The sequence below is a fragment of the Hylobates moloch genome, unplaced genomic scaffold, assembly GCF_009828535.3.
Source record: "Hylobates moloch isolate HMO894 unplaced genomic scaffold, HMol_V3 SCAFFOLD_12, whole genome shotgun sequence".
NCBI lineage: Eukaryota > Metazoa > Chordata > Mammalia > Primates > Hylobatidae > Hylobates > Hylobates moloch.
Genome location: NW_026652287.1, coordinates 69,520,264 through 69,639,171, shown reverse-complemented (window position 1 = coordinate 69,639,171; position 118,908 = coordinate 69,520,264). Strand labels below are relative to the sequence as shown.

General features: G+C 38.2%; 1 protein-coding gene across 5 annotated transcripts; it reads right to left on the bottom strand.

Moving 5' to 3' along the window:
• Nucleotides 1–5,747: 5,747 nt before the first annotated feature.
• Nucleotides 5,748–114,345, bottom strand: FRS2 (fibroblast growth factor receptor substrate 2). Of its 5 annotated transcripts, none has more exons than XM_058424978.1 (10): nucleotides 114,203–114,328; nucleotides 93,454–93,547; nucleotides 54,578–54,673; nucleotides 53,471–53,513; nucleotides 22,979–23,073; nucleotides 15,768–15,859; nucleotides 14,353–14,539; nucleotides 13,441–13,599; nucleotides 12,608–12,771; nucleotides 5,748–10,909 (listed from the first exon to the last, which is right to left on the bottom strand). In XM_058424978.1, exons 6-10 carry the CDS (start codon nucleotides 15,831–15,833, stop codon nucleotides 9,959–9,961), a joined length of 1,527 nt encoding a protein of 508 aa, XP_058280961.1. In that variant the 5' UTR covers nucleotides 15,834–15,859; nucleotides 22,979–23,073; nucleotides 53,471–53,513; nucleotides 54,578–54,673; nucleotides 93,454–93,547; nucleotides 114,203–114,328; the 3' UTR covers nucleotides 5,748–9,958. The 5 variants fall into 5 exon arrangements, with proteins under 5 accessions (XP_058280961.1, XP_032026604.1, XP_032026603.1 ...); XM_032170713.2 differs by lacking the exon at nucleotides 93,454–93,547 and adding an exon at nucleotides 60,306–60,453; XM_032170712.2 differs by lacking the exon at nucleotides 93,454–93,547 and having other exon boundaries at nucleotides 114,203–114,345.
• Between the last annotated feature and the right edge of the window lie 4,563 nt (nucleotides 114,346–118,908).

Here is a 118,908-nt window from a genome sequence, read left to right as displayed (position 1 = left end):
ACTGAGTATTACAGAAAAAGACTTCCTTTTCTCTTACTGAATTTTCAAACTTTATTTCTAACTGGACGTTGACTGCCCAGGATAAGGTCTTGTGAACTGACAGAGACATTTATAGTATTTTATCTTTGCCCTATTTACTCATTTACAGGAATTTTTGCATTTCGGTCTTTTTTTTTTTCACTCCAATAGTAGAGACGTCATATTAGTCTTTGTTTATAATAAGCTGAAATATTTGGGACTGATCTTGATGACTGCCAAAACACCCATACATGCAGACATCAAGATCAGTCCCAAATATTTCAGTTTATTATAGACAAACAGTTTTCTACTTTCTCTAAGTTGACGGATGTGTAAAAATTTGTTCTCTAAAAAATTTTTCTGTCATCTACTGATACCCTCTTTTCTCCCTTTGACTAACTGATCACTTAAGCTCCTCGGCAGGGCGCGGTGGCTCACGCCTGTAATCCCAGCACTTTGGGAGGCCAAGGCGGGCGGATCACCTGAGGTCAGGAGTTGGAGACCAGCTTGGCCAACATGGTGAAACCCTGTCTCTACTGAAAATACAAAAATTAGCCGGGCGTGGTGTGCAAGCCCGTAATCCCAGCTACTCAGGAGGCTGAGGCAGGAGAATTGCTTCAACCTGGGAGGCAGAGGTTGCAGTGAGCCGAGATCACGCTGCTACACTCCAGCCTGGGCAACAGAGCGAAACTCTGTCTCAAAAAAAAAAAAAAAAAAAGCTCCTGGATTTTTCTTTTTCTGTTTTGTTTTTTTTAGAGATGGGGTCTCCTATGTTGCCCAGGCTGGCCTGGAACTCCTGGGCTCAAGCAATCTTCCTGCCTTGGTCTCCTGAGTAGCTGGGGTCTCCTGGATTTTTGACATTGCTAACATTAACAGGAATTTTCAATTTTTTAGTTGTTTCTACCCTTCAGATTTCCTCTAAGTGGGTTGATTTCCACCAGGGGTTGGCAAGCTGTGAGGAGTCAAACCCAGCCTGCCAATTGTTTTTGTATGGCCTAAGAGCTAAGAATAGTTTCTACATTTTTAAGTGGTTGAAAGAAATAAAAAATTTCCTGACACATGAAAATATTGTGAAATTAATATTTCAGTGTCCGTAAAGCTTCGTTGGAATCCATGGGCATACCCATACATATTTACTCTGTCACAATACAATAGCAGAGTTATGTGGCAGAGGTGAGTAGTCATGATAGGTTGTATGGGCCCACAAAACCTAAAACATGTATTATCTAATTCTTTACAGAAAAAGTTTCCTGACCCTGGTTTACAGTATTCCTCAGGTCCAACGTGAAAAGGGGAGTTGAGGCTGGACAAATTGTTATTTTAAATCTCCCAAGAGTTTTCTGTTCTTCGTAGGAAAACTTGGTCTTCTTTCAGGAAATGTACTTTCCTAGGCAGATCCCAAATCGCATTCTGGAATGAGAAGATTCACAATAAAAAACTAAGATGCCTGCACAATATTGAAAAAGGTTGTTTTTATTGTGGGCAAAATTACATACCTGGAGATATTTATTATGTCCTCTGGTAGGCAAGCCTGAGACTGTGTGTGATGGGGAAACCAATGACTGCTCCCTGCTGGGCTTTGAATGTAACCAGAGGCATGTGAATGGGGAGAAGGAGGCAGGCCCTGCCACCTTGTGGAACTGAGGCTAGAGGTAGCCAGGAAGAGATCCTATGATGCGACCCTTGGAAATGTGTACTTTCTCCATTGCATCTTTTGACCCTTCCTTCTTTCCTACTTCCCCTTCCTTTGATGACACCTCTACACCTAGAGGCTAAACACTCAGCTTTTAGACCCAGACTATATGAGTTTGAATTTCAACCATTTTACATACTAGCTTTGTAGTCTTGGGTGGGTTTCACAGGCTCTTTAAATCAGTTCATTGAAGGCCATTCAGAGCGTGATCAATGTGCTGGCTTACCAAAAACTGTCTCTTTTAGCTGTTTATACTTTTTTTTTTTTTTTTGAGATGGAGTTTCACTCTGTCGCTCAGGCTGGAGTGCAGTGGCATGATCTCAGCTCACTGCAACCTCTGCCTCCTGGGTTCAAGCAATTCTCCTGCCTCAGCCTCCCAAATAGCTGGGACTACAGGCATGCACTACCACAGCTGGCTAATTTTTGTATTTTTAGTAGAGACAGGGTTTAACCATGTTGGCCAGGCTGGTCTCGAACTTCTGACCTCAAGCAATCTGCCCACCTCAGCCTCCCAAAGTGCTGGGATTACAGGCATGAGCCACCATGCCTATACCACTGCCACCTCTGCCCCGATTTTTCCTCCACCCTGTCTCCGATAGGAAACAGGCATCCCACCACACCACTAATATGCGGGGTTTTGCCATGTTTCTTAGGCTGGTCTTGAACTCCTGAGTTCATGCGATCTGCCCACCTTGGCCTCCCAAAGTGCTGGAATTACAGGCAGAAGCCACTGCGCCCAGTCTATTTATACACTTTATAGTAATTTGTATTAGATAGGTTACAGGGCCTACGGAGATAGTGAGACCTTGGGAATCCATGTTTCTGTGATTAAACACGTTGTGTGACTTTCTCCTGGTTCATCTTCTGTCCTCTACTCTCTAGTCCCTTGGTCTTGGCTTCTCTTAGTTAACCCTTCCTCCTCCCTCAAAGTCTCTGTGACCCTCTCCTCTCTATGACCCTGTGTCCTCCTCTCTCTTCCCCTTGGTATAATTTGGCTTTCAGTGAGTTGGCTTTTTGTTAACTGGTCAGCTTCCAGTTATATAATTTCTCTGTGCCTCAATTTCCTTTTGTGTAAAATGGAGATAATTATCACAGATTAAATAGCTTAGAACAGTGCCTGTTTAGCTTAGCTATTGTTATCATTAAATTCCAAGTCTTCTAATAGGCTTTATAAATATAGTAGCCGAGGTTGGGTATGCTTGGCATGATACGGAAGTAGGAAAGCACTGTAGCATACCATTATTTGATGGCTAGAGGTGATTTGGGAGCAAAGGTAGATTCATTATCTGGCGTGAAGTAACTGGCGGAAGTGGCAAACCACCACCAGAACAGAGTTATGGGACTTGTCAACATTCCTCAGGAACACTTAGAATACCTGGGGAAGGAAACCAAATAAAGGACCAGGAGTCCAGAGTCACATTGAGTTGGGTCCATCCAGACATCTACTGTTTGGGTAGTAGGGAGAAGGTTAGAAGACTTGATATTCCTCCTGTTGCAGACCGTGATAGTTTGTACACAGGAACCAGTCTGTGGAGCACACTTAGAGGAGCACTTAAAAAAAAACCAAAAAAAAAACAGGGTCTCATTATATTGCCCAGGCTGGACCACAGTGGCACAATCACAGTTCATTGCAGCCTCAACTTCCCAGGCTTAATCTATCCTCCTGCCTCAGTCTCTTGAGTAGCTGAGACTACAAGCACACACCACCACGCCAGTTGATTTTTGTATTTTTTCATAGAAACAGGTTTTCACCATGTTGCCCAGGCTGGTCTCAAACTTCTGGGCTGAAATGATCCACCCTCCTCAGCCTCCCAAAGTGCTGGGATTATGGGCATGAGCCACCACGCCCAGCCCCCAAATATATTTTAAATCTCAGTGAACTGACACCATCAACCATCTCAGTCACCCAAACCAGACAACTGGGGGTCATCCTTGACCCCTCCATTTCTGTCATTCCCCTTATCAATCAGAGGTGTTAATTCTTCCTCCTTTAGGCCCTCTGTTACATTGGTGGCCCTGAATAAACTACACTTTTGATGTTCATGCTTTTATATGAGCCACTGTAATTCAACAAAATACAACAGAATTGACATTGTGCCAGTTCTGGGCTTAGGCCTCAAGAAAGCCTAGCAGCATCTACTTTTGTGCTCTTGGGAACCCTAAGCTGCCATGTAAGAAGACCACATGAAGAAAGACCCAAGACTAAATGGAAGAAAACTAAGGAACACAGCTGACAGCTATAAGTTCCAGACATGACCTAGTGGAACTGGTCCAGCCAGCCCTCAGCTGCTTGCACCATACTAGCATAGGCACAAAACATGTGAGGAAGCCAGGCCTCCAGACATCATATGAGATGAGCCATCTCTGCTGTGCCCTGCCCATCCCGATCTATAGCAACTTGAGACATTAAATGATTGCTGCTTTAAGCCACTAAATTTTAGGGTGGTTTGTTGCACAGCAGTAAACAATCTAAACAGTCCTTTAACAATGCCTTTGAATACGGATTTATCAGATCTGGCTCCATTTCTGAAAAAGCCTCTTAACCAGTCTCCCTGCTTTATTAAAATACCGTAGGGCCAGCTACTTGGGAGGCAGAGCCAGGAGAATGGCATGAACCTGGGAGGGGGAGCTTGCAGTGAGCCGAGATTGCACCACTGCACTCCATCCAGCCTGGGCAACAGGGAGAGACTCCATCTCAAAAAAACAAAAAAAAAATACTGTGCCCTTCATGTATCCATGTTGTCAGAGTAATCTTTCTAAACTATTATTTTTCTGGTGTTTAAAATTCTTCAAGTTCTCTTACCTAATTTAAACAAAAAACTCCTTAGGATTCTGTGATGTTTCTCATTTCTCTTTTCTTCTGTATTCCCCAACCCTGCCTTTGCTCTCCATACGCTTAGTCATTTGGAACCTCTTGCAACCACTGAATGTCATGATCTTTCTATACCTCTGTGCCTTTGCACATGCTATCCCTTCTCCCTAAGACATCCTCTCTAAGCTACAAAGACTTTCAATAAACCACCTCAGAGATCACCCCCTCCAAGAAGCTTTGCTTGAAAACCTCCACCCCTAGGCTGAGTTGGATGCCTTTCCTTTGTGTGTCTTTATCATGCCAGTTACATCAATCATTTGTGGACATGTCCATCTCCTTCATTGTTTAAATAATTTCCATCTTGACCTGTACTCAACTAAGGCTTTGCAATGTCACTCAGTGGCTAAAAACAGGTTTGAAGTCCCAGAGCTGAGAACTACTATTTGGAATGATCACACAGCTAAAACTGTGAGAAAGCCTGTCAAATAGTTACAATTTCATTTTGATATGTTCATTTTGAAAATGGAGGCAGTGATATGAGACTAGGAAAGAAAATGTCACAAAGTTTCAAGTAGTATGTGAAATATAAATACAATAAAACTTTAAGTAGATATCCAACCAAACGTTTTATTGGGGTTTTATTGCAATCTACTTTCAGCAATAAGGGGAAAGTGAGCATGAAAAGAACTCCAATCAGACTTTATTCAACAAAGCAGCTTTTCATGAATGCTTCAGGTCAGTGTATGATCAGCTCAGCTTCCAGTATCAACTTGAGTACCTCATCATGGATATTTATGCTAGAATGACAACAGTAAGGCATTGCAAAATCCAAAGTCATCTAATATTAAACCATATTTTACATAATTTGTAGGACAGTATACTAATACTCTACAATAAATAAGGATTTAAAAATGTGTTGCTTAGCCCTTGTTGAACTAAATTCAATTACTAGCTTATTCTAAGTACTCCAGTTAATAAACGTTTGATTGTAAAGAACTCTGACTTCTCCAAAGATAAAAAAAATCAGTTATTTGTCATGACAAAAATTAAGCTTAAAAAGCACATTCACACTTGTCCTTAAAAGCATGTTTACATCATATATGAGAGAACTTTTCATGCCTGATGACATGGCTTATACGGCAAAAAACAGTCATATGCAAAGGACAACTAGAGGGCAATCATCCCATCCCCACTTCCTCCAAAAAGCCACACGCGGCCTCAGTGTAAAAGTTATATTTTATTGCCATGCTACAAAATGTATGAAGTTGGCACTGATAGGGAGAAATAGAGAACAAAGGGTGGGAAGGGATAGAGGGCAAATTATGTTGTTACATATACAACAAGGTTTTATTTTAATTAACAGTGGTTACGTTTTGCCAATATTAAAAATGCAAACCAAAATTTAAAATGCTGATCTGAAACAGCATTAAGATACAATTTATGCATCGTACAGTATCACTTGTCTTTTATTAGAGAAATATGGAATGTTTATAAAAGAAATTAACCATGGGGGTAAAATTCATATTTCATATACAATTTGGCAATGGTAGTCCCACTGTTAGACAATTTTTTATAAAAGAAAAAATTAAAAATCTAATAAGCTACCTTTATACAAAGTTGCTATATTTATGCCTTTACGTAGGAAAAAAACATTTATAATGCAAATTAGGACATACAATAGTCTTACAATATTATACAATGTAATGAAAATAAAACATAACACACAGTTTGTCCTTTATAAAATGTATATTTTGCATTACTAATGCAAATGTGGCACACTGGTGACTACTGTACTATTTATACCAGTCTGTTTCCATGCTATAACTGTCCAATTGCCATAGAACTGCAATTATAATGATGCTACAAAAGAACTGTGTTATACCCCAAAAAAATGAGGAAGTAGGGATGGGGGATGGGGAACAGGGATGTAAAGAACAGGAAAGATAGATAGGGTGCTGGTTTGGGCAGAGTATACTGTGGTATGTCATAAAATATTTGTTAATTTTTCAAGCCAAAAACATTTTCTTTACATTCTGTAATTTCGTACCAATGCCTTTATTCAAATTTGGCAAACATCAAGGAAAAGGTAATTAGTACCATATACCTCACACATCAGAAATACGAATGAGATGCCAATACATCAGTTACTTGTGAATGATGTCTCTGATGGTATGTCTATTTCAAGAATATATGTATTTATACACACACACTACACATTGCACAAAACATTTGGGCATTATAGGTTAGGAATAGCACAGGGGGAATTGGGAAGTACTTTTTCATCTGTTAAAACCTTTACCTTGAGGCAAAAATATGGCAACACATTGTTGGGAAATTATGAAAACATAAGGCCCCTGTCCCATTTTTAATAGAACATTATTGAGGTACATTTTTATATGCTGTGCCACAGTTTTGGGGAGGGGGAGGAGATAAACACTAGCTTGACTTGTTCTATTTATAACATTGAACGCTGGAGAGGGTCAACATTAGCATCTATAAAAACAAAGATTGCTTGGCAAATTTTCCTAAGTCCCAGATATGATGTATTCTGGATATACTGGGAAGTGAAAAGCTTTTTGCTGAATCTTCAAGAGTAAAGTGCATATCTCATCACTCCACAGCAGCAGTAAATAAAAGGAACTATCTGCCAGTCTTCCTGGAGGGAGGGAAGGCACCATATTTTCATTTTTAAAAGATGAAACTGGGAAATAAAACACACTAAGAAAAAACACAGGTAATACCAGTATCAGTTTCCAACCCTGGCATGGGATAGATGCTGTTATGATTTGTATGGATAAAACAGTATTCTATTTGGAGGGAAAACATTAACAATGATATTTCCAAAACCAAAAAGAAGGATCACATGGTCTACCAACAGAATTATCTAAAATTAGATCTGCCTCAGAAAATCTGAGATATATGGCCACAATTATACGCTAATAAAATATTAATATTTCATTCTAAAATGCACCTAGTAATAGGTACATCCTTCCAGGACACAGCTTAATGCCCATTACTAAACTACTGCAAAGGACAAGTAGTATTCTAAATTACCTTTTATTAAATAGGAACACAAGTGATTTCTAGAAAATATCTAGAAATTAACACCAGTTGTATATATCTTCCTAATACTCTTATAGTACCTAAAATCAAATTCTTAGCAGACAAATTGGTCCCATTTTCCTTTTTAAAGCACATAGTATTTAAAGCATAAACTGTAATGATTATATTGGAGTTATCTAAAAAAAATAAAAACTAATTAGAATCCGGGGGAAACAATGAAAAGGATGACGGAAAGAGAATAAAGTATCTAACCTCCAAAATGAATAAATAGATCAGCCCTTTCATTTGGAGATTAATGTTCTGCCTTGACTGGTTGTTTCAGAAAAAACTATGTGCAATGGTTCCATCATAATTCTTATTCCACATTACAAAAACTATTACATAAATTTGGCACAATTAGCAATTTATTCAGAAGAAAGGATAAGTGGAACAATATATTAAAAATGGAACCTGCATCACGGAAACTGCACACCTATACCACTGCTCTCTTTTAAGAGAACAGTGAACACTTTAATAAGCACCAAGTTCACAGGGGAACAAAAGGGGGAAAAGAAAATTCTGCTATGCACATAGAATGATAAAATACACTGATATTGATTTATAATAAACACACTAAAAATGGCACTGAAAACGATAAAGACACCTTTAATAATTTATTTTCTTTATAATGATCCCACTCTATTGTTCTCCTAATCCATCATTGTCCTATGATTCGGTTACTGAATAGGTTGGATGCTAATATGACTAAAACTTTTTCATGCTAAATTAACCTTAGTTATATCTGGTAGATCCAGATCATAATCTCAAACTTCCTCATATTTAGAGAAAATAGTAAAATATTTTGCAAGGTTACCTAACCTTTTCCACTCTACCTTCTCTCGTATTCTTAGTGTTCAGGAAATTGGAACATCTTTGATTTTCCAAGAGTTTGACATATGGAGACTCTTCAGTTTATATAAACTTTAATTCATTTTAAATCCTAAATTATGATACAATCTCATTGCTACAAGACTTCCACCGTACCTGCTATGCTGGCAACAATATTAATATTTCATGGAAATCAAAGGATAATCAAAGATCCAGCTACAAGTAAAAGGACAGCAGAGCTGAGGAACACTAGAGTGGACAGAGTACAACTGCAGCGTGTAGCTGGGGGAATTACTGCTAAAGTGCTGGGGAAGAGTGCCCACAGAGAAAACACGGTACACCTTGAGGGAACTTTGCATGTTAAAAGTATCTTCCTTTTTTTCTCAGTTTGCTAAAGAGATCACCTATGGACACAAGTAAATTTAGAATTGAGAGAATGTTTTTATCAACTTGAAAAGTAAACAGCATATAAATAAATACTGGACAAGGGCAACCCTGTTATAGAATAACAGTAAGTTCCAAATGAACCTTCAAAACCATAATTTGACAAAAATGCAAACTAAACAACAATGAACACATAATCCAATTTCAAAACTATATACAAACTCAAACATTTTAAATTGAAAAGGACATAAGGCAACAAAATAAGACATCCCAAACACCAAAGAAAAAAACTGAAGATAAATGGAAACTTAATGGCACAAATGCCTCCAGAAAACAATGTGTTGTCAATAATCTATAGGAGAAAAACTTTCAAGAGATTGTGGTTCAGATTTTCAAACGTTTTTGGGTAAAGTGACCTGAGACTGATTCTTGAGCCTATTATATCTGGACATGCCCTTCAAATGACATCATGAGATGAGTAAATAGAAAATCTTGTCTCCTTCCTGCCTTTCAGTGCACCAACAGCAAACCATACTCATGGACACAGCCCGCTTTCTAGTAACACTGAAGGCAAAGGAGCTGACTGGTATAAGAGGAGGTGTGGTACTTCTGTTTCCTTTACATATGTTTTGGCTCAAGTCAAAAAGCCATTAATTAATGAAATAAAGGATTCCTCATGTTACATGCTGGAGGCCACATACTGTGAACACTGAATCTACGAGCATTACTTTCAAAGCCTATAGTTACCTGTTAGCAATGCACATTGTCAAGAGGCTTTATAAAAAGTTTTAAAAGCCAACCATGACTTAGACATAAAAGATATGCGTTAAGTCCAGAATATTGATAAAAATCAACCAGCATGTCATTTACTTCAACTCTCATTTTAAATAGGCACTGTGAAAACGGGAATGCTGCTGTACAACGAGTAGTATATAATGAAATTAGTGTTAAGGAGTACCTGCTCTACATTAATTCCCTTTAGTTAAAGATGCACATGAAATATTCAGAAAAAAATTTATCAGTCTATAAAACGAGTTAGTGTTTAGAAATGAAAATGAAGCACTTGCATCTTCATTTTTAAAAACTTCACAAAGGTGCAAACAACATAATGCTTCCCAGGCTCACATGGGCAGATCAGTACTATTGTGTCTAGTTTTCCTAGATGTACCATCATCTCGTGGCAGTGCTTTCTGCAAATTTGACATAGCAGCAGTTCTCTCGATGTCTATCACGGCATACAGCTCTGTGCGCCTGGTAGGGGTTTGTGGAAGGGGAGTTGTAGGCGTTTTTGGAGTCTGAGGGTTGTCAGAGTCACTGCCACCTTCCAAGTCAACCTGTATGTAATTAAGCTGCCTGTGTTCTAAACTTGGGCGTCTGATATCAAAGTTAAAGACTGTTGGTGTACAGTCCCGACGCCTTGAATATTCTATTTTGTGAGCACTTGCCGGCACTGTTACATTCTCTGTATTTACATAGTTATGCATTGGATCTAGATTATTATGGTAGCCATTTAGAGATGGGGTCTTTGGTCCTACATTGTCATCTTCATCCCTACTTAGCTTGCGGGCTTCCCAAACAGGAGGCAAAGATGGTAGATTTTCATAGTTTAATAATGCAGTTCTTCTCTGAGCTGAGTTGTTGATATTCTGGGTATCTGAGGTACTGGTGGATGTCAGACGACCTCTCCTGACCCCTGAGGCACTAGGGATAGACAGCCCATTTATATTTTCATACACCAGTTTGTTAACAGAGGGTGCATCTCTTCGTTCATCACTGTCATAGCCAGTGTCCCATTCTGTGTTATTTGCTCCACTTCCACTAACTTGATCTCTTCCAAGTTGCTCCAGTTTCTCTTTTTCCATTAATTGCTTTTGAACAGGGGTTGGCCCTAAAACAAATTTGACTCCTTCAGGTTCAAGAAGAATCTGAGGATCCCTGTCCTCGATACTACTTGGTTCTTCTTTTGGTGTGTTGCTTTCAGCATTAGAAACCCTTGCCTCCAATGGAACATGCACACTTGTGCGGTTTTTCCGCTCTTCTTGCACACCTGTAGTGTTGACATAGGTATGTACCTAAAACAAAACAGAAAGTGAATTAGTTAACTTACTTAAAAAAACAAAACTGAAAAAAAGCCTGACCACATCAGTTAATTTTGACAACAGTTAATTTTATTTACTTTCTCTCCAAATGTACTCTTACTTCAAAACTTTTGTACCTATTTTTTTTTATTAATAAAAAGGTGGAAAGAGAAGGAGAAATGTAGAAATGTCTTCCTAATTTGATAAAAGAATAACGACTTTAAAATAACATGCAGGCTGGGCGCAGTGGCCCATGCCTGTAATCCCAGCACTCTGGGACACTGAAGTGGGTGGATCACTTGAGGTTAGGAGTTCGAGACCATCCTGGCCAACATGGTGAAACCCCGTCCCTACTAAAAATACAAAAATTAGCTGGGCGTGGTGGTGAGTGCCTGTAATCCTAGCTACTCTGGAGGCTGAGGCACACGAATCATTTGAGCCCGGGAGGCAGAGGTTGCAGTGAGCCGAGACTGCACCACTACATATCAGCCTGGGCAACAGAGTGAGGCTCCATCTCAAAAAATAAAATAAAATAACATGCAACATTATATTTGATTGTTAAACATGATAAATATTATGTAAAAAATAAAAATCAGGAACAAAATAGGGATTATCATTTTGCTGCTGTTGTAGAGGTTCGACTTGAAATAACGACTTTGAAAAGAGGTAAGTTTATCCTTATTTACTGATGATCTGACTGTATAAGAAGATTAACTCCACTAGATTTAATAAGAGTTCTGTAAAATGCATATATATAAAATAAATGCCACCAAGTAAGAAATTATCACTATTTAGAAAAGCTTAATGGTATTTTGGGGAGATAATATAAAAATATTTACAAGGGTTGGGCGCAGTGGCTCACGCCTGTAATCCCAACACTTTGGGAGGCTGGGGCAGGCGGATCACTTGAGGTCAGGAGTTCAAAACCAGCCTGGCCAACATGGTGAAACCCCGTCTCTACTAAAAATACAAAACAATTAGCTGGATGTGGTGGCCTGCGCCTCTAATCCCAGCTACCTGGGAGGCTGAGGCAGGAGAGCTGCTTGAACCCAGAGGTGGCGGTTGCAGAGAGCTGAGATCATGCCACTGCACTCCAGCCTGGGCGACAGAGCAAGACTCATGTAATTACACTAAATAATATAACAACTCATTATGTAAAGAACACAAAGAAACTTATTTTAAAAACACTAAAAACTTTTTAATGTGACATATGGTTTACAAAACATAAGTATAACTAATTAATACAGAGGTTCCAATCAGATACTTCATTCCACACATGAAAACTAGAATACTTGGGAACACTAAATAACTCCATAACATTAACAGCAAAATCTACCTTCCTACTAGTAGTTCACTGACTATAATGGCTAAAATATGAAAAGCAGCATAAACTCTTAATCCATTGGACGTTCTTATAATGGGAACTGACCATTAGTTATGCCTTTCTTAATCTATAGATGTACCTCTTCTGTGAACCCACAAGCTACTGTAATGGTAAGTTCCCCTGAATATCCACATATATTTGAGCATAAACCAGCAAATATATGCTATTTCCTCTGATTGTTCACTACCAAAGTAATTTACAAACAGATAAAGTTAAACTTCAAGCTGAATAAAATCTTCCAGTATTAGCACAGTGATACCCTAACTCTGAACAATCATTATTGCTGTTACACAGTAGCACATGCTTACTTGTTCCTCAGCCACAAGCAAAGGATGTGTAGATTCTTCCCCTACTGAAGGCAGGCGAGCACTTCCCACGGAAGGATGTCTGCTTGAAGGATGGGATGAAGCATCTCCAAATGAGGGATATCGGGGATATCCATTAGGTAAGTTCTGAGCAGCAAATCCTGGAGCTGAGTTTTTGTTTATTGGTTTAAGGAAAAGGGGGGTGGGGCAGAGAGAATAAAAATGAGTAAGAATCGAATCTGTACTGAGAGGATTACAGGAGGTCTTTCTGACAAGACAGCAGAATCAGAGCACAAATAGTATTACCCCCAACTCCATATTTTACATAGTATGAAATACTGAATGTTTTCATTTTTTAAATATTTGAAGTACTTAGAACTACAGCTGTGTTTTTTTGTTTTGTTTTTGAGACGGAGTCTTGCTATGTTGCCCAGGCTGGAATGCAGTGGCATGATCTCAGCTCACTGCAAGCTCCACCTCCCGGGTTCATGCCATTCTCCTGCCTCAGCCTCCTGAGTAGCTGGGACTACAGGTGCCCGCCACCACGCCCGGCTAATTATTTTGTATTTCTTTAGTAGAGATGGAGTTTCACAGTGTTAGCCAAGATGGTCTCGATCTCCTGACCTCGTGATCTGCCCGCCTCAGCCTCCCAAAGTGCTGGGATTACAGGCGTGAGCCACCACGCCCGGCCTACAGCTGTTTTTAAAAACTGACAACCATTATACTTCTGTTATCCAATGGTGATTTCTAGTGTGTTATTGATTAAATACCCATAATCTATAGCTTACAACTAAACGTCTGTTATTCAAAATGTGAAAAGGAAAAAGGGTACTTACTTGTAGGTGTTCGAGGTGTTCTAGGGACTTCCAATTCTGTCTGATGATTATTTCTTTCTACAACTGGTTCTTCCACCACATTTATACTATTATTTTGCATAATCTCTTGCAACATGTTAAATAATTCTTCTGCACGGGCACACTTAAAGGCAAAGATTCCTACAAATATAAACCAAAAGGGAAAAATAGTTAACATACCTTTAAAAAAAACTATAGGAACACTTGACAAACAGCAGAATTGTAAAGTAAGCATTCTATGCACCAAGAGTAAGAAATCCCTTTTAAATAAATATCTGATAAATTAATGATTGTTCCCTGTTTCAAAACAAACCCCCGCCAAAATTTCATAGAATAATTTTCATTCATCTAAGGGAGATGGCCCAAAACAAAGCTAATGAAATCAAGACCTGCGCACTTACGCTAGTCTGTTTCTTAACAGCAGGGGGAGCCCAACTCACTATTCCAAGGTGATCATTTGCCATATAACAGGCCCCTTGGAAAGTCCCTAGGTGTTTTCCAATTGTTATCTTGTTTAATTATTACAATAACTAAAAGATAGGTATTGCCATTTCCCTTTTATAGAGAAGAAATTTAACATTCAATGGAAGTCCTGTAACTTGTCAAGGCCATTCAAGTAGTAGGTAGTAAAAAAATCAATGATAAAGACACTTAGTCAATTTAGCAGGCCCAATCATTTACTGAAAAATCAAAGTTAACACAAGCCAAAATTTCTCACACAGACAATGTGCTTAATAAACAGTTGATAAATTAATACATAGTATACTATATCTTTTCTTAACAATCTATTTGGGGATTTTTTTCAGAAGAAAAATATTAATTTAATCTTTGTATACAGAATAGCTGAAAAAACAATTTCAAATACAATATTTGGGAAAAAAACAAAGGTTCTACCTTGTCCAGTTTGACACCTTCGACCACTTTCAAAAGAAAAGAGATTCGAGTCATAGCCATAGCGTCGCAGGCAGAGGTAGTGCCATTTTACTGAGTCACGTTTGCGGGTGTATAAAATCAGTTCTGTGTCTGTAAGTTCCATTATGCCAGAACCTAACTCATTCCCATCATCATCCACATTAATGACCTAAAAAAAGAAGGTGACAGTCATGCAAATATGTCACCAATTCGTCAGGAAAATGCATTGTTGCTAATTAGTTATTTGTAATTTGTTAGTCATTCATCAACCAATGTGTGTATCAGGCATGGACTATGTAGCCGTGTAACACCCAGTTCGGATCTGTAAGAAATTTACATTCCCACTGGGGAAACAAAATGTAGAAACACAAAGTCAATACCACAAAATAGTGTATGATTAATTGACAAATGAATGCAACAGAGGCTGCAGAAGGCAGGAACTGTGGTCTAAGGTTGTTGAGACACCTTCATTTAAGAGGAGGAGGGCCTTTAGCTGGACTGCTAGTATAAATAAATTTACACAGAAAATAAAACCAGAGGGGAAATCTAGTGGGTCAGGAGATAAAGGGGACATCATAAAGATACAATGTTAAAGCAGAACAAAAAAAGTACCTTTCAAAGACACCAAAATAGATTGGCATAGAGTTCATATAAGGAAAGGCTTTGTACTGCTGAGCTTCAGAAAACGTCCAAAGACTAAGAGCAGTAGATAACATTTAGGGAGGCGTTACTATTCCCCTGGGAGTAGGAAAAGAGCTTTACATGTATTTAACCCTCATAACAATCCTAGACTACATTGTACAAAAATGGAATTAAGACTCAGTAATAATGTAACCTGCCCAAGGTCACAAAGCTTATAAAGTGACAGACTTACACCTAGGTTTGTGTGATCAAGGCTATTCTTTGTAACAGATAGAGGTCAAATTATCAGACACAAAACAGCTATAGGAGCATTTAGCCTACAGGTAAAATAACACCACACAATTTTAGCAAAGAGGTTAGTGAATGATGAAAGAAGAAGATTAATTTGATGGTGACTACAGGATGAATCAGAGGGTGACTTGAGGTAGAGTCCAGTTAAGAAATCACACAGGCATGCATGAAATAACTGAAAGACAGTGATGAGATTGAAAAGGCACCCAGTAAAATGGCATTTTAAAAACAGTATTACCAGAACGGTATGGCTAATTAGATACAGAGGACCGAAGGAAAACTAAAAAAAATTCCATACTGTAAGAAAATGTTGTCATCGTTTATTAAATCAAGAAAGACAGAGTGGAAAGAAAGGGAAATAGAAGGGTTTGGTGATAAAAGCCAGAAATAAGATATGTTAAGTGAAATAAAAGAAGAACACCCAACTAGGCAGTAAGATACATAACTCAACCAGTTTTACTGACCTTAAACTTGTTCCGATGGTTATCTGGGACAGTGTCTTTATCTGGACAGCTACAGCAGCTACCCATGGCTTCTTCAGAAGACCATGTGTGCACTACATGAAAAATAATTTGGAAAAATTTATTAGATGAAGGATACAAAAACTGTAAACAGAAAAAGACTTTAGAAATCATCTAACACAAACATTATTCTGATGCAGAAAATTAAGTCCAACAAGGTATATGGCTGCAGCTAGATTTTATATAACTAGCTAGTTGATTTTACTCAGTAATAATGAGAATAAATTTTGTGAGGCGTTAATAATGTCAAACAAATCTCAAATTTCTAGTTAAATTTGCAAAGGTCAGTGACCTATTCTAAAATCATCTAAAAAACAAACCAACTTAAGGTCTCATATATAATATTATTTAAATAATTAATTTGTGTTCAAGAGTTAATAATGAAATTAACCCTTTGTGGCTTATCAGGAATTTTATGTCCTTCAAAGACAGAGAGAGAGAAACAGAGAGGGACAGAGACAGAGAGACAGATAGAGAGAGAGAGAGAGACAGACAGAGAGACAGAGACAGACACGCAGGCAGGCAGGCAGGCAGGCAGACGTTATGTTGCCCAAGGCTGGGCTCAAACTCCTGGGCTCAAGTGATCCTCCTGCCTCAGCCTCCTGAGTAGCTGGGACTACAGGACTACGAGGCCTGGCTTGTTCTTTAAATAAAAAATCACCAAAGGGATGGTGAACTTCTGGCTTGGCAGGTATTTTGACTGTTGTTACTCATTGTAGTATCTTTTATGTCTCCATAAGACAAGAGTTCATTGGTAATTAAAACAAAATCAAATTTCGAATAGTGCCTTGGTAAGAGAGAAAGACAACTCAAAATTAAGCAGTAAAGTAACACACAGAATACTGGCAAAACTGATATAGCATGTCTATTTAATACTCCTTTCCCACAGAAGGTTAGACATAAGTGGTTATACACCTGACATTGAATGTTTAAGAACACTCCAACTGAGCAAAGAAAACTCCAAAGCATCACTTACAAATAAGGGAAATAATCAGACAGAATATGACAATATATGAGAAAGGAGGAGGGAAGGAAGCACAGATGCTACAAAACATAACATTACAGACATAAATTTGATTGAAGCTTGTTGAAAATTATTCAGTGGCTCTCCACTATCTTCAGTTTAACAGTATAAACTCTTCAGTATGATAGATCCGATCAGATACAATGTAATCCCTGTCTAACAGATCCAGTCTAGACTCTCTCTGCTCTGTTTCAAGCCCTATTCTTAGTCCTGTCAGAATAAACAAGCTGCAGTTTCCCCAGAGCATCTTGGTCTCTCACATCCTTCCAAGCTGCTCCCTTTCTGCTTCTTTCCTTTCTCAAGATTCAACTCAAAGTGCAGTTCCTCTAGGATGCTTTCCCTGACTCCAAGCAACTAGGCAAGTTATACTATTATGTATGACCATCATGCATATGGTTAACCCAAAGCACCCTGGGCTTCCTAGTATCATAGCATCTATCACACTTTGTACTGAGTAGAAATTGTGGCAGGTGTCTGTTTATCTGTCTTTTTTCCTCCATTGTAAGCCCCTTGCCAGCACGGATGAACCTTACTCATTTTTACATTCCTAGTACCTAACACAATACCTAGCATATAGTAGGTGCTATAGGACCTGCGATTTAAATGGACTGTATTAAACAAATGTGAAGGATCCCTAGCAGGTATAAGTATTAAAAAGATGAAAAAGTGTACTAGCATATAAACCAAAAGTGTATATGATAACATATAATAGTAAAGTTAATTAAGACTCATGATATTTGGTATTTTTGCTTTAACTAATATGCCAGCTAAGTATCACAGTACAAGGACACGTAAGTCACCATATTTGTCTTTGAAGAGCTGTGAGTGTCAAGGGGGAGAGAGAGAGAGAGAGATGTAAATAGATAATGCACTGTGATAAACCTTATATTAGGATATGAGCAGAGTACTGTGGGCACATGAAAGGGAGCAACTAACTTTCTGGTTTAGGCAGGGCAGGAAGCACTATTTGAGCTGGGATTTAAAAGGAGCAGAAACAATGTGCTAAGCAAAATAAAAAGAAATAAGCACCTGAGACAAGACAAAAGTCATGAAGTGTCACATCACATTCAGGAGAAAATGAGGCGTTCAGTATGACTGGACTACAGGGTAGACTGGAAGACAAATGGGGCCCAACCATAAAGCAGCCTGAACAAGCTAGGGACATGTTCCCTAGATTTGAGACTTGATCTTCCAATGAGCTTGAAGATAGCCTGCCTCTAGTGTTCCCACAATAGAATGGCATAACTCTATTGTGGCCTTTATCATACTCTATTGCAATGTTTATCTTTCTGCACCACTTTGCTGTGATCTCTTTAAAGACAGGAAATCTTGTCTTGTTCATTTTCCAGGGCACTAAGCATACCAACTTACACAGCACATATTCTTTTTTTTTTTTTTTTAAATCCCCCGAGATGGAATTTCGCTCTTGTTGCCCAGGCTGGAGTGCTATGGCGTGATCTCGGCTCACTGCAATCTCCGCCCCCCAGGTTCAAGAGATTCTCCTGCCTCAGACATGGCACATATTCTATAAACATTTAATTTTTTTAAAAATGGTAAATGTTTAATATTAATTATAGGATGAGTAATATAAAAAATTTTAAGTAAAGGGATAATTGATAGAGACATTTTTAAAAAGTCTTCTTGAAATTACATATTCATTTTCCCCGACCTCCTTGTGAAATATGAAGAGCTAAAAGATTACTATAGTATGGCTTTTGCCTCAAAAGATGATGCTCCAAAGGAATGTTTTTAAACTTTTTTTTTCTCAAAAGGAGCAGGAAAATCATCCTTCCACTTGGCATCTTCATAAGCTACCTGTTAAGGTAGAACCTCTCGTGCTGGCAGGGATATACAGTCATGAGCCACATAACAATGTTTGGTCGGCAACAGACTACATATATGACAGTGGTTCCCTGAGATTACAAGGGAGCTGAAAAATTCCTGTCAGCTACTGACGCTATAGCTATCACAGCATCACAGTGCAACACATTATTCATGTGTTTGAGATAATGCTGGTATAAAAAAAAACACCTACTGCACTGCCAGTGTATAAAACTATAGCACATTAAATTATGTATAGTACGTAATACTTGATAATGATAAATGACTATGTACTTGGTTTATGTATTTACTATACTATACATCTTACTATTATTTCAGAGTATACTCCTTCTACTTATTAAAAAAAAAATTAACTGTAAAACAGCCTCAGGCAAGTCCTTCAGGAGGTATTCCAGAAGAAGGTGCAGTTTTCCTAGATGATAGCTCCATGTTATTGCCCCTGAAGACTTTCCAGTGGGACAAGATGTAGGAGGAGAACACAGTGATATGGATTATTTTCACCCTGTATAGGCCCATGCTAATGTGTGTGTTTGTGTCTTTGTCTTAGTTTTTAACAGAAGTTTCAAAGGTTAAAAAAAATTAAAAATTTTAAAAACAGAAAAAAAATCTTAAAGGATATAAAAAAAATTTTTGTACTGCTGTAGAATGTGTGTGTCTTAAGCTAAATATTATTATAAGAGTCAAAAAGTTTCAAAAAATTAAAAGGTTATAAAGTAAAAAAGTTATAGTAAGCTAATTTATTATTGAAGAAAAAAGTATTTAAACAAACAGCGTAGCCTAAGTGTACAGTTTTATAAAGCCTACAGTAGTGTACAATAACATTCTAGGCCTTCACATTCACTCACCACCCACTAACCAACTCACCCAAGAGCAACTTCCAGCTCTGTAACCTCCATTCATGGCAAGTGCCTTATACAGGTGTACCATTTTTTTTCTCTTTTATAGTTTTCTTACTGTACCTTTTCTATGTTTAGAAATGCAGATACTTACCATTGTGTTACAACTGCCTATAGTATTCAGTACAGTAATGTTGCTCAGATTTGTAGAGTAGGAGCTATAGGTTATACCATATATCCTAGGTGTATAGTAGGCTATACCATCTAGGTTTGTGTAAGTACACTCTATGACGTTTGCGCAGTGACGAAACTGTCTAATGACACATTTCTCAGAATGTATCTCCACCATTAAGTGATATATGAGTGGCAGTGCAACCTACTTGGGGACTCTATCCACACTGAATGTTTGAGTTCAATACAACAATAATTAATGAAATGCCTAATATGTAATATGAGAGCCTTGTATGCCATGCCAAAGAGAAAGGAATTTATCCCACACATGATGGAAAACCACCGATGTATTTTAAGTAGAAAAGTGACACGGTCAGAAGTGCATTTTAAATAACCAAATGTATGATAAACTTAAGTAGGAGTTTAGCTCAGAGGAAAGAACTCCAGCCTGGGTGACAGAGCAAGACTCCGTCTCAAAAAAAAAAAAAAAAAAAGAAAATCAGTTTGGGATTATTAAAAAATGCAATATGATAAAAACCTGAAACAAGAGCAGCAATGGTAGGAATGAAGAAGAAAAGAATAAATTTAAGGAACATTTAAGAGGAAAAGTCAGTGGCAACAAAGAACTGACTTGATATAATGGAAAACAGAGGCAGTTTCCAGAATGGCAGACGAAGAGTGCAGGGTTCTATTACCTGAGATACAAAAAACTGTAGTCTTCAAGAGGAAGTGGTAATGATTTGTTCAGATATGTTAAACTGAGAGCCCAGGGAATGTCCAAGTGCAATAGTTAAGTACATAAGTATGTGTTTCAGGGAGAAGGTAAAACATTAGAACACATGTCACATTTTAAGCTCTTGAACACTGGCTCAAGGATAGTATGAAGACTGGTCTGTGGTTGAAATTCTGGGGAAATACAAATGTGTTTAAATACAGGAGTAGAGAGAAGCCTGTGAAGGATTAAAAAAAAAAAAAGATCAGAATAGTACAAACTAAGAAAAGTAAGCATCAAGCAGGAGGGCACCATCCATAGCAGAGACAGACGCCAAACTGCAATGAGCAAGTGGAAGATAAAGAGGTAACCCCTAGAGGATGGAAATTGGTCTTTCAAGAACTGGTTGAGAAAATAAAGAATAGAGAGGGGTAGGGTGTGAATATATTCAAAAGAGAATACATTACTTGAGTTACGTATTTTAAGATGACATAGATTTATGCCGGCTTATAATCAGTAGGTCAAGAAAGTTTAAAAACATAGGAAAAACAAAAGAGAAGGGCTAATTGATGGATCAAGACAGAGGGGGATACTAGAGATGAGTTCCAGGGCCCAGATTGAGAGGTTTATCCAGAGAAGGAGGAATGCTTCATTCTCTGAGGAGAGAGGAAAGATATAAGGGTGGGTGGAATATAGAAAAGAGGCTGAAGTAGGTAACATTTATCACCCTACATTTCCTTTGTAAAAGAGAAGGCAAGGCTTGTAGAATGAGGGACTTGAGAATGGCAGGATTAGTCACCAAGGAGCTACCCAAGAAAAGAGAGCAGGATTATTAAGTAGGTTGAGATGAGAACCCAGCAGAGGCTGCAGAGGCAAGATTATGCTGTTTTGCTAGCTGTGCTCAGCAGTCCACAGGATAGACAGTTCAACTGACCCAGGGTCAGAAGGTAAGAGGGCAAGGATACTAAAGGATGTTGGCAACACAGGGGTTTGAAGTGACAGATCATCACATCCAGTCAGGAAAGAAGTAAAGAAAGAAGAGAGCTAACAAAATAGAAAATGGGGCAAAAACCCAAAACAAAACAAAACAAAAAAAACAGGTGGCCTCAGTAAGGCTAAAGAATAGGCTTAGCATGAGTGAGGGATAGACACAGCTGGAACATAGGCAGTTGTGGTCAATCTTCCAATTCCTGAAAGGAGACTTCTTTAATGTGAAGTTTTCATCCACATCGCTGATTCTTTCTCCTAAACCACAAACTCTTAGGCAAGGGAAAAGGCTAGGTACTAGATATCCTGCATTTATGACCACCGGATTAATATTTGAAGACTACATCTGAGCTATGTAACACCTAATAATATGCATTAATATTGTAAACACTTGAGGAACAACCATGTGATCTCATTTGCATATACTCCTCCAAGTTCGTAACTCAGCAAAAAGACAAATGATTTTATTATGCTCCCTCAAGACAGCAACATACAAAAGTAAATAGGGTACTTTTTTTTTTTTTTTTTTTTTTTTTTTGAGACGGAGTCTTGCTCTGTCACCCAGGCTGGAGTGCAGTGGCGCAATCTCGGCTCACTGCAAGCTCCGCCTCCCGGGTTCACGCCATTCTCCTGCCTCAGCATCTCCAAGTAGATGGGACTACAGGCGCCCGCCACCACGCCCGGCTAATTTTTTGTATTTTTTAGTAGAGACGGGGTTTCACTGTGTTAGCCAGGATGGCCTCGATCTCCTGACCTCGTGATCCGCCCGCCTCGGCCTCCCAAAGTGCTGGGATTACAAGCGTAAGCCACCGCGCCCGGCCAATAGGGTACATTTAAGAACAAAAGGTAGGCCGGGTGTGGTGACTCACGCCTGTAATCCCAGCACTTTGGGAGGCTGTTGTTGGAGGACTGCTTAATTAAGCCCAGGAGTTCAAGACCAGCCTGGGCAACACAGTAAGACTCTGTCTCCATAAAAAAATAGAAAATTAGCTGGGCATGGTGGCACACACCTGTAGTCCCAGCTACTTGGGAGGTTGAGGTGGGAGGATCATTTAAGCCCAGGTGGTCAAGGCTGCAGTGAGCTATGATATGCCACTGCACTCCAAGCCTGGGCAACACAGCAAGACTCTGTCTCAAAAAATAAAATTAAAATTAAAATTAAAATTAAAATTAAATTAAATTAAAAATAAAAATAAAATAAAAGGTAGCTTTTGTTTGGGAAGAGCAATGCTGTAACAAGTTTGCTGAATACTTTAAATCAGTAAACATGTCTTAGTTAATTAAAGCCATTTCTCTTCATCCTTTGGGAGTAGGGAGATGGTGTCAGCAATCAGGAAGAAAAATGGTTGCAGTTCAAGAAAACGTTATTAAATTCTCTCATTAAAAAATTATAGGCTAGGAGTGGTGGCTCACGCCTGTAATCTTAAACACTTTGGGAAGCCGAGGTGGAGAATCGTTTGGGCTCAAGAGTTAGAAACTGCCTGGGCAACATAGCGGGACCTCATCTGTATTTAAAATAAAAATAAAAAATAATTGTAAATGTAGGCTTAGTGATGTAAAAAATAAATAAACTTCAACTTACCTAGATCTGGCCATTAATATTCTTAGCCTCTGCTGCAGCATCAGGAGTTTAATCATATTTCAAAATACCATGTTTTCTTTGTTTGCTGACTTAACCTAAAAACAGAAGAAAAACATTGAGAATTTCTCATTTCTAAAGAATAATATTCCTTATGAGCTTTCTGGCAGCACAGTTAGTTCAGTTAATCTATTTAAACAAACTCAAAAGTCTAAAAGATTGAATAAAAAGTACTTAATATATAACATCATTTTAAAAAGTAATATAATATGCACATGTTACCATTCTTTTTCAGAAGAATAAGTAAAAATGTGATAGTCTAAGTTCTATGATGTTTCTGGCTTCTCTACTACAGCTATAATACTTGCACAACTCACTTCTCTATACTTACCTCCATAGCTGTAAAATGAGGGGTTAGATTAAACCACCTCTAAGGTTCCATTCCAGCTCTAAAAACCCATTTTAGCCAGTAGCAGACTAATTCTTCATCCCCAGTGACATTTCCTAAATCTCATTCACCATAATTCCCCTCGAAGAGCTATCTTCAAAATCCACCCTCCATATCTTCCTATCCCACAAGACCCCTCCAAACCAGTTCAGAAAAATCAGTAAATCAGAAAATCAACGGTATGAACAAGCATGCCACAGAATCACAGAACAGTGACATTACAGTGATAAATTACAGTCCAGAGTTACAAGAGATTTCAATATATTTTTGAAAAATTTCTGGTCAATTTATTTACCCTTCACAGCACAAAAAAACTCAAACTCATTCAAACAGGGACACTAATATTTACTGAATACCTACTCTGTATCAGGCATTTTATTAGGGGTTATGGGAATAGTCTCATTTTAATCTATATATTAACTAGAGAACAAATATGATTGATAGCCAAAATGAACATTTCCAAAACCATGTACCCACAGTCAACAATTTCAACTCTGAACTTCAATGCAACAATTTCAACTCCGAACAACAATTTCAACTCCGAACTTCAATTTTATATATAAAATCAGCATGCCAGGTGTTGGTTTACACTCCTTGTGAGATGCTGCTACACCTCACTTTAAGGTGGGCAACAATCCTGTCCCTCTTCTTTATTATCCCTTTCTTTTCTCCAGGAGCTCAAATATACGCCATGCTTTATCTCTGGCTTGGAAAACTGCCCAGGGCTGAACTAATTCTACCATAAACCACTTCTTTTAGGTGAATATATACTCTCTTTGCCCGACTCTTCTAAAATGTATTCTAGGGGATTTTGGCCAATTAAGTCAGAAACATCTCTATTCGTCTCATTCTTCATTCTACTTATAAGCATTCTCCAACCCTTATCCTGCAATGAATTTAATGACTGCACATAAAATTAAGAGAAACGATAGTGATCTACCTATTAACTATCAATGAAAAGTCATAAGCTTTGAAATGAAATTAAACATATTAAACAATCAGTGTACCAACTCGTTAAGCTCTTAAAAACATTAAAAAGTCCCTACATGAATTTCCAGAAATTATTTTCATCTCTTGAGAATCAATATTTATTCAATTGTATTGTTTAATTGTTTTGATTAATGCTGCCAATGTATTGCACAGTTTTTGCTTGCTTTTACTGTTTTTCAGTGCAAATATCCAGCATGTCAGTTGTATCGGGGAGTAAAGATTTTTTGTGCCTCATTTAGAAGGATACTTTTTACAAGAAAACACATTCTGAGTTCCAAGCAACTGACATACCAAAGTACTCCTGGAATGAACATAACCCAATGGACCGTGGGTGTCCACTGGATGCCTCAGACACTCTCCATGACTTCTTAACCCCCCCTTTGGTTTCTCCCCACTGTTGGAAGACTAAGAACTAAAAGATAATTAGGAGACAATAAGAAAAGAGGTGGTTATAGGCACTATATGGAACTATAATCTTATTGTTGTAATACCAGTATTTTTCTATAAAATAGGTATATGTAACTGCATCGACTATGATACTTAGTAAAAAAGAAAACAATTTTACCAAGAGGCTAAAAATTACACTAAATGCTGTCTACCACCACCCTATTTTTCTATAGCAAACTAATTTACCTTACTGTATGCCACACATAGAGTCATTTGGATTATCTCATTTAATCCAAACAACCAATAAGGTACCTACTACCAATATTTCTGTGTTCCAAATAAGGAAACCAAGGCTTAAAAGGGTTAGGTAGCTTTCCCAAGATCAAGAACTGATCAGAAGGGCTAGACTTAAATTTTTATCTGACACCAAAGCCCAATCACTTATTAATTAATACACGCAAAAATCTTAAAACAGTGTTTAACATATAGTGAGCACCAGTAAATGTTGGCTGTGAAAATAACAATACTTTGTTATTTTACAATGCTGCATGCCTTTGACCGTCAGTCAACCTTTCTGTGCCTACATTCCCTCATTTGTAAGATTAGGACACCCACTTCACAGAGCTATTATGAAAACCAAAAAAACTCTGGATATAAAGACATTTTGAAAATTAACAGCATTTTAAAAGACAAGGCATTATTATATCACCATTACAGGTAAAATTCTGTCTCTTATTTCACAAAGAAGACGTTTGCACTGTAAGCATAGAAAATCCAGAACTTAAGCACATCCTTATAACAAGTATTATGTTAATAAATTTAGTAAAGCTGTCCTAAATTATTCCAAATATGATTCTTGCAGAATGACATGGAAAGAGAACACTGAACTCCATTCACAAGTATGATTATAAATTTGATGCTTAATGTGCTCTTTCAGAGTTCACTAGCAATGAGAGGGAATTTGGCTTATACTACAGTAATTTTGTTCAAATACAACCAGGAAAGAATGTCTATAGTTAGAAGCATAGCAACATAACTAAATTTTGGGCACAGCAAACTGCCATGTTTCATTACATTAAAACAATCAAGAGGATGGCATTCAAAAACCGTGTTCTTTGTGTCCACAGTCTGGCTGTTTTTTTTTTTTTTTTTTTTTTTTAACCACTGGGTAGGTCTTTCAATATACACATTAATTTCCTGTTAATTCTTAACACTGACAAAGATTTCTGAATTATTTATAATTATTCTGAAAAAGAAGAGTTAAAAAAAAAAAAGCTAAGGAGGGGAGATTCTCAGTACAGTCTGCTAGTTGCCTTAAATCAGAGCCATTATGTCAAAAGCAAGGACATCTGCGACAGTTCCCTTGTTAGGTGAAAATTTAAAGTACACACCTATACACAAAACTACAAAGGTACGTGACTATTTTTAAGCATCCATCCATTAATATGGTTGTATTTGCACATTCCTAAACAGATCTTTCTTTCTTTCGTTTTTTTAAATCTGAGGGCAATGTTGATGAATTGCTTCATAATTCATAACCCCCCACTCACCCCTCTTTTTAACTCTTGAAAAAAATCAATTACATTACTTACAAATCACTTCAATATCTGGTACCTTAATTTCTGGCAATTATATCTAATCAAAATTCCCTGAACTGCAGTTTAAACCAGGTTCCTCTCATTTCTCTGTAAAAGATAAGTAAAACCAGTATGATCAAGAAAGATTAAGCATATGCTTATGTATATTTAAACTGTCATCAATTTACTTTTCTGTGGATAAATCTAAAATATTAATAAAGTGGCATTTCTTTTAAGATGGGTCTATGTTGCCCAGGCTGGTCTCGAACTTCTGGGCACAAGCAATCCTCCCACTTCAGCCTCCCAAAGTGCTGGGATTACAGGTGTGAGCCACTTCGCCCAGCCTAAAGTGGCGTTTCTTTTTTTTTTTTTTGAGACAGAGTCTCGCTCTGTCGCCCAGGCTGGAGTGCAGTGGCGCAATCTCGGCTCACTGCAAGCTCCGCCTCCCGGGTTCACGCCATTCTCCTGCCTCAGCCTCTCCGAGTAGCTGGGACTACAGGCGCCCGCCACCACGCCCGGCTAATTTTTTTGTATTTTTAGTAGAGACGGGGTTTCACCGTGGTCTCAATCTCCTGACCTCGTGATCCGCCCGCCCCGGCCTCCCAAAGTGCTGGGATTACAAGCGTGAGCCACCGCGCCCGGCCGGCATTTATTTATTTCAGATATAGTTGCTTGAATTAAGCTAACAAAAGGTTACTTAGTAGATAAAAATGATTTTTAAGCAACTATCAATATTAAAGAGAAAATTAAACAATGAATTCATTCATTTCCCTATCCACACACTGAGGCATTCTACCAAGTATATTGTGAGCACCTATTCTGTGTGTCAGGCACTGAGTTAAGTACTAGAAATAAAGACAAAGGACACATTCCCTGACTCCAAGGAGCTTACTGTCTAGTGAGAGAGACAGACAAGAAAATGAGCATGTGGCAGAATTGCAGACCCATGTGCTGGTGCTATCAAAACATTCAATACAGAACAGAAGGAAAGACAGAAATAAGCAACAAAAAAGGCTCCCTGGGAAAGCTGGTCCCTATACTGAGTCCTGAAAGGTGGATGGGAGTTAGCTAGGGCAGGGGCAATCCAGATTAAGAAGAAAGCATGCAAAACCCCCCAAACCTAAAAGAACACGGCCTCCTCCAGGAGCACCAGGTAGTTCCTTAGAGCTGGAATGTAGGGTGTGCACGGGAAAATATTAGGAGATAGGTAAGAAAGAAGGCACATGGCCATTTCACCAAGGGTCAGTTCGTACCACTGAGGGTAATTCACATTTCCCCTTAAAATCTTACATAAACCACTAATGTCCTACCACAATACTTTCCCATGAAGGCAGAAAATTGAGATAACATACAAGAAGAATTTAACTTAACATTGGTAAGAATACAATTAATAGTGTTTTACTGTCTGTAATGTCCAAAGTCTAACCTTCAAGGCACAACAACCATCTATAAACAATCCCCCGACAGCAACTGGACTTGCGGTGTCACTGTACAATGACCTGAACATCAGATTCCCTCTTCCCTTCTAGACCCAGAAAACTCAAACACTTTAACCCCATATCTCACAGTGAATCTGACAAAGTCCCTTTTAATCATGTATTTTGATTTTTAGGAACAGAAATCCAACAATATATATATAGAGAGATTCATTTGTGTGTAAAACAACACACACACACACATATATATAAAACAATTTTGTGTGAGTATTTGGCAAATACTAAGAAAATGTTACTAAAATAGTTTGCTAAAAAACTAGCTTTTTAAAAAAAGAAAAAGCTAAAATGGAAGATGATACAAAATACTATCTCTACCTTTAGTAGTGTTGGTCATAACTCTATCCTGGAGTCATCCTTAATCTTGGTACGCATTTATAGCAAGAAACACTGGTGATGAAATTTAGACAATTAAATTGGAGCGCCCATAATGTCTGCCCTAAGATATGTGCAAATCCAGCAGATGAGTCACTCTGTCTTAGCTAATTCAATAAGGTCATCAGTACCAAGGGCAACAATCCTAGCGCGCGCACGCGCGCACACACACACACACACACACACACACACACACAAAATCAACCTTCAGAACTCTCAAAGAAACTCTTAGTTAGTGCTTTATACTGCAGTATAAAAACATATACAGGGAAATCAAATACCATCCTCTAGCAACACCAAAAGGATGAACATTCTATATGAGCAATCACACAGCTCTCTCCACTAAAAATTCACAGATCGCACCACAGAAAGAGAAGGTGTGTGCTTTTAAGGTAGCAGTAAGAAAGCAGAGGTACTCTCTAGAAAACGATGATCATTAACTCTGAAAATGTGAATGAACAGATTTGATCTCATAGAGTCAGTGCATTCAGTTTTCTGTAAACATTGTAGATCAAAATTCCATGTTTTTATTCTTTAGCTCAGTGATAATTTCTACGTATTAATCTTACAACTGTGTCAAATTAATAAAGGGTCACTTAACCTTCATAATAAACCTCTAGTTTAGAAATTTACTAATAAACACTAATCTCTTAGGGACAGAACTCTATCATAATAAATACTTAACTTATGAAAAACACATATCATACAAAATCTTTAACCCAATACCCATTTACTAAAAAATACTGTGAAATTCAAAGGAATTATTTCCTTTGAAATAAATGCCAAGTTGTTCTTAATGTAATCACTGAGTAACTTAAAATCAATTCAGTTTTTTCTATTACACTCATGTTTACAGGCAATGAAGTTTTTATTAAACTGAGCAACCGTAGGAGGTAAAACCACAGTATGAATTTTATAATATTTTCCTTAATATGGTATACCTAATAGTTCTTAAAAAGCATTTGGCTTTATGGCTTTATTTTTTAAAACAACAAAATTTAAATCCAAGTCGCTCTAATTTCAAGCTTCATGTTAAATAGACAAACTAATATTATTCAAACCATAAACATCAATAAAACACTAAAAGACATGTAAGAAAATTCCTAGGCATCTTCACTTTTTATATATGATACCTTTAACCTAGAACTAAATAAACATTAATGATGGATAACAGAAAAGTAAATAAAAGCTGGTCACAATGGCTCACGCCTGTAATCCCAGCACTTTGTCCAAGGCAGGCAGATCACTTGAGGTCAGAAGTTCAAGGCCAGTCTGGCCAACACAATGAAACCCCGTCTCTATACAAAAATTAGCCGGGTGCGATGGTACATGCCTGTAGTCCCGGCTACTCAGGGGGCTGAGACATGTGAATCGCTTGACCCTGGGAGGCGGAGGCTGCAGTGAGCTGAGATCGCGCCATTGCACTCCAGGCTTGGTAACACAGCGAGACTTAAAAAAAAAAAAAAAAAAAAAAAAGAAAAGTAAATTAAAAGATATTTTTCAAAACTGAATATAGAAATGTATAAGCACAATTTACTATAAATCTGTATTTCCAAACTCAGGTGGATGTTACTAGACTAATATTAAAAGCCTAAATATGGGCCAGGTGTGCTGGCTTACACCTGTAATCCCAGTACTTTGGGAGACTGAGGCAGGAGGATCGCTTGAGGCCAGGACTTTGAGACCAGCCTGTGCAACATAGCAGGACATCATCTCTAATTTTTTTTAAAGTCTAATATTGACTATGTGCACATGAAATGTGTATACCATGTGTACACCGCCCCCCTCCGCCACACACACACTGATCAAAAGAAGCTATGCCAAATGCCAAGCAACTATAACCCCCAAAACAGTTTCACAAATAGCTCATTTAAATGTTTCTGCATTTAAGTCAACCTAAAATATTGTTAAATATATTCTCAAAGAAAACTAAATTTGCCTATTTATTCTCTACTTCTAGAGCAGTGCATGCAAAATAACTGTTACAATCTAACACATCTGATTCAAGTATCCCACTAATAAAAATGTTTTGTTCTGTATAGTCATACCTTGGTGTATCTGGGTATTGGTTCCAAGGCCTCTGTATGGACCAAAACACGTGCACACTCAAGTGCCACAGTCATCCCTATGGAATCTGTGTGTATGAAAAGTCAGCCCTTTGTATATGGAAATTTCGCATCCCACAAATACTTTCTGGTTGACAAAATCCATCTTTGGACCCACACGGTTCAAACTCTGTGTTGTTAAAGGGTCAATTGTATATGTGTTTTGTAACACTCCCCCTCATGAAATGCCAACAACAAAAAGTTTACCAGAAAAGTTTGCATCTGAGCACATCTATCCCTGTGATTAACTTTTATAGAGCTCTTAAAATAAGTATTGTTCAAAAGCTATTTAATGACAAAGACAAAATGTTCATGACATAAAATTAAGTATAAGAAAAAAGAGCTGGGCACAGTGGCTCATGCCTGTAATCTAGCACTTTGAGAGGCCAAGGCAGGCAGATCACCTAAGGTTAGGAATTTGAGACAAGCCTGGCCAACATGACGAAACCCCATCTCTACTAAAAATACAAAAATTAGCCAGGCATGGTGGCACATGCCTGTAATCCCAGCTACTCGGGAGGCTGAGGTGGGAGGATTGCTTGAGCCTAGGAGGCCAACAGTGCAGTGAGCTGTGATCATGCCACTGCATTCTAGCCTGGGCAACAGTGTAAGACACTGTCTCAAAACAACAACAAACCACTAAATGCAATATGTATCCCTAGGTTGGATCCTGGAACAGAAAAAGAACATTAGAAAAACAGAAGAAATGTAAATAGTCTGTAGTTTAGTTAATAGTATTATACTAGTATTAATTTCTTAGTTTTGACAAATATGTCACAGTTATGTAAGATGTTAACGTTAGGGGAAGCTAGGTGAAGGGTATATGGGAATCTCTGTACTATCTTTGCAACTTAACATTCTAAAATTATTCTATAAAATTTTATTTTAAAAGTTGCTCTTCACACCCAGTAGCAAACTTGAGAAGATTTGCATTTTTAAAAAACAATGTTTTACACCTATTGTTCTCTCCCCTACCTCCACATAAAATACATAAACCCACAAAAAGAGACTAGATGAACACACACTAAAATGTTAACACTGATTCATTTGGTGGTAGAATGAAAAGGATTTTTTCTTTTTATGTTTTCTAGTGTTTTAATTGCTTTTATAATCAATGAATTATTAACTAAAGAAAATACAAATCAATACTTACTGAAGGGTTCTTTAGAAAGAAAAGCTGTAAGTGTCTAAGCAGAGCTCAAAGGCAGACTACATACAAAACACGTTTGGGCAGAGTGTGAAGAACACAGTGGCCAAGGGAAACTGCCGGGAGCATTTAAGTAGGGAAACTAATTAGTAAATGCTGGAAACCTGCCAACAAGCAGAACTTAACATCTACTCTCAGGTTAAAGTGCCTGAGGCCAACAAGCTATGCTCAAAATTCACATCTTAGGGGAATGAATGTTTTGAAAAGCCCCCAATACTGTGAATTCATGGAGATACACAGCCTAGGTTTACTTCAAACATAAATAATGCAGCTGGACACCTGGTACGCAGCTGCCCACTGAGAACTCCTAGAGACAGTCCAGTACCACAATATGTTCCCAAAGTTTTTCTTCCCTACTTCTTTCCTCTCTAACACCTTCCTACCACCTACGCCCATTCCTTAGCCCTAAGACCTAAAAATGGCACCCTGGTGCCATCTAGCAACACACGTAGAATTATCTAGGTCTAGAGACCATTGGAAAAACAGAATCAAATCCTATTTCAGATGTGTAACAGACGCCTCCCACACGTTTTTTTTTTTCTTTTTTCCTGATACTTTCAAGGAAAAATATGTTCTAGTAACTCCATTAAGCCATAAGAAGGGAAAATTTAACCAACAATATTCTCCAATCAAAATTTAAAGGTACAATCATATTGTCCCTTAAAGAAAGTGCTAGTGGAATCAGATTACATTTTGATAAGAAATTTCTTCTAAGCTGTAATCAGCGTAACTGACATATGTTAGGTTGCAAGCTCCTCCTAAAATAGCTCCAAGTGGGCCAGGTGCAGTGGCTCATGCCTGTAATCCCAGCACTTTGGGAGGCTGAGGCAGGCGGATCATGAGGTGAGCAGTTTGAGACCATCCTGGCTAACACAGTGAAACCCCATCTCTACTAAAAATACAAAAAATTAGCCGGGCGTGGTGGCGGGCGCCTGTAATCCCAACTACTTGGGAGGCTGAGGCAGGAGAATCTCGTGTACCTGGGAGGTGGAGGTTGCAGTGAGCCGAGATCGTCCCACTGCACTCCAGCCTGGGCAACAGAGTGAGATTGAGACTCAGTCTAAAAAAAAAATAGCTCTAAGTGGCCTGTTCTGAGTTTTGTGTTATTTTTTAAAAATAATTTTTAATTGTTTGTTTATGGGTCACTCATTCTCAGCAGAAAGTATAGTAAGTCCTAGAACCAACACTTAATAAACATTTCTATGCATTCCTTTTTAGTTTACTTTTTTTTTTTTTGAGATGGAGTCTCGCTCTGTCACCCAGGCTGGAGTGCAATGGTGCGATTTTGGCTCACTGCAACCTCTGCCCCCCAGGTTCAAGCAATTCTCCTGCCTCAGCCTCTCAAGTAGCTGGAATTACAGGCGTGCGCCACCACGCCCGGCTAAGTTTTGTATTTTTAGTAGAGACAGTGTTTCACCATGTTGTCCAGGCTGGTCTTGAACTCCTGACCTCAGATCTGCCCACCTCAGCCTCCCACAGTTTACTCTTTCGAATCCCTGTGGACTCTGTAATAAGATACCTAGGATTAACTTAATGACCTACAAAATAAGACACTACACTCTGAGGCAAAGGGGTCTTGTAAGTTTAAGTACCTGGCCTTTACTTCATGAGTTCTGTAACAGGGATTTTAAGCATCAGAAGCCTTTGTTTCTTACTTTCCAGTTCTTGGTTGTGTTTAAGAAAGTAGAGGTTACCTACCAAAAAAGTGATCCTCAGGTATGGTGGCCACTGTACTGTTATTGTTGTTACTTTGAATATTAATAGACATATATCCTGTTTTTCATCAAAACTGAGACATGATTGATTTTTTTTTTTTTTTTTTTTTTTTGGAGACGGAGTTTCGCGCTTGTTGCCCAGGCTGGAATGCAATGGCGTGATCTTGGCTCACCGCAACCTCCGCCTCCCAGGTTCAAGCAATTCTCCTGCCTCAGCCTCCCGAGTGGCTGGGATTACAGGCATGCACCACCACGCCCAGATAATTTTGTATTTTTAGTAGAGACGGAGTTTCTCCATGTTGAGGCTGGTCTCGAACTCCTGACATCAGGTGATCTGCCCACCTCGGCCTCCCAAAGTGCTGGGATCACAGGCGTGAGCCGCCGCGCCCAGCCAGAGATGATTGGTTTTAAGACTGATATTTTATACACCACTGAGAAAGAAAAAAAGTCAATTTGACTGTAATATGCCACTAATTGTAAGACACACCCAAATTTTAGTGAATAAAATTGGGAAATGTTTCTTAGGATCCATAAAACATGTCATACAGTCAATGAAAGAACTATCAACACATTACAAATAACAGAAATGAAAAGTTGTTTGGACCATCTTTTCTTTACTCCTTCCCAGATGTTGAAGATAGTTGCAATCAAGTGGTAGGATTTCAGAGCATCCACGACTGATGTGATGTTCTTTTGAGCCCTGTTAAATATTGATCTAAAAAACAATCTCATAATGCAGACTGCTGGGAACTATTTTCTCCATTTTTCAATAGGGAAATGAAGGTGAAGAAATTAATCAAAATTTTACTAGAAGCCAAATTTAGAATGTTCAGTTTTCCTCTCTACCACATTAAGAAAGCCAATATGCATCCTTCCTCTAAAGGTTTCATGGTTTGCTTTCCTTCAGATTTATCTGGATCTTAATTTAAACACATATCAATCATCCATTGTGAAGGTAATTCTGAAGAGCCACATTCATAATTACACTTGAGCTCATCCCTCTGAAAACAACTTACAATAACATATAATTTGGTAGTTGTGTTTGTTTGTTTGTTTGTTTGTTTTGAAACAGGGTCTTGCTCCATTGCCCAGGCTGCAGTGTAGTGGGGCGATCAAAGCTCACTGCAGCCTTAACCTCTTGGGCTCAAGTGATCCTCCCCACTCAGCCTCCCAAAGTAGTTAGGACTACAGGCATACACCACCACACCCAGCTAATTTTTAAAATGTTTTGTAGAGACAAGGTCTCGCAATGTTGCCCAAGGGGTCTAGAACTCCCGGCCTCAGGCAATACTCCTGTCTCGGCCTCCCAAAGTGTTGGGATTTGAAAGCAACTTTGAGAATATTTCTTTCTTCCTTTCTTTTTTCTTTTTTTTAAAGACAAATGTGAAGAGAACAAATCTCAACAAAAACAGCTGAAATTTCTAAGAAGATGTTTTATTCCATCATACTCTCAAAATGTTTCTTCACCAATACTGGCTGAAAAGCTGTGTACTTTAATCTTTTTAAAAAGACTTTGAATCATCTTTGAAAGGTCTTTGAACTTAATTCAACAGTTAGCTGCAAAGAATATTGGTTTCCTATAATTATGTACATAAAATACTCATGTTGAAGACTTAAAGTTTTAAATTTTCCACTTAAATTACAAAATTGAATTCCCAGAAATGATTCATCCTTCTAAATAGAAAGTGCAGTATGGCTCAGGTGAGGTTTTAATCCTCATGTAATTGACAAATGGCATACAATATCTCTGCTATCTAAATGTACTTTAAACACTACATTAGAATTTAAAATGAAAGGCTTTGGTGGTTTTGTTCGTTTTGAGACAGGTCTTGCTCTACCACCCAGGATGGTATTATTGGAGATAATGTCTTCTGGAGAAATTTAGAATGCTAAAAACAAAGCCCTTCATTTTAGACTTAGTTAAAATATGTACTACGACACTACAGAGATCTGAGTTCTTACTTAACCTCTCTGAATCTGTATTTCCTCACAGGTTGAGTTAAAAATACTTCCTACCAACACTCCCTACACTTCATATGGTTTTTGCAGGTTTGGAAGTGGTTGTCGCATGCAATAACCATGAGGACTGAATTAAGTTACTAAACAATGAAGATGGAAAACAAAAAAGGATGGATTAGAGTGATACTTAAGGGCTAGCCTTCATAACACCTGATGATTGATTAGACTGGGAAGGAAAGCAGGAGTCAAGGAAAATACTCACATTTCAGTTGAGGTTGACAGTACATACATTGAGCCAGGGAACATAGGAAGGACACAAGATTTAGGAAAACATAAGCTCAGTTTTGAATGTACTTTGATGTCTGTGAGACATCCAAATGGAGATGCTCAACAGACAAATAGAAATATAGGTGTGGAGATGGGAGAGAGATTCGGGAGCCATCAACTTACGGATCTAAGCATATGGACAGATGAGACTGCCCAGTGTGAAGAAAAGTAAGACCTACAGCAGCTCAGAAACACCAACATCTAAAGGAACTGTGAAAAAAAGAGTGAAAAAAGCCCACAAGGAGACTGGACATTCACTCTCCAAGAAACAAGAGGAAAACCCCCAAGAGTATGGTATCACAGAAGCCTAGCAGAAGATTGAGGCAAGGTGAGATGGGACAGAAAGAACATTGTTGAATCAATAAGGTAAGACTGTAGAAACCAGTGTGGAGAAGAAAATATTTAGCAATATGGAAGAGCAGAACAGAGACAGACAACTGTCTTCAGATTTCCATCTTATGGAATAATAGGCTTCATTTGCTCCTGAAATAGGAGACAGACCAAACCACAGAAGTCTATGCAAATGGAACAAACTTCTATCTACCCAACAAAGAACTGAGTTCCCTTTAAATGCTGAGTTCCCAGTCACTGACAGTGTTTCAGTAGAATCCACTACTGGTTAAGAAGTGTGATGATGTCTCTAAAAACAAAATGAATTAAATATGCAAAATTGACAACAACAAAGTTAGATGTGATGATTTGAGCTTTCTTTCAATTGAAATAAATTTCAAGGACTAAACTAAATCTGAACTGCTTTATATTAAAGGGAACAAAAAGACACAACAAAACAGCTTTTAAATACTTAAGAAATATAAAGCATATTTCTTATTATTTCTGAAGTTATAAAATACTATATTCAATTAATCCTAAGTGAAACACATAAAAAAGATAAAAAGCATTTTTAACTTTGTAAGTCCAAAGTAAAACATTTAATATGATATAAAACCTCTAAAGACCTCACCAAATTTTATGGTTGATTTTTAGCTGTACTAATTCTGTTTAATGTCATTAAAACCTACCCAACTGAGTTTTCATAACTTTCTACCACTAAATAATTATATTCTTCATTCATCTCTTTTAAACTCGAAGCACATAAGTGTATTTGTTTGTTTTAAGGTAGGGCTTAAAAGTTATCTGCAATGCTGTATATTTTCCATTTGACCCTCCAAAGCCACTCTCTAACCTTCTCTACTCTACTCTGCACCCTAGGAGCCTCACCTGCACGGAGGCACCAGCAGTCCAGATTGGCTGTGGTTCCCTTCCTTACTGAGGTTCTTCTAGTAATGGCCCATTAGGCAGCTCTCTCACATACTTATAGCTCTTGCTGATTCAGGGAACCACTTCTTCTCTCTGTCCCCTTTTAGACACCTAGGAGTGTTAAGAGCTGTTCCTAACAGCCTGGTGTTCCTAGCAAACCTGGCCAATATCACTTGCTGATTTCCCTTAACCTGCCCATAATGTGTAAATAATCCGTTTATTAAATTCTTTTCCATTACAGGGTTCCTGCCAGAACCCTGACTTAAGCAGCTGTTATTGATGTTTTCAATACAGTAATTATATATTACACTATAATCACTGGAAAATATACCTTCTGAGAAAAGAGCCACGATCACCAGCTTTTACATTTCTTAGTCAAACCAACTAAACTCCTAAGAATTGAAAATAAAAATTACCAACCTAAAAATGTTTGAGAAGGAATTACTTACACATTTCATTAAGATTAATATCCAAAAATCTCGCAGTCATCCTTCACACCTTATTCTCTCACATCCCATATCCAATCCATCAATCCTTTCAGATGTATCTTGAAAATATATCCAAGTTCAACTACTGCTTACCATTTCGAAACTATTACTTCTCTGGTCCAAATTACCAACATTTATGAATTTTTCCAACAGCCTTCTAATTGGTTTTTGCCTCTGATTGTCCTGCTCTAGTCTTTTCTCAACACAGCAACCAGATTAATTCTGTTAAAAAGTATTAATACAACAGCTTGGTGCAGTGGCTTACACCTGTAATTCCAGCAACTTGGGAGGCTGAGGTGGGTAGATCACTTGAGGCCAGGAGTTTAAGACCAGCCTGGGCAACATTGCAAGAACCCATCTCTAAAAAATAATAATAAAAAAAACTTAGCCAGATGTGGTGATATGCACCTGTAGTCCTAGCTACTTATTTATTAGGAGGCTAAGATGGAAGGATCCCTTGAGCCCAGAAGTTGGAGGCTGTGTGAGCCATGACTGTGCCATTGTACTCTAGTCTGGGTGAGAAAGCAAGACCCTGACTCAAAAAAAAAAAAAAAAAAAAAAAAATTAATGGATACATTTTTCTAAAAATGGTAAAAATCATGACTCTCAAAAAACAGTAAAACAAACATATGTCAAAGATACAATTTAACTCATTAATAATGGAATTAGTAAGATGTTACAGCTGGTTCAGAGGAACATTCCAAGAACTACACATACACAGGGATAAGGAGTTCTGAAAGAAATTTACAAATAGATGCAAAACAGGCATATTCACAGGGCAGTAATCAACTGCATTCTACTAGGTATAATTTATATTTATTTCTATGAATAAGATTTAATTGCATTTTCTACTTTTTTATTGTGGTAAAATACACATAAAATTTACCATCTTAACTATCCATCATCCATCTCTGTAATTCTTTTTTTCTTTTCGAAACAGGGTCTCACTCTGTCAACTAGGCAGGAGGGCAGTGATGTGACCATAGCTCACTGCAGCCTTGACATCCTGGGCTCAAGGGATTCTCCCATCTCAGCCTCTCAATTAGCTAGGACCACAGGTACATCCCACCATGGGCGGTTAACTTTTTAATGTTTTGTAGAGGCGAGGTCTCACTATGTTGCCTAGGCTTCTTTTCACCTTGTAAAACTGAAACTCCACAGCTGTTAAACAATAACTCCCTCCTCCCCCTACCCCCTGACAAAACCATTCTACTTTCTCTCTGATTTTGACTATACTATCTCCTTCACATAAGTAGAATCACATAGCATTTGTCTTTGTGTGACTGGCTTATTTCACTTAGCATAATGTCTTCAAGGTTCATCCATGTTGTAGCATATTACAGAATTTCCTTCCTTTTTAAGGCTGAATAATATTCCACTGCATGTATATACCACATTTTACTTATCCATTCATCTGGCAATGAACACTTGGATTGCTTCCACCTTCAGCTACTTTGTACAAATAGATATGGGTGTACAAATACCTCAAGACCCTGCCTTCAGTTCTTTTGGATATACTCAGAAGTTGAATTGCTGCATCATATGGTAATTCTGTTTTTAATTTTTTGAGAAACAGCCATACTCTTTTCCACAGAAACTGTACCATTTTATATTCTCACCAACAGTGCATAAGGTTTCCAATTTTTCCATGTCCTCACCAACCTTTGTTACTTTCTATTTTTTTTTTTTTAAATAGTAGCCATCCTTGGCCAGGTGTGGTGGCTCACATCTGTAATCCCAGCACTTTGGGAGGCTGAACCAGGTGAATCTTGAGGCTAGGAGTTCAAGACCAGCCTGGACAACAGGGTAAAACCACATCTCTACTCAAAATACAAAAATTAGCCGGGCATGGTGTCACATGCTTGTAATCCCAGCACTTTGGGAGGCCAAGGTGAACAGATCACTTGAGGCCAGGAGTTCAAGACCAGCCCAGGTAACATAGCCAAACCCTGCCTCTACTAAAAATACAAAAATTAGCCAGGTGTGGTGGTGCACACCTATAGTCCCAGCTACTTGGGAGGCTGAGACGTAAGAATCATTTGAATCTGGGAGGCGGAGGTTGCAGTGAGCCAAGATCATACCACTGCGCTCCAGCCTGAGCAATAAAGCAAGACTCTGTCTCCAAAAAAGAAAGTAGCCATCCTAATGAGTGTGAGGGTAGTATCTCACTGTATTTCTGATTTGCATTTCTCTAATAATTAGTGATGTTAAACATCTTTTCATATGCTTACTGGCCTTTGTATATCTTCTTTGGTGTAATGTCTACTCAAGTCCTTGGCCCATTTTTAAATTAGTTTTCGGTTTTGAGTTTCAAAAGTTTTTTCTTGTATTGTCTGTGCCTTTGGTGTTACATCCAAGACACCACTGCCAAATCCAACGTCATGAAACATTTGCCCCATATTTCCTTACAAGAGTTGTATACTTTTGATTCATTTTAATTTTTGTATATGGTACTAGGTGAAGATCCAACTCCATTATTTTGTATGTAGATATCCAGTTTTTCCAGCATCACTTGCTGAAGAGACTGTTCCTTTCCCATTGAATAGTCTTGGCACCCTTGTCAAAAATTATTTGACCATATATGCAAGTGTTTATTTCTGTTTTTTTTTTTTTTTTTTTTTTTTTGAGACGGGGTCTCACTGTTGCCCAGGCTGGAGTGCAGTGGCACGATCTCAGCTCACTGCAACCTCCGTCTCCTGGGTTCAAGCAATTCTCCTGCTCAGCCTCCCCAATAGCTGAGATTACAGGCGTCTGCCACCACACCCAGCTAATTTTTTGTATTTTTAGTAGAGACAGGGTTTCACCATGTTGGCCAGACTGGTCTTGAACTCCTGACCTCATGATTCACCCACCTTGGCCTCCCAAAATGCTGGGATTACAGGTGTGAGCCAGAACACTGGTCTATTTCTGGGTTCTCTATTCTATTCCATTGGGCTATATGTCTGCCTAAATTTATGCCAATACCACGCTGTTTGATTACTGTAGCTTTGTAGTAAGTTTTGAAATCAGGAAGTGTGAGTCACCAGCTTTCTTCTTCAAGATTGTTTTAGCTATTAAGAGTCCCTTGATATTCCATATGAATTGCAGAACGGGCTTATCTAATTTTGCAAAAATCATCATTGTGGTTTTGATAGGAACTACACTGATTCTGTAGATTATTTTTAGTATTCACATCTTAACAACATGAAGGCTTCTAATCCATGAAAATCAGATGTTTTTCATTTATTTAATTTCTTTGAGCAATGTTTCATAGTTTTCATTGTAAAAATCTTTCACTTCTTTGGTTATTTGTATTTTATTCTTTTTGATGCCATTGTAAATGAAATTGTTTTCTTAATTTCCTTTTCGTATCATTCATTGTTAGATGAAAATGCTAACTCTTTAGGGTTTTCTATATATAAGATCGTATCATCTATAAACAGAGATCACTTTACTTCTTTCCAGTCTGGATGCCTTTTCTTTTCCTTGCCTAATTGCTCTGGATGGAATATCCAGTACGATATTTAATAGAATTGGTGAAAGTGGGATTCCTTGCCTTGTCCCTGATCTGGGAGGACAATCTTTTCAGTCTTTCACCACTGAATATGACATTCGCTGTATTTTTCATATATGGCTTTTACTATGTTGAAATAGTTTCCTTTTATTTATTTATTTATTTTTATTTTTTTTCCAAGATGGAGTTTTGCTGTCATCCAGGCTGGAGTGCAGTGGCATGATCTCGGCTCACTGCAACCCCCTCCTCCCGGGTTCAAGTGATTCTCCTGCCTCAGCCTCCTGAGTAACTGGAATTACAGGTGCGCACCACTACGCCCAGCTGATTTTTATATTTTTAGTAGAGATGGGGTTTCACCACATTGGCCAGGCTGGTATCAAACTCCTGATCTCAAGTGACTCACCCATCTCAGCCTCTCAAAGTGCTAAAGACAGACATGAGCCACCACACCTGGCTCCTTTAACTTCTAGTTTTAGTGTTTTTTTAAATCATGAAAGAATGCTGAATTTTGTCAAATGTTTGTTCTGCATCAATTGATACAATCATGTGGTTTTCTCCCATTCATTCTTTTAATGCGTATATTACATTGAACAATTTTCATATGTTGAACCATCCTTGCATTCCAGGAATAAGATGCACTTGATCATGGTATATAATCCCACTGATATGCTGCTGAATTTGGTTTTGCTAGTATTTTGTTGAGGATTTTTACATCAATGTTTATGATTCAATTGCATTTTTAAGAAGTTTTCTGTTAAGTTCCAGTACTCTTAAAAAAAAAAAAAAAAAAAGCCTCCCCACCCCTCCACCCTGCCCACAAAATGAGACAGAGATAAACTCAATGGCTGAGCTAGACAGGACACCCATTTGCCATTTTTTGTCCACTTCAAAGTGGTTCACAATTTTTCCTGACAAAGTCCTGCAATGGCTCCCCCTATTCCTCTGAGAATAAAAATTAAGGACTTTTCAATGGTCTCTATGAGATCCTAAATTTTTTAGTATCATTTTCTGCCTCTCCTGTTCCACTACTGATCATGTACTTTAAAATTCTTCTCTCTCCATACTCTGCTCTAGCCACAATGGCCCCCTTGCTGTTTCTAGAATACACTAATTATGTTCCTATCTCAGGTCCTTTGCAACTACTGTTCCTTGTACCTGGAATGCTCTTCTACCAGGTATCAGCATAGCTTGCTCCTTCACTTGCTTCAGGTTTTTGCTCACAAATCAATTTATTAAAGAATTTTCCTGAGCACACTACATATGAAATAGATAAACCCTTACCGACTAGCCCATGATGATACACCCTTTTCCTCTTTCCCTACTACGTTATTCTCCAAATGACTTACCACCAAGTGGCATACTACATATTGACTTTTTTTTTATTCCCTGTCTCTTCACTCCAATGCCACCACAAAACGTAAACTCCATAGTGACAAAGATTTTGTTTTGTTCACTGAAATATCCTTGGTGCCTGAAGAGTACCAGACAGACATTAAATGCTTAGTAAGTTTTAGTTGAATGAATAATATCAAATATTGTTTAAAAATAGCAATGTTATACATATTCATAAAATTTGTTCCTGAATTTCTGCAATGTACAAACATATCAATAAAACTACAACCAAATGCTTTTACATTTTTACTTATTAACATATGTTACTTAATAGTTACTTATTGAGATGACTTGTAAAAATGGGGCTCAAAATTATCACTTAGATTTGTCTGTAAACTGACAGCTATCTCATGAAAAATAATATGAAATTTAAGATACAGTATCACAAAATTTCTTTTAGAAGCAATGCTACCATGTTGTTATCAATGTGAGCAAGTATACTCATAAGACTGAGGTAGTACCAGATGCTTTCTTTTTTGTACTATAGATTCAAAAACTGTCATTTGGATTATAGTTATTATAGCAGATGTAACTCCTGAAGACGCTATCTGGGTAAGTTAACTGCCTAAGAGTCATTATCCAAGCCACATTATTTCCTCCAAGCTAGCTCACTCTTTGACGTTTTGCAGTCCTGGGATGAGCCTGGGTGAAGGTGAAGATACTCTAGGATTGAAACAACTGTTTATATTGGATTTCTCATCCTACAGCTTTTCCTAAGCTCTTTTAATTTCTAACATTAAAAGGTACTTAATATTAACTAGCATTTACTTTGCATATACTTGAACTACCTGCCATATGCAATTCCAACACCAACATCTTTGGTCTACTGAGTTATTTCAGTGAAAATAGAAACATGGTTACATATGGTTGGAAGGTACAAGTTTGGAACATCACAGACCAATGAAATAATGGTTTAGCTACAAACAATATTAGTTTAAATATTTTCTTTCTTTACATACCCTGATTCATTCAAAAATCTGTTTGAAAAAATAAAGAATTTTAGAGCTAGTCTTTTTTCTTCTTTATACTTTTTTCCTGCATACTTTAAATAACCTCTTGATTACTTACAATACAAATGCTATCTAAATAGTTGTTATGCTGTATTTTGTAATATTTTTTATACTGCTTTCTATTTCAAATAATTTCAATCTGTGGCTGATTGAATTTGCAGGTGTGGAACTTATGGATACGAACGACCAACTATAAATCAAAGATAAAGGCATCATAAAGTAAGGTTTTAAATTCCTCTAGTTGATAAGGCTGGACCTGTTTAAGATTGGGTCTGACAGCATGCACATTTTCACTTTTTAATTAGAATGCTGCAAATTAATATGTTTGTTACACTAAGTACGTCTGTCAGTAAAGAAAAATATTCAGAACACCCCCCGCCACTTATATCTGGTTTTAGAGGCAATAAATGCTCTTAATACACGGCCCTGATAATATCTGCTTTAATAATAAAAAGATAATAAAATCATCTTTCGAGTATGTGAGGAAAAATTATTCTGAAAATGGAGAAATAACTTATTTGAAACCAGTATCTCTCTTTAAATTATAAAAAATATGTTAGAATTACATCAAAGAATAAGACTTTTTACATAAAGTTATTAGATTTATATCAAAACTACTTCCCCTGAATTACAATAATACAGTGTTACTTTTTTTTTTTTTTTTTTTTGAGACAGGGTCTCACCGTATCGCCCAGGCTGGCGTGCAGTGGTGCAATCTCAGCTCACTGCAACCTCCACCTCCAGGGCTCAAGTGATCGTCCTGCCTCAGTCTCCTGAGTAGCTGGGACTACAGACATGTGCCACCACACCTGGCTAATTTTTGTATTTTTAATAGTGAAGGAGTTTCACCATGTTGCCAGGCTGGTCTCAAACTCCCAGGCTCAAGTGATCCACCTGCCTCAGCTTCCTAAAGTACTAGGAATATAGGTGTGAGCCACTGCACCTGGCCCAGTGTTACTTTTGTACCAGTAACTATACTAGAATAGACTAACTGGGCCTAATAATATTAATGCTATATTCTTTATTTTTACAGAGTAGGCCAAACACACACTTCCTTCAGTTAAATTATACATTCTAAGGTATAGTGTCAGTATTTTCGTAAGAATTTTGTTTACCCTGAAGTTAAAAAATTTGAAATATTAAAGAAGTTAAGATTTTAATAAACACAACTTTCTACCATTTGTGTGAGTAGGCCTTCAGACGGCAGCAAATGCAACATAATAAATGTTGGGCCTGTTTGTAAGAACTAGTTATCTGATATCGTCCTTTACTAAATTTTTTAAAACGTGGGTTGCTCCAGGGGAAATACGCATTCGAGAGTGGGATGTGATCTAAAATCTAATAAAAGTTGCAAAGTACATGACTTCTAGGTTTAAAAAAATTGAGGACTCAGTTTTGTGGTTTTTTTAAAAAACAAACTTCATTACGTTTAGTCATCATGTCTCTTAAGGATCCTCTTGGCAGTAATGGTTTTTCAGATTTTTCTTGTTTTTGATAATCCTGACCATTTTCAGGAGCACTGGTGAAGTATTTTGTAGAATGCCTCTCCTCTCTTGGAATTTGATGCTTTTCTCATAATTAGACTGGGAGTATGGGATTTGGGGAGGAGGATTATAGAGATAAAGTGCCATTTTTATCACAACACAGCCCTTGAAACACACTATCAACATGACTTACCACTGTTGATGTTACCCCTGACAACCTACCTGGCTGTCAGGTTTCTCCACTGTGAAGTTACTTCTCCCCAAACTCTTCTGTACTTCTTGGAAGTACTGTACTTCTTGGAAGGAAGGCATGCACAGCCCACACTTAAGGATTAGGGAGTTGTGTTTCACCATGATGAAAGTGGAGTATTGACATACATTATTTGGAGTTCTTCTGTATAGTTTTGTCTCTTCTCCATTTACTTATTTATTCAATCATTTATTGATTTATTCCATCATTTATTCATACCACTATCAGCCCGTGAATATTTATACTCTGAGTTATAATTCAACACTACTTTATACTTTACTTATTTTCTTGTTCAAATTATTCCAACTTTGATCACTGTTAGCTCTTTTAGGTGACTCCTATGCCCCTTTGACATAGTCCCATTTTGTGGGTTTTTTGTTAAAGCCCTTCTTTACTTTTTTTTTTTTTGGCACTACAAGATTTTCTAAGCTGATCTTGTCTATTTTTTTATTTTTTAAATTTTTTAAAATTTTATTCATGTTTTTTGAGACGGAGTCTCACTCTGTCGTCCAGGCTAGAGTGCAGTGGAGCCATCTCGGCTCACTGCAAGCTCTGCCAACTGGGTTCACATCATTCTCCTGCCTCAGCCTCCCTAGTAGCTGGGACTATAGGCGTGCGCCACCACGCCCAGCTAATTTTTTGTATTTTTAGTAGAGACAGGGTTTCACTGTGTTAGCCAGGATGGTCTTGATCTCCTGACCTCATGATCCACCCGCCTCGGCCTCCCAAAGTGCTGGGATTATAGGCGTGAGCCACCACGCCCGGTGTTTATTTTTATTTTTTTGAGACGGAGTCTCGCACTGTCGCCCAGGCTGGAGTGCAGTGACACAATCTCGGCTCACTGCAACCTCCACCTCCTGGGTTCAAGTGATTCTCCTGCCTCAGCCTCCCGAGTAACTGGGATTACAGGCGCCCACCACCCTGCCCAGCTAATTTTTTGTATTTTTAGTAGAGACGGGGTTTCACCATGTTGGCCAGGCTGGTCTCGAACTCCTGACCTCATGATTTGCCCACCTCAGCCTCCCAAAGTGGATCTTGTCTATTTCTTGCCCTAGTCCTAGATTGAGCCATTTCTCCAAGGAACCCTGGTCCTTTTTAAAGGAGAAGGGTACAGATTTAGCATCCCTAATTGGAAAATTCTGAGAATTTTTGAGCACCAACATGACACCACAAGTGGAAAATTTCACACGTGACCTCACATGATGCGTGCACAAAATTATTTAAAATATTGTATAAATCACCTTCAGGCTACGTGTAAAGGCATATATGAAACATAAATTTTATGTTTAGACTTGAGTCCCATCCCCAAGATATCTCATTATATATATGCAAATACTTTGAAATCCAAAAAACCCCTGAAATCCAACTGGGCATGGTGCTCACGCCTATAATCCCAGCACTTTGGGAGGCCAAGGTGGGCAGATCAAGAGGCCTGGAGTTCAAGACCAGCCTGGCCAGCATGGTGAAACCCCCATCTCTACTAAAAATACAAAAAATTAGCCAGGCATGGTGATGCGTGCCTGTAAACCCAGCTACTCAAGAGGCTGAGGCAGCAGAATCACTTGAACCCAGGAGGCACAGGTTGCAGTGAGCTGAGATTGTGCCACTGCACTCCAGCCTGGGCAACAGAGTGAGACTCTGTCTCAAAACAAAACAAAACAAAACAAAAACCTTGAAATCCAAAACACATCTGATCCCAAGCATTTAGGATAAGGATAAGGATAATCAACTTGCATTAGAAACCAAGATTTGGGTTCTTGGTGTGCTCTTGCTACCGGGGTGTCATTGCATCTAGGAGGCCCTCTGTGCAACTAAATTTTATATTATTTTGTGGAGAATTTGCATAACAAAATATAGAAATAAACTCATGGAGAATATACTAAGACTATGAAGTTGAAAGATTAATACAATTATAGATAGGGTATTTTCACTTTTTATGAATGTGTTTTGAAAATAATGCATCTGAATAATATAAGGGAACCTAAATTTTAAAAAATATAAACAACACACGCCATTTTTGTTGCAAAGAGGAAAAGGTGACAAATGTATAATGTCAGGAATAAAAGAGGAAGTTCAGTAGAATCCACCTTAATTCAAATGGACATGAAGTTAGTTGGATAAGGCAGGAAATTAAAACACACATACCACCTCCACACACACCCCTTACCTTAAACATTTTCTTTTAGCTTAGACATATAAAAAGGCATGAATTTACCAAACTTAAGGCCAGGGCCTCTTTTTGTTAATGGGAGACTGCTCATTAGAATTCTGTATTATGTTTCTCATACAAACCTTACGTAAGTTGTATGTTGTTTGAAATGGATCAAGGAATTCTATTTCTAGCAACATGGTGCGTTAGATGTCCAGACTGGCTCTACTGTTGGAATCTGCAATGCTTTATATATATATATATGTTTTTTTTAAATTTTATTATTAAATGTTTTCCTACTTTGGCACAAATGTAAAAAGCTACGAAAGGTGGCTCTTGACTTTGAGGTAATTTCATAATGCTGCTTAGAAAACTGCAGACTGCAGGAGACAGATTATATAGATTAAGACTGCCTTGCATACAGTTGCAAATCCTCAAATCCACAAAGTACAAATGAATGAGCAGTAAACCTACCTTGTAGAAGATGACGGCAAGTAAACTTGCCTGCTTGATCTTGATGCTGGTATAAGGAAGAAAATCTCTTGCAAGAATTTATAAGTATAAGCCAGCTCTTAAATGAGTTTGTGGAGACGAAAAAGGATGAAAAGGCATAAGTAACATGAAAAATAGACTATATGTCTAATTAGAGTTATAGAAGGAGAAAATAAGAGGCATTATTCAAAGAGATAATGATTAAGAATTTTCCACAATTATTCAAAGACATTATTATTATCCTCAGATCCAGGAAGCCCAAAGAATCCCAAGTGGGATTACAAAAAAATAAAATGATGGAATGAAAAAAATAACGCCTCAATACATTATACCAAACTGCAAAACACTAAATGGGAAGGAAAAAAAAAGGCTTAAGACAGCCAAATAAAAGGGTGATTACTTACAAAGGAAGGGCAATTAAGACTTCTCAACAGCAATACTGGCAGTCAAAGTACTGGAATAATGTCTTCAATATGATGAGAAAACAGAATTCTACACACAGAGAAACTACCTTTCAAGAATGAAGATGAAATAAAGACATCTTTAAACAAAGAAAAAAGTGTCTTTTTCACCAAAGGATCTTCACTAAAGGAAATTCTGAAGAACGTACTTCAGGTAGAAAAAAAATTATCATAGAAGAAAGGTCTCAGATCCAAAAAGGAACAATGAGCCAAGAAAACAGTAATTAGGTAAATAAATTTAAACAAAGATTTACTACCTAAAACAGTAATTTGTCTCAAATTCTGTATGTATGCATAAGAAGAATATGCCAAAACTAAGATAACAGACAACAGTGTTACAGGTTGGGAGGAGGACAACCAGAGCATGCTAAGTTACTACATTATTCAGGAATAGGTTAAAGATACTGATTAATTTGGACTTTCCTAAGAAAAGCATGTTAAAATAGACAGAGCAACCACTAAAAGAATAAATAATATATTAATTATAAACAAGTATACATGCATGCAAGGTATGGAGAGGAGATGGAAAGAGACAAATATATATGTCTAACTCAACACAAAAGACTGGCAAGAAGGAGAGGAAGAATTGGATAAATAGAAAAACCACAGAAGGGGACAGAAATATATGTAAATCAGAGCTGGGCATGGTGGCTTACATCTGTAATTCTAACACTTTGGGAGGCTGAGGCAGGAGGAACACTTGAGTCCAGGAATTCAAGACCAACTTAAGCAACATAGTGGGATAACATCTCTAAAAAATTAAAAAATCAGCCCAGCACAGTAGCGCATGCCTGTGGTCTCAGCTACTTGAGAGGCTGAGGTGGGAGGATCGTTGAGCCCAGCAGATCGAGGCTAGAAGATCGTGCCACTGCACTCCAGCCTGGGCAACAGAGTGAGATCTTGTCTCAAAAAAGAAAAAAAAAATTAAAAAAAAAAAAACTAAATCTATCAGTAACACAATTGACTAAAATTCTCCAGTTAAAAAATAAAGATTGTCATTCAGAACAAAAATAAAACTCAACCTTATTCTATTTACAAAACTCCAACCAAAATATACGAAAAACTAAAGAATGAAAATACTGGCCGGGTGCGGTGGCTCACGCCCGTAATCCCAGCACTTTGGGAGGCTGAGGAGGGCGATCACCTGAGGTCAGGAATTCGAGACTGGCCTGGCCAACATGGGAAACCCCATCTCTACTCAAAAAACGGAAATTAGCCAGGCATGGTGGTACGCACATGTAATCCCAGCTACTCAGAAGGTTGAGGCACGAGAATTCCTTGAACCCAGGAGATGGAGGTTGCAGTGAGCTGAGATTGCGTCACTACACTCCAGCTTGGGCGACAGAGTGAGACTTCGTCTCAAAAAAAAAAAAAAAAAAAAAAAGAATGAAAATACTACAGTAACCAAAAGAAAACTGCAACTAGCTACATTAATCCAAGAAAACAGCAATAATAACAATTAAAAAAAAACTGTAAGGCTAAAAGTGTGTTTAAATAGAGGGCCCTTTCATAATAATAAAAATTCAATTCAACAAAAAGATAAAACAATTCTAATTCTAAATTGTTTCATTATTTTGGCTTATTATTAATGTACTTAATAGCATACATTCAAAATAAATAAAGCAAAAATTAACACATCTATAAGGAGAAACTGACAAACCCATAGCCATGGTGAGAGACATTAATTACCATGTCTTTCTTACTACAGAAACTCATAAATCAGTCCCCAAATAAAACTAAACCTGAATCCAAAACAAAACCAAGATAGAGAAGATATGAAGAGAACAATTAACAAGTTCTTAGACATAAATATAACACTGTACTTAATAACTGAAAAAGTTGCATTCTTTCTAAATACACATGGAACATTTATAAAAATTAGCCATATTCTAGGTGGGAGGATTGCTTGAGCCCAAGAGGTCAAATTATTTTAATCCTTTCATTTCCCTCCATATTTTAGAAATTAATCACTTAAACAGCAATCATTTCAAAGCAAAGAGACTATCTGATTATGAAAAATAATATGATGCTCACGTAATACAGGGCTGCCACTGTTCAAACTAATTCACATCTTAAATACATCACATTTATGCCCTCATTTAAGATCAACACATCACTGTAGGGATTAACAAAAAAGGATAAAAAAACAAAAATAACACATTTAAGTATCTACATCAATGCCTATATCTAGATCTCATTTCAAGTATTAGTAATGGTGCCCACAGTAAAATCTTAACAGCATCTCAGGTAAATGGGATGTTAGTTTGACCATTCTCACTGTCCTCGAATCATTATTTTTACCAAATTGGCTACTTATTTGTCAGATACGCCCAGAACCCATCTTTGGATGCCTTGAGGAAAAAACACTCAGTTTTTTAAAAAGAAGAAATGGAACAAGTAGACAACACATTTTTAGGAATTTCCAAATCATTCTGAAATTACAGTGCCAAAGAAATACACAATTACAAGGAATACATTATTTACTTGGGACTATTAATACTGTATATATGACTGAAAAGGATCAGTTGGAAAGATGACATTTATTCCAAGATAAATAATTTAAAAAACAATAAAAATATGTATCTATCACGCAAAATAAATTCATTGCCATTTCATCTACCATCAAAGCACTGTCCCCAACTTTAACCCCAAACACACACATACATACAAGGCAGATCTTTTTCATCTAAACTGTAAGCCTGTGGCTTACATGAAAACAAAATGCTTTTAACCACACACAAGCTCCAGCGCTCAGATTTGTAGTTTCTACATGCTGCCCACACAGCACTTTGTGAGCATGTGATTAGGAGGAATGATGCATAATCACACCACATTCCTTCCCTCAGCTCACACATCGAGAACTTGCCCTCTCAGCTGCATTCTTCTCCAAACAGCCATGGTCACCTTAGCAACCCTGTACTCCTAATATGGACAGCTGGTCCATTTAAAGTCAGTACTTCTTGGCAGGGAAAACGCTTGTTCTTCAAATTGGGGGAGAGAGGAGAGGTTTTCCTTTCAATACACATTACAGGGGTTGATTTAACTTGATCAGCACTTTTGTTACGTGGCAGCAATTTGTGTTGAGTTTCAACCTATTCTGAATTTTGTTTTTTTGTTTTTTAATCTAAAAGCACGTAGCTGAAAAAATAAAATCAAGCCAGCTAGTAAGGAATTCTAAGAGTGGAACATGAAACAAAAAGGTATCTAAAATAACTGTTCTTTTATAAACTATACAATGATCCACATTTTTGTGTATTATGTTCAACCTCAGCTAAAATGAACTGTAACACCTGAAGCCCTAATACACAATAAGAAATCAGGGTCAGAAGACCCATGTCTTTTTAATATCATAGTGTATTTTTGAACAACAAAAACACTGCTAAACTTCAAAGTCCCATAACACCAAGTAGACTATCAATCTGCATTTCCGTATTCCACCACCTACATGTGAAATCTCTCTCAGCCTTTCCACAGGCTTAAATGTAAGCTAGGTGTAAGCCAAGTGGTTACTATTATATATCTGAAGACCCTTCAGACTTAAAATGACCTAGAATGGCACTGGATTCCTCAAAAACAATCTAAATCTCTGCCTCTAACAATAAAGCAGTGTCTGAACCAAATTAAGCCATTTGGGACTTTTGGGACAGAAGACACTGGTTTATAATCCAGTATACCTGATTTTCACACTACAAACAAATAATTTGGTGGGGAGGGGAATACTATATTCTGAAAAACACAAGATCAAACTGCTCATTTCATCCCCTCGATGAAATTCTAATTTCCCACCATCAAAACTAGACACATAACCTTTAAGTAAACAGGCATGCTCAAAACCAGAAATATGGCCAGGCATGGTGGCTCACACCTGTAATCCCAACACTTTGGGAGGCCAAGGCAGGCGGATCACCTGAGGTCGGGAGTTCGAGACCAGCCTGACCAACATGGAGAAACCCCGTCTCTACTAAAAATACAAAACTAGCCAGGCATAGTGGTGCATGCCTGTAATCCCAGCTACTCAGGAGGCTGAGGCGGGAAAATCACTTGAACCCAGGAGGCGGAGGCTGTGGTGAGCCGAGATCGTGCCATTGCACTCCAGCCTGGGCAACAAGAGCAAAACGCCATCTCAAAAAAAAAAACCTAGGCAACTTAAATGTATGGCATTCATTCTAAATTGGAAATACTTATGAAATACTTTTCTATATAACAGAGGTGGACCAATTCCATATTAATAAATGTTCCTTTGACTATGGCCTACAGTATTCAGTGCCTATATTTTTGTCTGTATATGTGTGTTTTTTAAACTTCTCAGGCTATGAGGTTCTTCCTGGTTAGAAACAACTTCTTTCAAGTTAAGACTATCCTAGTAATTATACCTTTTATACATAGGAAAGTATTGGCTGATACTTTGGCAGTATAAGATTAGTAAAAGAACCTAAAGCCAATCCTACTACTGTTTTCCTCATTTGTAAAATGAGAATACTATCTATTCTATTTATGCAGTGTGGTAACATTTCAAAGTAAGAATAATAAAATTACTACGCCATACAAAAGACTCAAAATTAAAGAAATTGGAGAAAGGGACTATGTTACCTGATGTATAATTCTCTTAGTTTTTAAAAGGGATGGCGGGAATATTCAACAATGAATAGAATAACAAGTCAATATCAACTTCAGTACTTTCTGGTCTTCCCACCAAAGATCTTATAAATACTTAAGTGCTGATATATAAATTAATACTTCTTTTAAAAAGCCTTAATCTTGGCTTCACTTTCAGCAGGTGTGTGAATTCCCTTCCTGCTATAGTTTGAATGTGTCCCTTCCAAAATTCAGATGCTGAAATTTAATGGCCAATGTGATAGTATTAAGAGATGGGACCTTTAGGGGGTGACTAGGTAATGAGGGCTCCTTCCTCATTACCTAATTAAGGCCTTTATAAAAGAAGCTTTGCTCAGCATTAGTTTTGCTTGCCCTCCACCTTCTGCCATGCGAGGACATGGCATTCCTCCCCTCTGGAGGATGCAACCCTTACCAGACAAACAAACAAATCTGCCAGCCCCTAAGAGAGCTTCTATGAACCCTCTACTCCTCCAAGGCACGTAGGCAATGTCCACTGAGTAAAAGATAAATGAGCCCCAATGGAAGAACTTTTTTACTAAAAAGGATAAACCCACTCAATAAGCTCTGACCATGAGAAGCAGTATTTGAATTTTAAAGGTGACTACTTTTATCATACCCTTTCATCCTAAATTCAAACAAGATGATCTGTGTCTTGCTAGCAAATTCTGACATAGTAAAACAGTAGCTAATAAATTAGTGAGAATCCTATAATAAAGAAAAGATATTAAATAAATACATTGAAACAAATTTTTAAAAATCAAGAGCAATTAAGCCTTACTCAACAATATTAGTTTTATTACTATATTTACAATTTCTTACCTTGTGGAATTCTCTTCTGAGAAAAACAGATACAATTTTGTTCCTAAAAAAATTTCAGGTAGAAAGTGGAAATGTTAGTTTCAAGAGAGTCTATTAAAAATGAAAAATTACAAAATGCTAACAGAGTACTTTCAGAATATTATGCTATGACATTTGATATTATGAAAGCTTGAGAGACAGTTGGTCTCTAATAACAAAAGTATGTGTTATAAAAAAACAAAATTTATTACTTTTATTACAAAAATACTTATTCTATCCACTAAATATCAAGTCATTTTGCTAGGTGCCTGATGATATGTGGCAATTTTTATATTCTAAAACAGCTGTTAAGTCAAATAGATTTTACTCTTTCTAAGACTTGATGTTCTGAAGGGTACTTTTTTTTTTTTTTTTCGGTGTAATTCACATAAGGTAAAAAGCATTTCTTTGAACAGTGTTTTTTTTTTTTTAACATATTCACAAAGTTTTGTAACCATGACCACATCATCTAATTCCAGAATATTTTCACCACTCCAATAAGAAACCCCATACTGAAGGGTATACTTTTAATCCTAGGAAGAAACATATGAAACAAATTTAATTTTTAAAAATATGCAAGAAGCATAATGATCAAAATTATGCTGTAAGATACACCACAGAAATACACTTCTTAGAGCTGTATGGTAGAATTTGTACTACAAAGTAAAACCAAAAATACAAGGTAACTTTAATGTCTACCTTTTTTTTTTTTCTTTTTGAGACAGTGTCTCACTCTGTTGCCCAGGCTGGAGTGCAGTGGCACAATCTCAGCTCACTGCAGCCTCCATCTCCCGGGTTCAAGCAATTCTTGTGCCTCAGCCTCCCAAGTAGCCGAAATTACAGGTGCGTGGCAACATCCCTGGCTGATTTTTATATTTTTAGTAGAGACAGGGTTTCACCATGTTGGCCAGGCTGGTCTTGAATTCCTGACCTCAGGTGATTCACCTGCCTCGGCCTCCCAAAGTGTTGGGATTACAGGTATGAGCCACCATGCCCAGCCTGTCTACCATATTTTTTAATTAAATGATTTTCAAAGTAGATAACTATGAAGTTAAAAAAAAAAAAAAAAAAAGATTTGACCACACTTACCAAGCTGGTTGACACGCCACAGCTGCATCTTACTTTATGACAAATGGACTGTTTCATCACTTTTGCATCTGGGCATCTACTTCTTAATGGTCATTTCTAAAATATAGGTTAAGTTATTAAGAATGTTACTCTTGAATATATTATAACAAAACTCTTTAAGGATAATTATCTAAATTGTAGTGACCAGAAAGAACTCTCAAAGCACTTTTTTCCCCTTTGAGACAGGGTCTCATTCTGTCACTCAGGCTGAAGCACAGTGGCACCATCACACCTCACTGCAGCCTCAATCTCATGGGCTCAGGCGATCCTCCCACCTCAGCCTTCTGAGTAGCTGGGACCACAGGTGCATGCCACCATGGCCAGGCAATTTTTTAAATTATTATTTGCAGAGACAGGGTCTCACTACATTGCCCAGGCTAGTCTTGAACTCCTGCACTCAAGCAATCCTCCCACCTCAGCCTCCCAAAGTGCGGGGATTACAGGTGTGAGCCACCATGCCCAGCCTCAAAGCACTTCTTGAGCAACCTTCTCATAAAAAACATTATTAACAGAGCTGAGACTGAGGTGGGAGAGATAGAAAACTGGCTATTTGCCCCACAGGACTAGAACTCTTTAGTCCTCAATTCTTGTCACCCAGTGGGACCTTGCAACTCCTGAGTGCCATTTACAGATTGGAAAAAAAAAAGAAATATATGGGAGCCCTAATATAGTACATTCTGAATACAACAACTTGCTTATTTATTATAAACAATTATCATTAATTGTTATAAGCAATTATTATTTTTGTTTATTGTCAACTTTCCCCCTATAACTAGAAAGTAAACCACAGAAGGGGTTTTTGTTTTTATTTACTGGTTGTTGTTTTTTTCTTTTGAGACGGAGTCTCACTCTGTTGCCCAAGCTGGAGTGCAGTGAGGAGATCACAGCTCACTGCAACCACTGCCTCCCACGTTCAAGCAATCCAACTGCCTGCCTAGCAGTTGGGACTATAGGCGCGCTCTACCACGCCTGGCTAATTTTTGTATTTTTAGTAGAGACAGGGATTCACCATGTTGGTCAGGCTGGTCTTGAACTCCTGACCTCAGGTGATCCGCCCACCTCAGCCTCCCAAAGTGCTGGAATTACAGGCGTGAGCTGCCACACCCAGCCTATGGGTATTTTTCAAGCACCTAAAACAATGAATTCCATGCTATAAGCATTCATAGGGATTTACTGAAATGATTAATAAACAGATGAATTTTTTAAACTTAAATTGATGAAATATTTAACCTTCCAGTACTATTTACTTATTTATTTATTTTTGAGACAGGGTCTCACTCTGTCGCCTAGGCTGGAGTGTTGTGACGTAATCTCAGCTCACTGCAACCTCTGCCTCCCAAGTTCAAGCGATTCTCCTGTCAGCCTCCCGAGTAGCTGGGATTACAGGCACATGCCACCATGTCTGGCTAATTTTTGTATTTTTAGTAGAGACAAGGTTTCACCATGTTCGCCAGGCTGGTCTGAAATTTCTGGCTTCAAGTGATCCACCTGCCTCAGCTTCCCAAAGTGCTGGGATTACAGGAATGAGCCACCATGCCCAGCCTACCTTCTAGTATTTTAAAATGTCACTACCCATGTAGTGTTCATCCTAAGAGCTCCAGTTTCAAAAGATATTCATATTATTACCACTTCCACTCTTACTACCATGGTCCAAGCCACAATATTTTGCATACACATTAGTATAATAGTTCCCTGTCTGATCTCCCAGCCTCTCTCTTGCTCACCTCAACAAGTCAGTGAGATTAGCCATTTTCAAAAGAAAGTCAGATCATGTCATTCTTCCAATCAAATCCTCCAATTGAGTCCAGCTCAGTAGTCTAAAAGCCAAATTCCTTACAAAGGCCCATAAAGACCATGATCTGCTATCCCCCCACCCCATCTCTCTGACCTCATCTACCACTGTCTCCCTTATTCATCCCATTCAAGCCATACCAGCCTCTTTCCTTTCCTTAAACTTATCAAGCACCTTCTCACTTCAGGGTCTCAGGACTTGTTTTTACCTCTGCCAGTAACAAAAGATCTCTCTCTCTCTCTCTCTGGCTTATTTCTCGTCTTCCTTTAGGACTTTGTTTTTATAAGTCATCTCATCAAAGAAATCTGCCCTAGTGTCCTGGGCAAGCCCAAAATAGCTGTCTTAGTTTTCCTTATCTGGCAAAGAATTTGTAAGGAATAGTAAATTATGAATTTGGGAGATGGTAATCTTCAAACATATCATCAATTTTTAGATGTTTCTTTGTGTCTAAACATCTGTAGAGCTAACACTGTTCCTTTTAAAAGATTCTTACGTGTTCCTGACTTCAAAGCAATAATGAAGATGTATCTATCACAGTGTGGTTTTTTTAAACTGTTTTGTTTTTAAATCATCTGTACCATAACTCTAGAACAGAGTGGTAGAAGATTTGAATTAAAAGAGTACCATTAAAAAACAAAAACCAGCAAAATAAATGGCATTCCCTTTCCTCCCACTTCGTTAGGGATTTCTGTTTGGGATTACCGTATGGTTCCAGGTAATCTCAGGAAGTTTAACTGCTTCAAATTTATCTGTTACCTTTAGGTATCAAGACTACCAGGAAAGAATCAAAAGAACTCACTAACTCTTAACATGACTAAACTAGCTATGACATGGTAGGATGTTTAAACTTAATTATTTTTTCTTTACATAAACAAACTCCCCCTAGGCTAAGCCCTCCTCTGCCTTTTAAACATTCTATGGCTGGCAAACTTCAGGGTCTTAAGAGAGATAGCCGGGGACAGAGAAAACGGCAAGTCTGACTCAGTGATCACATTTAACAGTCTCTGAAAACCAAAACGAAGATACAGTTCTGGCAAGAGTTCTCTAGAATTGCTGCAGAACTGACTTATCCACATACCTTTCATCTGAACAATCTATTTTCACTTACTTTAAGGTACATAAAGCATTTGTTATGTGCCTATCAGACCTTAGGTATAAAAATAAACCAAAAGTACAATGAAAACAATTAGCAGGGGTTCCAAAAGTTGGATGATGAAATTTAATGTTCAAATCTGCTTTGTTTGGAAAGTTGGAGAGAACCCTTGAATATTTTTGTACCGAAATGCTCCCACTCATTTAGAAATCAGACTTTTAGCAAGTTCAACCACTTGAAAGCTAGTAATATTAAAAACTTTTATTGAGCAACTTCTATGTGCCCCATATTTACATTAGTTAATTCTCAGAATTTCCCAATCAAAAAGGTTAAAGCACACGGTGGTTACCTAACTTGTCTAAATCAGAGATAGCCTCAGGATTCCAAATCCCAGTTTGTCTTGTTCACTATTATAATCTGCAGTAAACTGGAATACAGTTATTAATGACAAATCCCATATTCGTGCCAAAGGAATAACATGTAAATCCAGACTGTTTATGTAAAAATTTGCTTAAAGCCAGGCATGGTGACCCGCAACAAGAATCCCAGTTACTTGGGAGGCTGAGGCAGGAGGATTCTTTGAGCCCACGAATTAGAGTCCCGCTTGGATGATGTACCTAGACCTTGTCTCTTTAAAAAAAAAAAAAATTATTAAAAAAAAAAGAAACTTTGCTCCATTCTTGCTTCAGACAAGAGGACAAATGAAGAGGATTCACTGCTATACATTAAGAGTAAACCTGTGGCATTAGGGGATTATTAAGGGCATTAAGGGGTGAATCCAAAGAATGTGCCACACTTAGGTCTAAAAGAATTGAGTAAAAATAAGCTGGCCGGAGCAAAGCACAATAATTGGTTTTCAAATCACCTTTAAATGACTGATTGTTATTCCACACACTTAAGAAAAGTCAGGGAAAAAATGTCAGGGTTCGATGGGGTGGCCATACAGGTGTTCATCAAAAGTTTCTGCACTGGCCGGATGCGGTGGCTCAGGCCTGTAATCCCAGCACTTTGGGAGGCCGAGGTGGGTGGATCACAAGTTCAGGAGATTGAGGCCATCCTGGATAACATGGTGAAACCCTGTCTCTACTAAAAATAAAAAAATTAGCCAGGCGTGGTGGCACGCGCCTGTAGTCCCATCTACTCAGGAGGCTGAGGCAGGAGAATCACTTGAACCTGGGAGGCGGAGGTTGCAGTGAGCCGAGATGGTGCCACTGCACTCTAGCATGGGTGATGGAGTGAGAATCCGTCTCAAAAAAAAAAAAAAAAAAAAAGTTTCTACACTTTTCTGACGATCTGAAATATTTTTCTCTCTCATCTATCTACATACATACACATGTATATGTTAAATTTTCTTTAAAGTAATTTTTAGAATTTACAATAAAATTATTAGTTTTATTAATTTTCCTAATTTTCTTTTTCTAAAAAATCCTCTCATGTGGAACACATTCTTGACATTATCAGATAACACTAATTGGCTTTAGTTCTTCATACTCAATAGCATCTGATTTTATAAGTGTCATTAATGAGAAAATATTGTGTAGGAATATTTTCTTTCTGAATCGTAAGCTTACTTGGTTATTATTAGATTGAACTACTGCCTATCACACAGTAAAAGTAATATACCCACTGTATTTTAAAATGAAAATCAAGGTAATTCTTTATCAGGACACATTACCCAGGAAATGTAGCCTTATTATACTAATGTCCTAAGTTATTTGGAAAAAGTGAAAATTCCTTAGAACAAATTATCCCCATGATTAAAAAACATGCCATTTAAACATCAATACAACTTACTTATTTACACAGAGAAACAGACTGATCAATTTAAAGTTTCCCAAAGGATGGGTCAGGCACCATGGCTCACACCTGTAATCCCAGCACTTTGGGAGGCTGAGGTGGGCAGATCACCCGAGGTCAGGAGTTGGAGACCAGCTGATAAACATGGTGAAACCTGTCTCTACTAAAAATACAAAATTAGCCGGGTGTGGTGGTGCATGCCTGTACTCCTAGCTACTTGGGAGGCTGAGGCAGGAGAATTGCTTGAACCCAGGGGGGCAGAAGTTGCAGTGAGTCAAGATTACACCACTGCACTCCAGCCTGGACAACAAGACCAAAACTCCATCTCAAAAAATAAAATTAAAATCAAAATAAATAAAGTTTCCCAAAGTACTAAATACATATGCTAGTCTTCTAAGTATTTGTGATCTGGAAATTATCAGCAAAAAACAACATTCTTTTAAAAAAACACATACCACTTGGTTGAGTTTATGGTGCTAAAGAAAAAAAAATCTCCCTCACAGTCTCCACTGCACTGATGGTTAATAAAGATGAAGGAAATGAAAGGAGAGGAAAGAGAGGACACGCGTTCTCAAGATACCAATTATAAACAATACAACTTTATTTTTTTTAAGCCTTAGGATTTTAGTGTTCCTTTCTCAGGAACACTAATTCATGTGCAGACCTAGAATTAGGAACATATAAAGATAATGGGATGGTCTGCATGGTTTTGAAATCAGTGTTGGGGGTTATCACCTGTGGCATTTGCTTGTTTTGTTTTGTATTTTAAGGAAATGCAGATCACGGAGCATATAGATATGTATTGTTTCTTGAAACTTTATCATACACACACAGTCTCTCTATATTCAGTTTGTCTCATCTTTCTCTCCTTTCCTTCCTTCCTCTTGAATACTCACAAACAGTATGAATAATGCATATTTAAATACTTGTGGTTTGTATAAAAACATGCTATACACATTCCAGGCCATGACATAAAATGCATTTTTTTTAGTAAAAAACAGTATTACATCTTAACATTGTGATTCGATTTAGAGCATCAAGGTAAAAACTTTCAGAGTGGAGGACTCTCCAAGATGGCTGACTACATGAAGCCAGGAGAAACAGCTCCCACCAAGGGACTGGGACATCAGGAAGATTCGTGCACTCCTAGCAAACCTGCAGAGGGAAGGCATTAAGATCAGAAGGAAGAAAGATAACAGGGCACAGCTGAAGTGGGAGGAAGCTGGGAACCCTACACAGGGCTACCAGGCACCAGGACTAGTTCCTGGCCCCCAATGATTCCTGCAGAAGGGGTGAGTTGAACAGGCAAGGAACAACCTGCTCTCACCAGGGGCCTCTGGAATCCCAGCAGGAAGAGACCCCTCCGCAACCACGGACACTTGAGTTGGCAGGGACAGCTACTTAGAGAAGTGGTAGTAGCAGAACTCCAGCCTGTGCCAAGTCTAGAGGGTTTGGTGCTGGAGCCTCTGTAGTGGAACACGGCCAGGGATGCCCATTCCCCTAGAATTGACTTGCTCCCACGGGAGATTTTAGCCCTAGCGAAACTGTCAGATCTGAACTTTGCAGAGCCAGTCTTGTCCATGAAACAGGGCCAGTTTGACCTGAACACCCTTCAATCAGCTGGCCTCTCCCAGGGTCCCACCCTGGCCACACCTGCATGCACTGCAGCCCCCAGGTACCTGTGTGTGCCAGTAGGAATCTTGCCTTCCCTTCCCAGCCAGGGCGTCTGCACCCTGCCATGCCTCTGCTGCCATGAGTGCACCCCCGTCCCCTATCCCCCACCATACCACCACTGTCACAGGAGCACTGGCAGCAATGAGACCACCAGCCCCTGCCGCCGACACTCCTGACTGCCCAAAACTAAGCATGGAGAACAGCAGACTGCCCCCATCAGTGCCCCATTCTATTCCTTGCAGGGACCCCCTGCCCTCCTCCAGCCATGCTGCCGCCCAGCTGCTGCAAATGTCTGCATGGAGGCTGGCACCCTGGTGCTGGCTAGCACCTTGCCACAGTCCACACGTGTCCACACGTTGGCACGTGCAAATGAGTACAAGGACCAAGCCTGCTGCTATCACCCTATGAAGTGCTTTGGCTGGCACTTGCCCATTGGAGTGTGGTAACCAGTGTTCCTGGAGCACTGGAATTTAATATCCGGCCAAACCCAGCTTCATAAATGAAGGAGAAATAAGATCATTTTCAGACAAACAAATGCTGAAGGAATTTGTTACCACCAGACCTGCTTTACAAGAGCTGCTGAAAGAAGTACTAAATATGGAAAGGAAAGACCCTTACCAGTCACTACTAAAACAAACTGAAGTACACAGACCAGTGACACTACAGAGCAACCACACAAACAAGTCAGCATAACAAGTTAACATCATGATGACAGGATCAAACTCACACATATCAATACTAACCTGCAATGTTAATGGGCTAACTACCCCAATTAAAAAGCACAGAGTGGCAAATTGGATAAAGCAACAAGACCCAATGGTATGCTGTCTTCAAGAGACCCATCTCACATGCAATGACACCCATGGACTCAAAGGAGTGGAGAAAAATCTACCAGGGAAATGGAAAACAGAAAAAGCAGGGGTTGCAATCCTAATTTCAGACAAAACAAACCTTAAACCAACAAAGATCAAAAAAGACAAGGGCATTACATAATGGTAAAAGGTTCAATTCAACAAGAAGACCTAACTATCCTAAATATATATACACCCAACACAGAAGCACCCAGATTCATAAAGCAAGTTCTTAAGAGATCTTCAAAGAGACTTAGACTCCCATGCAATAAGTGTGAGGCTTTGACACCCCACTGACAGTACTAGACAGACCTTTAGGGAAGAATATTAACAAAGATATTCAGGACCTGAACTCAACACTGGACCAAATGAACCCGATATGCATCTACAGAACTCTCCACCCTAAAACAGAGTATACATTCTTCTTATCGCCACACGGCACATACTCTAAAATCAACTACACAATTGAACATAATCCTCCGCAAATGCAAAAGAACCAAAATCATACCAACCACCTTTCTGCACCACAACATAATAAAAATAGAACTCAAGACTAAGAAAATTGCTCAAAACCTTAGTTACATGGAAATTAACCTGCTCCTTAGTAACTTTTGGGTAAACAATGAAATTAAAGCAGAAGTCAATAAATTATTTGAAACTAATGAGGGCAAAGATACAACCAGAATCTCAGACACAGCTAAGGCAGCGTGAAGAGGGAAATTTATAGCACTAAACGCTCACATAAAAAAGTCAGAAAGACCTTAAATAAACAACCTAAAATTACAACTAAAAGAACTAGGGAAGCAAGAGCAAACCAACTCCAAAGCTAGCAGAAAACAAGAAATAACCAAAATCAGAGCTGAACCAAAGTAGACTGAGACACAAGAAACCATTCAAAAGATCAACACACCCAGGAGTTGGCTTTTTGAAAAAAATTAATAGACTGCTAGCTAGACTAATGAAAGAAAAGAGAAGATACAAATAAACACAATGAGAAATGACAAAGACAATGTTACTACTGACCCCACAGATATAAAAATAACCATCACAGAGTACTATGAACACCTCTATGCACACAAACTAGAAAATCTAGGAGAAATGAATAAAAGAAGAGCTGGTACCATCTGTACTGAAACTATTCCAAAAAAACTGAGGAGGGACTCCTCCTTAACTCATTCTATGAGGTGAGGCATCATCCTGATACCAAAACCTGGCAGAGACACACACATACACACAAAGAAAACTTCAGCCAATATCCTTGATAAACATAGATGCAAAAATCCTCAACACAATACAAGCAAGCCAAATCCAGCAGCACACCAAAAAGTGAATCCCCTACAGTCAAGTAGGCTTTATCCCTGGGATGCAAGTTTGGTTCAACACACATAAATTAATAAATGTGATTCATCACATAAACAGAACTAAAGATAAAAACCACATGATCAATAGATGCAGAAAAGGCTCTCAATAAAATTCAGTACCTCTTCACGTTAAAAACTCTCAACAAGGCTGGGTGCGGTGGCTCACGCCTATAATCCCAGCACTTTGGGAGGCCAAGGTGGGTGGATCACGAGGTCAGGAGATCGAGACCATGCTGGCTAACACAGTGAAACCCCGTCTCTACTAAAAATACAAAAAATTAGCCAGGCGCGGTGGTGGGCACCTGTAGTCCCAGCTACTCGGGAGGCTGAGGCAGGAGAATGGTGTGAACCAAGGAGGCAGAGCTTGCAGTGACCCAAGATCACGCCACTGCCCTCCAGCCTGGGCGCAAGAGCAAGACTCCATCTCAAAAAAAAAAACAAAAAACAAAAAACAAAACTCTCAACAAACTAGACACTGAAGGAACATACCTCAAAATCATAAGAGCTATCTATGACAAACCCACAGCCAACATCATACTGAATGCGCAAAAGCTGGAAGCATTCCCCTTAAAAACCAGCACAAAACAAGGATGTCCTCTTGCCACCACTTCTATTCAACATAGTATTGGAAGTCCTGGCCACAGCAATTGGGCAAGAGAAAGAAATAAAGGGCATTCAAATAGGAGGTGAGGAAGTCAAACTATCCTTGTTTGCAGACAACATAATTCTGTATCTAGAAAACGCTAGTCTCAGCCTAAAAGCTCCTAGATCTGATAAACAACTTCAGCAGCTTCAGGATACAAAATCAATGTACTAAAATCACTAGCATTCCTATACACCAACAGCCATGCTAAGAGCCAAATCAGGAATACAATCCTGTTCACAATTGCCACAAAAAAAATAAAATACCTAGGAATACAGCTAACCAGGAGAGTAAAAGAGCTCTACAACAAGAATTACAAAACACTGCTCAAAGAAATCAGAGATGACACAAACAAATGGAAAAACATTCCGTGCTCATGGATAGGAAGAATCAATATCGTTAAAATGGCCACACTGCCCAAAGCAATTTATCAACTACCAACGACATTCTTTACAGAACTAGAAAAAAATTTTTTTTAATTTATATGGAACAACCACCACAAAAAAAGCCCAAATATCCAATGTAATCCTAAGAAAAAAGAACAAAGCAGGAGCCATCATGCTACCTGACTTCAAATTACACCATAGGGCTACAGTAACCCAAACAGCAGGTACTGGTACAAAAACGGGCATACAGACCAATGGAACAGAAGAGAAACCAAAAAAATATGGCCGCACAGCTACAACCACCTGGTCTTCAACAAACTTGACAAAAACAAACAATGGGAAAAGGACTCCCTAATCAACAAATGGTGCTGGGATAACTGGATAGCCATATGCAGAAGACTGAAACTGGATCCCTTTCCGACACCATCTACAAAAATCAACTCAAGAGGGATTAAAAACCTAAATATAAAACCCCGAACTATAAAAACCCTGGAAGACAACCTAGGCAATACCATTCTGGACATAGGAACTGGCAAAGATTTCATGATGAAGATGCCAAAAGCAATTGCAACAAAAGTAAAAACTGACATATGGGATCTAATTACATTAAAGGGCTTCTGCCCAGAAAAAAAAAAAAAAAAAATTAATAATAGAGGAAAAGAGACAACCTACAGAACGAGAGAAAATACTTGCAAACTCTGCATCTGACAAAGCTGTAATATCCAGCATCTATAAGGAACTTAAACATATTTTCAAGAGAAAAACAACCCCATTAAAAAGTGGGCAAAGGACACGTACCGACACTTCTCAAAAGAAGACATAAATGTGGCCAACAAGCATATGAAAAAAAGCTCATTATCACTGATCACTAAAAAAATGCAAATCAAAACCAATGAGATACCATCTCACATCAGTCAGAATGACTATTATTAAGAAGTCAAGAAATAACGTGTGGCAAGGTTACAGACAAAAGGGAATGCTTATATACAGTTGGTGGAAGTGTAAATTAGCTCAACCATTGTGGAATGCAGTGTGGTGATTCCTCAAAGAGCTAAAAACAGAACTACCATTCAATCCAGCAATCCCATTACCGGGTATACACCCAAAGGAATATAAATCGTTCTGTCATAAAGACATACGCACATATATGATCACTGCAACACTATTCACAATAACAAAGACATAGAATCAACCTAAATGCCCTTTAATGGTAGACTGGATAATGAAAATGTGGTACATATACAACATGGAATACTAAACTGTCATAAAAAAGAACAAGATCATGTCCTTTGCAGAAACAAAAGGTGAAGCTGGAGGCCATTATCCTAAGCAAACTAACACAGGAACAGAAAACCAAATACCCCATGTTCTCGCTTATAAGTGAGAGCTAAATGATGAGTACACATGGACACAAAGAGGGGAACAACAGACACTGGCTTACCAGAGGGTGGAGGGTGGGAGGAGGGAGAGAAGCAGAAAAAAATAACTATTGGGTACTAGGCTTAGTACTTGCATGATGAAATCATCTGTACAACAAACCCCGTAACACAAGTTAACCAATATAACAAACTTGCACACGTATCCCTGAACTTAAAAAAATAAAACTTCCAGAGTGAGTTTTCTTCTATGTCTTCAACATTACGCATAAGAGATGCATACAAATGTAAACGTCATCAGAGTCTGTGATTTTACTGTTTTTCATGAATTTTAATGCAATACACAAAATATTCACTATGAAGAGCAGCTTGGTACTAAAGCAGGTTTGCCTTTTATATGATCCCAGGGAACCGACATACGTGAATACCAAAAGACCTCAGTATTTGATAGCCTCTTCTTGAAGATGGTATCTTCATATCTGTGTGCCCCAGAGACTGCCACCCAGTCCATTAACTTCCTCAGAAGTGGATGCAATTTGTAGAAAACACACCTTGGCCCCCTTATTTTCTAGGCAATAATCCATAACTTCAAAAATAGAAGTCAATGAAAACCAGTTAAAACTTTTTTTTTTTTTGAGACGGAGTTTTGTTCTTGTTGCCAAGGCTGGAGTGCAAGGGCACTATCCGCCTCCCGGGTTCAAGCGATTCTCCTGCCTCAGCCTCCCAAGTAGCTGGGATTACAGGCATGCACCACGACACCCGGCTACTTTTGTATTTTTAGTAGAGATGGGGTTTCTCCATGTTGGTCAGGCCAGTCTCGAACTCCAGACCTCAGGTGATCCACCTGCCTCAGCCTCCCAAAGTGCTGGGATTACAGGCATGAGCCACTGCGCCTGGCCTACAACTGTTTTTTTTTTTTTTTTTTTAAAGACAGGGTTTCACTTTGTCAACTAGGCTGGAGGGCAGTGGCACCACCTCTGCTCACTGCAGCCTCGACTTCCTGGTTTCAAGTGATCCTCTTGCCTCAGCCTCCAAAGTAGCTGGGACTACAGGCATATGCCACCACGTCCAGCTAATTATATTTTTTCTATGTTTTCACAGAGACAGGGTTTCACCATGTTGCCCAGGCTGGTGTCAAACTCCTGAGCTCAAGCAATCTGCCACCTCGGCCTCCCAAAGTGCTAGGATTACAGGCGTGAGCCCTTTGGCCAAAAAATAGCTACAATTAAAAAAAAAAAATCTGCCTTTATCTGTCAGAAGGAAAACACTATCTTCATTTGTCAGTAGTTCTGGTAGGCTCTAAATATTTTTCAGCAGTGTACAGGATATAGAGACAATTTTTCCCACAACTAAACTCTAAGGTAATTTCTCATAAGTGGGAATTGTACAAAAGACAATGAAAGAAGGAATCGCCAACGTCTTCAACCAGTTTCCAACAAATTGAGAAGTAGAATTCATGTCTCATGAAGAGGTCTTCAATAAATCTATATCTCAAAGCACTCAAGACAAGCTATACCTGTTTTCTCTGAACTACTGCTGTGAAATACTGTTTCTTGTGAAATCCACAAAACTTTTAGTTAAGATAAGCCAAATGAATTCAGTGGTCCTCCCTAACTTGTGCCTCCTTCCTTATACATAAAAAAGTGCTTAATATTTTATATATAAATGCAATATAGGAAAAAAAATGCTAAGAAGAAGGGCAAAAAAGACAAGCCCTATAAATTTGCCATATTACAACATATTTTTAGAGTGGGGGGAAAATACCTGTGAAATCATTTTATATTTTACAGGTAAAGAAAATGAAGCAGCTTATGAGCAAGGAAAGAACTCAAGTTCGCAAGATAAATGTTTTTTCCCCCCAGAATTACACATTCCAACAAATTTATAGGACATTTTAGCTTAATACATGTATAACATATGTGTATTATATATGAATCAGAACCGACAGCAATGCCGAACAGTTTAAATAAATGCATGAATTACGAGTTAAAGGAAATTAGAAATGGCCTATGTGCCCTTTAGGAATGGCAGAATTCCAGTAAGAAATCTGTTTCCTTGGTGTGGCTCTTTAGGACAGTCTAGGGTCAGTGGATCACTGCTCTGGCCTCACACACCATTTCTTATCTAGATGATTAGTTAGATTCACCATTGGCAAATGCCCCTAAAGATAAAAAAAAAAAAAAAAGTACAGGTTAAGTATCCCTTATCCAAAATGCTTGAAACTAGAAGTGTTTCGAATTTCACATTTTTTTTCAGATTTTGGAATATCTGCATATACATAATGAGATATCTTGGGAATGAGACCAAGTCTAAACATGAAACTCATTTACACTTCATATATACCTTATACATATAACCTGAAAGTAATTTTATACAACATTTTAAATAATTTTGCCCATGAAACAAAGTTTGTATATACACTGAACCATCAGAAAGCAATGGTGTTGCTATCTCAGCCACCGATGTGGACAATCTGTAGTTGTTTAGCACCATCATCATTCTGCACACAGAAAAGGTTAACTACAGCTGTGAGGGCTTGGGAGGGTCTTTTTTCCCTTGTGAAGGATGAATAAGCTGTGTGTTGTGTGCCTGTGTTTTCACTGTAGCCCATGACATGAGGTCAGATGTGAAATTTTCAGTGTAGCATCATGTTGGTGCTCAAAAAGTTTTGAATTTTGGAGCATTTCAGATTTCAAATTTTTGGATTAGGGATGCTAAGTCTATATATGCCAACACTGTTTTCAAAAATGGACTACTGCTCATTTGAAAACTGATTCACTAAAAAGTTTGTATAAGAAGCATGAATCTTAAAAGTGGCAGAATAGAAGAATATGTAACATCAACTGCTTTTATGCAAAAATCCATTTTATACAGCTAGTACTGGACTAAAACAAAAAAATTATAAAGAAATAACAGTTCTCACATTAAAAGTTATATGCTAGGAAAGGTCAGATGGAGATAAGGACAAAAAGTATAGTATACTCAATGTTGACAATTTAATATTTAAACAGAACACAGATCACTTTTAATTTCATGGATATTTACCTTACATCAAGCACATCTCTAGCACCCAGCCCACATTCAGATGGTCTACAAGAGCATGTGTGTGGAAGGGCACTTAATCTACTCACTTTTGGCTAGGCACGGTGGCTCACGCCTGTAATCCCAGCACTTTGGGAGGCCGAGGCAGGTGGATCACCTGAGGTCCGGAGTTCAAGACCAGCCTGACCAACATGGAGAAACCCCGTCTCTACTAAAAATACAAAATTAGCCGGACGTGGTGGCGCATGCCTGTAATCCCAGCTACTCAGGAGGCTGAGGCGGGAGAATGGCTTGAACCCGGGAGGCGGAGGTTGCTGTGAGCCGAGATCACACCATTGCACGACGGCCTGGGCAACAAGAGCGAAACTCCGTCTCAAAAAAAAAAAATCTACTCACTTTTACAAAAACATAGCTGCCCATTTAGTCTTAAAGGCACAAGTGAATAAAATAACATTATTATGAAGTACTGTTTTGGAAGTATAGAAAAATCTGTAGGACAGACTTGTGCTAAAGTAATAATTAACGAGATGTGGTTTACGAATAAATACTCCAGTTTAATTGACATCATAGAAACTATGGGAGTTTGTCTTTACGATTTCTTCTTGCCCAAACCAAGTTGGATATTTCCCGGGTTAAATAACAGTTCTTGTTTATTTCTCCTAGATATCACACCTTTTGCCGTGTGTGGGGATGGGGGTGGGGCGGTCAAACTAAAAATACATAAACCAATATAAAATGTAAACTGGTAGAGAGGCTTAAGATCTACTGTTTACTCTAGGGAGAGCACAGATTCAAACTTTAAAAAAAAAAAAAAAGAACTCAATGACTTTCCTGATACAGAAAGGGAAAATTTTACTTGTTTTTCAACCTACCATTAGAGGGAACAAAAGATTAAAAATGTTGCTTTCAGGGTAATGTGTGTGCATACCCTCTCTTCCACATGTATTTGTCTTTGTTTCTCCCTCTCAAGGGGTGGGTGTGGGTGTGTGTATGTCTGTGAGAGAGAGACAGCAAGAGAGAGCGCGGGATGTTTTTCCCTTCCTCCCTCAGTCTCGGTCACTCTATATCCCCTCTCCTTTTATGTCAGCCTGTCTCTCACACTCAGTAACTCATTTCTAAGCACTGATATTCAGAAACAAAGCATTTTATCAGGTTGTAGTCTGAGGTAAAGTGAATTACAAAAATAGTCACAAAGTGAGAAAAAGAATCAGAAATTATTTAATCATCTGTTGAAAATAGAAAAAATTAAAGCCAGAAACTTTCAGCTTTCCTTAAACTACCTAAACACATAAACATGCCATACACAAAATCTTAATAAACATAGTAGGTTCAATCTAATAGATTCATTTACAGAATTTTGAGCTAAATGCATCAGGACAGAAAAAACATTAAAAGTCAGTTTAATTAAGTAGTTAGCACTGGCTTTGGAGTCATAGCTCTGAATTTATATCCCAACACCGCTATCACTAACTGTACAATCTTGGGCAGGTTACCTGCTCTTGGTCTATCTTTTAATCTCTAAAATGAAACTAATAAGTTTGTTGTGAGGATGACACAGATAATTCTTGTAAAACATTTAGCATGGTGGCACATATTGAGGGCTTCACATTCTATCTGAAACATCAGGTGCAGTGAACATCTATTATTCTTTTTGTCTGCTTGAACTTCTCCTGCCATATGATTTCAGAAGGTAAAACACTGGTTCCACAGCTTGGAGTTCTTGAGAACTCCACCCACGTTTTTCTTTTTTTTTTGAGGCAGAGTCCCACTCTGTTGCCGAGGCTGGAGTGCAGTGGTGTGATCTAGCTCACTGCAACCTCCGCCTCCCAGGTTCAAACGATTCTCCTGCCTCAGCCTCCTAGGTAGCTGGGATTACAGGCACACACCAACACGCTTGGCTAATTTTTATATTTTTAGTAGAGATGGGGTTTCGCCATGTTGGCCAGGCTGGTCTAGAACTCCTGACCTCAGGTGATCCACCCACCTCAGCCTCTCAAAGTGCTGGGATTAAAGGCATGACCACTGCACCTGGCCATCCACCCATCTTATAATTGCAGAAGGTTAAACACTTTCCCACATCTCCCATACATCTAGGATACATGTTTTGCCAAACACACATGTGCATCCCAGAGTAGCAAACTAGTGAGCAGAAGCAGAGAGCAGAAGGAGCTCATTCTCACACTAATGGTGGAGCAGTTTCAGCAAGGTCAAGTCTAGGGCAGAGGTGGCAGCATTTAGAGTCATCCAGAGCCAGCAGTGTTGCTGGGACAGGCTGTGGCATCCGTCTGTCTCTAGATGGTACTGGCATCCTCATGGGAATTATGCAATGTGATTTGGAGCATTGTTTCTGGTTGCTTAGGCCTGAATCTGGTTCTCCAATCCTCAAAACAATTTGATAAGCCACTGAGCTCTACCCAATTTCCTTTTAAAACACATTTGATTTGGTTTTTACTAACCAAAAATTCTGATTGACATCATGCAGGGGCGAAATCTATTCTCACCTGCCTCACCCGCACAGAAAGAAAAGCAATTTTCCATCTCTCCAAAGAAACTCAAAAAGTATTGTTTGCTTTTAACCAATGGATTTATCCTGGGAAGTCTTGGAATTTTATTTTCATAAATTATGGATAATTATTTTCTTAATTTAGAAAGTAAGAAATATCTAGGCAGATTTAGATTTATTTCAAAGGAACACTGTCAAGGAGAAGTGATATCACAGGAAAACAACTCTATCCAAGGAGTAGCTTTCATTGAGGTAACAAATGATTCCACCATGCCTAAAACCAACCTATGCATTCCCAACAGTTTTCTTCCCAGCAGGAGCTTTACACTTGAGGAGCCCCACCCCCAAGGGTCATTTTTAGGTCAAAAAATTTTTAATTATTATCAGAAAACCATATATATTCCTCTTTTGTTTTAAAACATAAGAGTAAAATATCTGAATAGCAGAACTATCCAATTCTCTGTTAAAATAGTGCATAGTAAGTCAGTGCCTCATTGTCATAGGCTAATGTACACTCCTCATCCTCTGCCAGATTTCTCTGCAGGTCTATTTTACAGTTCAGTAACGCTTTTTCCAGTGTTCAGATGTTACAGCTCAAATCTGTTAATTTTATTACTCATCAGTATAAATGTTGATACAAGGTTTGTGGGGAGGCTGAAGCTTGGGGACTAGTTTCCCTAGTCTCAGCAGCCAGTTACCATATATATGAACAAAATCAAGCATAGTTTTTTTTTTTTAAAAAGGTGATTGTTGACTGCCAACCTAAAAAAAAAAAGAGTTTAAAACAGCAAATCTTTTCAGATTAAAATTTAGGAAAAAAGAAAGAAGAATTTGGAAAGGTATATTGCTGTTAATGTACATCCAGTGTATTAAAAAGCCAAAAAAAAAAAAAAAAACCCAAACTTTGCCAGAGATTTGGGGGCAGGGGGAGAAGTCACACAATTTCAAGGTTCATGCTCATGCATTAGAGCTACATTACACCCTACAAGTAGCTGAGGCCTTGAGAGTTGAGCAACTTACCCAAGGAACTTATCTTCTGATTCCTAGCTGAGTGATGTCATTAAGACATCTTCCTTTTGCCCTTCAAAATAAAGTTAACTGAAATAAAGTTAACTGAATACCATATGGCATGATTCCTGAATTTAAAATAACAAGAAAATACTAAATCCAAAGCAAGTGATTTCAACTGTTTGTATTCTTTTTAACATAAAGTTCTGATTTATAATTCATAAATACTCTAGACCTATCAGTACAGAAAAAGTCATCAAGGTAAGTAAAAACTTTTTATAGTGTCTACAAGTTCATTTCTAGGTAATGCCCAGGATGTGTTATAAAGTAAAATCATTTTTGCATATGTGCCAAGAGCTATTTCCTAACCATCAATTATAATCTACAAGTTGTTATTTACTGCATGCCCTCAGAACATATACCTAAACACCATGAATTTAAGTGTATGCCACTCAACAAAAAAAATTCCTTTCTGGTCACAATCCACCCACCTTATAAAGATACCACAATCCCTTAGGAAAAAGTTCTTCTGCATTTGATTCTTATACTAAATGTAGTATGAGCTTTCTACTCAAGGGAATAAAAGGAAAAAGTTCATACAAAATCCAGGTCTTCTTTCTTAAATGAGGCTTGTGCAAATAAGTCTTACAAACTAGCTATATTTGTGTCTTATGAGAAGCCTAGAAGAAGCAGAGCTAAAAAGGTCCTAAGGCTAGCTCTGAATTACTACCCCGTTATAAAGAGTAATTTATGCTATGAAATAACAGTAACAGTCAAAATATTCCCCTCCCCCGCCGAAAAGAGATGAGCTAACAGACTCCTATTAAAATAAGGTGCAAGAACAAAAAGTACATGAAACCCAAAAGAGAACAGGGAGGGAGGGTGTGTATAAAGAGATAAAAGGTTTACAGCAAGGAAGGCAAACCTAAGACACATGTACTGCTATTTCTCCTCCTTCAAAATTGGCAGACACAGGTAACAGGTGACAGCTCTGTGGAGTCTGGCAAAGGCTTCAGAAACCTCTGTTACAAAGCAATGGGAGCTGTCAGATTAAATATAACACTGTCATCCCTGGTTGAGACTGACTGAACAAAAACTGCAGAGAAAACTCATTAAGGAGATAAGGAGTATAGAGAAAAACAGTAACAATAATAACAGCCAATATTTACTGAGGTATTTTTTGTTTTTAGGTTACATACATTGTTCATTTAATCCTCAAAACTAACTTCCTAACTACTAACACTGTGCCCATTTTATAGATGGAAGGAAACGAGATTTACAGAATTTTCAATAACCAACTAGCCAAAGTCATATATATAGTAAGAAATGGGGTCCCTAACACGGATATGAGCAGTTTACCACTCCTTTGTGATGGATCATAGAACTCAACGACTGACCTAATCCTCACTTCATCTCCATGTAAATCCACCAGTTCAGAGTTTTTTTAAAACAAAATTTTAATTAAGTAATATCACGTTTCTAATTGAAACTGTGGGAAATATAATGAATATACCAAAACTGATATTTTTATTGCTTTTATAATTAACAGTTTGATGAACACTTTCTACACAGACTTCTGTACATTTTTATTCCATTTATAAAACATTATCAATGGAATTCTGGGTCAAAGAGTGTGCACACATTCAGCCGGAACATTTGATTTTATCACTACTGAAATGATGAAGAGATGATGGTCCCTTTAGGAAAACAACTGTGTCTTATTCTCCCTTGTATCCAAAACATCTAGTACATGAGCAAGTATTCATTGACTGCTTAATGAATGATGGAGGTTTCCCTTCCCTTAGCACACAGTCTCTGAGGGGACAGCAGGTTCCCAAATGAGAAGACAAATGACGCCAAATATCAAATTTATTGATGGGCTGCATAAAACCCTCCTTAGGGAGAAAAAAACACAAGTACTGGCACTGCCATTCAAAGTATCTCCATATGCTTAAAAGAGTTGGATACCTATAGCATATTTATAGCATATTTAAAGAATACAGTATTTTAGTAGATATGTAACACTGAAAGATACTACTTCTCCCAGTTTATTATCTAAATGGCACACTGTCCATGGAGATAATTTCAGAACATGTTCAAAGAGCTTCAAAGGGCTAAATATTTTAAATACTAGCTAGATTTTTCATTTTACATTGATTTTTATTCACAGGTACTAATGTTATTATAGCAGGTATCCCATAAAGATGAAAAACAGATTCACTATAAGACAACGTGCAGGGTATTGAGCTAGCACTTTAGATGTATTAATTTAATGTTCACTACATTCCATGCTAGGTATTATTATCTCTATTTCACAGGCAAAGAAACAGAAGATAAAGAAACTTGCTTATTTCTTTGAACCAACACATTCTGGCCACATGCCTAATCACTACACAGTATTGACTCCAAGTAACAAGCAAAAGCAAATACAGTTTCTGGCACAGCTTTCAGTGGACATTCAAGATAAAGGGTACAATGACAATATGCTTGCCAGAAAATAGGGTGTTCAATCAATTTGGATGGATGATTTATTCATTTAGTAAATAATTATTTATCTATCATGGGCCAAGAACTGTATCAGAATATGTGAGTATTTTTCAAACCTTGAAAACAGTTTAGGGAAGAAAGAGGCAGATCTTGTAATATAGATATCTAGTGTACAGAGACAGATGTAACGGAGACAGAAAAAAATAGAATTATTCACAAGTGTCAAGACACAGAAGGAGTAATTAACTCTACCTAGGGCACTCAGAGAAGTTGCACAGAAAGGAAACAGCTCAATTGCAACTTGAATAACAGACTTTTAATGTCTCTGGCTATAAGTTTCTCTCTCAAAATCATTCTCCACAGATGGGTCAGGTTATCACTATGAAAAGTGCTGCAGCAGTAGAAGCACAGAATATGGCTTAGGACAGCTGGCACCACATGAGGTACGCTGGGGAGAGAAAGAAGGGGCTAGAGATTGCCACAGATCTGCAGAATCAAACCCCTACCAACACAATAGAAGCCAGTGACAAAGAAGTCCATTTATCACACTTAATTTTATAGCTAACATGGCTATTAAAACTGCCTTTGTTTGGCATACCTGTAAATTACCAATAAATTCTTAATAAAATAAACCTAAATTTAAAAACAACAACAAAGGAATGAGGGCTGGGAGGGGAAAGGTGGATGTAAAGCATCACTGACTCTTCTTGAGACCTTGCTTTAAAAAGTTATAGGAGTTTTTAGAAGTATAAAGCCTATAAGGATGAGGAGAATTGGGAAAGACACAACAGCAAATTAGAGTCATCAACAACATTCTGGAAGCTAGAAAAGGAAAAGAATAACCTATCAAGACCAAGAAAGTTGAAACCTAAACCTGACAGGGAGAAGCCATCAGGAAGCAAGCTGATAAAGACAGAAAGTAGAATAATGGTTGCCAAGAGCTAGGGAAGGTGAAATGGGGAGTTACTGCTTAATGGGTGCTGAGTCTCAGCTGGAGATGATGAAAAAGTTCTGGAGATGAATAGTGGTGATTATTGCACACTAATGTACTTAATACCATGGTACTGTATACTTTAAAATGGTTGTAGCAGTAAATTTTGTTATTATATTTTACCACAATTTAACAAAAAAAGCAGCAGCAAGTTGACGCATGCTGGAAAGATTTAGGTATTGTAGGGTCAGTGAAGACAAAACACAGGATGGGGCTGGAAACCATATATGACTGGCTGAAAATTCTTATAAGTGGCCTCCCCCTGAAAACCAATCTTCTCCCTATCCCTGATAAGAGTCTGGAGATGCATCGCTGGAGAGGGTGAATGAGAGACCCCAATCTTAGGAACACGAGTCACAACTGAAGCAAGACAAAATGTCTTACTGAAAAAGAGGAGAATTATGTGAAATTCTGCTCAGGATGCAGAAGACTATCTCCCAGGAGAAAATGGAGATGACAGATTACTTAATATGTCCAACCATATTAAGAGCTGTTTCAGATTTGTTAAATAATTGTAAATGAATTAACAACAAGAAAAAAATTTTAAACTGGGATAATTATCTGGAAAAACAAAATATAATTAGTGAATTTTGTGACTCAGTTGTGAAAAATATTTGCGTAGTCTTAACAAACACTAAACTATCCCCCAAATCTGATATCCTATAAAGATGAGAAAAAGGGAAGTATGTATAAATGCCTGTGGGCAGTAGAGAGATTAAGATAACTAATCTTCATCCTTCTTAGATGGAAGTCAGTAGCTACTATCTAAAATGAAAACCCAACAAAAAGCAGAATAACTGCCTTAGAAAAATGAAGACAAATATCAGAACAAATAACTAAAAGAACTGAAACTGACTGCCTTGTAAAGATTGGTAATTGGAGGTGAAGAGAGATGGGGAACTGTTTTCATAAGCCTTGTAATACAATTTGACTTTTTAAACTACACATGTACAAATATCACTTTAATTTTAAAATAAATACAAACTTAATTTAGAAAGGTAACCAGAAGATTTTGTTTAAAAGATCTAAAATTGTCTACAGAGTATACATTTTTTCCAACTATCATTATTAATTTCTGTTAATTCTTAGGACTTTCAGTAATAGTGAGGCCAATCATAATAAATGCCTTTCTTGTAGTACAATTCATTAACTGGTATGTCATTCACTAGAGAAATACTTTGGGAATGTAGCAATTCTAAAGCCTAACTGTTTAAAACCACTCCTTAAATGCTGTATTTTCTCTCTCCCTAAGAACAGATATTTGGATATATTTTATATACGCTTACATTATTTGCAACTCTTGGGTCAAATCCAAATTTTGACATTTTGAATGACTAGCATTTGTAAACACCAGTGATAGCGGAGTTGATTCAAGTCTGAATGTCAAATGATACAAATGGATAGAATGAAAGGCTACCTCACGGAAAAATACACACAGTAATAAATATGCAAAGAAAACAGTAAACAATCTTATTATCTTATCTGCAAGAACTGCAGCACTGCAGCAACTTTTTTTTTGTTGCCCAGGCTGGAGTGCAATGGCGCGATCTCGGCTCACCACAATCTCCGCCTCCTGGGTTCAAGCAATTCTCCCGCCTCAGCCTCCTGAGTAGCTGGGATTACAGGCATGTGCCACCACACCCGGCTAATTTTGTATTTTTAGTAGAGAACAGGGTTTCTCCATGTTGGTCAGGCTGGTCTTGAACTTGCGACCTAAGGTGATCAGCCCGCCTGGGCCTCCCAAAGTGCTGGGATTACAGGCGTGAGCCACCGGGCCTAGCTGCAACTTTTTAAGTGCCATTCTTGTAGGCACAAATTCATCAACCAAATATAATCTGATTAACATACTTCTACACAGTGAAAACCAAGAACCTCATCCAGAAAATGAAAATGCTTAAAAACACAAGATTAAAACCATGAGATTAAAACTACATCAGTCTATTAAATTTTTAAAAAATTAATGACGTTCTTTTCATATAAAGATAAAAGCTATGAGGCCTTGGTTTCCTTTCCCAGCAGTACTAATGGGCTATGTTGATCTACAACACAGAGTTGCTGGATTTCATGTGTCAACTATAAAAAAAATTTGCAAATAATTAAACAACTATTACAAAAGCTTAAAAACATTAAAATAATATTTGTCTTATTATTTACATTGCACACCCATATAACAGGACAGAAATATAGTCAGAGATACAGCAACCAAAAAAAATGCCAAGTATTTACACTGAGTGCCCATTATGTGTCGGAACATGACAGAAAGAAATGCATACTCCTCCTGCACTCAAGGAGTTTGAAACTGACTAGTGTAGGAGAGGGGGTAAGAAGTATGCTGCAGTAGGGCTGTGTCTTAGTGTGTTTTTTGCTGCTTATTACAGAATACCTAAAACTGAGCAATTTATAAGATATGAAATTTATTTCTTACAGCTATGGAAGCAGAGAAGCCCAAGGTCGAGGGACCGCATTTGGTGAGAACCTTCTTGGCTGGTGGGGTCTCTCTGCAGAGTCCTGAGGCAGCAGAGGGCATCACATGGTGGGGCTGAGCATGCTAGCTCAGGTCTCTCTTCCTCCTCTTATAAAGCTACCAGTCCTATTCCCGTGATAACCCATTAATCCATTAATCCATGAATGTATTAATCTATTCATGAGGGCAGAGCCCTCATGACCTAACCACTTCTTAAAGGCTTTTCCTCTCAATATTGCCACATTGAGGATTAAGTTTCAACATGAGTTTTGGAGGGGACAAATATTCAAACCATAGCAGGCTGCCAATATTAAGACATTAAAACAATTCATAAACAATACAAAACAGAGAAATAACTAAGAACTAAACTACGAAATTGTACATTTAGAGAAGGGGAAGATAATAGAGGGCTTGAAAGACGACGCCGAACTGGGTCTAAAAGAACTTTCAAATGCTATAAAAACATTTGAAAAGATAAGGGATATTAGGGAGAATGAGTACTCTCTCTCTCTGGATTTTGCTATATATTTAAATAATACGTATCAGTTAAACGAGAAAAGAAAAGGAAAGAAAAAAAGAGAATACATATCAGTACTTCCCAAATTTATCTGCCTAACTGCATTTGCGATACTATTCTAAAATACTGGATAAATTCAAGAGACTACTAAAAGTAATTATAGCTTATGAAGGATCCAGGATCAAACCAATTAAGTGTTATAGGACCCAATTAAAACAAAATCAAATATAGTCTTTGGGGATATAGGGGAAAAAAACCACAAAAACAAACCCCAACCAGACTTCTGGAACTCTTATTAACATTAAGACAATAAACTAAATTTTGAAACAATTCCCAGAAGTGTTAATGCTCAAAGTGACTCTTCCCCATGAACAGAAATTTTGCAATATAAGCATGTCTTGCAAGCCAACTCAAATAGTGTTCGGGTAAAAATAAAAAACATCTGAAGACAACTTTACTGTCTCATAATTTTTTAAAGCACTAGGAGAAATTTTTAGGTTAGTATAAAAACATTAAAGAAAACATGAAAATAAAAATAAGAGAAGAAAAACTAATGAAACACTTCTGGAAGAAGAAATGGTGGTCAGTGGTGGATTCCAATCAACCAAAGGTGAAAAAAACAGAAAAAAGACAAGGAATTCATGTGCAGAAACATTCTTGGAATCTACATTGGAAACTAATCATACAAAGTAATCATCACAAAATGAGGTCCAGTCTACTGGTTAAAAGCATAAAGAGCTTTTATGACATTTTTCCACACAAACTCAATGTAGACTTTCCTCCACTACAAATACACAAAAGGTTTGTGTTGGTGCAATTTACTATGCCTATTCTCAGCCCTAGGATATTTTTGTACCTAACCTCAAATTGGAAATGAGATGCTATCTGTCCTCAAAATGTTGAGTTATTGGCAGAAACATAGTTCCATGTCTAATAGAACTTATATGCTGTACTACAAGTTTTTTAAGCGGTATTCTTTTTTAGATGTAAGACCACCTATATAGTTAAAATAATAAATCAAAACTTGTGGAACACATTATTTGCTGATGTAATAAAGCAAAAATTTTCCCTAGTATGAGAATACCACCTTAGTGCTTATTTACCCTACTGCTAAACAGATTCTTATTATGTATATCCTTTATTTTATCGAATTAGTATTTCAAGGTTAGCTACACAGTGAATCCTACTATTCCACCACTGTAAAAGCAGAGAAATGTTCCACAGAACTATATTCCCAAAACATTAAGCCAAAAGTTGACTGCTACAAAAGAAAGTTCACACTTCCCGTTGCTTCCATTTCCTCATTTGCTAATATTAGGTACCATGTGATATTCAGTTTTTAGAAACAAAAACTGGAAATTAGAAGAGGCCAGGTACATTGGCTCACACCTGTTATCTCAGCACTTTGGGAGGCCAAGGTGGGAGGATCACTAGAGGCCAGAAGTTTGAGATCAGCCAAAGCAATATACTGAGACTCCATCTCTACAAATACAGTACAATACAATACAATACAATACAATACAATACAATACAATACAATACAATACAATATAATACAAATGAGCCTAGCATGGTGGCATGCACCTGTAGTCAGTTCCTGCTACTAAGGGAGGCTGAGGTGGGAAGATCGCTTGAGCCTAGGGGTTTGAGGCTGCACTAAGCTGTGATCACACCACTGTACTTCACCCTAGGTGACAGAATGAGACCCTGTTTATGGGGGATTAGGCTTCTATCACCAGATGCACAACTGTAAGCAACTTAAAAAGTGGGGAACTGGAAATAGTTGTCCATTTATTTCCATCAGGTTGTAATTCTACTTTGAGGAAGAAGGAAAAGTTATTTGTGTTTTTAAAGTTATCATAATGCATATTTTATGTTTAAAGCGGACATTAAATAAAAAGAACAGTATTACATTATAATAATCTATGAGAAAAAATGTATTTTTTATAATGGGATGCAACTGTTAACATAGCAGACTTAGGTTATTTTCCCTCTATAATATATATAAATGTTTCTTGACTTGTGACAGGATTACATCCCAATAAATCTATTGTGACACCAAAAAATCAAAGGTAGAACCATTGTAAATCAGGGATCATCTGTACTTTGTTTTATTTGGTCTTCTTAAATAAACTCTCACTTCAGTCTCCTGGTTCTATGCTTTAAATTCCCTTAAAAACTTTTTATTTTATTTATTTTTTTTAGATGGAGTCTCACTCTGTCACCCAGGCTGGAGTGTACTGGCATGATCTTGGCTCACTGCAACCTCCACCTCCTGGGTTCAAGCAATTCACCTGCCTCAGCTTCCCGAGTAGCTGGGATTACAGGTGCCTGCCACCACACTGCATTCATTTCCCTCATATTTATAATTACCAGGCTGTATCTATTAATTTGCTTGCTGCTTGTCTCACTCATCAGAATGAAAGCTCCAACAGAACAGAGATATGTCTCCTGTTCTCTGCTGAATACTTAGCACCTTAAAAACTGTCAGGTACATAGGCATGCAATAAACATTTTGTGTTTTAGGAGAGACGGGGTTTCACCATGTTGGACAGGCTGGTCTCAAATTCCTAACCTCAACTGATACACCCACCTCGGCTTCCCAAAGTGCTGGGATTACAAGCATGAGTCACCACACCCAGCCAAATTTTAAAAATCTGTAAAAGCAATTTAATACTAATTTTCATTTGGGATTTAAAAAATAAAAGCACTGGTGTTCTCATTTCTATAAAATGGCTAAACTCTGCACCCCAGGGGTGATGTAGGGCATGAGAACCTACCCTTCCACTCTGCTTTCTTCTCTGAGCCATCATTCCCCATCTTACTCCTAGCACTGAAGAGGTAAATGCAAAGGCACTATTCCACAACTTCAGCAGTTCCTACCAACTACTGCCCAAACTCCTCTCCACAGCCCAAAAGAATCTCCATTACCATCACGTAGAAGCTCGTGGTCTCTGGTGATAGACGGATGCACAAAGGAGGGTTACTAATGCTCCTCTTCACACACCACACACAAGAGGCGACTGCATCACTTACTGGCAGCCATGCAATGGGGACTGTCAGTAGTAGGCAGAATTCTAAGATCCAAAATCCCTGCTCCATGATGCATATACCCTGTAAAATCTCTAGGACTATGAATATGATGGGATTTTACCTTCATGATCAGGCTAACTTTAAGAAAATGGGATTATCCGGCTGGATAAGCCTGAACTAACCTCAAAAATCCTTCAAACGTGGATCTAGAAGACAGAAGTCAGAGAGACTGGTCGGTGAGAGATTAGACAAAAAGGATATTCTCCATAGCTGGCTTTCAAAATGGAGGGGGGGCATATGGCAAAGAATAAAGGCAGCATCTATAAGCTGAGACTGGCTCCCAGCTGACAGCCAACAAAGAAACAAGACGTCAGTCCTACAGCTGCAAGGAACTCAGTTCTGCCAATAATCTGAATGAGCTTAGAAATGGATTCTTTGCCAGAGCCTATAGACAAGAAATCATCCCAGCTGACACCTCGATTTCAACCTTGTGATATCCTGAGCGGAGAATCTAGCCACACTGTATCCAGATTTTTGATGTACAGAACTGTGGGTGCCACTGAATTTATGGTAATTTGTTATGTAGCAAAATTAATAAGGGACTCCTTGGAGGGAAAGGCTGTAGGCAGCGGCGGCTGCGACTGCAGCTGCTGCTGCTGCTAGAATAGGTAGATTTCCTTCTAGCTTCAGCAACATCTCCAACAGGAAGACCAGAGGCAGACTATAAATTTGCCTGGAAACTAAAGAAAGGTCACCATAATGGGGTACATAGCTTTGAAACCACACTGCATTCATTTCCCTCATATATATAATTACCAGACTATATGTATTAATTTGCTTGCTGCTCCTCTCACTTATCATAATGAAAGCTCCATCAGAACAGAGATTATGTCTCCTGTTCTCTACGGAATACTTAGCACCTTAAAAAATGTCTGGCACATAGGCATGCAATAAATATTTGCTGGATAAGCTGTCATCAACCAAAAATCACAGTGGCCGGGCATGGTGGCTCACACCTGTAATTCCAGCACTTTGGGAGGCTGAGGTGGGAAGACTGCTTGAGCCTAGGAGTTTGACACCAGCCTGGGCAATCAGTGAGACCCGATCTCTATAATAAGAAAAAAATTAAAAATTAAAAAAATCACAGTAAACTGTGTTATATATAAGATTTCTTAGAATAACTACATTATCAACTGGAAAAGCTGCATTCAGTGAAGTCCATTCTAATAAATGATGTCCCTTTAATACAAAAGATAGGTGTTGGCCGGGTGCAGTGGTTCACACCTGTAATACCAGCAATTTGGGAGGCCAAGGTGGGCAGATCACTTGAGGTCAGGAGTTCAAGACCAGCCTGGCCAACATGGTAAAACCGCATCTCCACTAAAAATACAAAAATCAGCCGGGCATGGTGGTGGGTGCCGATAAACCCAGCTACTCAGGAGGCTGAGGCAGGAGAATTGCTTAAATCCAGGAGGTGGAGGTTTCAGTGAGCCAAGATCGTACCACTGTACTCCAGCCTGGGTGACAGAGGGAGGCTCCATCTCAAAAAAAAAAAAAAAAACAGATAGGTGTTTCTCCATACAGTTGGTTTCACACATGCTTCCACAGATGTCTACGCTAATGCTGTCTAGTAAAGAATGCTTGTAACCTGGAAAATACATCAACAACAATAGAACGGTGTTTTAATAAACACTATGATAATGAAATCCCAACATCAACTGATTAAGACGGGGAATTTACTTTCAGGTGATACAGCCAATTCATCACCTCTTTCCACACAACCGTGCACACCCTCCAGAGTTCAAGAATCCTGATATGCTTGAAGAAACTGAGAACCAGAAAAATCTCCAGATGAGCAGTGGAGCATATTTCTACAGTGAATCACACTTACATCTAATTTGTTTGTCATGCTAAACTGAATGTTGCTCAAAATTAAGTTTAAAAGCCCTAATATAATGCAAAAGAAATACGTTAACAATTATACCTTCTACTGAATACAATTTCTGGCACATTCAAGAGCAGATAACAGCAAGAGGTATCTAATTCTAATACATCTCTTCTGCTAGAAACAATTATTTCTATTCCAAACTTCAATATGGTACATGCCAAAATGATTCACTGGTTGGTTGGGAGTCACAAATGTCTTTCCACCCACACAGAATCACTGTTAAAAATGGCGGTTAGGTGCCATGAGCAGTCTGTACTTCAGGTACATTACAGAGCTTTGTGTCCTGGTAATTACATTATGTATTTATTTATATCTTGTCTCATTCTTTTAAGGGGGAGGAGGGAGGTTGTAATCATCATATGTAGCAATGTAATGATTTTTTTTTAAGGATGGCAATTCCTAAACAAGTCTTTTTTCAACAGAAAAAGTTCATCTTGAATTGGGACCATCTCAATTCAGCTTGAAAAGAAGGCAGGGAAAGCACATATATTCCCCTTAGATATTCTTTAAAATTAATTGTATAATGTAGAAAACAACAAAGTACTATTATGCATAATCCACAGAAAAGTAGAATGATTTAATCACCATAAATTTAAAGAACTTCCAAAAATGTGTTCAGAATTAAGGGACAAATTTTCATTTTAAGGATAACAAAAACACAAGTAAACCATTAACACATTCATTCCTCCCCCATCCACCAAAAGTAAAAAGAACTTCACATCGGTGACCAGTGTTGATTCACACCTTTGTATATGACTCACAAACTATTCCTCAAAATTATTCCCTATCCCTATTATATATAATCACATTTCCTCAAAGTAGGATCTAAAAAGGGGTGGAATTCTTCCTTTTTAGAGACAGTTCATATACAAAAAGATGACAGCCTAATTCACGTTTAAGCCTGTATCTACAAATGTCATTTACTGAATTATTAGGGTTGATTTAAATAAGCCTGCTAAGACTCAATCATAAGACCAGAATCATAACCAAAAGAAATGTTCTAACAGATACTATATTTGAAAGCTAAGAATGTATTTTCCTCATCATTGTTAGGCACCTTGTCCACATTTTCATTTACTAATTTATATTCTAGATAAAACTTCCTAACACACTGAGAAGGTATTTTATCGATTCCTCTCTATTCCCACCGCCAATTCCTCTTCCCTCTGCCATACCTTGGTGTTCCCCACTTTAGGATGTGTGGGATGTATGCCCACTTTAGGTAGAATGCATATAATAACCAATCATGTCATGAGAAAGTTAATAGCTTTTCAATCCCTCAAGCCTTCTAATTACAAGATCTTAGTCTCTTCATATCGTTTGTTGTTTTTTTTTTTTTTTTTTTTTTTTTTTTTTTTTTTTACTGGGCAGATTTAGGCTCGGAGAATTTAGCAGGTAACAGCATCTATCTAAAAGTTAATACCATTATTTTGTTGTTATTTTAATGTTGCCATTGCCAACTATTCAAAGCCAGTGATACTAGTTTTCCATTTACAGTACCAATATAAAATTTATCTTTAAATAAATCTATTTAAGGAAAAGAGTCATTTAAAGATATTAAGGAAATAACTGAATCTTGGAATGGCCCTCAAAAAAACTGAAGTGTCAGAAACACTACTCTGACCAGAATTGTGGCCATTTTAAACTCAATTTTTTCTCCACATTTTCTGGCTTATTTGATGACCCCAAATTCTCAACTAAGCTCCAGATTCCAACTTGGGATACTATACCAGCACATCAAATTCAACACCATTTTCTTCTGGATCATCCCCCACCCCCTCCCTACTCCAACTTCACCATCAAAACCTAGCTAAATTCTCCTATATAACAATTCACGCAATCTAAAAATCTAGAAGCTACCTGTGATTCATCCCTCTCCATTCACTGAATTTCAGAATTTACCAGCTCATTCATTCCACAAATAAATTCATGCATGCAAATAAAATCATGTTATTTTAGAATGTTCTTTCTTAAAAACTTTCACACTCTATGAGGAGATATGTAGCCTTGTGGATGCTTTCTCCAAAATTGGAGGGTGGAGGGCAGAGGGGAAGACATGAGATGGGACAGATTTGAAAAGGAATGCCCTAAAATATTAACAGGGGTCATTTCTACATGGCACATAGTAGAAATGAGTAAGTTCCACCTGCTCCATATTTTCCTGTAACTTTGTATGTTTTCTATATTTTTATCATCAAGAAAAAAATACATTCCAAAAAGTGGTCCCATCTGGACTCATGTCTCAATTCCTATTCAAGCATCCTAGTTCAACTCTCTTTGAATCCTCCTGTCCTCTAAATTGACCTTTGCAAAGGTCATTGTCCAATACATTATACACACAATTGCCTGAATAATACTCCTGAAAAGTTTTCACTAGGTTACACTTCTAGTCAACAATCTTTAATTGTTTCCTATTGACTATAATCATAAGAGTTGCCTACTCTGCCAGTTTTTGGGCACTTATCTAGCCCCAATTCTACCAATATAATAGATTTTCATGGTATCTAGAATCAAACTGCTCAAGTAATATTTCCATCATTTACCAGCTGTGTCATCCTACAAAAGTAATTTAACCTCCAGATACCTTGGCTAAGCATTTGTAAAAAGAGGGGCAGTAATACCTCATAAAGTTGTTATAAACAACAAGTGTGTAATGAAGGGACTGGTACATAATAGAAGCTCAATAAACAATAGTGTTATTACTCCTTTATAATCATACACACAATCTCAGCTCAAGGCTGGTTTGCCCACTATCACAAATACACCTGACTTTATGTGCTTGGCTCACAGTGTTTCCCATGCCCTGAATAACCTCTGCCAATCCTCCACTTCTTCAACCTCCACCAGCTCTCTGAAACGTGCACAGGCCAGACTTCCCCCACTTCTCATATTCTTTCCAGGGGTGTCCAATCTTTTGGCTTCCCTGGGCCACATTGGAAGAATTGTCCTGACCACACATAAAATACACTAACAAGAGCTGATGAGCTAAAAAAACAAAACAAACAAACAAACAAAAACACACACACACACAAACCCTCATAATGGTTTAAGAAAGTTTACAAATTTGTGTTGGGCCGTATTCAAAGCCATCCTGGGCCGCATGAACCGCAGGTTGGACGAGCTTGCTCTACACCTCATGTCTCTTGTGTCAGGTGAATTAATACTCATCTCAAAACTTGTAGACTTCGAAATTCTCTGTCTTAGCCTCTATTAGACTATTAGCAGTCTGAGGATACTCATTGTGCCTTATACTTTTATCCCTTGATACATTAATTCCTTGTATAGAATAGATCCACAACATAAAATTATTGTCTTGCATATTTTAGTATTTCCTTTCCAACGAGACTCCAATCTTCCTGTCAGGGCTAACTTATGTCTTCTTTGTAATCCTAAAAATACATAGTATAATGCTACTGGCCCACTCTACATTCAGAAAAATAGCACTTTAGTTGATAAATCTCACAAAAAAAGAAATGAGAGAAAATAGCAAGTTTCTACTGTAAAAGTTTAATGTACACATCAAAAAAATCTGAAAAAACAAACAAGGTCTGATGATAGATATTGGTGGAATTATCTTTTTCCTGGAATAACAGTTATACTCTCATAATCACCTTACCATTTGAGACATCTACTAGCAGAACACAGCAGACTACTACTCTGCTCAAAACTCTCCAAAGACTTTCTATCTCACCCAAGTAAAAGTATTTACAACGGCCAGGCCCCTTGTTCTCTCTGCAGTTCCTTGAATACAGTAAGAACCAAATTAGCTCAGCTAGAGCTTTTACACTTGCTTTTCCCTCTCTTGAAATGTTCTCTCCCAAATATCTACAGGGCTCACTCTCCCATGCTCTTCAGGCAACCTCTAGGAGAAAGCCCTTTCCTTATCATCTGCTATGGTCTGAATGTTGGCATCCCCCTAAAATTTTATGTTAAAACCTAGTACCCAAAACAACGGTATTAAGTGGTAGGGCCTTTGGGGAAGTGAGGAAGTCAAGACGGCTCTGCTCTCATGAATGAGATTAGTGCCCTTATAAAAGAGGTTGAAGGGAGCAATCTTGCCCCCTCTACCATGTGAGGACACAGCAAGAGGCACCATCTATGAAGCAGAGAGTACGCCTTTACCAGGCACTGAATCTACTGGTCACTTGAACTTCCCAGCCTCCAGAACTATGAGAAAGAAATCTGTTACGTATAAGCTACCCAGTCTAAGGTATTTTGTTATATTAGCCTGAATGAACTAAGACACTAAGAGCACTAAGCTCACCCCACATTCCAACCCTTTCGCCAGCTCTTTCTTCATAGCGCTTATTACCACCAATGAATTATATATGTACTTATTGTCTCTTTCTAAACACCAGCCTGTAAGCTACATGAGTGCAGGAACTTTGCTTTGTTCACTGCTACAGCCCCAGTCCCCAGTACAGACAACAGGGCCCAACAGTCAATAAAGATTTGTTGTATGAAGAAATGAATCTAGGTTGAATTGACTCTAGAACATTCTATCTTCAATTTTATTTAATATCATCCATTTTATATCTTTGCTTCCTCATTTCCTCATTCATACATTTGGAATAATACCTAAACCTTGCAGGAGATGTAGGGATTAAGAGACAGAGTAGGAATAACTTAGAATAGCATCTAGCACATAGAATTGTTCTGTTACCTATTGTTATTAATTTCAGCCACTTAGATCCAATTATATTCTTAGATATAAATGTATGATTCCTATTTGTTATGCCCTAAACAACGATTTTTGTAGGCAAATGGTAAAGACAACTAATATCTTCTCTAACCAAAAGTTACCTTAGGCAAAAAGCTACAAAGTATAGAGTGCTTCCTAATAATGATAAAACTACTAATACAACTGCAAGTTAGAATTGTTATAAACTATTATTATAAGTGAAAGCGTTTGGTTTATACATATCTGATCTGAAGCCTGTAAGAGCTCTACCAAACCCAAACTAGGTTGCTGTTTTGACTTTAGCTGGACACTTCAAAAATATGTAGATATACATATTTTATCATTCACAGGCTCCTTTCTGTTGCAATGGATTTGTTCATCAGAATACAAGCTTTTTTTTTTTTTTTTGAGACAGAGTCTCACTCTGTCACCAGACTGGAGTGCAGTGGCGTGATCTCGGCTCACTGCAATCTCCGCCTCGCCAGTTCAAGCAATTCTCTTGCCTCAGCCGCCCGAGTAGCTGGGATTACAGGCGCCCACCACCATGCCCGGCTAATTTTTTTGTATTTTTAGTAGAGACGGGGTTTCATCATGTTAGCCAGGATGGTCTCGATCTTCTGACCTCGGGATCCACCCGCCTCGGCCTCCCACAGTGCTGGGATTACAGGCGTGAGCCCCCACGCCTGGCCAGACTACAAGCTTTAAGTGCAAATCCATGACAGTATGTTTTAGAACAGAGTTTTGACCATTTATCAAGAAAACACACTAAAACTTAAAAGAAAAAAATTAATATTATCATAAGTCAAATATTAATGCTTTATCAGAAAGCTAAATCTAAGTCAAAACTACCTGGCCTCCAAATCTGGCATACTATTAATAATTCAGTTAAGCACTCCTTTTTTCCTTTTTCTTTTTTTGAGAGAGTCTTGCTGTCATCTAGGCTGGAGTGCAATGGCACTATCAGAGTTCACAAAGCCTCTATCTCCTAGGCTCAATCAATCCTCCCTATAAGCCTCCCAAGTAGCTACGACTACAGGCATGCACTACCACAGCTAGCTAATTTTTGTTTTGGTTGTTGTTGCTATTTTGTAGAGACAGTATCTTGCTATGTTGCCCAGGCCAGTCTTAAACTCCTAGCCTCAAATTATCCTCCTGCCTCAGCCTCCCAAACTGTTAAGCATTATTTTGTAATACTCCTAAAATTTAGATTTTTATTATAGTCTCCATTTTTTTTAAATACACCATTCTAGAGAACTACCCAAACAATCTAGACTGTGTTTATCACGCAAGCTACAGTGTAGTTAATCAAAAGGTATTAGTGGATGTATCCATACAACAAGGAAATATTTATTATATTGAGGCACAGACATGAGAAAACAATCAATGGAATTTCTAATGGTAAATAAGCCAAGACTAGCAGCTAAATGCTAGGCCCACCAGGCATGATGAGTAAGCTGAGTATATTCCATGTATAGTACAAGTTTCCAATAATTTGAAGCAATAGGTTTGTTTCATAACACATCACTTACAGATTCTAAGCACTGTAATACTTAGCAAGTATTTATTTAGCATTTATAAATGCTATTTCTGATTAGCCACTTTTGGCCAAGAGTATGTGTTCTGGGATGAGAAAAACAATGAATGCCTAAAAGCTCCTGTTCATCACTGTTCTTCAGCTCCCATGAAACATTTAAGTGTGTAGGAGATTTAGTCGTCATATCAATACCAGGGAATACTGAATTAAAACCTAGAAGCGGCCAGGCGAGGTGGTTCATGCCTGTAATTCCAGCACTTTGGGAGGCCGAGGAGGGTGGATCTGAGGTCAGGAGTTTGAGATCAGCCTGGCCAACATGGTGAAACTCCGTCTCTACTAAAAATTTAAAAATTAGCCGGGCATGGTGGTGGACGTCTATAATCCCAGCTACTCGGGAGGTTGAGACAGGAGAATCACTTGAACCCAGGAGATGGAGGTTGCAGTGGGCCGAGAGTGCACCACTGTACTCCAGCCTGGGCAACAAGAGCAAAACTCCATCTCAAAAACAAAACAAAACAAAAACCTAGAAACAACAGGCTATAGCGTAGGAGAACTTACTTAGGTGCTGTGAGATAAAACATAGGGTCAGCACTTACAAGATCCTGAGAGTGACTGCCTCCTTAAATTTTAAGTCCTACGTGCCTCCTTGACTCACTCTGGCCTTAGGTAGAGCCAGGGATGCTATTAAACATTCTACAATGCATAGGACAGTCTCCCACAACAAAAAAGTATCTGGCTCAAAATGTCAATAATGTTAACATTTAGAAGCCCCAGTTTAAAAGAAAGAACTGAGTTAGAATTCCAGCTCCACAACTCATTAGCTAAATGAACTTCAGCAAATTATATAACCTCTCTGAGACAGTTTCCTCATGTATAAATTGGATATCATGCTTATACTGAAAGATTGCTAGGAGGAAAAACTGAGACAGAAGCCCTAGGCACAGAGTAGACACTCTACAAATGTTAGTTACCATTCTTCAGAGTAAAATCTCCATCACAGACAGAGCTCTGGCCCACTCGAAGATGTATTTGGTACTATAATTATTTTCTTTATCTCCTATCAAAATTTAAGGAACTTGAAGATAAGAGTCCTTACCTTATTGGACTTTGTAGCCTCAGCATCTAGCACAAATGGATGAATAAATTCTAAGCACCTACCCATTACAATAAGGTATACATTGCATTGTGCAAAATTGCCAAATATAAGAAAACATAATTCTTGCCCTGGAAAAATTCTGAAAAGAAGCCTAACAAGAAAACAAAACATACAGATAGATTTAACACAGTAGGCACTCAAAAAAAGCTCATGGAATGACGGGTAAAATTCACGTAAATAGCTGAGGCCACGATTGAATACTACTGGAATGCAGATGAAATAGTATTAAAGATATTTAATCAGGGAAAAGGCATATTTTAAATCAACAAAATCCTATGTATATGCAGCTAGTATTTTCTAAAGGGAATGAAAGTACACTTAATGAACAAACATCAAAATGACAAGTGCTATCATTTGTCATTTCAGCAATATTTAGCTAAATTTGTTTTTTGTTTTTTTTTTGGTTTGTTTTTGAGGCGGAGTTTCGCTCTTGTTGCCCAGGCTGGAGTGCAATGGAGCGATCTCAGCTTATCACAACCCCCGCTTCCCGGGTTCAAGCGATTCTCCTGCCTCAGCCTCCTGAGTAGCTGGGATTACAGGCATGTGCCACCATGCCCAGCTAATTTTTGTATTTTTAGTAGAGACGTGGTTTCCCTATGTTGGTTAGGCTGGTCTCGAACTCCCGACCTCAGGTGATCCGCCCGCCTTGGCCTCCCAAAGTGCTGGGATCACAGGCATGAGCCATAGTGCCCAGCCGCTAAATTTCTTAATTCAGATGACGGCAGCACATTTTAACAGGTTCAAAGGGCATTTTAAGCAATTTTAAAAACCACATTAAATTTTAATGGGAGCTTATCAAATCCCTGACATCCACAATCCTATAAATCATCTGAGACAGAATAAGACCAAAAAGGCTGATGCCCAAATGTCTGTATACTTTGCTGAAAAGGCTGAGCTCAAGCATACCCAAAGTGTGTTAGAAGCAACTTTTAAAATGCACAAATGTAACAATTATTTTTAAACCAACAATTTTAGAAAAATAGCAGTTCCTATCTAAAGCTTTTGTAAATATAAGACACTGGCTTTGCAAATGTCAGCGGAGTTTTAAGATCTCTTTCTAAAGCAATAGTCTCTCTGTTTTGCTTGGTATCTTAATATGCCTTTAGTTTCAAAACTTAATTTGCCAACACTATTCCTCTCAAAACCTCAGGAATTCCATTACTAGTTTTAAACTAAATTAAAGGAAAATAGACACATTCAACCCATGGCAGAAGTATGCACAAAGTGTTTGTTGATGCTCATAAATAGACTGAGAAATTTAGACACACCTGAAGGACAATGGCTGTACAGTCAAGTCTGTTTTGCTCCACCATGGAACCAAATAGAGAATTACTGCTACCAAGTAAGACCAGCCCTAGATACCTCTAAACTAAGTGGACTGTAACAGACAGAACAGTATCTTTAAGTTAGAGCTTTTGTGTATGTTTTCACTTCAGGGAAGAATAGAGTATCCCTAAAAAAAATCCATATGGAGCCAAGCTATCCTCTCTCCCAAAACAATCCTTAAAGTGACTTCAACAGTAACCACTCACTTGCCCCCCAAAAATATATCAGATTTTTTTAAAAAGGAATAAACTATGCTTAACATACAGATGGTTCTTTGTCTTATCCCTAGCAATCTTCTTTTCCATTCCATTTCCCTGTTCTCAGATTCCATAAATCTTCCTGACAATTACAGCCATTTCCACTTTTCATCCCTCTCCATCACCTCCTTAAAGAGCTAATTCATCTTAACTCACCTGAATCACAGGTATCAAGATCCCCTGGGTGGAACTAGTAACATTTTCCCATTTCCCTGTTACTCCATTTTATATGACTTAATGGAAATACAGATTCATAATTCCAAATTACTTTGTTTCTTTGTCTTGTTTTAAACTCTCCATTTCCTCTACCCCTAGCCTCTAGTCAAATTCTTTTTTAAATGCAATTCATTCACAAGATACAGGCTATCTACATAAAGTAAAATTACAGTGACTGCTAGTAATGAAAACAATACATTTTTTGATGAAGTAAACAAGTGAAAGCCAGTTGTCTGTACAAGAGTGATCAGTGCTTGCAACCACATAACAAAAATAGAAAAAATAAATCTAATTATAAACAGCATATAACCAAACTAGTAAGCATATTTTTTGCAGAGTACCTTATAAAACTAACATTCTATCTTTAGAAATGAATACACGAAGAACAATTTGGAAATATTTATCAAAAATGCTATTGTATATCCACTGGCACAGAAATTCTACTTCTAATTTTAAAGTACTGATATATATTTGCATGGGCAAAATATGTATACAATATTCATGAAATCATTATTTTAAAAGCCAAACATAGCCCCAGCACTGTGGCTCACACCTGTAAACCCAGCAGTTGAGAGGACTGTTTGAGGCCAGGCACTTGAGACCAGCATGGACAACATAGCGAGTCCCCGTCTCTACAACAAAATTTTAAAAACTTAGCTGGAAATGGAAGTATGTACCTGTACACCTGTAGTCCTACCTACTTGGGAGGCTGAGTCAGAATGATCCCTTGAGCCCAGGAGTTCAAGACCGTGGTGAGCTATGATTGTGACACTGCACTTCAGCCTGGGTACCTGTCTGGAAGAAACACACCAAAGATAGGAAACAAACTTAATGTCCACCAAAAAGGGAATTTACAGTACATTCCGTTCGATGGATACTAAGCAGCCATTAAAAAGCTATGTATGGGCCAGGCGTGGTAGCTCACGACTATTAATCTTAGCACTTTGAAAGGCCGAGGTGGGCAGATTGCTGGAGCTCAGGTGTTTGAGAGCAGCCTGGGCAACATGGCAAAACCTCGTCTTTATAAAAAATACAAAAAATTAGCCAGGCAGGTGGCTTGCGCCTGTGGTCCCAGCTACTTCAAGGGCTGAGATAGGAGGATCGCTTGAGTCCAGGAGGTCAAGGCTGCAATGAGCCAAGATTACGCCACTGCACTCCAGCCAGGGTGACAGAGCAAGAGACCCTGTCTCAAAAGAAAAAGAATGTGGTTATAAATGTAGGAAGAAAACGTGCTATAAACAGCAGCTGCCTCAGGGCATGGGACCTAGTAGACAGAAAGGTAGGAAAAAAGACTTGCTTTTCACAATAAGCCCTTTTGTATCTTTAAATTTTAGATCATGTACACATACTAAACTTTTGTTAAAATAATTTTTAAAACAGCAAAAGAATTTAGGACATTCTCTCAGATCTTCTAATCCATAAATAGTTCTACTCTTTTATCTCTAGGCACTTTTAATTTGGACTGAAAATCTAGGCTACTAGAGGTTACCAATAACCACAGGTAGAGGACTTATTTCTTTAGTGAAAAGTATAACCATGGCAACTTTGCATCAACCAAAACAAAATATAAGAAGTCAAGAAATAAAGAAAGTATCTTACCCAAAGCAATCTTTTTACAGAAATAACACTGAATACAATACAATTTTGTTAGCACTCTACAAACTGTGCTTCACCAAAAGAAAAAAACTATCTGGCTGAAATTTCTGGTTATGGCCTAGGTCGCAAATGGCTATATACACCAGAAATATTTTGTAAAGAACCTAAGAAGTGCCAAAATCATTTGAATCCAAAATGCAGTTAAAAACAAGAGAAGAGGGAGGACAAAAACTTAGGCAAAAGTTTCAAATGCCAAAAAAAAAAAAAAAAAAAAAACCCACACATTTTTAAGGTATTTTTCTAATGGAATTTTTCTTTTTAGCTCTTAAATTCCAAATAAGCTGAACACTATAATCCCTCAATTAGTCATTAAAACTCAAGAAATGTAAAGAAACAATTCATCTTTTTCAAGCTAATTTTTAAATGTTGCTATTTAATATGATTTTTGTTTTTGCTATTAGATAAAGAACTATTAATTTGATAGCAGCTAATACTACTCAGGTCCCCTCTTCTTTCTCAGATTCAAACAATCTATTTGATTATAAAACTAGAAAGCAAATTCTTGAAATGGGGAAAATACATAATGGTAACATTATAAAGAGTAGTGTATTTATTTTTTGTTAAAATCCTTTACTGGTCTTTTGTTAACAAGATTATGACTTGGCCATCTGAACATACTGCTACATCAGTATGTTTTAGACTTGATGACCTATTTTTTTTTTTAATCAAACTATATAGCTCAAAGGTTTGTTGTTAAAATCAATTGCAGTCTCTTGAGGTCTAGAATATACCTCAGCAAACAAAAGATGTTAGCTGGCATATCAAACAATCAGTATATTCCTTTGCCAGATTCAAACACTCAGGCTAATGACCCCCAAAAAAGCCAAAAAAAAAAACCCCAAAAACTTCACAAAATGTACAGTTAAGAAAACAGGATGTAAAAAACACCTCAGAATTAATATGTGGTATTTACATATCTTGACAATTACAAAGAAAAAGGACAAGAATGTCACCAACCAACTAATAATTTTTTTTTTTTTTTTTTTTTTGAGATGGAGTCTTGCTCTGTCACCCAGGCTGCAGTGCAGTGGCGTGGTCTCGGCTCACTGCAATTTCCGCCTCCTGGGTTCAAGCGATTCTCCTGCCTCAGCCTCCTGAGTAGCTGGGACTACAGGCATGCACCACCACACCCAGCCAATTTTTGCATTTTTAGTAGAGACGGGGTTTCACCATGTTGCCCAGACTGGTCTTGAACTCCTGAGCTCAAGCAATCCTCCCACCTCAGCCTCCAAAAGTGCTGGGATTATAGGCGGAAGCCACCTAACCAAGTCTTACAAGCTTAATTTTTGTCTTGGAATGTACCCTCATTTTTCTTACACAGAGTTGGTGCAAAAAAAGAACCAAGGAGCAAAATGAAGCCAGTATCTAAGACGTGGGACAACTTACAGATCTCTACCCCAAACACTACATAAAGACCACTCAAGATTACCTATTGACTGGGTAAATCAGATTCCCTAAAAGGCATCAAACACCGGCACAGAAGGTAAGAGTACATGCTGTATTTGAACCTATACACATCTAGGTAAAAATCCTGGGGCTCCATTATTATCACCTGCCTGACCTTGGGAAGGTTACTTAACTCTCTGAGGCCTCAGTTTTTTCATCTATAAAATGGAAAGAGGAATAATAATTCAGTAGAAACTCTTTTAACAGACTTCTACTGTGTCAGACTTACAAAAATAAAGCTCTCCAATCCCTCCATAAATCACTCCCTAATGCCCAACACAGGCTCATCACCTACACCTAGTAGTCTTCTAAGCAGACCACTTTCTTAACATGTCCCTACCCTTCTGCACTTAATGCTTAATAAGAGCCAGCTGTCCGTTCCCAAACCGGTTTATGCCAACTGTACTTGTTATTGTAATTATGTAATTTAAGATCGTATGAACTGAATTATGAGGAAAAAGGTTGTTTCTGTGAAAATTATGTTGAAAAGTTCAAAAAGATTCAGAGGCTAGTATTTTTTAAAGTTATTATGGAATTAGGTGTATGTCAAAACAGCTTTAAATAGGAGGAAAAGCATGAAAATGTAGAAGGATTTTATATACAAGCATAACTCAAAGATATTGCGGGTTCTGCTCCAGACCACAGCAATAAAGCAAATTTTGCAATAAAGCAAGTCACAAAGTTTTTGGTTTCCCAGGGCAAACAGAAGTTATGTTTACACTGTACTGTAGTCTATTAAGTGTGCAACAGCATTATGTCTAAAAAAAACACACATACCTTAATTTTAAAATACTTTATTACTAAAAAATGCTAATGATCATCTGATCCTTCAGCAAGTGGTCATCTTTTTGCTAGTGTACGGTTTGGTCTCAAGGTTACAGCTGCTGACTGATCAGAGTGGTGGTTGCTAAAGGGTGGGGTGGCTGCGGCAATTTCTTAAGGCAACAATCACTTGCCGCATCAAATGATTCTTCCTTTCACAAAAGATTTCTCTGTAGCATGTGGTGCTAATTTACTGCATTTTACCCACAGTAGAACTTCTTTCAAAATTGGAGTCATCAATCCTCTCAAACCCTGCCACTGCTTTATCAACTCAATTTATGTAATATTCTAAATCTTTTGTTATCATTTTAACAATGTTCCCAAAATCTTCATCAGGAGTAGATTCCATCTCAGAAACTATTCTTTGCTCATTCCTAAGAAGCAATTCCTTGTCCATTAAAGTTTGACCATGAGACTGCAGCAATTCAGTCACATCCTAAGGCTGTAGTTCTAATTCCAATCCTTTTGCAATGTTCACCATATATGCTGTTACTTCCTCCACGGAAGTCTTCAATCTCTCAAAGAGATCTATGAGAGCTGGAATCAACTTCTTCCAAACTCCTGTTAATGTTGATATTTTTACCTCCTCCCATAAATCACAAGTGTTCTTAATGACATCTGGAATGGTGAATCCTTTCCAGAAGGTTTTCAATTTACTTTGCCGAGATCCATCAGAAGAATCACTACCTATGGCACCTATAGTATTACAAAATAGTATTTCTTAAACAACAAGACTTGAAAGTCAAAATTACTCCTCAATCTATGGGCAGCAGAATAGATGTGTTAGTAGGCATGAAAACAACATTAATCTTGTACATCCCTATGATAGCTCTTGAGTGACCAGGTACATTGTCAGTGAGTAGTAATATTTTGAAAAAAATCTTTTCTTCTGGGCAGTAGGTCTCAACAGTGGGCTTAAAATATTCAATAAACCATGCTGTAAAGAGATGTGCTGTTATCCAGACTTTGTTGTTCCATTTATAAAGCACAGAGTAGATTTACCATCATTCTTAAGGGGCCTTAGGACTTCTGGAATGGTAAATGTTAACTTCAAGTCACCAGCTGCATTGGCCCCTAAGTAGAGAGTCAGCCTGTCCTTTGAAGCTTTCAAACCAAGCATAGATTTCTCTCTAGCTATGAAAGTCCTAGATGGCACCTTGCAATAGAAAGCTGTTTCACCTACAATAAAATTTGTTGTTCAGGGTAGCCACCTTCATCGATTATCTAAATTAGTTCTTCTGGTGAGGCATGTTGGCTCAGGCCTGTGGTTCTGGTGCATAAGGAGGCAAGGCCAGGAGTTCGAGACCAGCCTGGGCAACATATCACGCCCTCATCTATATAACAATAAAACATAATTCTAAGAAAAATGATAAAGAAGTTCTTCTAGGTAACTTGCTGCAGCTTCTACATCAGCATTTGCTACTTCACCTTGCACTTTTATGTTACATAGATGGCCTCTTTCCTTAAACCTCATGAACCAACCTCTACTTGGCTTCAAACCTTTTTTCTGCAGCTTCCTCACCTCTCTCAACCCTCATACAATTGAACAGAATTAGGGTCTTGCTCTGGATTAGGCTTTGGCTTAAGGGAATGTTATGGCTGGTTTGATCTTCTATTCAGGACATTAAAACTTTCTCCATACCAGCAATAAGACTTTCGCTTTCTTATCATCTGGAAGTTCACTGGAGTAGCACTTTTCATTTCCTTCAAGAACTTTTCCTTTACATTTACAACCTAACTGGCACAAGAGGCTTCTCTTTCAACATGCCTTCCTCCCTAACTTGAATCACTTCTAGCTTTTGATTTAAAGTGAGAGATGTGTGACTCCTCCTTTCACTTGAACACTTAGAGGCCATCATAGGACTAACTGGCCTAATTTCAATATTTAGGGTCTCAGGAAATAGGGAACCCTGAGGAGCGGGAAAGAGATACAGAAACAACCATTCAGTGGAGCAGTCAGAACACACACATTTATTGATCAAGTTCACCATCCTATATGGGCACAGTTTGAGGTGCCCCAAAACAATTACAATAGTAACATCAAAGATCACCATAACAGATATAATAATGATAAAAAGTTTGAAATACTGTGAGAATTACCAAAATGTGACCCAGAGACATGAAGTAAGCACATGCTGGCTGGAAAAATGGCACTGATACAGAATTCTGAATACAGGGTTGCCACAAACCTTCAATCTGTTAAAAAAAAAAAAAAATGCAATTATCTGCAAAACACAAAAAAATGAGGTATGCCTGTATTACACTGAAAGTGCCTTATGTTCTCTCTTCTCCATAAAAAAGGGAATCTATTAGGATACTTAATGGATAATGTTGCATGGCTGTGGATTATGCCAAAAAAGGCAATTCAGAACTCTAATCAAAGGACCCATCCACAAACAAAAACCTTGACCCTATAGGGAAAAAGTGAAGGAATGTATATTCTAGTTAAAATAAAAAAATGTTATTTTTTATGATTCCTTGTAACCAACATTTTCAAATACCTACTCAATATAGCACATAGAGGATCTTTATATGTAGCTACCTCAAAATTTACAGAATTACTGTGAAGACTGAAAAAAATGCACTTAAGTACAGTGTCTGAATCTTAGTAAGTATTCAATTAAAACCTGTTTAGGTCAGGTATGGTGGCTCATGCCTGTAATCCCAGCAATTTGGGAGGCCGAGGTGGGCAGATCACCCAAGGTCAGGAGCTCTAGACCAGCCTGGCCAACATGGTGAAACCTCATCTCTACTAAAATACAAAAATTAGCCAGGCATGAAGGCGAGAGCCTGTAATCCCAGCTACTCAGGAGGCTGAGGCAGGAAAATCGCCTGAACTTGGGAGGTGGAGGTTGCAGTGAGACGAGATTGCACCACTGCACTCCAGCCCGGGTGACAAGAGCAAGACTCCATCTCTAAATAAATAAATAAGTAGGCCGGGCGCGGTGGCTCACGCCTGTAATCCCAGCACTTTGGGAGGCCAAGACGGGCGGATCACGAGGTCAGGAGATCGAGACCATCCTGGCTAACACGGTGAAATCCCATCTCTACTAAAAATACAAAAAATTAGCCGGGCGTGGTGTCGGACGCCTGTAGTCCCAGCTACTCAGGAGGCTGAGGCAGGAGAATGGCATGAACCCGGGCGGCGGAGCTTGCAGTGAGCAGAGATGGCGCCACTGCACTCCAGCCTGGGGGACAGAGCGAGACTCCGTCTCAAAAATAAATAAATAAATAAAATAAATTAAAAAAATAAATTAAAAACCTTCTGTTTTACTTTAAGAGTTTTGGGGGGTGAGTGAGTGTGTGTGTGTGTGTGTGTGTGTGTGTGTGTGTGTGTTTTAAGATGAGGTCTTACTATGTTGCCCAGGCTAGTGTTGAACTCCTGGGTTCAAGTGATCCTTCCACCTCAGCCTCTCAAGTAGCTGGGACCACAGGTGCATGTCACCATGCCTGGCAGGTTTTGATGTCTTCTGTTGTTACCATAATGATCTGCTGCTCTAACAACATAGTACTGCTGTCTCCCAAAATATACAGAAAAGTAAAAGATGCACAATTTTCTTGTTGTTTTGTTATTTTTGTATTCATATATATTACACATACAGACTTCAGACATTATTAGCCATATAAATTCCTAAACAGCCATCAAAAAAAGTCAAGGCCAATACTCCTGAGAGCTCCAGGAGACTGTAGTCTCCCAGGGCTATACTTAACTATAAAGATAAGATTACAGTAATGTATTAACATGTCAGCACTACTAGGCACTTGAAAGTGACAACATAGGAAAAATGAATGAGGTGCTGGCATGTTACCAGTGGAGGGAGCAGCAGCTCTTTGAACAGGCAGCAGACAGGAAGAAAGGTCGAGAATCCAAATTGAGGAGAGTAACTAGGAGATAATGATAAAGACCAAAGAGAAGCAATGTAGAAACTGGCAATCATTTTGTAGGTAAACCTGTAAGCTAAAGAGAAGGATGTGGTGATTCAACTCAGAACTGTGGAACACTGGCACAGATATTAAAAAGCTTTTCCAGGCCGGGTGCAGTGGCTCACACTTGTAATCCCAGCACTCTGGGAGGCCGAGGCGAGCAGATCACAAGGTCAGGAGATCGAGACCATCCTGGCTAACACGGTGAAACCCCATCTCTACTAAAAATACAAAAAATTAGCCGGGCGTGGTGGCGGGCGCCTGTAGTCCCAGTTACTCCGGAGGCTGAGGCAGGAGAATGGCGTGAACCCGGGAGGCAGAGGTTGCAGTGAGCTGAGATCGCACCACCGCACTCTAGCCTAGGTGACAAAGCGAGACTCTGTCACACACACACAAAAAAAGCTTTTCCAATTAATTAAAAGTAATATCACATTTTTTAAAGTTCACGTCTTATGACATTATAATCAATTTTACTCTTCATGAAAAAACTGTTACATAAAGAAATGCACTCTAAAACCACAACAGTGAAGTACCTTTCTCACCTAGTAAGTTGGGGGAAGGGGAAAGCAGCACTAATACCCAATCTAAAAGAATACAGTGAAACAGTACTAGTAATACTATCCTTTTGAGAAGCAATTTAACCACATTTCAAGACTAAAAAACTCTCATATCCTTTGACTCAAAAATCATACCTGGGAATCTACCTTAAGGAAATAACTAGAAATATGAAGAAATCCATATACTCAAAGGTGTTTTCTGCAATATTTCTCTTTTTAAGCTTAATTTTTTTTTATATTTTGCAACATTTCTTATGATAGCAAAAACTAAATATGATGGATGGTGACACAGAAAATAATATAAAGTTTGTCAAAAGCAGCAAACAAAATTGAGCATATGCTATAAGTGATGTAAGATGTACATGAAAAAGGCTATAAAAAACTCCAAAATTGACTGTATTAGTGATAGAATTAAGAATTTTTTTCTATTTTTGTAAACTTTCTGAGATTTCACTTTTTGAATTAAAACAAATTACATTTTTAAAACATGAATCTCCAAAGATTACATACTACATGACTTCATGCAACATTCTCAAAATGACAAAACTAGTGGTTGGGGGGCACGGGGCATTGTAACTACAAAGAGGCAGCACTAAGGAGTTCTTTCATGGTGATAGAACAATTCTGTATCTTGATTGTGGTATTGTTTCCACAAAACTACACATGGGATAAAATTACACAGCACTATATATACACATGCATGCACAAGGAAGTCCAGGCTTGAAAAATGGTGAAATCTGTATACCATATGTTGTCTCATTAACAGTAATGTATTGATGTCAATTTTTTTATGTTCATAAATGACATCTATATAAGATGTTTTCACTGGGAAAACCAAGTGAAGGTATGCAGGACTATTATTTTCCAACTTCCTGTGAGTCTACTTCAAAATAAAATGTTAAAATAATACATGCACTAGCATGTATAATATTAAACTTTTCTGAGAGTGGGAGACGTGGGAATGTAAAATGAGCCCTGTAACATGTAGCTTTCAAGGCACTAACCTACTATTCACAAAACCCCATAGAAGGCAAATGGCAGTCTTTAGATTGAATGTAATTTACTTAAGTCAGGTTTTAATAAAAGGCTTCACTTTAAATGAAAATATCAGTCAATTTTCAGAACATGCTTAACTGAATAGTTTTGAACCTCAAAGCCTATACTTACATAATTTATTAAGCAAGAGCCCTCGGAACTTTCTTCCTTGCCAGAAAACAGTTTCAACAGATATAAATGATATTTTCTTACATACATTCACTTTAAATATATAAATGACTACTACACACAAAGGATATAAAAGCTTATTACCTCTGGACTGTGCTCCGTGACAGCAATCACATCTGTCTTAATTAAACATTTTAACACACTGCCTAATATGGTAGGCTCCCAATAACTATCTATTGACTCGGTCGGTCAGTGGATGAATTCACGTTTTAACAAGGTTCAATGCCCAAGTCTCTCCAGCTTTAACTGGGAATGGGAGGTAGAGGGTTAGAGGGAAAAAGGCCCAGCTTCTACCAATTTACCAGATCAAAGGATTATATTAACCAACACTCCCGTAATATCAACGTAAAAGTTTACCTTAGGAAAACCTTAAGTCACCTCCTCTAATCACTCATATCTTAAAGGATTGTTTAATAAAAAGAAATGATCTGGTATCAAAACATCTGCCTCACTAATCTTTGTCACCTAATGCTTTAGAATTTTCTTTGCTATGTGAACTCTATCGACTTTTTGATCTGACAAATCTTAGCTAGAGTTATGCAAAGTATCAAAAACCTCTTCTACACAAGCCTTAAACTCTCAACAATTATACATATACAATTATATCTACTTATACATTATACACATACATACAGAAAGCACTATACAAATATAAGGTATATTATTACTACACTTAGTTTTCATTAAGGAAAAAAAACCATAAAACACTAAGGTATCTCTACGCAGACTGCTTGTTACAAGGAAAAATAGTAACTATAGAGTAGAAGAACCAGATTACATCTTGACCGAAGTTAAAATCACTAATGAGGGGCAAGTGGGCATTATATATCTCCAGATGTGATAATCTGAGAGGAAAACATCACTTTTGTAACATTCTGACTAAAGATAACCTGACTACAATCAAAAAGCTAAACAGATCAAATCAGACAAGCCCAAGTTGAAAAATTTTCCATAAAATAAATGACCTATACCCTTCAATCGCATGAAAGACAAAGAACTGCTGAGGAACTCTCCCCAAATTAAAGGAGACTAAAATACAATATGTGATCAAATTATCAAATGGGAATGTAAAGTGTAAAGTACTGTATCAACGTTAAATTTCTCGGGCCAGGTTTGGTGGCTTATGCCTGTAATTCCAGCACTTTGGGAGGCCGAGACAGGATAGCTTGAGCCCAAGAGTTTCAGACCAGCCTGGTCAACATAGTGAGACATAGTCTCTACAAAAATCTTAAAAAAAAAAAAAACTTAGCTGGGCATGGTTGGGCCTGCCTGTAGTTCCAGCTACGACAGAGGCATGAGTATCTCTTGAGCCTAGGAGTTCAAGGTTGTAGTGAGTTGTGATTGTGCCACTGCACTACAGCCTGGACAACAGGGAGAGACCTTATCTTAAAAAAAAAAAAAAAATTCTGGAATTTGGACTTTCATAATGGTACTGTGATTATCTTAAGAGAATAGCCTTATTCTTAGGAAATACACCCTGAGGTAAAAGGCATACAATCTACTCTTCAATGGTTCACAAAAAAATAAATGTGTGTATGCAGAAAGAAAAATATGGCAAAATATTAAAAATTAGTGAATATGGATAAAGGGTATACAGAGGTCTACTGCACTATTCTTGCAACTTTCCTGTAAGTTTGAAATTATTTCAAAACAAAAAGTTTAAGAAAATAGGACACTATTCTCCAGGCGTTTACTTATAAGCTCTAAGGAATAAAATTTTTAAGTACTACTAAAAATCACTGCAAAACTAATATAAAGTTACAAGAACTTCACAGTCAAAAATTACAAGACAAGAAGGTGTGGCACCATAAGCAACAGCCAGCAGAAACAAACAGCAGAATCATGTCTGCAAAGACTTCAGATACTGGATTATCAGGCACAAAATGTAAAATAAGTATATTTAATAGATTTTTAAGAAATAAATCTTGAGAATATAACCAAGAAAAGGAATAAGACTACCCAAAAAAAGGATGATAGTCTTAAGAAGGAACTGAATAAAATGTCTAGAAACAAAAATATATAGTAAATGAAATTTTTAAAAACAATGGCCAGGTGCAGTGGCACGTGCCTGTGCTCCCAGATACTTGGGAAGCTGAGACAGGAAGATGGCTTGAGTTCAGAAATTTGAGGTTGTAGTGTGCTATGATCGCCCCTATGAAGAGTCACTGCACTCCAGCCTGGGCAATATAGCAAGACCCCATCTCTAACATAAATTTGTAAAACTCAAAGAACATGCTATAACATAGACTAACCTAGAAAACATGCTAAGTAAAATAAATCAGATACAAAAAGACAAATATTTTATGATTCCACTTACATGAAGTACCTAGAATAAAATTTGTAGAGGCAGAAACTCAAATAGTGGCTGCCAGGAGTTAGAGAAAAGAGGAAATAAGGAATTACTGTCTAATGGGTACAAGTTTTGGTTCATGATGATGAAAAAGTTCTGGAGATCAGTAGTGGTGACAGATGCACAATGATGTGAATGCACTTAATGCCACCGAACTGTGCACTTAAAAATGGTTAAATGGTAAATTCTATGTTATGTGTATTTAACCATAATGAAAAAAATGGGTATGATAGTTAAATAAAAAGTTTTTAAATTCAATAAACTGGTTGAACACAGCTGGAGAAGTAGCTAACTTCAAGAAAAATATCCAGAACACAATACAATACACAAAGATAATGAAATGGACAATATAAAAGACAGGTTAAGAGACACGGAGGTAGAGTAAGAAGATCTAACATACTTCAAACACAAGTTCCAAACAGAAAATATGGAAGACAAAATTTAAGAAAAAGGCCAAAAATTCTCCAAAATTGTTGAAAGACACTAATCTTCAGATTCGAAAACCTAGTTAATACCAAGCATGATAAATAAAAAGAAATCAACTTCCAAACATAAAAATGAAAATGCAGATCACCAAGGACAAAGAAGCGGTTCTAAAACTAGCCATAAAGAAACAACAGATCAGGCCGGGCACAGTGGCTCGCACCTGTAATCCCAGCACTTTGGGAGGCTGAGGCAGGCGGATCATGAGGTCAGGAGAGGAAGACCATCCTAGCCAACACAGTGAAACCCCATCTCTACTAAAAATACAAAAATTAGCCAGGTGTGGTGGCACACGCCTGTAATCCCAGCTACTCAGGAGACTGAGGCAGGAGAATTGCTTGAACCCGGGAGGCAGAGGCTGCAGTGAGCTGAGATCATGCCACTGCACTCCAGCCTGGCAACAGAGTAAGACTGGTCTCAAAAAAAAAAAAAAAAAAAAACAGAAAGAAACAACAGATTAACTGTAAAGGACTGTCAATCACACTGTGTATTTTTCAACAGCAATAAAAGCCAGAAGAGAACGAAATAAAATCTATAACGAACAAAGAAAAAACAACTGCTAATCTAGAACATATATTCGGGAAAACCAGTTTCAGGAATGAGACTAAGAAAAAGCCATTTTCCAACAAATAAAAAGTTTTCCAACACACCCTCCCTAGTGAAAATTCTAAAAGATGTACTTCACACAAAGAAAAATGGTCCTAGATCAGAGGTCTCAGATGCAAATGAGAATAAGCAGACATCTGTAAATACAGTGCACAGGCAAATCAAAGTAACAGTGTTTAAAACAAAAGTATCTCATTTGTCGGAGGTCAGGGAGAACTAAAATAAAGCTACACAGAGTTTAACTTCCAAACTTCAAGACAGAGGGAAACATTAAAAAAAAAAAAAAAAAAAAAAAAAGACATTCATATAAAATTAAAACGAAAAGCAAGGTAATGATTAATATAAAATTCAGATGGCGGTTACTTAAAGAGTGTGTCAGAGATCACAGGTAGTGAGAAACATGAAGGGCCATCAAAGGTGCTGGCAGTGTTCTGTTTTTTAAAGTGGTTGGTCATACATGGTAGTTCATTATATAATTCTTTACACACACAGACACACACACACACACAGACACACACACACACACACACACACGATGTATGTCTTTGTAAGAATAAAATTCTGAAAATCAATATAGAAGAAAAAAATTCAAAAACCTATGGCTCCTCCCCAAAAATTTAGAATACTTCACAAACACTGGTCTTCAAAATTCAAACAGAAAGATGAATTATTTCATTCCACAAATACTTACTGAGTGCCTAATCTGCCTACATGTGAGATAAGAGGTGGCATGAAGATGTCTGATCTCTCTTCTGTCTCGTTTTCCTAACCTTATAGAGCTGCACTAATACAGCAGCCACTAGCCACATGTGGGTATTCATATTTAAATTAATTAAAATTAAATTCAATTAAAAATTTAGTTCTCCTATAACACTGGATATATTTTAAGTGCTTAGAAGCTACATATGGGCCACCATGTTGAACAGCATAGACACAGAACATTTCCATCATTTCAGAAAGCTCTTAGATAGTACTACCATATTTTATTATAATGATAGAAATACATTGACAATTTTAAAATCTTAAATAGAAAAAAAATTTTAACGGATTAAATTCCCCTTGAAAGTCATTTTATTTCTATGAAACTACAGCTTCTTAGTAGTATTTAAAACAGCTTGCTATTTATTAAAAATACATAGGAAGTATCAGAAATTGTTTACGATCTCCTATGTTCCAACAAAAACCATCAGACACAGGGTTTAAAAATAAATAAATAGCCAGGCGCGGTGGCTCACGCCTGTAATCCCAGCACCTTGGGAGCCCGAGGCGGGCAGATCACAAGGTCAGGAGATCAAGACCATCCTGGCTAACATGGTGAAACCCCGTCTCTACTAAAAAATAGAAAAAATTAGCCAGGCATGGCTGCGGGTGCCTGTAGTCCCAGCTACTCGGGAGGCTGAGGCAGGAGAATGGTGTGAACCCAGGAGGCGGAGCTTGCAGTGAGCCAAGATCATGCCACTGCACTCCAGCCTGGGCAACAGAGCGAGACTCTGTCTCAAAAAATAAATAAATAAAAATAAATAAATAAATAAATAAGCTACTATTAAGTAGTTAAGCACAGTACTACTAACTAGTGATAAAGCCATGTCACAGGGATACAAAAAGCCACAAGATGAACACTGCACTCTCTCTTAGGAGTATCAGTTTTAGTTAAGAGTATTTTAAAATACTGTCAACACGCATGTAAGATAGCAAAATGCAACATTTATATAAACTTTAAAATATAAAACCCTACAGGCATCAAAAACTTCAATTTATAGCAGGCACACTTTGGGCTGCATTCCTAGACTTCTGAGGGTACTATTCATCCACACTTCTGCCATTGGGAGTACTTTAAGAGAAAAATTAAAGCACTGTTAAAATAAATGAATTAAACATTTTTTATTTACCAGAAACAATGATATACAACATAACTCTATAAACCCATATCATTTTAATATCTAAAGCAGCAAACCCACAGTTTTCTTTAAAATTAACAGAGGGTCCAAGCCATTTCAACTTAACCTGAACATTTTGCTTTAGGCATTCTAATAGAATTTAAATATTTCTATAGCATTCCCAACTTTTAAAATTACCCAACCAAAAACACTCAAAAGAAACAAATGTTAAGCCTTAATTTAACAGTCACCTAGGCTAGGTTTGCACCTTAAGTTCCCCACCCCCACATCCCCCCATCCCCCCCACACCCCGCCGTCTGCCCACCCAAGTGAACCAGGGAGTCAATAAGCTCCTCATCTAGACAACTGATGCAATTTCAATAAGCACTTATGTTCATAATTGGTTTGTGTCCCCAGAAGGACTTCTGTGACTCCACTTACATAACCCATTACGCACAGTGCTGCACTATTCTTTCTCTAGAAAGCATTTTGAATACTGATATTTGCACAAGGTTTACTTGCTATATTAATAAAAAGGCTTTTCTTGCTCTATCTTTCCTGCAGAAGAAGTGAAATGGAAAGCCAATTTCTGCTGCTTCACTATGTCAAAGGCGAGTTATTTATCTTGTTGGCTAATCAACAGAGTAATAACTTAAAGCAGCACCCCCAGGCAGCGCCCACAGTTCAACAGTTTTCTCCGGAGGCTCTGGTTGAGAAACACAGTCTTAAACAAGTAATTTAGAGCCACTTGTGTGAACTCAACTGAAAACAGTCTGAACTGCTCCTTGAAATGTGTTATAAGTATTGACTGTGAATCTTGACAAAATTAAATTCAATGGTGGCGAGAATCACAATACAACCTCTGTAGGCTAACATAAGGGCAGAATGTACCCCAAACCTTCTTTAATATGCATAAATATGTGGATGAATAGTCTCCTCCAATCCCTCAGATTCCATTTAAGCCAAGATTTTCGGATTTCACAGAACCATAATCCTTAAAAAGGGGCACGAGGAAGGAGAGGGTGACCAGCATAGGGCTGCCAACTTTTATTCTGCCAAAGACATTTAAAAAACAAAAACAAAAACTACCGATTACCCATCACCACTGTTTCATAAAAGAACTAAGCGACCATCAAAAATGGCAAAAGATAATTTTAGAAAAAAAAATCAATAGACTTAGCTTTAAAGAAGCCAACTACATTCTCCTTTCACTCAAAGGAAAACTCTATCATGAACTGACACTACTCCACAGTCCAGCACTTCGGGAGCCACAAGTTTAAGTGGCTAGCTCCCATTGAGAAAAGGAAAGTGATGATAGGTAATGCCCAAACCAAATATTAACCTATTCAATAATGAGGAAATGTAAGCTTGGAGAAGTTTAGGGACTCTCCCAAGGTGGAACACCAAGGATTTTGACACGGGTCTACCTAATTCTAGAGTCAGAGGTCCCAGCCATTATCCTAAGTTTCCTCTAATATTCTTCCAATGGTATAACAATCAACCCTCATCTAGTCACCTTTGTGACCAATGACAACCAAGGAATTTCCAAGACAGCTGGAGGGAGTGAGGGGTGTACTCCCTGGCCATCATTTAGACTGAAGCTAAATGGAACTCCTGACCTTTGCCTCATTAATACCAGGCTTACTGAAACTAAGCCAAACAGCCCAGACAAAGCACACACAAAACCCCCTGCCTCCAACAACATTGACACAGGACTCTTTCGACATTCCCAAGTGCCTGTGATATAGTGGAAAACATATTCCTGAAAAACAAAAGGAATGTATTAATTTTCAAGAAGGAAATAAACACTTCCATGGTAACTCAGTCTAAAAATAATAAACTTGCCCTCAAAAAGTTACAACTCTAAGCCTCATTCTGCAAACTATTATAATCTTTTACACATTAATACTCGAGTTCCCCCTATTTAAATACCTAAACAGAAAGCCACACGAAATTCTATAAATTTACAGTTCTTAAACAGTTTCCAAAATAAAATATGTAACTTTCATATGTGTTATCATATAATGGATAAAAGTATCTTATTCTATCCCTCTAATATAATCCAAACATTATAAGCCAAAACTAATCATGTTAATCAAAAGAACTTAGAGTTGGAAGAAAAATATGTAATTAAATGCCATTTTCTATAAAAAGCAATATTAACAGCCTTAATGAGATGTAAATATTATCTTTGAATATTCAGAGGTTCTTGATATTGAAACCAAAATCGATGTCATACACATAAATAAGTGAAATACTGTATCAGAGATTTGCTTCCAACTCCTCACATACCACTTGCCAAACAAATGTCCAAAAGAAACAACCTAATACAGCTTTTAAGTAACAAAATCTGACACTCTGGAAGAAATGAGTCTGAAGTAGTTTGTCCGCCCTGAAATAGGGTAATGATAGCATAGTATTCTTGCTACCAAGGGCAAGAAAACTGTATTTCCCAATTGGATTTTTAACCATCAGATTCTTTCTACTCCGTGTGAACCTACAGTGTGAAGAAGCAGTATACATACTATCAAATTCTTTACCCACTGCATAAAATAAATCACTTAGCATATTTCCTTCTGTTTTAAACAGATGCCATTTAAAACAGAAGTTTTTTTTTTTCTTTCCCCTCTACATTCTCCCTTGGCACTTTCGTCTTCTTACACAGATTCAACTAGTACACCTATTTGAATACTAAACCTATGTTTAATATATGTCTAGTCCTGACCTCTACCCTGAACCACAAATCCACATTTCCAAAAGCCTTTGGACATTTCCAGCATTTGGCAAGTACACAAAAAAGTCAACAAATCCAAAACTGATCTCATCACATACCTCCTTGCCCGTATTTCTAGTAAGAGTACCACCCCACGGTCAACATCACCGACACTTAAAAAGTGTAATCCTCGGCCGGGCACGGTGGCTCACGCCTGTAATCCCAGCACTTTGGGAGGCTGAGGAAGGCGGATCACGAGGTCAACAGATCGAGACCATCCTGGCCAACGTGGTGAAACCCCGTCTCTACTAAAAATACAAAAAATTAGCTGGGCGTGGTGGTAAGCACCTGTAGTCCCAGCTATTTGGGAAGCTGAAGCAGGAGAATCACTTGAACCCAGGAGGCGGAGACTGCAGTGAGCCAAGATCACGCCACCGCACTCTAGCCTGGCAACAGAGCGAGACTCTGTCTCAAAAACCAAAGTGTAATCTTCACCTTCCCTCTCCTCCAAACCTGCTCCAAAAATCCCCTCCTCCTCGCCACCCACCTATGACATTGAGGTCCTGCAGAGCCTTCACTCTAATTCCGTTACCACTGCCCTTGCCCAGTATTTATACTATATTGAAAGTCAGCTTTCCACATCAAATCATTCTGCACACTACTCTATTAGACCTTGGTAACTTCTCATTACCTCCCAAATGTCGAACTTTTCTTCCCCAAATGTGGAACTTCTAAAAGCAGCACATAAACATGCTCCACAGTCCTGCCCCCACTTAAAATTCAAACATCATCTCTAATTCCCAAAAATGAACAGTATATTCCAGGTAATCTGGTCCACTAACTTTTCTCCAAGTACACAATGAACTTTCCCACCTCCACACTTCCGCTCACATCATTCTCTTTATTTGAAAGGCCTTCTTCACCCACCTACTCCCAATCCATAAATCTTTGTCTTAGAAAAGTCTTATTCTCTGTAACATTAAACTCAGGTTACCAGTTTATTGGGAAGCAACATGATGCAGTAGAAACACACAGGCTTTGGCACCAGACAGATATGGATTCAAATTGGGGCTGTTACATGCTAGCCACATAGCCCAGGCAAGTAACTTAACATATTTGAGCCTCACTGTCTTATTAAGGTACTTACATATTGCTGTGAAGCTAAGAAAATGCAGTAAACAGCAACTAGCATTAAGTCTGTTCAGTAAATGCTCAATAAACAGTAGCTTCTGAGCTATCTCCACAAATTTCCATTACTTAAGCTAAAAATGAACCCTTTCTTCTTTTGTATAATTTACTCCAAACTTTACCTCAAACCATCCATAAGTATTTACAAATGTTTATGTTGTAAATGTTTACGCAAATCTTCTATCCCCTTCTAGATTTCAAATTCCTAAAAACCAAAAGTTTAATCTTTATATCCTAAAATGCCTAGTATGGAGCTTTTCATGAAGCACTCAACACCCATCGCCAACGTTAAGTCCCAATTAAAAAAAAAATTGTTAGTATGCCTAAAGAATACAACTCAACTCTTCATGATTTCAGAAATGATTACGAAAACATGAAACTCACCTGTTACGGCTATACCTTTATTTGCTCCTTACATAGTTACCTAACATAGCTTGATGCATAGCAAATGCTCAGTGTTTGCTGAATTGACTTGTATAATATAAAAATACAATCAGTATCTGATTTTCCCCAATCACCTTTCTCTGCTCTTAAAACTCTTGAAATATTTCCCTTCAAAATACATTGTCATATCTGCAAATCTGTAACTACATCTAACTTAACTATTTTTCCAGATTCTCTCAATTCCAATATTCCAATCTTATGCTCTAAATAATTAAGTACTTCACATGTGGAAGAATCTACAGTTTCTATCTAAATTTAAAAGTTGTGCAAATATGCTGGGCATGGTGGCTCACAACTGTAATCCCAGCACTTTGGAAGGCCGAGACGGGAAGATCACTTGAGCCCAGGAGTTCAAGACCGGCCTGGGCAACATAGTGAAACCTCAGCTCTACAACAACAACAACAACAACAACAAAAATTAGCCAGGTGTGGTGGTTGGTGCCTGTAGTCCTAGCCACTCAGGAGTCTGAGACAGAAGGATTGCTTGAGTCCAGGAGTTAGAGGCTGCAGTGAGCTATGATGGTGCCACTGTGCTGCAGCCTGGGCAGCAGAATGAGGCTGTCTCGAAAAGAAAGAAAAAAGAAAGGAAAAGGAAGAAAGGAAAAGGAAAAAGTAAAGTTGTGCAGCTAATCTCTCCACAATTTTTTTCCAAGGACTTTAAAAATCATCTACCCTTTGCCTGTGCAAAATCAACAACCTTGAAATAAATTTTCCTTTGCATAGGAAAGCTCACTGAACTTGTCACTTCAGTCTATTTTTCCTGATTCATGATACCACCTCCCCTTTCAGGGGTGGGAGGAAAGAGAATGACATAAGTACCCAAAAAACTACAGTATAAATCCTAATCTACACACAAGATGAGAGGTGCAGATAGTGTCACTGGTTTCAAGAAGGTGATTTGTGAATACTTTACGCTGCAAAAACAGCGGCCATCTGCTAGTAGCAATAATCTGCAGTAACTGCATTCCCTTATAAAAAGTTTTTAAACCACCATTTATTGTGGAAAACCCATATTTCCTACAAACCTTTCAGCAGTAAAGTTTACTATCTAAAATCTGTTCACTAAACCTACCTACATCACTTTCTCTCCTAGGAAATCCTCAGTTTATCCGAGGTAAACACTTCATGGAATAAGTTTAAACAAAACATCTCTGCCCACCTGTGTGAAACTCTGCATTGCAGCAACAATTTTAACAGTGTAAGGAATCTCTCCAGAAAATCCAAGAACAATTTTTGTTAAGAAAAATGACAGTTCCAAATACGAAGGTAAACAAACTTTGGGAGAAAGGATATAATTGTCCAACTCTTTAAAATCAATTCGTACAGCCTCTGAATGAACTCATCATACAACTGTGACATCAGACAGCCAAAAGAATTAAGAGTGTAGATTAGAGAAAAGCATCTTTTTTTTTTAATATGTCTGCAAAAAAAGGCGGGCGGAGGGGGTGTCTAAACTACTGATTTTCCTTAAGCAAGTTTTTTTTTTTTTTTTTTTTTTTTTTTAAGTTTACTTCAACAACCGCTTCAGCAAGCTTTCAAGTGAGTAAAGATGATACAGAGCATGCTGGTGCCACAGCGACCTAAGTATCCAGAACCGGTTCCAAGCCCAGTCCAAATCGATACCGGACAACCCTGAAGCAAATCTGGATGAAAAGCTCTGCAAAAGATCCCTGGCATTTACAGGCAGCGCCCCACCCTGGAGTGAAAAGACGACACCCCTGGGACCCGGGTTAATTACTGAGCCCGGGACAGACCCAGAGGAGGCGAAAAGTCGGGAACTCGAACACATGATTGAGTCTGGTGTCCAGCTACTACCCCAGGCCGGACACAGAATACCAAACTGGGGAGCGGCGAGGTTTGGGGCAGCACACATGAGGGGGTCGGACGGACGGAGGCCCAGCCCATCCCCACTCCAAGTCCCAACAGCAACAACAGCTCTGGGAACCCCCTCCCTGGCTCCGCCCCGCCCACCCCATGGACCCACAGCCCGCTCTTCCCGTCCCGCTGGCCCGGAGAAGTACACGGCGGTCGACAACCCCCTTCCCCGGACGCCGGCAGCCGAGCCCTCAGCCCGGATCCCGAAGCGGGCAGCGGGGGCACGAGAACGCCAGCCCTGACGCGGGCCCGCAGCCGTCCCAGTCAGTTTCCCTAGCCACTCACCGTCGGCCCAGGTGCTGAGAGGGAGCAGGGCGTGGGTCGGCGGGCGCGAACCCCCAGACTCCGACCCGCGCTGGAGCCCCTACTTGGAGCAGATCGAGTCTCAGCCGCTGTGCCTACAAGGCCTCTCTCCGGCCCGAATCCTGGAAAAGCACTTCCGGGGGAGCGGGGGAGGGAAGGGTTTTGGCACCGGAACTGCTCTCAGCCCCGAGCTGCCAGGGCCTCCAGGGCGGGGCGGGGCGGGGCCGGGCCTCTCTCGCCGGGCGCCCACAGATCAGCCTCCGGGCTCCTAACTAACCGTTTCCGCCCCGCGCCTCCTCGGTTCCCCGGCTACTGCTGCACCCTTTGCTTTAACTGCTGTTTGAGTTGTTTTACTCCAGCCACCTAATTTTACAAATAAGGAAACCGAGGCTCGGAGAATTTAGGTGCAAGAATCCAGCGCATACACCCGGCCTCCCGACTCCCTTCAGTGTACTCTACGTTCCAATCTGCCTCCTTTAAAAAATAATGATAATACTTAACATTTATTGAACGCTTACTACGTGGTAGGCACTGTATTAAGTCCCTTCGAGTGCATTAACTTATTTAATCATCCCCAAACACCTTGGGGTTGGTGCTATTATCTACGTTTTGCAGGGGAGAAAAACGGTCAAAGATACCAAACCCAATCTCACAAATGTTGGTTGATTTTAATTCATGTGTGTATAAATCTCATCTACCCATAACAAGATTTTTAAATTATTTAAAGACAGGACTCAAACTATATTCCTATATTCTGTCATCATTGGTGACTTCAACAGAGGCTAGAGCTGGGGTTGGGGGGTTGGGGTGGGGATCTGGAATCTTTTTGCTTGTCTCCTTTTATTTACTTTTATTTTTTCACCCTGGCAAGTTATAAAATCATCTCTGTATTGTAGGAATCCAAAATGATAATGCATGATAAACATTTCAGAATGTCTGGCACTGGATAAAAGTCAACGATTCTTATACCGCATCAGCAATAGGCAATAGAAAAGATTAGTTAAGGAAATAAGAAAGAGCAGAGATTTTTACAAATGGAAAAATACAGGTGCTTGTGAAGCTCCGTGCAGTGATAGTATGAGGACCAACAGAGTTACACACCAGACAGGGAAAAGGGATGGAAAGGAGGAGGGGGTGGGATTCCTCAGCCACAAAATCAGAAAGGCACCAGATATCTGAGGCAGATTCTGTATCTGGGATGCAGGGAGAGAAAAAAAAAGCCTCTTAGCATGCATACTATCTGCAAAACAAATGTACTAACATCTCTTGAAACTAGGGGGGCAAGACTTTTAAATTTTTCTACTATGAAAGGCAGGGGAAATGAAAAAAGTTGAAAACCCATTATTACAAATTTAAGATGCAAACAATGCCACTGCTCTTGGCTTTATTTACAGGGCTGTCTTATTTATTTTATTTTTGTGATCGCAGAAGTGTTGGCAAATACTTCCGTAATACTCAAATTCAAGCAGCCTTTTGTGCCTCAGAGTGTGAAGAAGTGAAAAACAGCGTGGGTTGGCAGGACTCACCGACATCTCTTTTTACTCAAGGCCTAAAGGGATAGTGAGAGGAATCCTGAATCACAGATATTATCAGGCTCTGTGTGGGATGCAGAGGTGCTAGAGGTTAGTCATTTAATCTGGTCATCTAACTGGTAAATGGAGCCGCCTGGGTTTGAATTTGCAGACCATATTCTCAGATGCTTTTCACCACTGTCCCAGTGGTTCTCAAATTTGAGAGTGCATCGGAACCACCTGAAGGGCTTGTTAAAACAGATTGCTGGGCCCCACCCCTAGAAGTCCCCGGACTAAGCCTCTCAACATCATCTGTGAACTTGTTACAGATGCACGTTACTAGGTCCCGCCCCAGATCTTATGAATCAGAAGCTCTGGGGTGGGACCCAGCAATCTGTGTTTTAACAGGCCCTCCAGGAGATTCTGATATACTGTCAAGTTTAAGAACCACTGCATAAGATATTAAGAACAAATATCTTGTCTTCCACATATTCCTCTTTTTTTCTAATTTTTTCCAGCAGGGATAATTCTTACTGGAGCAAAAGTTCTTCCCGTTGAATTAAATGACCTATTGAAGCATTTTTATTCATGTTTTGCTCTCAGTGAAAGAAGATGAGGCTAGAAAAATAATTACTGTAATGGAGGATTCATTTTGATTACTTTAAATTTGTACTGAAATTTAACCAGATAATACTGGGTTGGAGGTGGAACTAATCTTATTTGAGAATTACTGTATGCCAAGGCTTTACACGCGTTTTCTAAATTAATCTTCACTACATTGCTATGAGGTTTTATGGTCTTAATTTTAGAGATGAGGATAACTGAGACTTAGGTGAAGTAATTGACTTAAGGCCACATTCTTGTTAAGGGGCAGAATCAGGATTGTGCAAAGATCCCTCTAATTCCAAAACTCATGTTCTTTGCACTTCGTGGCTGGAGCCTGGAGAACCAAATTCCAGTGTGGGCTCTACCGCCCCAGCTATGCAACACTGAGTAAGCGATTTAATCTCTACTTCGATTTCTCCATCTATAAATAATGTTATAATAAATCTGCCCCGCCCACACTGGAATGTCAGAACAAATGAGGAAATGAAAGTGTAAGCACTTTGAGCTTTTTAAAGAAAAACAGTAAAAAGGCAAGTTATTAAGGCATTGTATGTTTAGGCAAGTGTTGCTGTGTGATCCTGGACGGTGAAGTCTTTCCCAATTATCTCCTGATTCATAAAGAATAGTGCCAAAGAAAAAGTTGTTTGACTTCATTTACCAGTGTGTCCTGGAGGTAGAAGATGACAGAGGATTGTATGCATCTCTTGTAAAAATTACAAGGAATCTCTCACCAGGCTCATTCAGCTCCAGGTTGTTGCCAAATTGCTGGCCCATCCTCATCTTAGAGATGTCTTTTCTCCTAACCCTTTTCTTCTGTCCATTCCAGGCATCCCTCTACCCGCCTGCCTCTACCCACTAGGAAAGACTTAAAATTCCTGTTACTTTATTATGTAGAAGGATTTAACTCTCAATCCTCATCTCAGGCCAGACTCCACGCCACCTTTATTGACACAATTACCATGTTGTGCAATTCCAGGGGGTGCTATTCACAAAGAATACAACATGAATGATGCTCAAGAGGTGACAAACACAAATTATGCCCCCTGGAACTGTGCAAGGCTGTGGCCCTGTCTATGCATAGCTCCTACCCCCAAAATCCATTAAGGTGTTTTGTTAAACAAAAGAGCCATCTACTTGGGTGTCCACCCTTTGCCAAGCTTTGAAATAATGGGGTTCTTTGTTTTTGTTGGTTTAATGCAGACCTGATCCTAACCACACAGCTTAAGTTCTAACTTCCACACTCTACTGTGACACTTTCCACTCTTTTCTGTGACATTGTTGCCTGTCTCCCCACTAGACTTGTGAGTTTCTGAAGACCATTTTATATTTTGTCTTCCTCATCTTTTATTCATGCGTCAAAAACATTTGCTTTGAATAACATCACAGTGTAACTAGTACATATGTATTAGTGTAAATATTTATGGCAAAGATTTGACAAATGTATTGTTTGATCCAGAGAGTTCTGTACCAAGAAATAAATTGAGTCAAAATTTTAAAATTGAGAAACGTCATGTAAAAAAAAATCCCAATTTCTGGCATCCCTTGAAAATTTAAACACTCTGGCAGACATCTGGCATGCATCCACAAGGCATCAGTGACTTTAGCTCAGATGCAGCATCTCTCTTCAAATAGTGCAATGAGTTGGCCTTACCCACATGTGGTATCTTTATGGTAGACAGAGTTTGGGACCACTGGTCCCAAAACATCATATGGACGTTTTAAAGAAACAAGTATAGAATTTTGCCTTATAGATTTTATGTGCTCGTAACTATCCAATGTATTTGGAGGTAATTTTAAATTGTTTTTCTGAGATACCAATTGTGGGGTACCACATTGTACTTTTTTTTTTTTTTTTTGAGACAGAATCTCATTCTGTCACCCAGCCTGGAGTGCAGTGGCACAATCTCAGCTCACTGCAACCTCCACCTCTCAAGTTCAAGTGATTCTCCTGCCTCAGTCTCCCGAGTAGCTGGGATTACAGGCGCCCACTACCATGCCCGGTTAACTTTTGTATTTTTAGTAGAGGCCGGGTTTCACCATGTTGGACCAGGCTGGTCTAGAACTCCTGACTTCAGGTGATATGCCCGCCTCAGCCTCCCAAAGTGCTGGGATTACAGGTGTGAGCCACCATGCCCGGCCACGTTGTACCATTTCTAAACAAGCAAGGCAAGTGCAGACATCAAATTATAAATATCATTACCACCAATGTTTTAATGGAGTTGTAGCTAATATTATTTGTCAACGTCCTTGGAAAGACAAAAGATGAATAATAGCAATTACTTAAATAGATTTGATGACAAACGACCCTATAGGGTATAATTTTTTTTTAATTTATTTTTTCCTGGATGGAGACACAAGCAAAGCTAGTTCAGGTAGCTAGCAAATGATGAGGTCAGGATTAGAATCCAAGCAGTCTGTCCCCAGAGACACACTCATAACCACTAAACTAATATTTATTGATCCTTTTCCATGTGCCATGGTCATGACTGCCTCCCAACTGAAAGAGACAACCAGATTTATAGAAGAATGTATAAATCTCTTCCAGGCCTTTTATAGGTCACTATAATAAAC

What these genes read in the sequence shown, in the direction of transcription:
- FRS2 (XM_032170712.2), bottom strand. Translation starts at nt 15,833, where the DNA reads ATGGGTAGCTGCTGTAGCTGTCCAGATAAAGACACTGTCCCAGATAAC. An exon ending in AACACCTCGAACACCTACAA is followed by an intron (nt 12,772 to 13,440) that starts GTAAGTACCCTT and finishes ACAAAAACTCAG; the next exon opens with CTCCAGGATTTGCTGCTCAG. An exon ending in TGCTTGTGGCTGAGGAACAA is followed by an intron (nt 10,910 to 12,607) that starts GTAAGCATGTGC and finishes GTTTTGTTTTAG; the next exon opens with GTACATACCTATGTCAACAC.